This window comes from Aspergillus mulundensis (genome assembly GCF_003369625.1).
Source record: "Aspergillus mulundensis strain DSM 5745 chromosome Unknown scaffold_15, whole genome shotgun sequence".
NCBI classification, from domain to species: Eukaryota; Fungi; Ascomycota; class Eurotiomycetes; order Eurotiales; family Aspergillaceae; genus Aspergillus; species Aspergillus mulundensis.
Window position 1 is genome coordinate 116,122 of NW_020797903.1, and position 136,631 is coordinate 252,752.

General features: G+C 47.4%; 38 protein-coding genes across 38 annotated transcripts in view; 18 read left to right on the plus strand and 20 right to left on the minus strand.

Moving 5' to 3' along the window:
• Nucleotides 1-13,544: 13,544 nt before the first annotated feature.
• Nucleotides 13,545-14,645, plus strand: DSM5745_10359 (uncharacterized protein; the record flags this gene model as incomplete). Its single annotated transcript, XM_026752375.1, has 1 exon — nt 13,545-14,645. One exon carries the CDS (start codon nt 13,545-13,547, stop codon nt 14,643-14,645), a length of 1,101 nt encoding a protein of 366 aa, XP_026598818.1.
• A 746-nt stretch (nt 14,646-15,391) lies between these two features.
• On the plus strand, nt 15,392-16,872 carry DSM5745_10360 (uncharacterized protein; the record flags this gene model as incomplete). Its single annotated transcript, XM_026752376.1, has 3 exons — nt 15,392-15,851; nt 15,898-16,648; nt 16,698-16,872. The coding sequence occupies 3 exons, from the start codon at nt 15,392-15,394 to the stop codon at nt 16,870-16,872; spliced, it is 1,386 nt and encodes a 461-aa protein (XP_026598819.1).
• Nucleotides 16,873-17,427: 555 nt separating this feature from the next.
• On the plus strand, nt 17,428-19,695 carry DSM5745_10361 (Zn(II)2Cys6 transcription factor; the record flags this gene model as incomplete). Its single annotated transcript, XM_026752377.1, has 6 exons — nt 17,428-17,567; nt 17,623-18,537; nt 18,596-18,783; nt 18,827-19,001; nt 19,053-19,202; nt 19,248-19,695. 6 exons carry the CDS (start codon nt 17,428-17,430, stop codon nt 19,693-19,695), a joined length of 2,016 nt encoding a protein of 671 aa, XP_026598820.1.
• A 3,485-nt stretch (nt 19,696-23,180) lies between these two features.
• DSM5745_10362 (FAD-dependent oxidoreductase) lies at nt 23,181-24,623 on the minus strand (the record flags this gene model as incomplete). The annotated part of the gene is made up of 3 exons (XM_026752378.1): nt 23,181-23,588; nt 23,635-24,162; nt 24,207-24,623. 3 exons carry the CDS (start codon nt 24,621-24,623, stop codon nt 23,181-23,183), a joined length of 1,353 nt encoding a protein of 450 aa, XP_026598821.1.
• A 1,153-nt stretch (nt 24,624-25,776) lies between these two features.
• On the minus strand, nt 25,777-27,596 carry DSM5745_10363 (putative isoamyl alcohol oxidase; the record flags this gene model as incomplete). Its single annotated transcript, XM_026752379.1, has 3 exons — nt 25,777-27,055; nt 27,100-27,300; nt 27,355-27,596. 3 exons carry the CDS (start codon nt 27,594-27,596, stop codon nt 25,777-25,779), a joined length of 1,722 nt encoding a protein of 573 aa, XP_026598822.1.
• A 1,076-nt stretch (nt 27,597-28,672) lies between these two features.
• On the plus strand, nt 28,673-29,979 carry DSM5745_10364 (uncharacterized protein; the record flags this gene model as incomplete). Its single annotated transcript, XM_026752380.1, has 3 exons — nt 28,673-28,828; nt 28,907-29,282; nt 29,351-29,979. The coding sequence occupies 3 exons, from the start codon at nt 28,673-28,675 to the stop codon at nt 29,977-29,979; spliced, it is 1,161 nt and encodes a 386-aa protein (XP_026598823.1).
• A 410-nt stretch (nt 29,980-30,389) lies between these two features.
• Nucleotides 30,390-30,917, plus strand: DSM5745_10365 (uncharacterized protein; the record flags this gene model as incomplete). Its single annotated transcript, XM_026752381.1, has 1 exon — nt 30,390-30,917. One exon carries the CDS (start codon nt 30,390-30,392, stop codon nt 30,915-30,917), a length of 528 nt encoding a protein of 175 aa, XP_026598824.1.
• A 194-nt stretch (nt 30,918-31,111) lies between these two features.
• DSM5745_10366 (transcription factor domain-containing protein) lies at nt 31,112-33,003 on the minus strand (the record flags this gene model as incomplete). The annotated part of the gene is made up of 2 exons (XM_026752382.1): nt 31,112-31,480; nt 31,525-33,003. 2 exons carry the CDS (start codon nt 33,001-33,003, stop codon nt 31,112-31,114), a joined length of 1,848 nt encoding a protein of 615 aa, XP_026598825.1.
• A 54-nt stretch (nt 33,004-33,057) lies between these two features.
• On the minus strand, nt 33,058-34,107 carry DSM5745_10367 (threonine aldolase family protein; the record flags this gene model as incomplete). The annotated part of the gene is made up of 1 exon (XM_026752383.1): nt 33,058-34,107. One exon carries the CDS (start codon nt 34,105-34,107, stop codon nt 33,058-33,060), a length of 1,050 nt encoding a protein of 349 aa, XP_026598826.1.
• Nucleotides 34,108-34,383: 276 nt separating this feature from the next.
• DSM5745_10368 (RTA1 domain-containing protein) lies at nt 34,384-35,363 on the minus strand (the record flags this gene model as incomplete). Its single annotated transcript, XM_026752384.1, has 3 exons — nt 34,384-34,607; nt 34,657-35,063; nt 35,107-35,363. 3 exons carry the CDS (start codon nt 35,361-35,363, stop codon nt 34,384-34,386), a joined length of 888 nt encoding a protein of 295 aa, XP_026598827.1.
• A 233-nt stretch (nt 35,364-35,596) lies between these two features.
• On the plus strand, nt 35,597-37,595 carry DSM5745_10369 (Zn(II)2Cys6 transcription factor; the record flags this gene model as incomplete). The annotated part of the gene is made up of 6 exons (XM_026752385.1): nt 35,597-35,691; nt 35,738-35,809; nt 35,855-36,262; nt 36,307-36,528; nt 36,580-36,860; nt 36,907-37,595. 6 exons carry the CDS (start codon nt 35,597-35,599, stop codon nt 37,593-37,595), a joined length of 1,767 nt encoding a protein of 588 aa, XP_026598828.1.
• Nucleotides 37,596-39,966: 2,371 nt separating this feature from the next.
• Nucleotides 39,967-41,588, minus strand: DSM5745_10370 (uncharacterized protein; the record flags this gene model as incomplete). The annotated part of the gene is made up of 2 exons (XM_026752386.1): nt 39,967-41,064; nt 41,118-41,588. 2 exons carry the CDS (start codon nt 41,586-41,588, stop codon nt 39,967-39,969), a joined length of 1,569 nt encoding a protein of 522 aa, XP_026598829.1.
• Nucleotides 41,589-41,795: 207 nt separating this feature from the next.
• DSM5745_10371 (uncharacterized protein) lies at nt 41,796-43,262 on the plus strand (the record flags this gene model as incomplete). Its single annotated transcript, XM_026752387.1, has 5 exons — nt 41,796-42,043; nt 42,092-42,444; nt 42,482-42,783; nt 42,842-43,007; nt 43,078-43,262. 5 exons carry the CDS (start codon nt 41,796-41,798, stop codon nt 43,260-43,262), a joined length of 1,254 nt encoding a protein of 417 aa, XP_026598830.1.
• Nucleotides 43,263-44,271: 1,009 nt separating this feature from the next.
• On the minus strand, nt 44,272-46,091 carry DSM5745_10372 (putative beta-glucanase; the record flags this gene model as incomplete). Its single annotated transcript, XM_026752388.1, has 8 exons — nt 44,272-44,528; nt 44,584-44,613; nt 44,665-44,779; nt 44,838-44,925; nt 44,973-45,237; nt 45,290-45,644; nt 45,690-45,778; nt 45,833-46,091. 8 exons carry the CDS (start codon nt 46,089-46,091, stop codon nt 44,272-44,274), a joined length of 1,458 nt encoding a protein of 485 aa, XP_026598831.1.
• A 1,180-nt stretch (nt 46,092-47,271) lies between these two features.
• DSM5745_10373 (uncharacterized protein) lies at nt 47,272-48,737 on the minus strand (the record flags this gene model as incomplete). The annotated part of the gene is made up of 2 exons (XM_026752389.1): nt 47,272-48,108; nt 48,156-48,737. The coding sequence occupies 2 exons, from the start codon at nt 48,735-48,737 to the stop codon at nt 47,272-47,274; spliced, it is 1,419 nt and encodes a 472-aa protein (XP_026598832.1).
• A 968-nt stretch (nt 48,738-49,705) lies between these two features.
• DSM5745_10374 (uncharacterized protein) lies at nt 49,706-51,588 on the plus strand (the record flags this gene model as incomplete). The annotated part of the gene is made up of 5 exons (XM_026752390.1): nt 49,706-49,975; nt 50,028-50,487; nt 50,543-51,166; nt 51,222-51,410; nt 51,458-51,588. 5 exons carry the CDS (start codon nt 49,706-49,708, stop codon nt 51,586-51,588), a joined length of 1,674 nt encoding a protein of 557 aa, XP_026598833.1.
• A 912-nt stretch (nt 51,589-52,500) lies between these two features.
• Nucleotides 52,501-54,018, plus strand: DSM5745_10375 (uncharacterized protein; the record flags this gene model as incomplete). The annotated part of the gene is made up of 1 exon (XM_026752391.1): nt 52,501-54,018. The coding sequence occupies one exon, from the start codon at nt 52,501-52,503 to the stop codon at nt 54,016-54,018; it is 1,518 nt and encodes a 505-aa protein (XP_026598834.1).
• A 990-nt stretch (nt 54,019-55,008) lies between these two features.
• DSM5745_10376 (DUF3176 domain-containing protein) lies at nt 55,009-56,783 on the minus strand (the record flags this gene model as incomplete). Its single annotated transcript, XM_026752392.1, has 2 exons — nt 55,009-55,921; nt 55,966-56,783. The coding sequence occupies 2 exons, from the start codon at nt 56,781-56,783 to the stop codon at nt 55,009-55,011; spliced, it is 1,731 nt and encodes a 576-aa protein (XP_026598835.1).
• A 2,164-nt stretch (nt 56,784-58,947) lies between these two features.
• On the plus strand, nt 58,948-60,037 carry DSM5745_10377 (protein kinase family protein; the record flags this gene model as incomplete). The annotated part of the gene is made up of 2 exons (XM_026752393.1): nt 58,948-59,121; nt 59,207-60,037. The coding sequence occupies 2 exons, from the start codon at nt 58,948-58,950 to the stop codon at nt 60,035-60,037; spliced, it is 1,005 nt and encodes a 334-aa protein (XP_026598836.1).
• An 877-nt stretch (nt 60,038-60,914) lies between these two features.
• Nucleotides 60,915-61,661, minus strand: DSM5745_10378 (uncharacterized protein; the record flags this gene model as incomplete). The annotated part of the gene is made up of 1 exon (XM_026752394.1): nt 60,915-61,661. The coding sequence occupies one exon, from the start codon at nt 61,659-61,661 to the stop codon at nt 60,915-60,917; it is 747 nt and encodes a 248-aa protein (XP_026598837.1).
• Nucleotides 61,662-62,137: 476 nt separating this feature from the next.
• DSM5745_10379 (uncharacterized protein) lies at nt 62,138-62,863 on the minus strand (the record flags this gene model as incomplete). Its single annotated transcript, XM_026752395.1, has 2 exons — nt 62,138-62,363; nt 62,424-62,863. The coding sequence occupies 2 exons, from the start codon at nt 62,861-62,863 to the stop codon at nt 62,138-62,140; spliced, it is 666 nt and encodes a 221-aa protein (XP_026598838.1).
• A 2,117-nt stretch (nt 62,864-64,980) lies between these two features.
• On the plus strand, nt 64,981-65,869 carry DSM5745_10380 (uncharacterized protein; the record flags this gene model as incomplete). The annotated part of the gene is made up of 3 exons (XM_026752396.1): nt 64,981-65,268; nt 65,323-65,582; nt 65,626-65,869. 3 exons carry the CDS (start codon nt 64,981-64,983, stop codon nt 65,867-65,869), a joined length of 792 nt encoding a protein of 263 aa, XP_026598839.1.
• Nucleotides 65,870-66,659: 790 nt separating this feature from the next.
• On the minus strand, nt 66,660-68,567 carry DSM5745_10381 (uncharacterized protein; the record flags this gene model as incomplete). Its single annotated transcript, XM_026752397.1, has 1 exon — nt 66,660-68,567. One exon carries the CDS (start codon nt 68,565-68,567, stop codon nt 66,660-66,662), a length of 1,908 nt encoding a protein of 635 aa, XP_026598840.1.
• A 215-nt stretch (nt 68,568-68,782) lies between these two features.
• On the minus strand, nt 68,783-71,377 carry DSM5745_10382 (uncharacterized protein; the record flags this gene model as incomplete). Its single annotated transcript, XM_026752398.1, has 6 exons — nt 68,783-69,276; nt 69,323-69,807; nt 69,853-70,269; nt 70,356-70,886; nt 70,952-71,152; nt 71,220-71,377. 6 exons carry the CDS (start codon nt 71,375-71,377, stop codon nt 68,783-68,785), a joined length of 2,286 nt encoding a protein of 761 aa, XP_026598841.1.
• Nucleotides 71,378-72,583: 1,206 nt separating this feature from the next.
• Nucleotides 72,584-76,414, plus strand: DSM5745_10383 (uncharacterized protein; the record flags this gene model as incomplete). Its single annotated transcript, XM_026752399.1, has 4 exons — nt 72,584-72,799; nt 72,850-74,782; nt 74,852-74,923; nt 75,006-76,414. 4 exons carry the CDS (start codon nt 72,584-72,586, stop codon nt 76,412-76,414), a joined length of 3,630 nt encoding a protein of 1,209 aa, XP_026598842.1.
• A 1,550-nt stretch (nt 76,415-77,964) lies between these two features.
• DSM5745_10384 (uncharacterized protein) lies at nt 77,965-79,678 on the plus strand (the record flags this gene model as incomplete). The annotated part of the gene is made up of 3 exons (XM_026752400.1): nt 77,965-78,333; nt 78,417-78,473; nt 78,545-79,678. The coding sequence occupies 3 exons, from the start codon at nt 77,965-77,967 to the stop codon at nt 79,676-79,678; spliced, it is 1,560 nt and encodes a 519-aa protein (XP_026598843.1).
• A 676-nt stretch (nt 79,679-80,354) lies between these two features.
• DSM5745_10385 (uncharacterized protein) lies at nt 80,355-81,196 on the plus strand (the record flags this gene model as incomplete). Its single annotated transcript, XM_026752401.1, has 3 exons — nt 80,355-80,494; nt 80,761-80,974; nt 81,023-81,196. 3 exons carry the CDS (start codon nt 80,355-80,357, stop codon nt 81,194-81,196), a joined length of 528 nt encoding a protein of 175 aa, XP_026598844.1.
• Nucleotides 81,197-81,569: 373 nt separating this feature from the next.
• DSM5745_10386 (uncharacterized protein) lies at nt 81,570-82,343 on the plus strand (the record flags this gene model as incomplete). Its single annotated transcript, XM_026752402.1, has 1 exon — nt 81,570-82,343. One exon carries the CDS (start codon nt 81,570-81,572, stop codon nt 82,341-82,343), a length of 774 nt encoding a protein of 257 aa, XP_026598845.1.
• Nucleotides 82,344-84,857: 2,514 nt separating this feature from the next.
• On the plus strand, nt 84,858-87,399 carry DSM5745_10387 (fungal specific transcription factor domain-containing protein; the record flags this gene model as incomplete). The annotated part of the gene is made up of 5 exons (XM_026752403.1): nt 84,858-84,940; nt 85,070-85,190; nt 85,275-85,289; nt 85,365-86,154; nt 86,225-87,399. The coding sequence occupies 5 exons, from the start codon at nt 84,858-84,860 to the stop codon at nt 87,397-87,399; spliced, it is 2,184 nt and encodes a 727-aa protein (XP_026598846.1).
• Nucleotides 87,400-87,943: 544 nt separating this feature from the next.
• On the minus strand, nt 87,944-89,272 carry DSM5745_10388 (uncharacterized protein; the record flags this gene model as incomplete). The annotated part of the gene is made up of 2 exons (XM_026752404.1): nt 87,944-88,371; nt 88,423-89,272. The coding sequence occupies 2 exons, from the start codon at nt 89,270-89,272 to the stop codon at nt 87,944-87,946; spliced, it is 1,278 nt and encodes a 425-aa protein (XP_026598847.1).
• Nucleotides 89,273-112,969: 23,697 nt separating this feature from the next.
• DSM5745_10389 (uncharacterized protein) lies at nt 112,970-114,263 on the minus strand (the record flags this gene model as incomplete). Its single annotated transcript, XM_026752405.1, has 2 exons — nt 112,970-113,385; nt 113,447-114,263. The coding sequence occupies 2 exons, from the start codon at nt 114,261-114,263 to the stop codon at nt 112,970-112,972; spliced, it is 1,233 nt and encodes a 410-aa protein (XP_026598848.1).
• Nucleotides 114,264-120,728: 6,465 nt separating this feature from the next.
• DSM5745_10390 (Zn(II)2Cys6 transcription factor domain-containing protein) lies at nt 120,729-122,769 on the plus strand (the record flags this gene model as incomplete). The annotated part of the gene is made up of 3 exons (XM_026752406.1): nt 120,729-120,906; nt 120,964-122,216; nt 122,293-122,769. 3 exons carry the CDS (start codon nt 120,729-120,731, stop codon nt 122,767-122,769), a joined length of 1,908 nt encoding a protein of 635 aa, XP_026598849.1.
• Nucleotides 122,770-123,467: 698 nt separating this feature from the next.
• Nucleotides 123,468-124,430, minus strand: DSM5745_10391 (uncharacterized protein; the record flags this gene model as incomplete). The annotated part of the gene is made up of 2 exons (XM_026752407.1): nt 123,468-123,632; nt 123,687-124,430. 2 exons carry the CDS (start codon nt 124,428-124,430, stop codon nt 123,468-123,470), a joined length of 909 nt encoding a protein of 302 aa, XP_026598850.1.
• A 363-nt stretch (nt 124,431-124,793) lies between these two features.
• Nucleotides 124,794-126,363, minus strand: DSM5745_10392 (allantoate permease family MFS transporter; the record flags this gene model as incomplete). The annotated part of the gene is made up of 3 exons (XM_026752408.1): nt 124,794-125,625; nt 125,698-126,121; nt 126,168-126,363. 3 exons carry the CDS (start codon nt 126,361-126,363, stop codon nt 124,794-124,796), a joined length of 1,452 nt encoding a protein of 483 aa, XP_026598851.1.
• A 1,195-nt stretch (nt 126,364-127,558) lies between these two features.
• Nucleotides 127,559-128,110, minus strand: DSM5745_10393 (uncharacterized protein; the record flags this gene model as incomplete). Its single annotated transcript, XM_026752409.1, has 2 exons — nt 127,559-127,933; nt 127,997-128,110. The coding sequence occupies 2 exons, from the start codon at nt 128,108-128,110 to the stop codon at nt 127,559-127,561; spliced, it is 489 nt and encodes a 162-aa protein (XP_026598852.1).
• Nucleotides 128,111-130,890: 2,780 nt separating this feature from the next.
• On the minus strand, nt 130,891-132,681 carry DSM5745_10394 (sugar porter family MFS transporter; the record flags this gene model as incomplete). The annotated part of the gene is made up of 4 exons (XM_026752410.1): nt 130,891-131,363; nt 131,412-131,652; nt 131,699-132,396; nt 132,459-132,681. 4 exons carry the CDS (start codon nt 132,679-132,681, stop codon nt 130,891-130,893), a joined length of 1,635 nt encoding a protein of 544 aa, XP_026598853.1.
• Nucleotides 132,682-133,138: 457 nt separating this feature from the next.
• DSM5745_10395 (NAD(P)-dependent alcohol dehydrogenase) lies at nt 133,139-134,342 on the plus strand (the record flags this gene model as incomplete). Its single annotated transcript, XM_026752411.1, has 3 exons — nt 133,139-133,162; nt 133,214-133,342; nt 133,389-134,342. The coding sequence occupies 3 exons, from the start codon at nt 133,139-133,141 to the stop codon at nt 134,340-134,342; spliced, it is 1,107 nt and encodes a 368-aa protein (XP_026598854.1).
• A 90-nt stretch (nt 134,343-134,432) lies between these two features.
• DSM5745_10396 (fungal specific transcription factor domain-containing protein) overlaps nt 134,433-136,631 on the minus strand; it is a gene marked incomplete at both ends in the record, with an annotated part of 3,309 nt that continues 1,110 nt past the window's right edge. Inside the window, 2 exons of the mRNA XM_026752412.1 lie at nt 134,433-134,674; nt 134,738-136,631. The exon at nt 134,738-136,631 is cut by the window's right edge and continues 13 nt beyond it. Coding sequence (XP_026598855.1) covers nt 134,433-134,674; nt 134,738-136,631 — 2,136 coding nt within the window. The remainder of the gene's footprint in view (nt 134,675-134,737) is intronic.

A 136,631-nucleotide genomic window follows, 5' to 3' on the forward strand; every position in this document is an offset into this window, starting at 1 on the left:
TTAGTATATGATTGTTGTAAGCAGGCCGTTGAAGGTGAGCATAAGCGCATGTCCCAGGCGGTATCTGGGGGAAGTCTAGGTAAGCTCCGGTACTGTAGGGAAGTTTGATGCCGCCGCACCACCCTTTGTCGCGACGCCAAGTTAGATTGCTATCCCACAGGCTTGTTTATTGACTGGTGCCTGGTTATTATTAGATGGTATTACGAGAAGACCGGGAACCGCTGCAGGGGGCGATAAAATAATGTCGTGACGATGGAGACGAGCTTGCCCGGATACAGACCACCAGCGATAATACAGCACCCATCATAGGACAGTCCTGTAACACTTTAGCAGCGCAACGGAAATAATAAATGCAATGAGAGTAAGGAGGCAGCACGCTATTATTGTAGAGAAACTGCGTTTCCTGGTTTCGTCCGCGTAGTAGGTGGCCGATGGAAATGCGTGAGACATTCAAAGCAGCGTGGATTTGAGCAATCACCACACAACTAACACTGCGGGAGTCAAACGTTTGGGATTTCACCATGAGACATTGATATTTTCGCCTTGGATTAAGCTGAGTTTCTCGTGACGCTCAGCGCGATCACTCAGTGCCGGTTTTGGTTGGTATTTCATTAAGATGGCTCCGTTGTCGAATGATTAGATACTTCCAATGTTGAATTAAATTGAATATAGGTCGAGTGATCATGACCAAATATCCATGTCCCCTGATGGTTGTTGTTACGGAGATGAGTAGCGCGTAGGTTGCGGTGGCCTGGATATATCTTAGCCATGGTTTAATAGCTAAAAGACACTCTCACGGCAGAGACTTACCTCCCCCAGTAACCAAGGTCCAAGACAATGGAGCACTATCTGCACGGTTTTATTGGTAATTGGTATTTGGGAGATAACAATTACGCCTAGGGTCTTTACGTAGTCCTTGATTCTTCGCGTTACCAATGCTGCATATATATAGAGAGATGGGTGTTGGTCTAAGACAAAGTGAAAGTATGAAAGTCCGTGCTAACCTTGATTTGAGAGGCTCAGGATCTATGAGACAGCGAGGATGGGAACTGCGTATATGTCGACCTTTTGCAAGGTCCTGTTGAGTTCCGTATGTGGCACCGCACAACCTATACTGATATTGGCTTGGCAGATATCTTTCGGCGGTGTTGTCGGGGTTGATTTGCTACTGGGTTGTCTGTTTATGTCTATTGTAACTGAAACTGGGATGCAAGCAAAGGAGTGGGAATGTTTGACTGAGCGTTAATTGTGTGGATTGGGTGCAGTTCCTTGTCTATCTGCGCCGACGTGAGGACAAGAGGAGCTTGGAGCAGGTTGGTTGGAGGGACGCTAAGAGGTCGGGGAATACTAGTGGATCAATGGCATATAACTTAAATAATACAGCAACAAGGCGCATGTGTGACCTCTTTATGGCAGTTACAGCCTCAGGCTGTGTACCAACGCTGGTAGTGGTTTTGATTTCCGCCATGACCCCAAGATGGTCTGTCACCCAGGCCTCCCCAAACCCAATGTCCACGACGTGCCTTCTTTCCTTATCACCCTTGACCAGAATATCCTCGCCGAACTTTTCGAACTTCTCCAGGTGGAGGGTACCCCGGAAGTGGACCTTGTCCATTCTGGAACGCCTAGAAAGGGCGCGTTGGCTGGTGGATGCTTGCTGGCCCCAGGTATACCATTCCAACGTGTCTTCCTTCTCGCTCGGCTCCCTGTATGCATCTTTGATGTTGTTCTCCACATGCAGGGCACGATCAAATGGCCGAATGGCATTGGAATCCCCGACAGCTGTGGCGGCACGGACTCCACCTCAACGTATGTGTAGCGGGACTTTCCGAATCTGCGACTGCAATGGGCTGGGCCAAGCGCTGTATACTCGAGGTGCGTGCTGGGAGTGAGGAGTTTGCTGATTGAGGCCAACTGGGTGTGATGTCGGGAAGCAGGGCGTTGCGGTCCGTGTGTCTGGGAGTAGTGGACGTTGGAGGCAGATGCGATAGGAATTTAGTAAGTGGGCGGGACTGTAGTGCCATACTGCGGGTTAGCCCAGATAATTAGATTAATGTCTGTTGGTTGGAGTTTATCCCGCACCCGATAACTTGCTTTACTGGCCTCGAGCTCAGGAGGGCTGCGTACTCTAAATTGCAGGGCGGCTGATAAGTTGGTGCAGATGGTCGAGCGCCGGCTGCGTCCGAACTGCGACAGATAACAAGGGAAAGTCATTGCTCAAATGGTGCGATAGTTATGGAGGTTGGAGGACGGTGGTCAGTGGACGCAGTCTGGTGGACTTCCACTGTTGACGCTGCGGGTACAGATTGACCAAAGTCCATGGGACAGGCGTCTTGTGAGAGGCCGCCGTGTCCTTGCTCTCCTGTGCCGCGGTAGCGTCCATGCTGAGGATGGAATAATGCAGGGAAGCTGGGTGACGGAGGCTCGGTGCGGGCGGATGGTGAGGACTTCCAAACTGGAGGTCACGCGGGTGAGGAAGGCGGTCGAGGCCGGCAGAGAACCCCTGCGCAGAGGCCAGACAAACACACACTCCGTACGGAGTGCCTACCACGGATGGACCGTACCCTCTCTGTTGTCTGATTGCATTCTCTTATTCTAGAGACTGACCTAGACCCATCCAGCCTTCCCTTTGTGGTTTCTGGAGTTCCAGTGCAAGTGCAGTTGTGTACTAGCCTACAACCCTCAGTGTCTGATGTGTTCGAGGACTCTCTGTTTTTATTGGCATTCTGTCATCTCCCATTGTCAACAAGACTATTGACTACTTCGCACCCCTCTAGCTTTGGTTTCTACCGGGATTGCCACCTCCCGGGCAATTATTGCGAGGTAAGGTTGTGCCTTCTAGGCGCGGTATACTTCACCACCGGGTCGGAGACTATAGCTGACGGAACGAGTGTTCTGCAGAACATCTAGAAGATGACGAACCTCGCCGATGTTTTCTTTGTATTTGTTGTATCGCCCGCGGTAATGATATCCCTCTGTGTGTTCATCATGTCCCAAGTCGCTATCTATTGTACGGTTCTGACCCTCTGGAGTTTCAGATAGCTCTCGAACAACCGTTGCACGAACAATCAAGACAAGAGGATTTGGAGGAACGCCGTTTGGATGAGAGCGGTTTGTATAAGCATGGTTCGGGTAAAGGAAGTTCATAGTAAGATATGACCGACCGACCCAACCCACCTTCTATCCACCAAGTTGTGACGATATGCTTCGCCGAGCACACGTTCTCTGGGTTGGAAGAGGGTTGACCTCCGCTTTAAGCATATTGTTGTGTTGGAATGGACGTTGGATACCAGGGTGACGCATCTCTCGCGACAATATACACACCGACTTGTTATTATTATACAGCACTCTGTGTGACCGGTTTCCAGTATGTTGCAGTCTCTGCCCCATAATACAACTTGTCTACCTCGGCGAAACTGACGCCCGACCGGGTAGTTTAGTTGTGACAGTATCCGGTTCCCGTTGATTTGCCTCCCATTCTCACCTACTCACTCGACGCCGTGCCATTCTTTTCGCCCATCAACGCAGTCACAACCGGATATAACATGGGCGGGTAAGCGGCGACTATCCCAACGCAAACTTTGACCATGGACCGGTTATGTTGGATGGGAGAATAGTACCTTTACAGCTGTCTTCCAGTTGTCTACACCGGTTTGAATGGGTTGGGATCGGACTTGTGTTCTATCGTGGACAAATTAAACTGGGTTCGCCGAAAGGATGTTTGGACGCGAGCAGGTTTGTCTTGTTGGTAATTTGGGTACAATTGGTATCGTATCTGATCTATTCCTTTAGTGTGATGGCTGCTATCCATGCAGACACGACGCCCGACCGGTCCTCCGCGGTAACCAACTTCACCAGATCCTTCCTGTCCGGCCAGTCCAATATCTCCCTTAGAGCATGCTCTACCCGCTTCCAAAGTTGTGAATACATTTCAAACGTTGACCCATCAACCCCGACCGCACAACCTGTCATGCCGTGCCTCCTGCGCACTGCCGCAGTGCCGCATGAATATATCCTCGCGGCACAAATGTAGACTATATCCGCATGAAGGCAGCAGATCCTCGCCTCGCCTCGCTGTCTGTCGCCTTGATGCCATACAACTCGTGCAGTATTGGCTTGACCACCGGCTTCCATATTAGACATACGCAAAGTCCATGCTGCCATATCCCCGTTTCGATTGATCTCAATCTGTGAAGAACCCAGAGGGTTTATACGGATGCAGCAGGAGTAGCCGCAGCAGTTCACCATGTACATTCCCGCCGCCATTTTCTTGTATGTTTGCTGCCCATGCCGTGCCGACCTCTTGTCGATTTCCTCATCTGATCTTGTTCGCAGAATGGCTTCGTGTCCGTTGTTGGATGCCCCATACTCAAGTTGATCAAACCAATGGCATCGCCTCCTGGTTTTGGGGCGTGGCCATTAATCTTGGAAATCCAAGGCACCTTATTTAGGTAAGCGGCATTGCGCGCGGTCGCAAAGATACTCCCAATCCTGACCTGCGGTTTTTGTATGCCAAGGCGATGAGAGTCCCGACCGTATCATTAACCAGAGCCACAATCTAAACAGGGACTTTCATCTTCCTGGACACCCCCTCCAGATGAGCCGCTACATCCTCCCCCTCCACACCGGACCTATCGAACCCTTTCGTCCATCGCTGAATAACACAATACTGAATATGCTGCTGGGTGACAGGAGACATTGACGCAACCACCAGCGATGATTGCAACCCATTCCCATTCGCGGGCGTATGCTTTATAAGGAATTCCTCCAGCTTCCCCGCGATCAACTCCCACAACTCCACCGCTTTGTGTTTCACAAATGAGCGGGTGGTTGGTATTCATCTTGTCCGATCGTGCACTCTCCCTTCCGTTTGGTGGGAGTAACATTGCAGGTTCGGAGGTTTGTGCCGCCCGTGTCGGTGGCGGGATTTTGGCCGGTTTTGTTTGACATCGGGATGGGGATAGCCCATGTACGTTCATGTGCTGGGGTTTGTTGCCAGTGGTGCAATTTGCTTTGACGGACAATGTCGCTGTTGTCGAGTGTGGGCCTGTCTTTGAGCTGCTGAACAAAGTGGTCGGTGATACTATTTGATGTTCTGCGTTGGCTCTTGGTGGTTTTCTGATGCTGTCGATTCCCTCGATTGTGCATACGGTTGGGTACAGCTGCTGTAGCTATTCTTTCAAGGCCGTATGCGTGTCTGGCACCAGAGTTACCGGTACGCTGGACTTTGTTCCGCACCGAGGCCCACGTGACGCACCTTCACCGACACCCACTCTGACTCTCTTCATAACAATCACCGGCAGCATCATGGTAGAGCTCCCAACCTCCGCACATACCGTGCCCCTCTCGGTCATTGATCCGTAAGTCTGCCGCTCCAAGGCTTGAACTCGAGTCGCTTGAACTCAACTCACTCGCTCATACAGCGGCGTACGCCCTGGACCTGCCGGCCTTGTGGTTCCTTGAACCCGAGATCAAAGGCCACGAGCGGCTTGTCGTCCCAGCCTATTCCTTCCTCATCACCCACCCATCCGGCCAAAAGTTACTCTTTGATCTTTCCGTGCGGAAGGACCTCGAGAATCTCCCTCCGCAGCTGGCAGACCGCCTCGCCGACCCTTCCAGCCCAGCAACGCTGACGGTCCCTCACAACGTCTCCGAAATCCTCGTCGAACATGGCGTCTGTCTGGAACAAATCAACGCCGTTATCTGGTCACACTCCCACTTCAACCATGCAGGCGACCCCTTAATCTTCCCCAGCAGCACCGACCTGATTGTTAGACCAGGCTTCACGGCCGCCCACGCACCGGGATACCCCAACAAATGAGATGCGCCCGTGTTAGCGACCGATTGGAAAGGCAGAAACCTGGTAGAAATGGACTTTAATAACCATCCAAGCGGGCCGCTGTCTATCGGAAAGTTCAAGGCGGTTGACTGGTTCGGCGACGGCAGTTTCTACCTGCTGCATACACCCGGCCACAGCGCGGACCACATGTGCGGTCTCGCGCGCGTCCAGACAGACTCCTTCGTGCCAATGGGCGCTGTACGTTCTCCCACTCTCTATGCATCTCTTGCTAACGCCGTTGCCATCTATAGGACTCCGCGCACCACCCCGGCGAATCCCGACCGACCAAGCTCAATCCCATCCCGGATATTGTCCGTCCCAACCCCCTGCCTCGGAACCCTTGATACGCAAGCATCTGTCCCGGCAATATCTTTGAGTCTCTGGGCCATCAACCCGGAGACACATGTAGACCTTTATACCGGCCCGGGAAGCAATTCATGCACGATATTGACGAGTGCGTCACAACAATTGACGGGCTCGGCGAGCTCGACGAGTGCAAGGATGTGTTTGTTGTTATCGCGCATGACCACATACTCTTGCCTATTTTTAGTGGAGAGGAGGACGGCGATCAAGGCTGGCTTTTCCCACATCGGGCTTTGGATGGATGGAAGGAGGCGGATCTCAAGGACAGAGCGATGTGGCGCTTTTTGGCTGATTTTGAGGAGGCGGTTGCTGATGTTTAATGGGTTAAGGTATACATTAAGACAGGACATGTCTTATTCGTCTCTTCGCTCTAAGCATCCAGTTCTAAACGCGGCCGATGCCACAATGCGTCTGTACATTGGGTTGAGCAGCATTCTCGACGATCGAGTCAGCTGCGGCCTTGATCAACTTCCCACCCATCACATCAAACACCGTGACATTGACGCCAGTGTTGTTGCGCATCCAGCGCGCGTCTTAACCACCATAGGAAAACGTCCGGTCTGTTGTACTCCGCCAGAGTCTTCCCGCAGCAACCTCCTCCAATAACACGTCCAATGCCCGTGCCAGCTCGACCGTTCAATGCGATTGCTGCAATATTTTGACGCTCCTCTACTGTCCCCGCCTGCTCGAACGTCACAGATGAATCCACATTCTCCACGGCATTTGATAGTGTATCCGCCGACAACCTGGTACACATACCTGGATCTATCGCGGCATTATTAGACCTCCCGACCGGACGCATCTTCGTGAGCTCTTGCAGTCTTGCGTCCAGCTCGGTACCTAATGAAACATCACAACTTGTGGCAACCACCTCGACGCCTCTGTTTGCGATCTTATCGGATAACTGTATAGCCTGCTGTGAAAATGCCCAATTGCGAATGGACAACGGAATACCTCGCCCCTTTATCCACCGTCGATGCCGAGATGGCTTTTCCAATGCCGCCGAGTTCACCGGCGACAATGTATAAATCGGCCGTATGGATTGCCAAGCACCATTAAGTGTTGTGTATATACGTCCGAGTTGGCATCCGGACGAGCGGAGCTGGATTATAATATTCGGACTTTACTCATTTCGTCAGTGGAAAGTGAGGTATCCGTGCGGCCCAGTGTACTAGTCTGCATCGACGAAGAGACTTCGTCGACTGAGGATGCTCCGACCAGTTCCATGTGTCCTGAACCGCTTATTTTCCCGCCGACGATCGGGGATGTGGCCTTCTCCGCCAGCTGCCGTTGATGTGATGATTGGTTCAAACAAGATGGAAGAAATCCACGGCTGTGAGGCTGACATTGTGGGCAAAGCCAGACACGAGTACGGACAGGTTGGCTCGGATTTCCGACCGGCCCATCTTGACAGAATGGCTGTAAGGCGCAGCGCATTCCTAGCCAACTCTCTATTCTTCGCCAGACAACGAGATAACAAAGCCCGTCCCACCTCCGCCCGTCATGCGTATGACACCGGCGACAAATGAAGTATTTCGAAGTGGAAGATGTGGTCCGCTGGGGTTTTGTATTGTGTGGAATTGCTTCTTATCCTTCTGGCCCGCCATTATTATTGCCATAGTGTCTGCACCCATCACCCAGCACCCACAGCCATCGCTTGACTGTTGCTCCAGCCGCAGATTGTACGAGCACCCTGGCTCCTGAACGTACACATGCGACATCAACCAGCGCGTGGTAGGCAGTCATCCCGGGGATGAGCATTACGACAGCTTCGTTAAACAGGATGCTCTCAAGTATCCAGTGCACCAATTCAGCACGGGCGCGATGATGACTGCGCACGCGGACCGGCACGGTTGTGATCACTCTATTTTCGATTTCAAGGGCACATCAGTTGGGCGCGACGCGCACTACATTTCGGGCACACTCGATGCCAATCTTCTGATCCGCGCTGGTATGGTCTAGAGCGCTGAGTACGTCCACCGCGTCCCATGCTCCAGCCTCGATCCCGACTTCATCAGGACTCGGGACAAGAGCTGTCGTACATCGAGAAGGCAAACATTGTCTAAAGTTCGGGTGTCCTAATGTCAATAACCAGCCGCGGCGCTGGTTTCCATTGTTCCGATCGCTCCTGATGGTGTATGTAGGCCAGCACTTGTTCTTGGACTTCAACTACATGCTCGATGCGTCCGCTAGTCCGGTCATCTTGGCGCACAGTAAGTTCTTTCTCGGGATCTAGCGGCTGCTCTTCGAAACGACGGCGATGGACCTCTAATGGCATTTCTCGGCATTACTCGGTTGGGTGCCAAAGTCACTGTTTTCTTACTGCTTTCTTCGGAACCCATTGTCCGCCGATGCCTGGTGCGAGTGAGGAGTGACGGCCAGCGTTATCATGCGGTGCTGCGACCCATGGGAGAATTCTGGAATGCTTAAACAAGGTCCTCAGCACTGGAAACTCCGCCGTGGGCATTGATGCAAGAAATGAGCGGTTAGCAGCGAGGAGGTACATAACGCCGTCTTCTGGTGTCGAGTACCATTCTTTTTCTCAACGACTTCAATATACTGGATTTGATCAGCCAACTCGCTCGCCACTTTCCGCTAAAACCACGAATCGGATTGTGTAAGCACCCAAGTGACGCCTTGGCTTCTGGTCGCGCCGGCTGAGTGTGGTACTGCATACAGCACCAGAAGACATGGTGCGGCACAGTTGTGAAGAATCATGAGGATGGTCCTAGAGTCTGACGTCAATGCCACAAAGGCCAACTGCTCGTATGAGCTCGTCCGATTACTGCTCGGTTGCCGATGGACCTCGCTGATGGCAGTTCTTGGTGCCCAAATCCCACATTTCAGCATGCAGAGGTGGGGATAACGCGTTGTTGGAAAACAAGGCGACCACATACTCTCACTGGCCTGGGTACGTTACTGAAAGTGCTCTCGATGTTTGAAGTTGCATCCGTTCGGGATTGAAGCCCTGCGAACCATCGCCCTGAAGAGCATCATGTCCTCGAACTCGGCAAACTTGGTGGGCGCTGATACGCGGACTGCTGGAAACACCGCCGGCCAGCCTTCTCCAGTTCTCGCAGCAGTGCAAGGACTGCGTTGTGGCCCCTGTCCAAGTACTGACCTCGAGAATACGTGAGTCAGTGCGTTCATGGTCAGCCAGGTCCAGGAATTTGAGCAGCCGATCATTGCTCTTATATGTGCGAGTATTCTACTGGTAAAATCAACCGGCGGGTTTACTGAATAACAGCAAGTACGTGAGGTCTGTCTTTGCACGCGGATGGGATGGCAAGGCACGCTCGAACAGCGAACGCACACGGGAGTCATGCTCGGCCTTCTCGCCTTCCACAGGACGGCAACTGATCTCCTCGCCTGTCAACCTATCCTCGTCGTCCCATGCAGCAGCTCCGGTACGGTATATATTTGGATTGCCGGGGGCTGTTGTCGCTCTATCGGCGACAGCTCGGCGATGCTCGGCATGCCGCAGCCTGTCCTGAGAATCCAATGTCTGACACCGTGTTGCCCACTTGATATTGTAGCGACGTCGGTATCAAGAAACCTCTGAAGACTGGTGCCGTGCGGCGAGCTCAGCTGTGGCTTTAATAATACTAATATGGTCCTTTGCTTGCTTCCTGGTGGATCGAATCGACAGAGCGAGAGACCTCCGCCATGACTATCTTCTTGACGGATATCAACATAGAGCCATCGTTGGCTATGCCGTGACGAGGGAATCCAAACTGGCCGGTCTTGCCGTGGAGATCCTTGGTGAGGCTGCCCAAGTGGACCGTTTGTGTGCTATTGTCCCGACCTCGGCTGATATGCACGTTTTGGCCACACTGTGTACCATTATGGTCAGACAGTTTGTCGGAGGCAGTCCATTCGATATTCGACAGATTGTGGGGTGTACGCATCGATCCATGACGACGAGATTGACAGGGCTGCTAATTATGTTGTACGTGATGCTATGATGCCGAGGCAATGTCGACGCCCGCAGCGAACGTGCCCTCGCCGTCTCAATGCAGCCTGGTGGGGTCGAAAGGATTCTTTGAAGTGTTTCCGATGTGTTCCCAATGTAGGAAAAGGATATCCGGCTGCACTGTTTTGTTGCTCGTGGACGCTGCTTCCCTATCGCGCTGTCGGGCTCGGGCGTGAGCCATATGGCGCTTGCGACCGCAGTCAACTTGTTTCTGTCAACTACTGGGACCTCGCCGCGATGACGGTGTGGCCAGGAATCGGGATTTTTTTACACTATACGAGGCCATTATTACGGCATTAGTCGGGTGCTACCTGTCTTACGGCCTTGACTGCTATCACGATCATACCTGGCCTTGGATATATAGCCACTCCACTCCGTCTGCCTGTCAAACGTACATGGTGCATAAGGGCGGGAAGCCATGATTAGGCAAGCCTATTGTGAAGATAATGAAGATAACTATATACTTTCACAACATACACCAAGCCACGGCTGGGTTTTAATGCTCAGCCAGTTTCGCTGTCTCGGTCGAATCTCATTCCAGTCGAGTGCACGCCGTCCAACTGTGTATCGGCGCGTTTGCTTTCTCAGCTGGTAGTCTTTGAAGATGCGAGACTCGCTCTGATGGCGCTGGCTGAGGTCAGATGGGTACGCTGGACTGTCGATGAGCGGTTGGGCACTGTCTTTCGCATATCGGTTTGCCGCCTCCACGGATAGTGGGTGCGCATGAGGGAACGACAAGCCCACTGCGGACAGGAATGTTTGTGTGTCCGACCTCGACCGTTTCAGTGTACCATGGTCGCAAAGTGAAGGAATGGTGTCCTTCAGTGGCCTGGGAGGCGCTGGACGAGGACCAACTTCAATCAAGTCTTTGACCAGCTTCGCAAGATGCTGCATGGCCTTGCAAAATCACATAGGAGAAAGGAGGTTGTCAGTCCAATGGTCTGATGTCGTCCATCTCTCGGAAGCGATAGTTCTGCCCGTAGCAGGGCTCACTAATTCAGTTGTTTGGGACTGCGGCTCGCCAGAGTCCAGAGCACCGATCAATGCTCAATACTTACTTGCTATGACGATGCCGACGGATTCTCCATAATCTCATATCTCGGGAAGCGGGTAGAAGATTTGCCAGAAAGTCATGACAATGGACGGTACGCGATTCCTGTTGGTATAATCTTGACGAAAGAACCTCGTTGGTGAAGATAGCTTTCCAGTGTTCTGGTGTATCCGACGGGACTTGACAGTGTGACAGTCGTTGGGCTGTTAACGCAGGCGACGCAGGCATTACTCTCGCGTTTGATTGACCAAGCTCCTTGGTGAGACTTGACACCTCAGCTTTGGTCAACTTTGTTGACATCATTGCTCCGATGGCATCCGCCAGCGTTCCATCCAGCTGGCCTCTGGAATAAGCCACTCTGCACGCTGCTTGATGGGAAAGGGACCCGACGGTATCGGCGGTTCCTGTTTCTCCTCTCGAGTGCCTGACTACTGCGGTATCAGACACGCCGAAGCTGCAAATGAAGTGCACCAGAACGATCTGCAATGCTGTGCACACTGGCTGGCGTAATTTAAGAAGATGGATACCACGCTCGCGGGAGGGTATATCTGAAAAGGCGGCCTAGCAAATGCAACTTCACTGTGCAAACCTTCGGCGATCGAGATGATGATAAGGCGACAGCTGAAATGGTGTTCACTTCGTATGGACCACTCTGCATCCAGGCTGGTGAATATGTATTCCGACGCCTGAGGGCTGGCCTCGAAGACAGGGTACTGCAAGAGCTCAAACCCCACTCTAGCATATTGGGCACCGTGGCCAGTGGATACAAACCCGACCGACGCTTTGTCCGATGATGACCGTACGGACGATGTACGCATGAGATTCTCATCGACACCGTTGATTACTGCAACCGCCCGCTAGGACATTATGCTGCGTTGGTCGCCAGAGTGTAGGCCAGCTGGCTGAGTTGGGAGGATTGCTCGTAACCTTGGGCTGATGGTAGTCCTGATAGGCTTTTAGCAGGATTGGCTCCGCCACGCCATATTGTTTGATTGAGATCTTTTGCAAGCCGTGCGTTGGGCGAGCAGTAGAACGAGTTAGGATCTGACAATACCTCAGGCGAAAGTCTCCATGGATTCCGATAGGATAGCCGCACCTGCACGTTATAGAAACCGGCATCGATGTTCCCTTTGAGCGTCTCGAAAGGAGTATTGACCGGCTCAGTACCAGGATAGCCGTGACAATGGATGTCAGACTGCTTCCGTTCCCCGTATGGCCGATGTTTGGCTTGACTGGTCGTCTATCCTATTGAAATTGTCAATTAGGACGTTCGCAAGGATAAGAGCCTTACCTCACACACATACGGCCCTTTCGGCTGACCGCAACGAGCGAAACACGCTGCTAATGGCCGGCATCTCATTATCACCGACGGGCTGCAGGTCCTGTTGGAGACGACTTGACGTGCTCCGACCACGTCCAAGTACCGTTTCTGTTCCTGCAGGAAAGCGTACTCTCGGTTGGTACGCCATTTCTGGGCCACCTTGCAGGAAGAACCGTAGGACCAACCATGAGCCTCGATGTATCTTATGTCTTCGAAGCCAAGCCCAACCTGGTAAGCTTCGCGGGTCAGCGCTTCTTCTGTGTCGGTGCTCCGCTGTGTGAGGGTCAGAGTCCGCCCGTCGTGGTTTGAAACAATAGAACGCACAACGGCACGTGTAAAGTCTCCGTTATTCAGGGCGTCGGCCAACGGATTGATGGCAACATCGACGACACCTTCGCCTCTGAAATAGCCGCTGGTCGCTCGTCAACACTGAAACGGCGCGCCGGGGGACATCAAGTTCATGTTGCGCAGCAATACGGAGTTTTCCGGACGTAGCATGACATTGATGCCTGTCACGAGTGCCTGACGCGATGCACTGCATCAGCACCGCATTTCTTATATTCGAGGATGTCCCTGATTGAGGGGTCGTCAGCCTACAACAGTGACGTTGCCTTTCCGCATGGCCTGGCAAGCGAACCCCATCGCCACCGTGCTCCCAGATCCGCGTTGAGGCTTGTCGAGTGTCAGGCAGGGCAGCGGCGCTAGTCCGGTTTGGGCGTTGGTCTTGGCGGCTGCAACTCCCCCGGCCGCGCCAGACGAACATCCCCAACACTGGACTCGACCCTTGGACGCTGAGGATGGCGGGTCCGAGTCCAGCTGGACGCGAGCCGAGCCGACCTTCTCCATTCTCCTTCTGAAGAGTTTCCTCGCAGGGGATGTCGGCATAGTCAAGTGTGCTACTACGTGTCGATTACCAAACGATGTCGTCATCGGAAGTCGAGATGGCTCTCCGCTCAGCTCGCCACTGCCACCAGAGGTCCATCACCGTACAACAACAATGTCCATCTACGAACGCATATCCAGTGTAAGCGATCGACACAGCCAGATCCTGTCGGAGCTCGGAACTATCGGCAATGCGCCCGACGATCTCAAGTCTCATCGAGCTTTTCTGTCGGATCTGCAGCGGCAGCTGGCAAGGACAAACCGCAGCTTGGAGGAGGTCGGGAAATACACACAGGTCGAGCGCGAGAGGCATGAAAAGTACCGCGACAGTACCATCCGGCGCCTGATGTATAGGGCGACCGGCAAAGGAGCCGTCTTTGAAGAAAAAGCAGATCAAGAAATGAAGGATTACTACAGCGCGCTCGAGAAGGAGAACAAGATGAAAGGAGAGAAGGAGATGCTGGACGCCCAAGTCCGCGAGGCTACAGATGAACAGAAGGATCTCCAGGCCGCTGCCACCCAGTGCGCTCGGCTGCAGGATGAACTGGACACCATGTACAAACGCCTGTTCGAAGGGCCGACCTCCGAGTTCCCCGAAGAGGACGAGCAGGAGAATGCCACCAAAGCCGCCGAGATCCACCATCGCGAGATAAAAAGGCAACTCAATGGTACCGCAAAAGCAGCGCAATGCCTATCCAGAGCCCAGATTCCCATGAAGGAAGCCTTGGCGCATATCTTCCAAGCCCGCCATGCATGCGAGACCGACATGTATGGCTTCGGAGGCGCCCTGGCCGACTATCGCCAACAGAACCATCTATCAAATGCCCAGCAAAAGGTCAGCCAGACGCAACTGCTCGTCTCGCAAGCGATACAGCTCGATTCGGACGTACAGCCTCTCCCGCGGATGGGTATAGTGCAACTCGACATGGTCAGCTCGATCCTCTTCGACAACTTTCTGTTCAACATGGGCTTCCTGACCATGATCCAAAACTCATACAATGAAGTGAAATACGCCGAGGGCTCCCTACTCGGCCAGATAAGGCAGGCAAAGTCCCGCGAGGACGCCCTGAGAACTCAGTTCCAAGATGCTGCGAGACGCCTCGAGAGGGCGCGAAAGGACCTGCGGAAGATCAGAGAGGAGGCCTTCATACGAGCAGCGGATCCGCCACCGCCTTATGTTGAGAATACGCCTCGTACTATGCCTGTGGGCGACTGATATGTGGTCTGTCTGATAAATACTGATCTTTTTCTTTTCGGAATCGTTGCCCGGAGTCCACTTGGACTAGTAGACCCAGCGTTCTACCATCTCCTGTGTTGGATCGTCCTATATGCTGACCATCGACGACGATAAGCCCCAAAATGTCTTGGTCGGCTCCATTTGTATCCAACGAGTAGGAACGGGCTTGGAGAACTCGTAGCTCTCCCATGCTCGGAGCCGCTATTCTGCTTCGTCAAGTTCTGTGCTTTTGTCAGCACCTTCGGCACTATGAGGAAGGTCATCTTATCAATCTTAGGCTATCGGCGCACTGCTTCAGTCGTACTGCTTCAGTCGTACTGCTGTCTTATTCGTCGAGGATCTTCGCATGTAATTGCAAGCGAATTGATCGAACTTGTGACGCTGACTGTTGGCATGAAGCCTCTTGCCGCTGCTGGGACTTCGCAAAGTCGTCAACATCGCATTCGCCGCTGACATTTTTGTTCGGTCATCGGCGGCATACCCCACAGACCCAGCTGCAAAACACGGGTGCTATGCTGTTTCTGGTCAAGCAAAAGCTTGGACTGCGTGGGTGAGATGGCGAACAATCACGCAATCTGCTGGCGACCCACTCGGTCGATTTTTGCGTGTCCGGTCTCGCTCCCCCGTATAAGACTTTCTTCCTCCCAATTTTCAGCGCAACAACCACGTGGGAAAGAGTCTAAGGTTCCTTGGAAGGTTGGGACTGTCACATTCTTATCGCGAGCATGGCTTCTCCCGACGTTCCAGAAGTGATCACCGTGCCGGCCCCGGCCAACCGGTTCCTGAGGCTATTCCGGTCGATTCCGTTCCAGATCGCCATCTGCAGCGGTGTCTCCTTCACTGCCCCTGGCATGTGGGATGCCCTGAACAACCTCGGTGCTGGAGGTGCAGCAGAACCTTACGCCGTCTCCGCGGCCAACGCTCTGTTGTACGGTCTGTTTGCTGTTGTATGTGTGGCGGCCGGTGCGATCAACAACCGCATTGGCCTCCGATACGGTCTGGCTCTCGGAGCCATCGGCTATCCCATCTACGGCGCTGGTCTGTACACCAACAACTACTCGCCCACGACATGGTTCATGCTGTTCGGTAGTGCCCTCTGTGGTATTTCCGCCGGCTTTTTCTGGGCTGCCGAGGCCGCCATCATCATTGGCTATCCTAGCCCGCAGGATCGGGCTTTCTACCTGGGTATGTCACCAATCATCTGGAAAATATCGTCTCTAACCAGTCATAGCTATCTGGCAGACCGCCAAAGCTGCAGGCCCCATCGTGGGTGGCGCTATCAACCTGGGCCTCAACGCCCAGGACTCGGGCCAGGGCTCCGTCAGCGCAAGCACGTACATTGTCTTCATTGTCATCATGTGCTTGGGCCTTCCGATCGCCGTCCTTCTCAGCCCAGCTCACAAGGTCATCCGCAAGGACCGGACTGCCGTTATCGTGCGCAAGCAGGCCTCGTGGGCTGCCGAGTTCAAAGCTGCCTTCTCCCTGATTGCCTCGAAGCGCGTCGTCATGCTCCTACCCGCCTTCTTCATCAGCTACTTCTACAACGGCTTCCAAAGCACCTGGTTAACGACCTACTTCACCGTGCGCTCTCGCGCATTCTCGTCCTTCTTCACCAACTTCGCCGGAATCATCTCGTCCTTCCTGATCGCCGGTCTGCTGGACAGGCAGTCGATCCACATCAAGACCCGCGCCCGCGTCGCCTTCTCCGCCATCGTAATCATCCTCACCGGCACCTGGATCTGGGCTAGTATCCTCCAGTACCAGTTCTACTACGAGTACCCCTCGTCCCCCGTCTTCGACTGGTTCAAAGGCGGCTTCGGCAAGACCTACGCGCTCGTCTTCTTCTGGACCTTCGCCGGCCAAGCCTTCCAACAATTCCTTTATTGGCTCGTCGGCCAGTACGCGACCGATCTATCCTCCCTTTCCTATCACTGCGGTATCCTCCGCGGCTTCGAAGCCCTCGGGCAAACCGTTGCCTGGGCGTGAGTTCCCTTCCCGTTCTTAAATCCCCAAGCTAACACTATTGTCCAGCATGCAATCTGAAGGAAACGCAAACCACTTCGTCAGCATCGGAATCAACTTCGGCATCACGCTGCTGAGCGTGGTCCCGACGTGGATCGTGCTCTCGGGGCTGGAGCACAGCCACGAGGTGCAAGTGGTCGTCGAGGACGCGAAGGCCGACTCGCAGAACGACACGAGTGTCTGAGACGTCGGACATCTCATTCTTATGATCCCTTTCAACAAGGACGCTAGCGGGCCTAGACCTCCTCCAGCTGGCGTTGTCATTTGAGCGAATTTAACTTGAGCGACTGTTGTACAATACCCCTTATAGACTTAGACTATGTTCTTAATGAAGCCGGCGCGAGCTGGGCGGTTTCTGCAGTACATTTTGGCTGCATCTAGCCTCTTGAGTCTTTTGGTAACCGACTTTGTACTCCGGTCGCGGTCACGGGACCCACCTGTCTTTATAGCCTGTTTGTACTGCCATGACTGCCAAGAGTGCTATTCGAACAGAGCCAACTTCGTCAAGAACACGCCCATCGATGGGCACCACCGTACCCTCAGCGACATGCGCCTGATTTGCATATTGTATCGGCTGCATATGAACCCATTGTCTTCGTGTTGTCATCTTCCTGTGTGACTGCATAACTATCTACCAACTCCCAGTATACATAGACGCCGCTGCTGGAGAGATCACGTGGCTGCTGGGGTCCTGCCGCAGTTGGACATCTTCCTGCACTCGCCATTCGCAACCATCGCGATGCCGCCATCCAAGGCCAAAGTCGCCTGCAAGTCTTGCAATCAACGCCGTGTGCGCTGCGATCGTACTGACGAGACACCTTGCTCCCGCTGTCGTGCTACCGGGCAAAAATGCGAGCCCATTGTGTCGAAACGTGGAAAGTACGTCTGCCAGCCCAGGAGGTGTTCGTATGACGTCCGGCCACTGACGCCACAGACACAAGCGAGGGCCCGTCAGGCGCTCGGGATTTCGGCACTCATTTGGCCCAGCACCCAACACGCCGGAGACCAGCACTGAAGTGACTTCGTTACGAACGCCAGCGACTCTCCGAGATGAAGGCAGCGCAGGAGGATCTCCAGCCCCACTTTGCCCATCTTCAGAGCCTCAATCACATACTACTGAGGCCCAGAGGAGTCGGACAACGTATTATGGCGACTACTTCAACCTGGAGTACACGCGCAACCAGCTCGACGACCAGCATGAAGACTACAACCCCCGCATGAGCAGTACTCGCCTTCCGCATGTCGACCGACTCGGATCACCAACCAGGCGGCTTGTCGACAACTATGCCCATAGAGAGCGCGCGCGCCTCGATGAAATTGGTGCTTTTGACGTCCTAGATGGCAAAGCCAGCGATAAGCTGGTCCGCACTTTCTTTGAATTGGTATATCCGGTTGCTCCTATCATTGACCGGATGGACTTCTACGTAAAGTTCCAGAACGGACAAATTTCCCCGCTTCTCCTGCAAGCCATCTACCTGGTGGCGTTCCTCCATTGCGAGCCCTCGGCGATCACGGACGCCGGGTTTGACAATAGATACATGGCGACATTTACCACATACCAACGGGCAAAGGCGATTTACGATGCCGGGTACGAGTCGGACGCCATCGCGGTTATCCAGGCGCTTTACTGTTTGTCGTTTTGGTGGGAAGCCCCCACGCAACAAAAGGACATGTGGTACTGGTCTGGGGTCAGCGTTGATCTTGCGCAGTCCTTGGGAATGCATCAAGAGTATGATAGTCCCACTCCGCTCGAAGTCCTTGCCCGGACTAAAAGAAATCCAGGAAAACCTACTCCTTGCTGGCCGGGCCGAAGAGGAGGCTGTGGAGGCGCTTGTGGTGGACCATATACGTGGGTTGCCCTGCACTGAGTTGATGTAGGCTAAACCTGACTGATGCGAATCTCAGAGCCACGACGTTTCAACCGCAGTACAATTGGAACGCATTCCCCATGTCAACGATGCCTATTGCACAGCAAGACCTATAACTGAACAGGATTTTGAAAACGATGAGCTGCCGGATGGTTTTAGCTCAAGTGAATATGCGGCGAAGGAACACCGATTGCATACAATCTACCTGGCGGATCTATGCATACGGGGTATGTCCTCTTGTGGCGTGTTTCAGGCTGCTAACCCCTCTAGTAAGTCGCTGCCATCGACTATTTCATACCGATCAACCAGATTCATCAGTGGCTTTCACGGACATTGAGACTTTGGTATCATGGAGGGCTTCGTTGCCAGATGAGCTGAAATGCCGAAACTCCGCCTTTACTCTCCAGAATGGCTTCTTGGCCACTGTCCTCAACTTGACATACTGGTACGCGTACATGCCAGGCCTGGATCCGAACGCGGTGCTAACGATTTACAGGTCCTTTGAGATATTACTACGCCGTAACCACTTCCAGAACCCTCGGGTAATGGCAGCGGCGACCCCAGTCTTTGCGGCAGCAGCCGAGATTGTCAGAATTCTGGAGGATATTATGTCGTCGGAGCTGCTGACTGCATGTCCCTTGCGGGTGTAGGCGAGACCCCTCCTCCTGTGGCTGCGGACTGACCGTTCCAGGCTACCTCCAATATTTTGTGCCCTGTCCGTGCTTATTGCGAATATGTGCAGACCCGAGTCCGAAGTATACGAGATCTCGCGGCACAGGGCACGACTGTGCATGCTTGTCCTGAGTAGGCTCGTCGATTACTGGCACCCTGGTCTTTTGTATTATCGGCTATTTGCTCGGATTCTGGCAGCTAGGGGCTGTGAAGTTCCTCCTGACCCTCCCGCTCCGTACAGTGCCCTTGGTCAACATGAGAGAGGGAATGAAGCACCTACGGCGGAGATTGAGTCGAACCACATGCCCGCGTCAAGCGAAATCACCATGGGCGACGTCGTGCCAGGTGAAGCTGAACTCATCGGCATGAATTCACTCTTTCCTTTCTCGGCCTTCTTGAACGATGAGTTTCTGGACACCGATCTATGTCTACCACATTCAGACAATGAGTGTGCCCCTAGTTTATGATACATATTTTGACACGAACAAGTTGCCTCCCTCACTTTCGATACCACATCCTCGTCACCGGCGTCCGTCTAATCTTCCTCTGCAATGTGAAAATTCCCTGCAACAACGCCTCCGGTGTAGGCGGACACCCAGGCACATAGACATCGACCGGGACAATCCGATCCACCCCGCGAACCACACTATAGCTATAGTGATAATACCCTCCGCCATTCGCACAACTCCCCATACTAATCACCCATCGCGGCTCCGGCATCTGGTCGTATACTTGACGCAATGCTGGCGCCATCTTATTCGTCAGTGTTCCTGCCACGATGATAACGTCCGCTTGTCTTGGCGAGGCGCGGAAGATAATACCCAGGCGGTCCTGATCGTACCGCGGCATGGACGTATGCATCATTTCGACGCTGCAACATGCGAGACCGAATGAGAGGGGCCACATGGAGCCGTTGCGAGCCCAGGAGATCAAGGCATCGGTTTTCGTCCTAACGCATGACATCCGTTGGTTTGAATCAACTCCAATATGTGCAATGGTCACGGGAGGGGATAGGTACAGGACATAGTCGAGCTTGTTACTCTTTTTCTCGTGCACTTGAAGCTGGGCACTCGGTAACGTCTTTGCCGTATGTTTCTCCCAGTTCGACAAGCGCCTGGTCTGTCTCGAGCCGGAGGTACAAGGCAGCCTCAGCCTCGTGCATTGGGAAGCTTGGAGATGGCCCCGGCCACTGCCACTGAAAAGCGCCTGCAGGAGGCACGGCGAGCGAGAGGGTCTCATCCTGCGGTATGGTCTTGGATCTCGAGGAATATAGTCAAACAAAGGCAGCGCGTATGCAAAGGATAATTGCTGCAGGGGAGAACAGTGGGCGGGAGACACATTGATTCTACTGTTTAGTCGGCGACATGGGCGCGCGGTGCCAAGAATCCAAGTCGGCGATATACTCTTTCCTAATACGGAGGCCTCCAAGCACGTCCATCAATCTATGCACCGCGGTCTTTCGTCATGTCCATGAACAATTCTCTCCTCTGTCCATCGCGCGCCTTTGTCAATAATATCATTTGGCTTGCTCTTGAACTTGACGCTGCAACCAAACACCTATATCCTGCCAGACGCCAATCATTCCGCGAGTCCTGCAATACTGCATGCAGTCGATAACGCATTCTCCGAAATCCCTTCACCTCCGACTCTGCCTTTTCGTGAAGATTCCGGCTTACAATATGCGGACGGACACGAATAAAGGTTCGGTAGGGAGCTCGGCTCCATGTCCCCGGTCCAACAAAACATGCAAGAAGGGTTACTAAGACACTTATCACAGTATTCTTTGCGTCGAGTCCGGTGATAACAACCCGCCCCAAATATGTAGGTCCGAGAGATGTCAGCCTCCACTAGCAAGTATTGGCCCTGCCGGGCTGACTGGACTCTAACGGCTCCTTCTCCATTTGGAGACCGGACCGCCAGCAACTATAACTGTCCCTGCTGATCGGGGTTTGCTATGCCATGGTCGTGCTGAGTTACTCCGAGTCTTTGGTCGTCCATGGCCAAGATTCGGCCTTCTGGAATCGCCCGTTTTGGCACCGATTGTTTGGTTGCCTCTGCCAGTGCAGCCATTGCTCATGGCAGGGTTACCATCTTGAATGGCACCTCCCACTATGTGGATTACGTTCCCGTCTCCTACCTGTCTGAGGTTACAGTGGCCTTGTTACCTCCGCTACCGGACGTCGATGTTCTGCCGTTAACTCCCATTCCCAGCAATTCCACTTTACTGCCGCTGGGTTAACCGCAATAGTGGCAGACTACCTGGCCCGGGATGATGTGTTCATTCTGCGTTTCTTGGTGGTAGACACGGCCCGCGCCCAGGAGCCGTATACATTGAACTAGCACATACCAGCCGTCTATATTACTTACATCGATTAGGTTCCTCCTGTGGTCGACGCTGGTTTCGAGGGCAAACTGGGCGAGAATTACAACAAGCTGTTCATGGCGTCGCCCGAGTACTCGACCGATGCTTCCCAAGGCGTGCTTGACAGAATCTCTGCCCAATGGACCGTAACTTGTTTCAACAAAGTCGGGAGATGTATTCGAGGCTTATCGACTGTATGAGGATACCCAGTATGCATTTTTGGGGCCTGCCATAGGTGATGAGAATGATAGCTGTCGACCGTTGTCGGTTACATCTGAAGTAAGCCATATCAGAAGGCCTAGCTAGATGAGGACGAGCTCACCTCATTGTTTTATGGGAGTCCTCGGACGACGCATGGCCGTTCCCTCAGGAGTATACGACGAGGTAGCGCTCGATAGGTAAGCCATTGTCGGTTGCACGTTCCTCTTTTTCTCCACCTGCTTAGCAAGGATTCTGACCGAGTGCCCAACAGCTACGCAAGTGAGTCAAATATATCTTCCACGTCAACGGTCTGCGCACGAGCAGCGGCAACCGGGCTTAATACTCCCTCCACTCACCGCGCAATGCACAGGTCCCGCCATCCAGCAGCTAGATGACCTTGGTGCGGCTTTTATAGGGAAGACGGGTACCCAGTTTGCCAGCGGCGACCGACCAACCACCGACTGGGTGGACTTTCACTGCCCGTTTAACCCTCGTGTACGCTGTGTCGACCGGCTATCTATAAAATAGATAACTGATACTGTCAGGCGACGGTACCAATATCCCAGCAGCCTCGTCAGGCCCGGCGCTGGGATCGGTTCATACGACTGGCGTCACATTTCCATTGGTAGTGACAGAGGTAGGTCGATGCGTCGTCCGGCTGGTGCCGCGGTATCTTCGGGAACTGGCCGTCGTTGAGGACTTTGTGCTTGGGGCTTTCTTCGGTCTAAACAAAAATACATGGCCAATGCCACAAAACCGGCCAGAGCGCGGATATGCTGCAGTATGTGGATTTACAACTTTACTCAAGTCCTATTCTAATAAGCCAGACGTACAGAACCCTCGTCTTCATCTACCAATGCTCCATCGGCGCGCTCTTCTTCACCAACTACGCCGCCAGACGCCCGGCGCACCCCATACATCAACCCGAGCCCTTTCTCCGCGGACATGGTCATGAAGGGTGGAACGAAGCCTGAACGAGGACTGATAAAGCAAGACATCGGGGCTCGGCACGCATAGTAACGAGTCCTGTGCGAGGGCCTCTATATCTACAACATCGCCGGGACGCCGAATTACCGGGACGAGTACATTCGGTAGGACGTTGCTTTACCGGGTTCAGACAGAGATGAGGCAGGCTGACATGTCATGGCAATGAACAGACCGCCCCGTCCACCATGCTGGGAAGAAGTGCCTTGTTACGGTGCTCCGTTGGCATTGTCTTTGTTACCTACCGGGACACAACGCCATCTTGTCCCGGGGACGACCACCAGGCGCGGGCACGAGAACAACATGCCTAACACGCAGTGAAGCACGTGGCCATTAGCTCAGATAAAACAAAAGTAGATTCGTAACTCCGTAAGCCAGGTATCATACAACCACCCAATAACTAAGCTAAGCCTCCTCACCAACCGTCACCCCATTCGACAGCCTCAACCCCACCGGCAAGCCGCGGATAAACGTCTGCTCAAACGGCACGCCCCGGCGAGCCGCAAGCACCTCCTCGACATCCTTGTACATGTCATACCCGTTCATCTCCTCGATGGTCAGCTTCTTCTTCTCGTCTTCGACCTTGTACCCGGGGATCTTGGTGTTGGAGCTGAACCCGATGCGCTCGTTGATGTTGTATGCGGCTTTGGCGGACGCGGCCTGGACCTTTGTCGCGCGCGGGAGCCGGACCTCCTGGTAGACTGACAGGGTCTCGGCGACGTCGCCGGAGAAGTACTCCGGGCTGAAGAGGATGCCGAGGGCGGCGGCGTCTTCGAGAGCCATGCAGGCGCCTTGGCTTTGGTGCGGCATCATCTGGGTATGTTAGTTGAGGATCTGAGTGAGCTTGGGACAAGCGTACCGGGTGTCCTGCGTCGCCGAGCAGGCAGACCATGTTCTTGGCGATGTAGGGGTACGGCTGGTGGACCCACAGGCGCCAGGGGCGGACCTCGATGCCGATGGCCAGGTGGTCCTTGACCTGCTTGTCGAGCTCGGGGTAAGGCGCCAGCAGTTCCTCGACGGGGCGGTCCTCGCCGCCCCAGGTGTGCGTCGTGTAGTCGCCGACCTCGCGGGGGAAGAAGCAGTAGTAGGAAAGGAGCTTGCCGCCGTTGCAAGGGGACAGGACGATCTTGTCCCACTTGCCCTCCTGGCCGCCCCAGTACTCGAGCGCGGAGTTCTGCGAGTAGTCGACTAGCCCGAGGCGGACGGCGTCTTCGGTCATGACGTTCGCGTGCAGGCAGCTGGAGGGGGCGGCCTTCTTCTCCGGGTTCAGGCCGATGATGCGGCGGACGACGGAGCCGATGCCGTCGGCGCCGACGACGAGGTCGTGCCGCGCCGTCACGCCGTTCTCAAAGGTGATTACCCCGGACTCGAGGTCGATCTCCTGGCACTATTTGGGTTAGCGTCGCTCTTGCTTCTTGGTGAGGGACGTACAGGGTGGTTGACGAGCAGCTTGACCGGCGTGCCCTTGCCCTCCTCCTGCATGGCGCAGTCCTTGAGCATGGAGTGCATGTACTGGCGGTGGAACATGTTGTAGACGTAGCCCCAGCGCTCCTCGTAGTCGTCGAGGTCATAGACACTCACGGGCTCGCCGGTCTTCCAGTCGCGGTTGATGAGCTTCTTCAGGACAACGGGGTCACCCTTGGGGATGTCGACGCCCCACTCGTGCAGCCAGCGGGTGCCGTTGGCAGCGCAGGAGATGGAGGCGCCGACCTCGCCGGCGAAGTCGTGGCGCTCGTAGATGGTGACCTCGTGGCCGGCGCGGCGGAGGGCGATCGCCGCGGCCAAGCCGCCGATGCCTCCGCCCACGATGGCGACGTTCAAGCGCTTCCAGCCGGAGATCGAGCCCATGGTGACTTTGGTGTGTGAAGACGAGGATGGAGATGAGAGCGAAGAAGCCATCTGGATGGCGAGGACATGTCGTCTATAAGTATTGCATCGAAAGATAAGGCTGTATAGCACGAGTCGGCGGGAGATGGGCACGGAGGCGGGCCGCGCACCACAGTGCACCACCCGCCCATCCGCCTGTCATCCGCTATCTCACTCCGCCGCGAAGCGATACCGAAGGATTTATGGCTGGTATTTGCCAATCGTTTCGCAGGCCACAGCAAGTCATGATAAGGTTGCTGTTGTGCTGTTGGCCGAAATCGTTGGTCTTGGTGGTGATGAAGCTCCGCAAACGCGTGTCAAGGACTGTCCGAGACTCCGAGACCGACCGTGGACTGGCGCCTGAGGCACTCAATACCACATGACCTCTTATCGATAGCTCGCCGCCCACCAATCAGAACACGCGCAGGCTGAGGCCTTGGCGCCTCGGAATCAAGGCTGGCATCGCATCCACGGCAGGAACGATCCATCTGGATTCTGCAGAGAACAGAAGTCGCTTAATACCTAAGATCTGAACTCCAGAGGCCACAGAGACAGCTACAATACTAGAGCGCTATCAACAGCATCTTTGTTCACCTGCAGAAACAAACCGCTGCTTTCCTCCTCAGGTAAAACCTACGTCATCTCGCCCTTGCCGTCAGATATATATATGTCAGTCTGTCCGCAGGAGTGCAGAACTCGAACCCGCACAGCAACAACTCTGCGCTGAAGACTATACGAGAGATAGTAGATGCAGGACTAGACTACCAATGCCCTCGATTTTGCAGCTACTTCGGCATCTAAAGTGGTTTGTTTGCGTGAAACATTGTAGGATCTGATCGGGCGGATATAGCAATTTCGGACATGCCGGTGGGCTTTGCTTCTTACAGCAGGGCCACTTCTTTGCCTCGGTTCGGGAGGTTCGGACAATCATAGAAAGGACATACCTAGACGTCGGGAGAGAGCGACATAGACTTCTCTGGGATATGCACAGTGTTCCCCGATCGGGCTTCTCTACAACCCGCACACTGCACTCAAGCTTCAGAACCAACTTAATCAAGACAATAATAACATAGTCTATGGTCTATGGTTTATGGGTATAGTACAGTCTATCCAATATCTATACATTTTTCTTCCCCTACAGCGCCGGCTTACAAACCGACCGCGTGGTCTTCGCAGCCCTACACATCCTTCCATCCTCACCAACAGACCAAGCATCACTGCCCACCCCCTTGAACGAATAGAAGAAGCCGCTGGGATCCCACTTACTCTTGATAGCCGCGAGCTTTTCGTAGTTCGCGCCAAAGAAGACCTCCTTCCAGTTCGGCTGCAGGAAGTTGCTCTCGTTCTCGTAGGACCCGGACCCAGGGGTCAGGGCCTCGAGTTCAGGGCCGAGCTCGTCCGTAACGGTCTGCTGATCGGCGAGGATCTGGGCCCAGGACTTGGTGTTCGTGAGCGTGATGCCGAACTGCATTGTCACGAGGGCGTTGCGCCAGGGGGCGAAGATGGCGTTGTCGACGTCGTTGGTGGCCGAGACGTTGAGGCCGACGCCGACGGCGACGACGGACTGCGAGGTGAAGTTGTAGAGCACGTTTGAGAGGGCCGCGGCGTCGTCCTCCACGACGCTCCGGGGGAGGAGACGGCCGCCGTAGGTGAAGGTGCCGACTTCGAGGTTGCCGTTGGGCAGGGGGCCCATGTATTCCTCGTAGTGGTCGTAGTAGCTGTCGTGCTCGGAGTAGGTGACGGAGTAGGTGATGGCGAGGGTGTCGAGGGCCGACAGGAAGGGGGCGAGGATGGCCTTGACCTCGGCGGTGGTCTTGCCGTAGGCGGTTAGGGGCTTGATGAGGAAGTAGCCCGGGAGGATCTGGTAGATGACGGTTGTTCCGGCGTCGACCATGGCGGGGAGGAGCTGGTGGAAGTGCGTCAGGGCCTGGGTGTAGACGTCTTCGGCGAGGTTGGAGGTGGTGAAGGCGAGGTAGGCGCCGGCGACGGCCTCGCTCTTGTGCGCCTTGACGGTGACGGAGAGGACAACGCCCCAGTTGCCGGCGCCGCCGCCGCTGAGGGCCCAGTAGAGGTCTGTGTTCTCGGTGCGCGACGCGGTGACGACCTGGCCGTCGGCGGTGACGACCTCAAACGCCAGGGTCTGGTCAGCGCCGAGACCGAAGCTTGTGCTCAGGGCCGAGTGGCCTCCACCCTGGGTGTAGCCTCCCGCCAGACCGACGGTGGGACACTCGCCACCGACCAGCACGTAGCCGGCGGCATGGGTGGCCTCGAGGACCTCGAAGCCCATGACGCCACTGCCCAGTTTGTAGGCGGGGCCTGAGTAGGTGGCGTCGGACCAGTCCTGGTACTCGATGTCGTTGAGGTAATGGGTCCAGACGGAGAGAGCGCCGGCGCCGGTGGAACGGCCGAGGTAGCTGCGTTGTTAGCATGAGCAGACATAAGGGGGGAGGAAACGTACTCATGGCCGGTGTTCTTGATCACGAAGCGGATGTTGTTGTCCTGGGCGAAGTTGACGGCGGCAACGACATCATCGCTTGACGAGACGTTGACGGCATAGCTGACGTAGTTGCCCAGCTCGCAGGCGGACGACTCGGCAGTGAAGGGGTCGCAGCTGCGGTTGGCAAAGAACTGCTGCATGATCGAGGAGGACGAGACATAGCTGAGGCCAAGTCAACAGCGTATACGGAGTACAAGGGAGTTGGGAGATACGTACTGGGTCTGCGGCAGATTCCAGTCCTCCTGCAGCCGGGCACAGGCGGCCTCGTCGTAGGTGGGATCGTGGCAGACAGCGCCGATCGGGGTCGTGGCGATCAGACGGCCACCGACGGTGCTGTTGAGCGACTGCCACTGCGCCGGCGAGGGCCAGCAGGCATCGCCGGGCAGGCAGTGGCAGTCGCTCGAGGCCGAGGCCGCGGTCGCAGAGAGGAGCAGGGCGGCGGTCGCAGCGGCCTTCATGGTGTCGGATGACGGGCTGGATAGTCTGATTCGGACCGGATGAGTGGAAGGAGCAGAGTCTTATATCAGATGCAAGACCGATCCTTGTGCAGCCACGTGTCGGACAAGTTCCCCGAAGCGTGCGAGGCCGACGCTATTGCACGCCGAATCTGCTGCTAAATCAGATCGGGCCTTGCCCCGGCCTGATCTGAATCCGATGCACTGAGACACATCTGCCTGCCGAGGCCCATCGTTCGACATGAACAGCCTGGCTCGTGCTGCTGAATTGGAATTCCAACCTCAAAGCTGCTCCATAGAGTCTGTACGAATGACTCGAGCACAAGACAAGGCAAGCCTTCCGCAGGCCCGGCCTCCAGCCAAACCTTCACGACTCGCCTGCCCCGTTTTATAGTGCCTTAATGTAATCCGAAAGTAATCGCAATCAAAGCAATAATATGGCCGGGTCGGAAGTCCCGGATCGCTGCAGCACTACCCAGACTAGCTAGCCACCGTTGCGCTCTAATTGCGACCGGCTGTGTCAGTCTCAACTTCCAAGCAGAATGCGACGATCCGATCGGCAGCCGAGGTGCTTGAGCCATGAGCCTTGAGCATGAGCCTTGAGCATGAGCCTTGAGCATGAGCCTTGAGCATGAGCCTTGAGCATGAGCCTTGAGCCTTGAGCCCTGCTATCCAATTTTCCAGTCTTCGGAATCACAGTGCAGTCTGGGTGTGCCAGATCCATTGGATCCAGGACTGTGTGCCCTAGGTGGCGTGCAGAGCCATGGGACCAGCCCCCACCGACTAGCAGAAGCGCTCGTCAGAGGTCGAGACTGGCGCATATTTTCGGCAGCTGGGCGCCATCCGCTGCCAGGCTGCCAGTGGTAACTCAGTGGCGGCCTCGAGTCAGCCCAAGGTTCGCTGGCTTCTGCCCTGGAATCCTGCGTCCGCTCAAACTCAATTCTTAGCCTGCAGAGCCAGTGCCAGTGCCATCCTTCACTCCTGCAGGACGAATAAATACAAGGCTAGGCCGTACCTGCAGCGGCTGCAGCATGAACCCCTGTTCGTCTCGGTCACTGCAGAGATAGCCCGGTAGGAGGATGACCTTCGACCACACCAACGACCCAGGCTTCGCCCTGGCGCGAGGCATGTGGGCAGCCAACGCCATCGCCGCCGTGATCCTGATCCTGCGCGTCTTCGCAAAGATCAAGCTGCGCCAGTTCCGCTTTGACGACGTCCTCATGGTCATAGCTTGGGTTCGTCCTCCACCCGCCCGAGTCGCCTCATGCCCTACTGGACGAGGACAATGATGCTAACCGACTCGCGCAACGCAGGCCATGACCCTCGCCGCAACCGTCCTGCTCCAGAAATCCGTCGACCACGGCTTCGGCACGAACCTCCAGCTGCTCTGGGGCACGCCAGACCTGAAGATCGTGCTCAAGGCCATCGCGATTGAAATCCCGCTGGTCACGATCAGCACGGGCTTCGCGCGCTCCGCGTTCGCGCTCTACATCATCGCCATCCTGGGCAGTAAGCGGCAGTACCAGATCCCGCTGTGGACGGTGATGCTGCTGCAGTTGGCGGGCAATATCGTCTCGGGCGTGCTGCCGCTGAGCATCTGCGGGGACGTGCGGATCCTGTGGGATGCCACGGTCAAGACGCACTGCGGCGACAGCGCGGCGGTGATCAAGTTCGCGTACTTCTCATCCGGTACGCCTCCCTTTCCATCTCCATCTCCAAGACAAGGTCCAAATCTAACCCTACGGTGGCCGGCGCAGCCGTCAACACCGCAAGCGACTTCTTCCTCGCCGTCTTCCCCACCGCCATCTTCTGGAACCTGAACCTGCGCCTGCGCATCAAGCTCAGCCTGATCGTGCTCATGTCGCTGGGGATCCTGGCCATGATCGCGTCGATCATCAAGTGCACGAAATACAACGACATCCCGGGGATCACGAACCTGGGGTCGACGGGCGGCATCGAGCTGATCCGGTGGGGGTACGCGGAGAACCTGATCATCATCATCACGTCGAGCGTGCCCTGCATCCGGCCGCTGCTGATCAGCTCGGTGCGCAAGATCTCCAGCGCCGCGAGGTCGCGGTCCTACGAGCTCAGCGGGCCGTTCTCGAGTACGCGTAAGAGCAAGGGGCGGAACTTCACGGGCCCGGGGGGGACGGGCGAGCGGGATGTCGAGCACGATCACGAGCACGATCTCCCGGACGAGACGGATAGCATTGAGCGGATTCTGCGCGATGCGGAGGATCAGGAGCGCAGGAGGGATATGCGGAGGGGCATCACGAAGCAGGTTGAGGTGCGGGTGCTGTCGGCGCATAGTCCCAGTCCGAGTCCCGGGCACTCGGTGCATTCGTCGCAGGGGAGCAGTAGTCGGTATTTTGAGAGGCATGAGTAGTTGGCTGAATGGATTCAAATTGATAGTGAATGAATACATGATGTCGGTGATTGGTGTCTGTTCTGAGGCTTACCTAGAGGGAGTTCTGTAGGCTTGGTTCCTTCACTTTCTGCTTTCTGCTCATTCACTGTCGCATTCACCATCACCCTCTTTAACTCCTGGTCTTCATAACATTGTCTATATAGAGCACCATGTTGCTGCTTAATGCCATCCTCAACATCTCATCTGTCCTCTACTACTGTACAAATCTGCACTCCCACTATCTGGCAAGTCCATCAGCGCAGGACCTACAACTCCACCACAAGGTCCAAGCTAACAGCCCTAGCAAGGCCACAACAGAAAGTTAAGAAACTCCAATAGTTCAAAAACCCTACTTGAATTCCAGAAACCGAAGCCCTCAGCTAGTCAAAATGCAGCCCACCAAACCCCTCTGGCTCAGCCTAATCCGCCAGCTCGCCGACGGACACGACTCCAATCCAGGCGCAGCCCCGGCCGGAGCTCGATCCGAAGCTGGCACCGGCGACAAATGGTCCCTCTTCGTCGCGCCCGAAGGAGAGCCCGGCCTGCTCTACTCACTCAACCCAACTGCAACCGACGTCTACGTCTACGAGGCGCCCCAGCACGCCGTCTCCCTCCCCAACGCCAACTCCACGTGGTCCATGTACACGATGCGAACCGTGAGTGCCGCGGAAGCAAACACCGTGCACGAGGTCGTCAGCCGCCAGAGCATCCCTACCGGGCCCTTGCAGCCGGGTTCCGCGCATGGCGGACGTGCGTTTGGAGCCTTCGTTAGCGCCAGCCAGTTGTGGGTCGAGGGCATCGTGCGTGAACTGGTGGAGGAGCGGGTTCTGGAACACCAGGTGCTTCGGTATGTGCGCTCGATGATGGGGCCCAGCCGGCTTGCGCATTTCAAGCATCAGGACCAAGACCAAGAATAATAGACCCGAGGAGTTTTCATGGTACGCCGCTTAGTGAGCGGGTGTTTGGGCGGCTGAGCGGCTCATGACTCATGCGAAGCGAATGTTCGGCGTAAGGTTTACTGAAGGATCACTGTCTCATCTCGTTTATGATTCATGTCGCTCGTTGTTGTTATTTGTTTGTACCTTGTCCAGTTGGACTCGATCATCTCATCTCAGCCTAATCCCGGCCAAGTATTCTCATAGCCTGTAGCAAAGCCAACGGACCAATTCTCATCGAGGAATGGCCACTGCATCATTTCGGCTTCTAGATCGTAACCCCCCGAGGCTTCCTGGCCATGGTCTAAGATTGAGTTTGTTCTATTCCTGGCCGCGGCCGTAGTGGTAGTGGTAGTCTGCTCTACGGGCGTTGTCCGGCCTTGCGAGGTGGGGGCGGAGTGATCCGGCCGCGAGATACGAATATCGCCGTACTCGTCGAATGTTCCAGCTAGGGTTAGATGGTTTGAAGTATGCGACTCTAGACCATGGCCCTGCTGCGAGCGCGCGCTTTCGTAGAACTTGTTCGCTTCTTGCAATGTCCGCCACTATGATCGTTAGTTCATCACTAGACCAGAATCGAGCAGCATACCCAGCTAGTCCCGACGTCCCAAAATCGACATAGCCGTTCCAGATACTCAAAGTTTGACTTTTTCTCCTGCTCCGCACGCTCCAGGCCGCCGGGATACCGCAGAGGCGAGACCGTGCCGTACATGTTGATGTGCGCCGCGACGAAAACGCTGAACCCGGCATACGGCGTTATTACAGGGGTAGCGCAGCTCTCGAGTGAAGAAAGAATAGCTCCGATATGTTGGGCCGTGGCAAACAGGCACTCAATTGACTCGTCCGTCTCCGGCTGACCATGGTCGAAGCTATCGTGCCTAGGACTGGCGAGGAATCGGTCGCGGTAGAGGAAGAGGATACTCATGAAGTAGACCAGGTTGATGTACGCAAACAACTCGCCATATCCAAGCGCAACATGAGCGGGCGCACTGGTCTCCGGATATCGCACTGTCGTGTCCTGCAGGTTTCTCCACTCATCCAGTTCGTCTTTCAGCGCTGCCCAGGTAGCGGCAGTGCATCGTGCCGCACCACTCGCGCGATCCCGTCGACTCTCATTTGCAAAGCGTAATATCCGCACGAAGATGTCAAACCCTCGAGTAACAATCGTTAAGCCATGTTCAATGCCCAGTCGAACTCCTCCGACCGTGTCCTGGATTTCCGCCGGAGTCAGGCGCCTCGCTGCTCGGCCAAAGTTGAAGTCCGAGTCGCTCATGGGCAGCGGCACCGAGATCTGGCGAAATGATAGGGCGAAATGCTGCCGCGCACCCGAACTCAACTCGCAATCCTGCGTGAAACAACACCAGTATGTCCGGACGAGCTGCTCGTATGCAATCTGCGCGTTGGCGTCGGAGTGGGGTTCGTTCGAGGCATGCTCCATGTGGTCATCGGCACTCTTAAGCAGCGATTGAATCATGTAAGTCGCCATTCCGCTGTACATCCAAGCGCGGTACGGTCGGCCGGATCCCCATTCATATAGTGAAATCATCACGAGCGACTGGGCGAGCGGGAGGGAGGGCGACTCGAAGGATCGGTGGGCGAGTTGAGTGCGAGCATAGTCGGCGTATGTTTCGGAGGGCGCGAGGTTCGAATCGGCCGTGGTTACGGTCATGAATCGCGCGCAGAGCGACAAGAGTGCCGCGAGAAAGACGGGCTCGACAGCGGCGACATCGCGGGCAAGGTCGGCGATCAGGGAGGGGTAATGGAGGAAGTTGACAACGGGGAATCTCTTGCGGTAGAGGTCGCAGGCGGCGATCAGCGTGGACGCGGAGAGGGAGGAGAGCGGTGATTCTGCTTGAGGGGTTCTCGTCGGAGGGGATGGGTTCGATGGAATTGAGGGATCGGGCACTGGCGCTGGTCGAGATCGAATGCGTCGAGGCGACGAGCGCGAGTCTGTCAGGTGACAGCCGGTCTTACTCAGGCGCAGGCAGCGACGGCACGGCGACTCTCCCTCGTGCACACACTTGACCTTGGATTGTCGACACGCGTCGCACGAGATGGAGAGGCGCATTTTACTGAAGCAGAAAGATAGGAGATCGGGAAAGATAGGCATTGATCGATTCATTCATTCCAGATTACTAATCCACTGGCAGAGCTTCTCCACCTCGGTCTCGTCCGTCGCCCACGAAGTCACAATCCGCACGGTCGTCACTCCGGGCCTCTTCTCCCACGCATAGAACCGGATCCGGGCCTCCAACTGACTCAGTCTGCTGTTTGGGACTACTACAAACACCTGGTTGGTTTCTGTCTCTGCTGCCAGCTCCCATCCCTTGCGCACAAACCGGTCTCCGATCTTCCGGGCCATTGCGTTGGCATGTCGGGCCAGCTCGAAAAACAATCCGTCCCGAAATAGCTCGCTGAACTGCACGCCCATGACTCTTGACTTGGCTAGCAAGGCTCCCCTTTGTTTCATGTGGAACTCGAATCCCTCTGCTATGGTCTTCCGCACCACAATTGCATCTCCGAGCAGCGCTCCCATCTTTGTTCCCCCAATCCAGAAGATATCGGTGTAATCGACCAGATCCCGGAGGATGACATCGTTGTGCTCCGCAGTCAATGCCACTCCTAGCCGCGCTCCATCAACAAACAGCAGTAAGTCCCGCCGTCGGCAGGCGTCGGACAGTGCCTTGAGTTCGTCGCTCGAGTATATTGTCCCGATCTCTGTCGCATTGGAGATGTAAACCAGCCTTGGCTTGGCCATGTGCGGGAAGAATGTGTTCCTCTCAAGCACCGCCTCTAGGTTCTCCGGCGTCATCTTTCCTCTTACTCCAGGGACTGAAATGATCTTGTGCCCCGTCGCCTCGATAGCCCCAGCTTCTTTGTCGATGATATGCCCGGTCTGCACTGCAAGGACCGCCTCGTACGGCCGTAGGCAGCTGGCGATTGAGATCAAATTGGCTGCCGTTCCGCTCGGGACAAAGTAAATCGAGACATCATCGTCTGTTGCTTGCAGCTGTGCAAGAAGCAATTGGCGTGCCTCGCGTGTGTACTGGTCGGTGCCGTAGCCAGTCTGTTGGGTGTTGTTGGTGCGGATCAGGGCTTCCAGCAGCCGCGGGTGGGCGCCCTCGCTGTAGTCGTCCAGGAAACTGTACGGTTTGGTGATTTTGGCAATCATTATGATGGTAGGGATTTTGAGAGTGGTAAGAATAAACGTATAATCAAAAGCAACATTCCAGGGACAATGGAGCAGATATAGTCCCGGTCGGGAATGGGAATTGGTGCTCGGGAAAGAGCGCTCGAGTCATCGCGGTCTGGATTCAAATTACGTACCAGATGGAGAAGACGGGATGAAACAAACCCACTGCGTACTCCATCTTTGACAGTGACTCAAGGGGTATATACCTATATCAACATCTCAACCGGTTCTCTTCGTCACGGTCCTTGACCCCATCTACGACCTCTCCATCAGTGGCTCGCTGTCCTTCTTACGCCGCGTCCCCAATGCCCTTCCCGGGTGCAAGACCGTCAAACAGATACACGCAATCGAAACCATCGCGCCCTCGAGGATCATAAAGGTAACCTCGTCATTCGCCAGCTCGCTTGAGTAGCCGCCATTGAGCTCGACCACGCGGAAGATCGATCGGGTATAGATGGTGATTGTTGCGACAACAAGCCCTGCATGTCAGGTCAGCATTCGCCGATAGTCCCAAGCAAGGCAGCATACCGGCCAAAAAGACCTTCCACCATCGGTCTTCGCGGATCTCCGTGTACTCGTCTTTCTCTTCGCTGTCGGCCGCTGTTGGCTGTCCTGAACGACGCCGCAGTCGCCATGCAAACTCAGCCGCAAGGGCGATAAATGCAGTCATGGCGGCCACCTGTGCAGCCAACCCGGCGATCATGATGTTGGTGCCGACTGCCCGGCCATCGGCGTCGTCGGCCGTGGACGTCATGGCGCCACCGACGCTCTGCAGCATGAGAGCAACCACGTCGCAGGACACAAAGACAATGGCGTAGTTGCGAGGTTTCAGGCGGGAGATGGCTTCGCCGCGGTAGATGATCACGATGCGCCCAAGGAGGAAGTACAAGGCGGCGCAAAAGAAGACCGGACCAAGACTTAGGCAGATGAGGTTCCTACGGGATTAGCATGCAGGCTTGAGATCAGCAGGCGACGTACATGAGGAAGTAGTCGAAGCTGAAGGGATCATCGTGGAACAGAATCCGAGCAACATAGCCGAGCACTTCAAGGAGCAGTCCTGCTACCATCGACCCAGAGAACCACCAGGTGCGATAGACCGGGGTCAGAATGGCCTGAGCCACCAGCAGGAGCCCGAAGAGGGCCAGGTAGAGGCTGTTGCCGGCGATGGTGGGCTGGTACTGGATGTAGGCATCCTCGATGGGACAGATGTCGAGCGTACACTCAGCGGGATCCATCTTGGTGTCTGATAAACTCTTCCGTCTGCTGCTTCCTTCACCTCTGTTTGCTGCACCCCTACTCTATATACAGCAGCGCCAAGAGGCCGGTCGCCAGTCCGACCGTGTCCGTGTCCGAGTCCGCGCCATGCCACCACTCTAGGCATCCTTCGTCTGGCCTATATCTATGCCCGTTCGCCCCGTGTCCGTGTCCGATCGATTCCATCACCCTGTCGATAAATAAATTACCCATCATGTCTGCCTGCTCTGGGCGCGTCAAAACGTGCCAGACCTGCGCCACGGCCAAGATCCGCTGCTTACGCTCGCCTGATTCTCCCATCTGCGACCGGTACGACCTTCGTCCGATTATACGGCCAAGAGCGCTAATCTAGTAGATGTTTGAGATTGAACAAGCCATGCTACTTTCGACCGGCGAGGTTGCGACAGAGTTCGTCAAGGAAGGAGACGTACGTTCATCCTTTGCAGGTCTTAGCGCAGGCTGACTGTATTAGGCGCCTGGAAACGCTGGAACGAAGAGTCAACCAGCTCCTAGGACAAGCATCACAAGGCCAGTCCTCGCAGAGCCATAGTCCGTCCGATTTTCCCGAGACGACCGACGATGTCGTCGACAAAGGCATCCTATCGCTGGACGAGGCCACTGCCCTGCTCGACTCATTCCTGCAGTTTATGATGCCGCGCTTTCCGTTTGTGGTGCTGCCCACCACAACGACAGTCGACGAACTTCGCGAACAAACTCCGTTTCTGTTCCTGGCTGTCCTTTCTGTCTCTGTGACTGACAGCCCGGAGTTAAAGAGGACTTTGGATGAGGAAATGAGAACGGCCCTGGCCGAGAGGACAGTTTTATCCACCCAGCCGCCATCGCTGGAAACCCTGCAGGGCCTCTTGGTGGTTCTTGCATGGTAAGGAGACCTCATTTCTATTTGACTATCGCTGACACTCCCAGGTCCCAGCATCAGACTCAACAGCGCTCACCACCGCGGCACTTCTCGACTTACCTCCACATGGCCATCGGCCTGGCGGTCGATCTGCGGCTGGATCGACCTGTCGAGGCGCGGAGAGGATGCCGTCGGATGAACATCGGCGAGTGGGGGACGGAGGCTCGCCCACCGAAGACTCTGCGCGCCGAGCAGAGGGCCGCCATCGGCTGCTCTCTTCTCTCTACATGGTGAGCAACATCCTACAAATGTAGTCCGATGACGGCCATTGACCAAGCCAGCTGTGGTATCATCACGCAGGAAAGGTGCACTTTCCCCTGGGCACCGGAGCTGGAAGCCTTTGCCGTTGCACTGGCGGAAAACCCTGAATACGCCAGTGATCAGACGATCATCCATCTCGTCCGGCTGCAGCACGTTATGGAGGAAATTGATAGGATTTCCGTGGACCAGGATTCGTTACATCCCAGCAAGTCGAATCGAACCTTCCAGCACATCTTCCGGACTTTCCAAGGTCGGATACAGGATTATACGAACCTCCTCCCTCCTGAGCTGACAAACAACTGTGGGTCATATCCCAGCTCACGCCCTTACTCTACTAACCGTGGCAGTCCTACTCGCAACGCAGCTGCACACAGTCAACCTCTACCTTTGCCAGGTTAGCCTCTTTGACCGAAAGTCTACCTTCCAACTTCCCATGGACATCCGCTCCGAGATCCTCTGTCACGGCCTCGCTGCTGCAAAAAGCTTCTATGGGTGTCTTATGTCCATTCCTCGCGGGTCCGAACGCCGCTTCAGCTACTCGCAGTGGCTCCAGTCCGGATTTAACATGATTGTCGCCTGCAAGCTGACATTGATGGCTGTATCGGATGAAGCCTTGTGCCAGGGTTATCCGCAAGTACAGACGTTATGCGATGCTCTCAACATGCCGGGTATATTGCGGACTCGCGTCCTCCATGCACCGCAGCGCAGCACAGGCGTTCAGTCCCAAGCAACGGGCTTTGATTACAGAGGTTGGTTACAGTGGATTGAGGATTGGTTTATGCGGCAGTACAGCATGTATCTCTCACGGCGAGAAACATCAAAAGACCATGCCGCTGTGCCTGTCCCTGTGCCTTCGACGGCGACTGTACCGATCATCTATGCACCGCAGGATACTTTGGGAATGAATGATGTTAGCACTGAAGATTTTTCGCTCCCACCTTCTGCTGACAGTATATCGTGGGCTTCATTTCCCGATATCCCTTATGCGGATAACCCGTTGGCTTGGTGGATGGATCTTGGGCTTCTGCCCATGTAGCATATTATATAATACCCAATTGCTGCCCGTTCACTGGAACGCTCCAGCTTCTTTCCCCTGACAGAGCAACGGATTCCATGTATTTGTTGTCCCGTGACGGCTTGCAGTCTCGGACGTCCATTCCGTCGCAAGCTTACAGCAGCCAGCGAGATTGGTAAGCACGCCTCCAGATGTGCGTAGAACCTCCACTGCAGCCTCACCTCCAGTCCACGCCAAATCCCACACCATCGATCCCACCATTCTAGCCTTATCGACTTTCTTGTAGGCGATATTGTCGTAACGCAAAGATAACCATACGTCGTCGCAATCAAATCCGCTACCACCAGTTTCCCATCAACCGTGAATCTCCGCGACGAGCTCCATCTCCACTCTTCATATGTTGGGGTTTCAACGCCGCTTGTCGCGCGGGATGTGGGGGTTTTACTTACCATTACAGTTATTATGCCAGAGTCGAAAACGGAATGAAATGATTGAAGGCGGACGGTGTGTTTGGTGTTTTTATTGTTAATGGTAGGAGACTGTCTTGCCCTGACTAATGCTGACAAAAGCTGTATGTAGAGAAAGTCTAGGGTTCAGGCCAGGTCGGGCGTTCTTTCCGCAGTGGCAGTCCACAAGCTCAATGCCAGACTTCTTCGTAAGTACATCGTCGCTTCTACACTAACCACTCTACAGCAACAGCAACAAACGATCAGACGTATACACCTCACACAGATCGCACTTTCACCGCAGCATATCCGCCCTTCCACCAGCCAACCCAAACAAGATCCAGCTTGATCGTTTCTCCTCCTTCCTAGATCATTCCCACATTCTCCTTTCTCACGTCGTCCTCTTTCCCGCCTTCATTTCCATCTTCATCTTCATCGTGTAGAATCCGTAATCCAGAATGAGGTACGGGCCTCACTCTAATGTCTATGTCTACGGCTACGTAGTCTAGGATCCCGTGCGTAGTTAGTAGTATCGATCGCGGGTGTCAGCGGATGTGTCTATATGGTGATGGTGTTTTCGGTAGACGCAGTCGGATCCGCCTGTAACGCAGGGCATCTAGTGAGGGTGTGTGATTGGTATCTACATCTACGAGTTCCTGGATGTTAGTAAATGGAAGGGTTGTGACGATGGTGCTGTGCATGTTTGAAGGAATCTTTGGACCTGGCCGTGGCCGGAATATGTTGTCTCGTAGAATCCTCTAGGCTTCTGCACCACAGCATTGGTAAGCGGTATTTCTAAGCAGCGGTGGATGAGATCGATAAGCCGCGGAATCTGGCGGGTTAGGGCTTCGGATGAAATGGCCGGTACCTAGGCATGACAAGCTAGGGTTAGGTTTCTCTCTCCCCGTCGATGTGACGTACGTAGGGTAGACTGGCGCGAGTTTCCAACGACGAGGGATTGGAGACAGCGGTTGATGATGGGAAATAACTACGCCTCCCACTCCCAACTCGTTCTTCAGCTCTATAGCTGTAGCAGAACTTGGACTGTTTGACAGGGTGAACTCTAGGTAGGCACAGGATGTCTCCCGCAAGCTACAAGGAGAACCGCATCGATAGGAGCAACATAGAAGAGGCCAAATTCCAACAGTCAGCATATAGGCGACTGATTTGGGCTGTGTAGACAGACCGGTACTTTATACCCAGGTAATAAAGAATACCAGTATTGGGGTCATTCTGTTCCTAGACCCTTGTCGCTTTTGTGCTCCAACGTTGGAAGGAGACGCAAGGCTGGGCATGGTGAAAGGTAACCCTAGAAGCAGTGGACTCAATTTTATATTCCCCTTCGGTGGTGAGTTGTGGAGCTCGGGATTCATGCACATATACCTCGATCAGGTGTATACGTTTGCACTCTCAGCCTCCAGCTTGTGAGTCTTGTGGACATGCCCGATTCGCCTCTATCGGTGTCTGTGCGTCCGGCTTTCCCAACACATGCAGGTGAACGATTCCAGCCATTTGACTACCCGCCCATCTTGCCTGAGTCTAGAAATCGAGGTTCTCGTGCGATTCCGGGACTGTATAGTTCACCAAGCCCGCTGCATCATCGAGAGCATACCATACCTTCTCAGTACCTAATCTCCAATCTCGCGGCCAAGGTTCTCAACATCTGAGACTCGCGATTGCCTCATCTTACCTGGTGCCGGGGTCTGCACGTCTTGCACGTGAGTATGCCATATGTTGCTCATACAGCAGCCGATGACGAGCTTTCCTCCCCTGGCAAAGATGCACAGCAGAGCAGGAGCAAGAAGGCGATCCTGAACCTCCAGAGCGCAGCCAGTCGAGGACTTTAAAAAAGAGCAAGAAAAGGGTGGTACGCAAAGTGCAGGAAAAGGTCGAGGACAGTGAACTGGGTATCGGAAATGTCGGATGATGTACCGTACATTCAGCCATTACCGCGGCGAGCTGGACAGGAACTCTTCACGCAGAGCAGCGTCGTACCGCTCTTTATCCTTGACTTTTCGTTCAATGAAGTCAAAAGCATCAAATCCCCAGTACGGCATAGTGATCTGCCAGAACTTAGGATCGTCGTGAGTGGTGGAGAACCTTGGTTGAATGAAGTCGTAGAATATCTTGAACAGCGCTGTCGGGCTACTGAGGGCAAGAGAGTACCAGAACGTCCCTCTCCCCCATCCTTGCTGCATGATGGACGAAAGACCGATGGGCGGCTTGCTGTTTCCCTCGTTCTCCTCCTCCTCAGCAAGGGCCTGTACGAATTCACTGTGAAGGGGCTCGTAGTCGTTTATGCTGATCATATCAATGACTTGATTGCTCAGCCAATAGGGAGGGTGGATCATCTCCGCTGGGAGAGAGCAAGCCCACTCGAGGTCGATCAGGTATTTCACATTCCAATCTTTGTCGACGAAAATGTTACTCTGGTTGAGATCGGTGAGATTAAAGAGGAACGGACCTCGGAGAAGGTCGCGGCGGAAAAAGCAAGACCACACACTTCTCATGACCATCAAGGCAGACAACTGGTAGAAGCCGTCTTCAAGATCATGAACTGCATTGGGCTGATTGCGGAGTCGACTTTCATGGAATGCAAGGACATCGGCGGCATAAGAATCCACAGTGGAATGGGTGGTGCTCCGAGAGATGTCGACGGGAATGTCTTCATTTTCCAATTGCTGGATTTCAAGCGTAAGTGGTCGGTTAGTCAAGCTCAAGTACCCCTGGCTGTCCAACGTAAAGGAACCGATCCTCGGTAATGGCACGCGAGCCATAGCCAACATGATGCGGGAGAGTCCGTGGAACAGGTTCGTACGCAGCTTGACATTTTGGCGCCCGTCCGCCCAAGTCTCAGAGAGCATTCGCCCTCTTGACGGATCAATGTACTCTATCAGAAGATAGGGTGTGCCGAGCAACTGAATATTCTTGGTTGGGTGTTGGACGTAAAGTGACGGAGTCTGGTAATTCAACCATTTCAACAGCTGTTGGCGTAGACAATGAATGATGCGAGGAATAAATGGTAAGTTGTCCACGAGGGTGAACTAAGAGTGTCAGTATATCCCCCAACGGAAGGCAGGTAGAGAGGGCGACATACCGTTTGGCCAGTCGACAGCCCAAAGCCGTAGAGCTGTGGAATGGAAACAGTTGGACAGTTCATTTGGAGCCACACATAGGTCGCGGCTTCACAGCGGACCTTTTCATCCGCATTACCTGGACGGCGGTTCTCCCCAATGCGGTACGGGAGGGGCAGTCGCATCATTAGTTGCTTCCCAGGATTCCGTCCGTGGCCATCAACATCAACTCTGATGCAAACATTGAAGCTGCCATGTACCCAGTCCTCCACATCAGCTGCGTGACATGTATCTGCGGAGGCGAGGCCAAGATGGTGAGCCGCAAGTGCCTCGATCTCCTTGCGGTGGCGGTATAGATGGGTGAAGTATTTGAGCTTCTGTTCCCTGTAACCCAGCGCGTGGAGGATGTTAGAGTCACTTTCCTTTGCCTCAGCATAGGTAATCTCTCCGTGGAGCAAGCGACGTGTCTGAGTATCAAGAGGACTGGAAGCCATCCTGGACAACCACGTCTGTGTCAAATGCTCCCGTCTAGGAAGGTTGTTGACACTTCCAATGACCCCGGATCGGAACAAGTTGCCCCGGAATTCCGGGCGCTTACTTACCGTACATTACAGTACCGTACAGTAGCTGGCCAGTCATCACATGACTCTGGTCGTCTGGTCCCCAGGTCGGCCGGGCCTCACTACAAACCTACACTCATCATGGCGGCCTTGATCAAATGGGTCAAAGGCGCGCTTCGGCGACCTCCATCCGCTCCTCTGATCTTTCCCATCCGCGGCTTTGAGACCATCCGCGCGTCGCAAGTGCTCGACGAGGAGCGCTTCGAGCAATTCAAGCAGGGACACTATTACCCCGCAAACATTGGCGACGTACTTCGCTCTAGGTATCAAATCGTCGGTAAACTTGGCTTCGGAGTTACCTCTACAGTATGGCTCGCCCGGGACCTTGAGTAAGTCGACCCTGGTTCCACTTCCAAAGTTGTTCCTAACAGAGTCAGAGACCATCGGTACGTCACGCTAAAGATCTATACTCGAGATGAGGACAACCGTGAGGAATTCCGGGTCTATGAACAACTAAACAAAGGGAGCTCATGGCATCCTGGTTATGCGCATGTCCGGGAGGCGCTAGACCTGTTCACCATCTCCCGCGCAGGCGGCGATCATCCCTGTCTTGTTCAGAAGCCGATGTGGGAGAGCTTTATGGACTTGCTATATCGCAACCCCAGCCATCGATTTACAGAGGGTCTCCTCAAAGCTGGCCTCAAACAAGTTTTTCTTGCCCTTGATTATCTCCACACCGAATGCAAGCTCGTGCACACTGGTACTGTCCTCGCCCCCCCCATTTACCGTGGTAGGCGATCAGACCAAAGTACTGACGTATCCCGCAGATATCAAGGGCGATAACATCCTCCAGGAAATAGAGGACACGTCTATACTTGAACGCTTCACCCAAGCCGAACTAGCAAGTCCCTCGCCCCGAAAGTTCGTCGACGGCATGCCGGTGTATGCTTCTCGACGGTTCGAGTTGCCCCGCTCGTTTGGCCGCGCAGTGCTCAGCGACTTTGGCTCTGCAGTCCGAGGCGATGAAAAGAGAAATCACGATGCACAGCCCAATGTCTACAGATCGCCAGAGGTCATGCTGAAGACTGAATGGAGCTATCCCGTTGATATATGGAATGTAGGCGCAATGGTATGTCTAACCGTTCCACAATCCAACGCGGTCAATTTTGGCTGACTCCTCCCTCTAGATATGGGATCTGTTCGAGTGCAAACATCTCTTCTACGGCAACGATCCTGACGGGAAAGGGTATTCCACTCGTGCCCATCTTGCTGAGGTTATAGCGTTGCTTGGACCGCCTCCGTTGGATATGCTGCAACGTGGGAAAAGAAGTCGTGAGTTCTTTACGGAGGATGGTGAGCATCCCTTTGTCACATGTTCTCAGGTCCACTGCTGCCTGATTCTCACGAATTCCCACACATACAGGAACATGGAAGCAAGATGCAGAGGTACCAATACCAAAGGGTGTAAGCCTAGATACGTCAGAAGAGTATCTGGAGGGAGAGAACAAGGAGCTCTTCCTCCAGTTCATGCGCGGGATGCTCCAGTGGCGGCCGGAGGATCGCAAGACGACGAAGGATTTGCTAAGCGACCCATGGTTAAACAGTTGAATAGGCTGATACTCCACCTTTATAATATGATCTCCATGTGCAACCATCTAAATTGTCAACTCTATCGAAACGCAAACAACTCCCCTGGGCACTCGCATTCCATGCCGATCTGGACGGCGCTTAAGTACGCGGAATACCGTAACAATCCACCCTGCCGCCCTGTCCGCACGAACCCGGTCAATGTTTTCCTCGCACACCCTAGCCGACACTCGACTTCCCGCGAGCCGACTCGGACGGCAGAGCAAAAGATCCCCGCCTTGCCAACGTCACACGGATGTTCGCGGACACGGCCGAGAATAAGACCTTTTCCCATGCCGGCCGGACAATGCCATTCCGTATCTTAAGGATCCAGGCCGGGAGCGCGGGGTGGGTTCAGCGATGAGCAGGTCATGCAGAGGTTCAGGGCGTTCCACTTTGATCTTGCGGCGTGCGTTGTCGTTGAGTGAGGCCGTGCTAGGATGGTGACGCATTCGGTTCTCGTCGAGCAGATCGTTATGGTGCGTATTCCCGGCTTGCAGGACAGCCTATTATACGCGCGGGTCACTGTGCTCGATCTGATTACTATACCTAGGTAGGGTCCGATATATCGTTCGCCGACGCGCTCCGGGCAATGGCACACTATGGCAATTGCGAGGAGGCTTTTTCCTTAGTTGGATTTGCGTGTGTCTGGTCAGCCCGAGATGCCGCTGGGGGATGATTCATTGGATAACGTCAGTTATAAAGATAATCTCAGATGAATCTAGCCCGTGCTGGTGGGGTTAGTCACATAATTCAAGGTGATGACTCTTTGATACCGGCTTCAAATGTATATCCTCCATTAAGATTCTGGGTGACTCGCATATAGCTCCAACAATCGGGCCAGGGTCAGGACGGCAGACGTGTATTAACATCCACGGCTCACCACCAAGGGGGGCCGTGGAGTTGAAATACCCACTACCCCAAGCTGTCTACCTAGTTATCCAATACAACTTATCTATTCCAGCCTTAACAAGCTCAAAGGGGCCGACTCTCACTCCTCAGGCGGATAAACCACAATGCGATCCAGATCCGCGCCCTTATAGTCGAACCCATTGTACAGGCCCCCAACGGTAATGGTATTGCGCTTCCCCTTCTTAAGAGTCAACTGCAACGGCGTCGAGAGAATGATGCCCTTGTGCGTGTCCCGCTGGTACAGGGTCTGCACGTTCTCCGTGTCCCCGTTGACGACGACGGACGAGATACGGCGCAGTTGCCAGCTTCCGCCGATGCGGTCGGGTGTGCCGCCAGCTGGTGGAGTTACTTAGAGCTGATTAAAGTGAGATGTAGGGATGCGGGTACATACGTTGATCGCCGAAGCCCATGTCGTCGGTATCTGTGGGGGTTGGTCAGTTAGGTTGGGGGTTGGGCGATTAGACGGACGTACTCTGGTAGTAGAAGGAAACCCACTGCGGCTTGCCGGTGCCTTCGATATCCTCGAATGTGATTGTACTGTCGTTGCCGTAAATGCCGGTAGCGATGACGCCGTCGGTGCCGAAGTTCTAGTTACGGCGCGTCAGCAATTAATCCCATCAGAGGACAAGCCGACCATGGACGTACTGCTTCCTGAAGATATGCGTCTCCGTTTGTTGTTGCCTTGCTGGCTTTGTATGTTTTCCCCTTGACACCGTGGTATTCTCCGGTTTTTCTAGAACAATCAGCTTATGCTTTTCGAGATTGCATGGGAAAGCCTACACATCGAGATCATAAACATCATGCCACTCTACCTCAAGGGTCTTCTTCTTCTCGTCGATCTGCAGCGGGAGCCAGATATACCGTGACTCCCAAAGAGAGTTGGAGTCCCACTGGTCGCCGAGGTACAGATATGTAGTTTTCTTTGTACCGTCGATTCGGATGGAGAACCCGGATTGTGAGTTGAATGTGCGCGTATTGAGCGGAGAGACGATGAAGGGTTGGGACCACGGCCCGCTCAGCTTATCGGCACGGAATGCAACGACGTCTGCAAACATCAGCTTTTAATTCAAGTGTATAGCAAGCGGGAGCACGCGTACTGTTGGGACGATATCCTGTCTTGTGGCTCATCAATGCCCAGTAGCTCTGGTCGGTCTGGATAATAGTCGGGGCTTCGAGATCGTACTTGGGGAATCGGTAAATAACTTCGTCAAGGGCAGTGATGTTGGTGTTAAACCGGGTCAAATAGACATCTCTGCCTTCCAGTCTATCGCCATTGGAGTAGAGAGCGTACGACCTGCCGTCGGTGCGGTCCGTGAACATGCCAAAGTCTTGACTCCAGTTCCCTAGTGGCGAGGTCGCGGAGACGAATTCGTATGGGCCAGTGACAGTGTCGGATGTTGCTAGGCCTTGGAGGAGCCAGCCGTAGGTCGAGTTATCCGCATGCCACCACATCTATGACGTTCAGCAAATGTACGTCAGCCGTTCCGGATGACCTACATGGTATTGGCCCGCTTCCTCGCTGTACACGACCTTCGGCCGCTGGATGATGTGCTCGGGGGAGATGTACTCGTGGCCTTCGATCGGCTCTAACAGCAAGCGAGGTTAGCAATTATCATTTCCCGCATTTGGCATACACCCACCGAGGGCCAATCCGTGCGATTCCCAAGTCCCCAGGTCGTCGGAGCTGTATACCGAGATTCCGCCACCTTCCTCCTGTCCTTCAATCTTGTACTCGCCAAACAGCCAGAACTTCGAGCTCTCCCTGTCAAAGTACACGCACCCTGCATGAGCATTGACCAGGTTGCCCTCGGTGTCTTGCCAGCGCCCACCAGGTACAATGTATTTCGCCTGGGTCGCGGAAGCCAACAAGGCGGCCGACAGAGTTGCCGTAAACCTCATCTCTGCGTACAATCGAAGCGATAGGGATCCTGGGTTGATTGCCTCCGATGAGGCTTTGACCGGCCATCGTGCCCGCACTTATACTGTGGGGAAGCGGCCAGGGTCCAACATGACATGATCGGAGTGAGCTAGCCCGAGAATGCGGGGGAAAAGGAAGCTCTCCACAATTTGTCCGGACTCGCTCTTGGGTCTTGGGATTCTCCCATGAAGCGCCCTGGTGTTGTCCTGTCATGTCGATCGTTGCCTGATTTCGTGAGCTTTCTATAATTTCTCCGTGCTAAGCCCGGTGGTACCTTGCGTAGGACTCGGGCAATTCGAAGTGGGACAGCAGGTGTGATGCCATATTGCCAGCCACTGACCTCGGAAACGAGTCGGCGAGTATCGCTCGTTGTGCGCGACAACGGTTGAGCAATTAGCAAGATAAACAAACGACATGGTGGGATGCTTATTTCGGCCTCAGGCTGCGTTGGATAGAAACACGTGATCTCGGCCCCCGCACTCGAGCTCCTCCACGCGAATCCCCATTCTTCCCCATCTTCTCTGCACAACTCTCCATTTCCGCAGGTGAATCAATTGCAACCTTCAGCAGGATCAATCTCAAGCAGTTTTACCACCTCAATGGCTCGTATTATTGCGCCGTTGGTCTCCTTCTTGGCCCCGTCGGCATCTCGACTCGTCAAGTACGGTAGGTACGCGAACGCGACCGCCACGCGATAGGTAGACTGCGGAGTAACGGAGTCTAGCTATCGACACTGTCCCCACTTGAACCAGACCGAGCTTCAACCGCGCAGTCTTTGTCTATGATGTACGGCGATCAATGGATTGCTCCCCAGGCCGGTTATGAGAACGGTTTCCTCTCTTTGTTCCCGGTCGTTTTCAGGAAATGGAATCGTTAAATTCCAATCGCCTCGCCAGCGTCGAGCCACAACTGCGGATTCGAACGGACGTATACGGGCACTTGAAGATGAATTGAATACGAGATGAAGGCTGGAATACCTGGCTCTGTGGGATGTCATCGGAACAAGCCAGTAAGTATGTGGCTAGCTGAGTTTCCTGGTCCCTGCTGGCAGCTTCATGTACGACTCTCTACAATGATTTAGGTACATGGAGAGGTGCCAATCCCGGTCTCGTTCGCGTTCATTCCTTCTGTCCGGGAATTGAAACCAGCTAATCGACATCGCTAGGCTTCCGTGACTACCTCCTTCTCCTGCAGATGAAGATCCATCACGCGCACGTCCCGATCAACCTGCTTCTTCTCCTCGCGCACTGACAAGAAGGTGATGCCCGCCGTCACAAACACCAAAGCTATCGACACTCCAACCATCGCCCACATACCCTTCGTGAACTTCGGCGCCATATCTGCCGAGTAGAAGATAATGCTCCACCAAGCGTTCACCGCGTTACTGCCCATATTCATCGAAGCTATAACCACCGACCGCAAACGCTCGTCCTTGTATCGCATCGCGTCGTTGCACCAGGCGAAGAATGTTGCCTGGCACGCGTACACAGCTCCAGCCCAGTAATAGGCGCCCATCACTGTGGCCGTGGAGTCGAAGCAGGCCAGGATCATGGCCGACGTGACAACGCCGGTAATTGCGATGAAGTACCCGACCAGGTACCTTTTCCCTCCCATAAAGTCGGTCAAGGTCGCCCAAAACAAGGTCGATAGAATTCCAACAGCCGGAACACCAGTCGGGTAGTTGTTCAACTGCGAGACTGTGTATGAGTTGGTCGGGTGCGACTGCAGGTATAGGGAGAGGAGAGCATTCGTGGAGAAGGACTCGGTCTCGCCAGCGATGATCCACAGCAGCACAAAGGCCCACCAGTACCACTGGAGGAAAACGCTCTTCAGGAACGCCCAGTTCAGAGGTACCTTGACGGCCCCGGACTCCGGGATCCGCGCTACCGCCAGGGCCTTTTCTTCCGCAGTTAGGTATCTCGCTTTCGTCGTGGTCGGCGTGTCGGGGAAAACGATGAAGCCGTAGATGGCGATTGGTATCGTGATCAAGCCGTCAATCTGCCATGTCAGCGTACCTAGCAAGGTGATACTGGGACGGAGCTTACAATGAACAGCCATCGCCAGCCGGATAAGCCCTGCATCCCGTCCATGGACGAATGGATGCCCGTTTGGATGAACCCGCCGAACATGGTTCCTGCAAGACCCGAAGCAGTGAAGATTCCGCTGCGTTTCCCTAGCTCTTTTTCCGTGTACCAGGATCCCAAGATGTAGTGGGTCCCTACAAAGGTGCTGCTTTCTGCCAGTCCCAGGAAGAACCGAATGGCCATTATACCTTGAGGGTTATGCACTGCAGCGGTGATCATCGTCAGGCCTCCCCAGATGATCATGACCGCGGGAAAAAACAACCGAGGGCTCACGAAGGTGAGTGCAAGATTGCTCGGGACCTGTCCCACGATGTAGCCAACCGTGAAAACGGTATTAATTTGATTCAACTGGTTGCCGTGGAAGTTGAGCTCTTCCCGCATTCCGGAGACGTAGGCATTGTTCAAGTTCGTCCGATCGAGGTAATTGACGAAGTAGCAGAGACAACAGAAACTGAGAATCACTGCATCGAGCTTGCGCAGGAGTTTAGTCTCCCCGGGCACCGTTTCGTGGCCTCTGATGTAGGCAGCGAATTTGGAGAACATATTGGTGTTTCCTCTGACTAACGGAAATCTCCAAGACCTGGGGATCTCTTTATATGAGGACCTACCGTTAACTGTCCCTGTGACTGCTTATCGACGCCACTTTCTTGGCCCTGTGCGACAAACCCCGACTTATCATGGTTCAAGTGAGCTTACTCCAACTCCTTCGATATCGGGCTCCTATCCCGAGGGCAAAGGATCTCAACCAGATAACCTCGGTGATGCCGGCCCATCAGAAGGCATGGAATCACCATTTCCGTCATGGCTGTCCCTCAAGCTTCCTCGAATGGTATCCTACTCCGTACCCATGGCTATCGCGAAAGATACTCCAATTGCCAGTCGGAATACATATTCATATCCCCGGTCGGTCTGAGACAATCAATGTTATAGAAGATCACTCATCTGGTCTTGAGAAACCGACAGTCAACATACTCCGCGTAGTGGGAACACCGTCACCATCCCTGCGTTCATCATTTACTCATGCAACAGAATGATGACAGGCGTACGCCACGCCATGGTCAACCATTTTTTCCAATTTCAATCCCCACCTCACTTATTGCATCGAGGTAGAGGTTCTCTGTCAACGTAGAACTACATCTTCCGCCCGGTTTTTTAAGATAAACTCCCATAGGTACTATTGAGAACACGGCCATGGTTCTGCGTACTGCGCTACCTCCACGTGGAGTCGCAGCTAGCCATAGGGTTTGATGCAGCTTATCTGGCCGCCTGGCCCTACTGAATATACGCAACATCAAATGATATGCATCAAACCCACGCATACAGTCGATACTCCAAACTCGCATTGGTATGCTGATAACCTCGGTGCGATGGGCCAATGATGTCAGTCTCCAACAGATCGACTTATCCGGTTACGAACCCCGCATCTTCTCCAACCACATACAAAAGCCAGGCCAAGGTCCTTATCGGCAACCAAGCACGTCAAACAGAGTCTCTTAGATATCGCCGTAAGGATGTCGTGGGAATCTATTGCCGCCAAAAAGCGCCAGGCTCTCAAGGATGCCATTCCCGCTGAATGGATCATCCCTGCTGAGATCTTTCCTCCCGAGGATCAATTAGACGTTACGGGCTTTCCAAAGGAGTCCGGTTTCTTTACGGATCGCGAATTGGAGATTACGTCGACGCCTGCGCAGGCAATACTCAAGTATCTTTCTTCCGGACAATGGACAGTGGAAGAGGTGACCAGGACTTTCTGCAAGACTGCGGCGGTAGCACAGCAATTGGTGCGGAGTATGGCTGTTCGTTTATTTAGCCATGGACTGATTGCTTCTACAGACGAACTGCCTATCGGAGATCCTGTTCGACAGGGCCATGGCCCAGGCAAAAGAGCTCGATGCTTACTATAAAGAGACCGGCAAAACAAAAGGCCCCTTCCACGGTCTTCCAATCTCGATCAAGGACAACTTCAATCTGATTGGCGTTGATGCGACAGTCGGTTTTGCGTCACTGGTCGATGATCCGGCTATATACAATAGCACGCTCGTCGATCTTCTGCTTGGTGCTGGTGCGGTGCTGTACTGCAAGACCAATGTACCTACCGGTATGCTTGCCAAGGCACCTGAGAGATTGGTGACTGACAAATATCTAGCGATGATGATTGCCGAATCAGTCAACAATGTCTTTGGCCGGACAGTCAATCCTCGCAACCGCAAGCTGACCTCCGGGGGCTCTTCTGGCGGAGAAAGTTCACTGATTGCCTTTGGCGGTAGCAGAATTGGCGTTGGTACCGATATTGGTGAGTAATATCCCATGCGTATTTTGTTCTGCCCCAGGACCTCAATACTGATCAGATTTTCCATATCTAGGCGGCTCGTTGCGCATCCCGGCCGCCTGCACAGGCATCTTCACGATCCGTCCCTCCTTCGGCCGCTTCCCGAACTTCCAAACCCGCTCCGGCCTTGCCGGTCAAGAAGCAGTGCACAGCGTCAATGGACCGATGGCGAAAACACTGGAGGAAATCACCCTATGGGCTAGCACAGTCGTCGGCCAGCAACCATGGCTCATCGATCCCAAGTGCCTACCGATCCCATGGCGCCAAGTCGAAATGAAGAAACCTCTTAAAATAGGTGTCCTTCACCACGATGGACTAGTAACGCCTACTCCCCCTGTTGCCCGTGCACTCAGCGAGACAGTGCAGAAGCTGAAAAACGCCGGTCACGAGGTTGTCACCTGGGCGCCAAGAGAGCACAAGGAGCTCCTGACCTTACTGTCGACATTCTTCGTCGCGGACGGAGGAAAGAGTGTGCGAAAACTGCTCGAGCCAACGGGGGAGCCGTTCCGCCCTGAGATGAAAGCATACGAGGAATCCTCAGAGCTCGGCGTCCATGAGATGTGGCAGCTCCATCTGAAACGGAATGCTCTGTGCAAGTCGTACCTGGATCGGTGGAATGAAACCGGCATTGATGCCGTGCTATGTACGTATCCCGACCCCGGCCGCTTCCGACAGACCCCTCGCTAATCTCTATGCAGGCCCAGCAACACCCTACAGTACCGTCGAGCACGGCAAATTCGCCTACGTCGGATACACCGGTGTCTTCAACGTGCTCGATTACCCCGCCGTCTCGTTCCCGTGTGGCGTCAAGGCGGATAAGGAGCTCGACAAGGCTTACGTGAACCATCAAGCGCTCAGCGATCTCGATGCGCAGATTCAGAATGATTGTGAGTGGTTAGCAAATGAGTATAATAGCTAGGACTAACGGGTTTAGATTCCGCGGAGACCGTCCACGGCATGCCGGTGAATCTGCAGCTTGTTGGACGTAGACTTGAAGATGAGAGTGCGTTGGCCATGACGGATGTTATACTCAAGGCTGTCGCTGCCATGAATGGGACGGTATAGACGGACTGTTTGCATTTAGAGCGCGCTTCGCATATAGAGATTGAATTTAGTGCATTTGGACGAGTCTGGAGTCTCTTGCGGGTGTCGCTTAGAGAGCAGGTGCAACCCGTTGAAGAGCGCAAGACTTCCCCGCATGATCAACCTTGGCCTGACGGTACATATAGTTCTTGCGTAGCAGCTATTCCATTGTCTTCCTAAGAAGAAAAGCCTTAAAGCTGGATAATGTTTTTTTCAGCTTGGTGGTGATCTTGTCACGTGAAGCGGTATGTATTTTCGATTGATAATATCCACGAAGCGCTTAACCTACTGCGACAATCAACATAGCAAACAATCCGGGAGCTGTACTCGCTTTATAGATTCATTTAACACTCCATAAAAAATGCATTGATCAGAGGATCTATCGTCTGCAGTGTCTCACCAAGATGGTAATCGGTAATCGACCGGTGTCGAAAGCAGCACAGCAGAGCGCATGATTACTAGTACATTTATGCAGGGCTCTGCATACCTGCGGTGTTAGCGTCCCGCACTCGAGAGCTTTTTCCCGCTGACAAGCTTGTCGACTCTCGGTCTCAACCGAAGTTCAGCCGAACAAACAAGGCCATTGGTCTGAGCTCGATCGATCCATGGGATCTATCTTTCTGACACGATGGCGCCGTGACGCTGACTGTTGAGCTGCTACCGTGTTGGCACGCGATGGCGGCGAACCGAATGCGATACGGACAACGGGCCGAGTGCCTCGCCCGTTCTGGGGGATCCGTCTATCTACACCCAGTGATCGGACCCTGGCCGGCTAATCAGGCTTTGCGGGAGGTCGTCAACTGACTCGACTCCGAGACATAGCTATGGCTATAACTCGCGTGCGTCCCGAGGCGTTTGCCGTCTGACCGGCACACCTTGCGAGATTCGGGCACCATGGGGTCGCTCGATGCTGGAACTTGCGATTACGCCTGGGCGGAGGTGAGCCCACGTCGTTGGGAGCGCGATATCGACGAGGTGGAGCAGTTTTACGCCTCGCTTGCGAAGACCTATGAAGGGACTGGACGCTGCTGCTTCGCGATAACAGGGTACATCTCGTTTTCGGTACAAGGGACGGACTTGGCGGTTGAGAATGCGCTGCGAAAGGCCTGGGTACGGTTGCGTTTTGAGAATCCTACAATCGCGTCCCGCGTTGAGTACGACGGCCAGCGGCAGAAGTGTAGGAAAGTCTATGAGGCGTTCTCGAGTCCGGAGGCCCAAAATACCTGGTTGCAAGACACGTTTCGCGTCGTTCGCACTAAGACGTCCGGTCTGCAGTGGTGCAACTCCGACCCAGCTGTTCCTGGTCTTCCAACAATCTTCTTGATAAAACGGGCTGCTCGGCAGAGGGGCACGATGAACGCCGACCTCGTTCTTCGCTGTCGGCATGATATCATGGATGGGGTCGGTGCTTTGATGCTCCTCGATAGCCTTTTTGCCCATGCAGCACAAGCGTTCCATCAAGGCGACGCCTACTCTATTCCAGTCTTCGAAGACGAGTGGTCGAGACTGAGCCCACCGTTACGTGTCGCCGCCGGTATTTCACCCATCTTGAGCAAACAACAAGAAGCTCGCCTTGCCAGGACCGTGTCCTGGAATGCCGCACTGAAGAAGGATGTCGAGATTGCGGGATTCCCTCATCGGAAGAATGCGATGAAGCCAGGAAAACACCAACGAGTTGCGATTACGCTGTCTACGGAGTCCACTCATCGAGTCGTAAAGGCCTGCCGAGCCCTTGGCCTGACCCTGAACCATGCTTATCACACTGCCATCGGCATCATCCTTCGTGACCTCCAGAAACGACAGGCGCGATCGAGAACAGTGCGCTATGTCAACTATAATTTTCTCGACGAGCGTCCACAGTGCCAAGAGCCGTACAACACCGCATCGCACGCAGCATCGGTGTACCACTCGGTTTCCGGCGAGTGTCTCGCAGTCGACTTGACTGTTCCAGCGGCCTCGATAGGAGCGCCAGAGCAGCTCCTCGATCACAGCATCCGCCGAAGGCAAGAATTCATGAGAGTCGCCAGCGCAGTCCGTCGCTTCGACCTACAGAACCGGAACGACAAGCAACGGATCCAAATGGTGCCCTCCTACTGGGCGATGATTACCCCTCCGTGGCCAACCGACAACGCGACCCCGGCGATTCCAGTCCCGTACAATAAACCATCGGTATCTCTTTCGGACCTCGGAGAGATCGACAATGTCGTATCATCGACGCACGGCGCTTTCAGCCTCGACAACCCTTGGGTGACCAGGGAGCATCTGGTAACCGGGCTGGCTTTGTTCCTTGGTACGTGGGATGGACAATTGACGTTGAGCGCGACATATAACGATGCATGGCATACTCGGAACGAGGCGTTGGCGTTCCTCGACCGGTGCAACGTCATCACTATACAGGCTCTGGGTGCTTGATTCGTCGAATCTACATGTGGAATTTTGAGGCCGGGGCGGAGGGGGCGATTTCGGATTTGGGATTTGTATAGATTGCTGCTGATAAGCTTCGCATAGCTATAGACTGCTTTGAACGTGATTTGCATATTGCCGGCTATGCTCCGGAAGCAATGATGGCCGGAATACTCTTCCTCTTCATCACGTACGTGCTACGAGTAGATACGGTAGATGGTGATATTCCCACTGAACAGCATCTGCGCGGTCACCGGCAATCGTCCCCCCAGGGTGGAACAGCCGGGAATGATGCAACCCGTCGAGTGCTCTGTGCACGGCTCGTCTGGGTGCTCCTGGTCAAAGGCAAAACAAACCAAGGAATTCCATGGTGGTTAGGTTGCAGCCATGTAGCGGGGCTCGAGGTGTCCAAAATCTTCACGCTACAGTTGATGAACATGCAGATGCCAATATGATGGTCATGTGTCAGTCCAGAGGTTTGTTTACCGCGTGACAGTAACAGGAGCAACAGTAGTACTTCCCCTGGTAAGCGAAGGACTTCTTGGCCGTTTCTAGGACGCAATCGGGACCCGACACGAGGATGGTGCATCCATCACATTCTCAGATCACTCCGTACGTTGACCCCCTTTGTTTGCCGCTGCTTTTCAACAAGAGGGATTGAAATGTTTAGTGGGCTTGGGGCCGGTGAGTTCAAGGATAGTGTTTCTCGAAGCCGCGTGACTTCGCCAGGGAGATGTTTGTGGCTGTTCGATTGACTCGTGAAGCCCTTGAGATGGTTCCTTTGCGATGTTTCTTGTCCTCTTTCCCGGTCATGTCATGTTTCTATTGCACTCCTGGACTGCGAATTCCTGCGGGAAGTCCTCGTATATCCTTTCCATATGCGATTGGCATCGGACCAACTACCTATATAGATTGGACCCCAAGCAGCATTTCCAATTAATTTGATCAAAAAGTTGATACAATACCGTGTCACCCGCGCTGACAACAAGGCACAGCCTCCTACTGCAACCGCACCTCCGCCTTCTCAGCAACCCTCTGCATGTCTTTAATATCCTTAATCCCACCCTGCAGCAACCCAAGCCGCCGCTCATACCGGCAAGCCAACACCGCAAGCGCCGAGGTCTTCCACAGCGGAACGCCCCGGCCCCCGCAATTCCGGATAACCGTCAAAACAGCGAAGAAAAGCGCCATGACCTCAACAGCAACCGGCCCAATAAGATAGGACCACTGGATGCGAACACGCGTCACAAGCTCGATTCTCTGCCCCTGCGCAACCAGCGCATTCGGCCCGTTCCGCACACGGTCCGTCATCAGTCGCGCCATGCGAGTGAACCGCTGCGCGATGTCGACCGTCCCGTCCATGAGCGGGGCGAGCCCGTGACTGCCCGTTGTGTTTTTCACTTGGCCGGATACGATTTCCGCGATGATGGGGTCGGAGGTGAGGAAGATTCGGAGCGCGGCTAGCTCCGCCCGCCCGATCGTAAGGGGCGGCAGATCTATACCGTTGACGGTGGTTTTGTTGGTGGTGAGCGTTGCTGCGGCGATGCCCGCGCCGCCATGACCGGAATTCCACGGGTCTTTCACGCCGAAGTCGACTTCGCTGGTGGTGTTGAAGTCGAAGCCTGTGCTGCCGCTGGCGCTGGCCTGTGTGTATTTGTAGGCCGTGAGAGAGAGCGAACATTCGGTGATGTTGATCAGCGTTGGAGTAAAATTCGAGTCGGGCGTTGACCTGTACACCGCGAACTTGGCGAGTCCAGGAAAGCTCTCTGCCATGGGCTCTAGCCCTGTCGGTAGATCTGAGGTCACATTTATCACATAGCTGGTGCCGTATGAGGTCATTCTGTATCGTGTGGATAGAACGACACCTCCCGGGGTTATGATGCTGCATGTTGCCGGATCGTAAGGGCCTGTTCTGTTGCTGTTGCAGCGTTGGGACTGTAGGCTGGCGTGCGTGACGTTGCTGCAGCTGGTCTTGAACCCGAGGGATATGTAGTCGTCGGTCCACTGGCAGACCCCTGGGCAGGAGAACCTTGCGGCACTGCTGATGCCGTAGAGACCCTGGAGAATGGCCGATTGCATTTCGGAATCCGGTGGGACATTTTCTGCATTGTCACGGACATGTTAGCGGCATGAAGGCGAAGTGACCGTGCGCAGGAGTACTTGCCTGGTACCGTAAATGGTTGTGATCCAAAGTCACGATGGAATGTCTGGGAATACCCAAAGGTGACGCTATGATCATCAATGGCCATTCTCGAGTCATAAAAGTCAATGACTTGCTGGGCCAGCGGCGCAAAGCTAAGCCGGAGGATAGTGATGACTGCTCCAATAGTAGCTAGGTTCCACTTGACCGTAGTGAGCAACAGGATAGACCCCCAAGGGCCGCGACTTGCTTCGTCGAATGTCTCCAGGTGTGAGAGCTTGTGGTATCCGCTCTGGAAATACAGCCACTTAAGCTGGCCAATGCACTGGCTGATACTATGCATGAGAGCTGCAGAGCAGAACGTTGTTAATATTGACACCGTTGCAGTAAGAGATATGGGCGCGGGCCAGTTTTTGAGTGGTTGATCTTCCATCTTATAGAAAATGCAGGAAATGCCAACCAGGAGGGCGACGCTCAGTATCAAGGTGGCGGTTTCATAGAGCCATTCAGAGCGGGAGTAATGCGAGTGTCGCGTGTATTTGGTGGATGCAGAGCCCGGCAGCTCAGAGTCGACATCGTCAACGTGGGCTGGCTCGTATCGGTGGGGATTCAGGGTGCGCTGATCGAGAGACATGATAGAAAGTGCTGTTTGGGAAGCGCTTCGGATGCGTTGGCACTGCGTACCATAAGAGGTGAATCAGGAGGATAAACTAGAAGCAGGTTAGCAAGCAGTTTCCAACAACCGGGAATGGTGGCTTTATGAGCTGATAGCAGGGTGAGAGGCATCTCTTCTCGGAGCCTTGTCGACCATAGCTCATCGGGATAAGTACAGGAGATGATGTAGTACATGTGTAATCTTGCAATCAAATCAGATGCGTCCTCCATATAACTGGAGAGCGGGGTGGATGGCTTGGGTCTGTTCTTAAAAAAGACGAGAGATGAGACGATCAGCCTCCTCTGGTCGATGCGAAGGATGGTAAGGTGAGATTGTCCATCCCAGCACCGCATCTACTGCGCACTTGTATGAACGGTTGTCTTGCCTGTTGTGGCACCTCTTCAGCGAGGCCAGCATCGCACACTAATAATATCCGTGGAGGCTAGAAAAGGCTGCCAGACCAAGATTAGACGCATTCACCTGGCAAGATGACCGGTCGATGATAATACCAACTGTTCTAGAGAAGATATTGCGTAGCTGAGTCTTGGGATGTCAACTGTATACATTACCCCGGAGATAATTGCATCGTGAGGCTGAAACAAAAAAGCGCTGGGCATCTTGTGCATCCAGATGTGGCGCTAGGCATGGTGTAACCTGCGAGGTTGTACAAAGGGTCATATTATTTGCTACGAAAAGAGCCCTTGTGCAGCTGCGCCATCATATCAGGGCGACATAACTAACCGCGAAGAGCTGGAGGCATTCATAGAGTGGAAAGCTCGATAGCTGGGCTCTTACGATGAGGCCTTGAAGCAGGTGAAAAGCCAGAAAGCGCTGGTGGAAGAAGGGACAGTGACAGCTGAAGAGTTCTTTGCCGCTCCCGATGGTCCATCAGCAGCTCATGCGTCCGATATTCGCTGGATCTTGCATGGTCCATTGTCCTTTTCCCTGTTATCCTCTTCCTGGCGTCTTTTCGATTTGGTGCTGGTGATGAGAAGACGGGGCTAGGAACATGGTTTAGCATTGATATCGGGCAGAAGACGAAATGGGGACGCGGAAAACAGACGTATAGTGCGAGTTTGTGGCCTTGATTCAGCAGATTTGCGTTCTGGACGCTGCGCAGGAGCCAGCAGAATAAAAAGGAAGTATCCATGGATCCTTTGTCCACCCTTCTGGGGTTGCGAGAGCAAGGAGCTCGCAATGGTGTCTCCGGCGGGCTCCACGGATACTGGGATAATGTATGTGGCCTACTGTATCAGAATCGGATGGGAGATATCTTTCTCATGACTTTGAACCGCGACAAAGGGGGCGGTGGATTGGCCGGCCTTGGAAATAGAAGTGGGACCCTTGCCTGCTCAGCAAAGAGGTTAGTTAGTCTTCCCATCCACACAGGCTGTAGACTAGCTCTTACCTAGCGCGTACAAGTCTCCGCCCTTCGCGTAACAGAATGTTGCGGAGATAGCGAAGCTTTCCGACAGCAGACAAGCTGTAGGTAAGCTAGCACCTTGGCATCGTCTGTATCCTCGGAATCCTTCGGCGTGGACTCTGAGGAAGCGGACGTCTCGAGATCGTTGAAGTGGCATCCTAGCGACCCAAAATGCCTCAGAGTCCACAGTGAGGATGATCTAGAAGGTCACGCTGGCTGTGAACAAAGTCGAGCAGGGGCTTTGGTGTACAAGCCTAATTCATCATCAGAATAGCAACATCTTCAGGAAGCCAGTGTTTTAGTGGCGAGACGATTGTAGGTAGGCGTCGATTTCTCACCGCCTAGGCCGTAGTATCCCACCGCTAGACAGCCGTGCCTGACCATCGCCCACTGGTCGACGAGGGGCAATGTTTACTCCTACATTCCATCTCCATCTCCATCCTGCACTACGGCTTATCATCCGCATTTCAGCACCGTCATTCCCAAGTCGGCCGTTGACAACCGGCTCATCTCCGAAAGGGGCACACGACTTGCAGGACTCAGCGTTGTGGCCGCCAGTTCCTGGGGTTGGCCTCGCTGTCCAAGCTTATTTCCCCGCGCACGCGAGCAGACGCAGCCACAATGTGGCTTGCGTGTGCTGAGCCACAGCGACCGATTCCCAGTTGTTTTCCTCCCTGCGCCGCCTAGCGCCCTCGTCTGATGGCACCCTCTACGCGCGCCATGTCTGTCGCTCTCCGCGTCTCTTCTTTTTTCTCATCCAGATCACTTCTGGCGTTTATTACTCCTGTCGCCTTTGTCATCAGTGTCCAATGGGCTTCCCACCTTCTCCTCGGCCGGCCGGTGGGTCAGCTAAAGGGAAAGAATTCCGAGCAAGCGACGAACCCCGGACGACAGGTTGGTTGATCCACCTTCAAAAGTGGACCGCAACTAATCCATTGTCCCCCGCTTTATCCAACTACTGACGCGGTCCTTTCTATAGGAAACTCCAGCTAAGAAATATCCGACCGAGCTTCTGTACGTACACATTCCCCCTGACGCCGAAGGCCCCGAGCCGGAGTACGGCACAATCATATACAGGACAAAGGGGAAGTTCATCGACCAAGGGGGCACCGCAATCATCGAACGACTACCCTCCGGGGAAGTAGTGAAAACACCAATACCGAACCCATATGTTCCGTTCGAGGAGGAAGACGCCAGGCGAAACATGCGGTTGGAGGCCGAGATCTACCACAAACTCGGCAGCAACCCTTACATCCCGAAGGTCTTTGCGTGGGATGAGGATTCATGTTGCTTGACGATGGAGTTCATGGAGCACGGCAACCTCCGCGAGTACGTGAGGAGTCACCGAGATGCCATCCCGTCGCATGTCCGATTCAAGTGGTCACGACAAGCTGCGGGGGGTCTGAGACTCTTGCACGAGAACAACGTGATCCACTGCGATGTTTCCCCAAGGAATTTCCTGCTCGACCATGAGCTGGACCTGAAGATATGCGATTTCGGTGGCTCTTCGTTGAACGGCTCCCGCCCGAGTGCTTTTGTGTCTACACGCTACTGCCCGCCCAACTACAGCTGGGACGACTCCCCGCGATGGAGCGATGATGTCTTCTCCTTGGGGTCACTTATCTACTTTATTATGACGGACGAATATCCCTATGAAGAGGTGCAGAGCGACGAGGTTCAAGCGCGGTACAATTCTCTACAGTTTCCCGATGTTTCCGGCACCGCATGTGGATCGATTATCCAGGACTGTTGGCACCAACGGATCGATGCAGCTCAAGTCTGTGAAGCTCTCAAACGCCAATTTCCCTAATTCACTACATAAATGCAGACCTATCACTACTGTCAATCTAGCAGTGGATGTCTCAGCAAACAATCTGTCTTCCTGCCATGGTATTTATCTTTGAATGCCACTTTTGGAGTATCCTTCATCACGGTGTCTGTGGCATTGGCTGCGGCTGACAGTCTGGCCTAAATGGACTTTCTTGGGGTTGCCGCATCTTCCTCCTGTAGCTATGAAGTGTTTGCGACTGTCTGTAACTAGCGCGCAATCAGTTATCACCATGTTAGATAGTCTAATCATGACAGTATAGGACCCTCCCTTTAGTATAGCCCAGCATGAGTGCAGTGGGTGAATGCTTAAGCAGAGTATATGGGTTTCTTAGTCCCCAATAATGTCAAGTGCTTTAATAATTATGAATGCTGGGGCCTTTTCTGGATCCTAGTTAGAATAGGCAGTTTCTCTCCGGCCTCCATTCAATTTTGAAGAGCCTCCAGTGCCAAATCTGCGCCTGAAATAGGGCATCTCGCACTGCTTTTGTTTATGGCAATGGTCTTGGATGTTTTGCTTGAGTGGGTCAATGGTTGATTATAATATTAATTGCTCCTAATATACTGTGAATGTATCTGTGTTCTTTCCAAGCCTACCATACCCTAATACAAGGAAAATCTACAGATTACTCCAGACTTGCCGGCGCGGTTAAGTATAAATAGGGTCTCTACGGGGTTGCACATTAATGCATTTATTGATATCCAATCTGGTACACTCCTATGGGACGAAACTACAGAGACGCAATTGAACAGGTCCAAACAAGACACGCAGCATCAGGAAAGATCACACCAGAACAAACAGCACACCAAAGCAAAGTAAAGCAAACCAAAGCATACAAAGTATACCAAAGCAAAGCCACTCAGCAACGCTTAGCATTGAAGTTCTTCCTCGGGACAGGCACAACGTCGTAGCCAAGGTTGGCAGGAAGGACCTCCCCGGTGGCGCTGGGTTCCGTCCAGATGTCTTTCAAGTCAGCCTTGTCCTCTTTCTGGCTCCTGGTGGGCCTGTCGATGAACTTGCCCCGGTCGTCGATGTACAGAGGCGCACCATGCTTGTACGCAATCAAGATGAAGGCCCAGTCGAATGCCACGAGATGTCTGGCAAACCACTCCAGACGGAAGAGCTCGGCGGTCTCGGGGGATGCAGGGAGGTCGAAGGTCCACCTGGGACATTCCTTCTTGGCCGATCCAGGGATTGAGATGTCGGGCAACTCGTTGGTAAGGCCGCGGAGCATGGCGGCGTCCACGGTGAGGGTATCTGGGAAGTCGACGAGGACGGTGATCAAACGGGCTGGCTCATCGTCATCATCCGATTCCAGGTCGCAGTACGGGTCGGCTGGAGGTGGCGCGGCGGATTTGTAGAAGTATCGGATCTCGCCGTAGCTGCGGAGGAGCTTGTGGATCTCGTTGTCCTCGATCGTGACCTTGCCCTCGACGGATTTCGGCTCCAGAAAGCTCTCGTAGGATATCACTGCGGGTGTGGTGTCCTTTGGTCGGGCGACAAGCTTGTTGGGCAGTTTCTTGATGTCCTCCTGCAGCTCTTGCGCCCTGACGGCTGCGTATTTCTCCCAGAACTGGGGGCAGCAGGGGTCGGTGCTTGTCGACATTTTGAGCAAGTGATGGAGCGGTCTGATACGGTGCAATTTTGTACGAGGCAGGTAGAAAGGATGAGTCTAATTGACGAGGATCCGAAGATGCAACTGTGGTATATATAGACAAACTGTGGGATGGAGAAGTGATTGGAATCCGATGAATGAGGCTGCCTTGCTGCTGTGGGCGTTTTGGTCACCAAGTCATGAGGGGAGGTTTCCGTTATCACGGTCACTGTCCAAGGACGATGTCCATGGATCACCTTCTTGGTATCCATATTGACATTGGAAAAGCCTTTCAAGTGAGTCCATCACCTGCAGTTGAAGCGTCCTACTGGTTGAGTGGAGATGGGCCCATTCGTACTCCGAAACAAAGAAAATGGGCTGGAGAAGGGCAAGCTAGAACCCAGATGGCTTGTTATTCACTAAACATCAGACTCAAGAACAAAGAATGCGCCACAGAGATGAGGAACCTTGGTGCATGTGTCCTGGGCCTAGGCCTTGCCCGCTGAGTCCGCATTGCGTCCATTCGACGCCGTGCGATCAAGTTCTTCCTGGGATCGAGGCCTGCTGGTGGATGGACTCGAGGTCGGCACGGTTTCTTGTTTCGTCCTGCAGTATCGTTTAGCACACGCCATGGTCGAATGAGCGACCTTTGTCAGGTTGTCGACCTTGGCCTCGGTCCTCGCCGTAGCGAGAGCGCTGTGCAGTGAAAGAGCCCTGGTACAGTGAGTAACGATGTTATGACAGGCAGAGTGGGCAAGGGCGCTGCCAACTCACATGTGCATCAACCTCACGGCCGACTCAATGTTCGGACAGAGGTCTTTCAGAATGCCGACTGCAGTGCGCAGGCTGTGCTTCATCTCCGAGAAGGAGCAAACCTTCGAGATGCTTGACATCGACTCCCACTCATGAGGGTCCGCGTTTAGCTGGTCCAAATGGCCTTTCACGCGTTGCGCGTCTTGCTGGCAGCCCTCCAGCTCGTGGACAACGTGCTTCTCCGACCCCCCCAAGCATACATTGCCTCGCTCTGCCTCCTTCTTTATCTGTACTAGTAGATCCACCCGCCCGCCCAGCTGCTGCAGTTGGCATTCAAGCCTTCTGATGTTTGTGGCCATGTTCTTCGTTTCTTTGCAATTGCGGACCACGGACCGGCCTACTTTTACCACCACCTCCACGATTGCTATCACACCCGCAACCGCGCCTATGACCTCGGCCATGACGAGGTAATGTCCGCTCTAGGAGGGGATGGGATCACGGGAGAGGTGATAGAGGCCAGCCAGATTGTCTCGCGGGCGTTCGATCGTCGGTAGGGGATGAAGCGAGAGGTGGTGAAGAGCCGACAAACAGTCCTTTCCCCCGGGTCTTCGATCGTATGTCGGAACGCGCACGGAGGGACTTTCGGGAGCTGATGCGATGACCCGAACAGGCTTTCTACCGTGGCCGTTGATCGTTGGGAGGGAGGACGACGAGGACAACGCTTTGGACCGTGTGGGAGGAGATAAAGAACGTTTTCGGGCTATCGATCAGCTGTGAGGTTCGGTCGGTAATGCGAAATGCTATATGATGCTGCTCTGAATATCTGTTGAGCTGAAATCAGGAAGATGGGGAGGAAAGAAAGACAACAAGGAGGAATAGAGGCTTGAGTTCCTGGGAGCACCTGTGCCTTTCGCGCCAGCAGGGCGATGAGAGACACTAGGTGCTCCTGGACAAAGGACTTCAGAAAGTCTTGAATCCTGTGCTAAAATGGGCCTGCAAATGTTGCAGTATGAGACAGCGGTTTCTGATTGGGTATGACGCCGATGCCTGCCAAAGTAGGGTCTCCATGGAAGAAAGTCTGAGAGGGCCATGGGCTCATCGGAAAGCAGGGCTGCCATGGTGTTCCATTTGCGAGATGCAGATATCTTTGGAGCCTCAGGGGGTCTGTCTGGGAGGCGCTGGTTCTTCAATCAGCAAAAGCCTCTCGGGCAAGAAGAAGGTGGTCTCTCCGGCTCCGAAACATGTTGCACAGCTGGCCCCTGGAGGATGTGATGGCCATCGTTCAATCCTTAGTGACAGAAAGTCATTGATGGAGTGCTGCAGGGTACGACGTGTCCGGTCCACGGGTTGAGTATCCCCCATGCCGCGCCCATGCCCTACCTGGCCAACATTTCGAAGACCCCATCATGCTGATCCTGCGCAGCGCTCTAGCACCGCCAAACGCATCGAATAAGCCATTTCGGGCACTCCCCTTCCTACCGCGAGTACCTCCAGCCGATCCCAAAGCGGTACCACGAACGAAGCCCCGTCGGCGCGTCCCGTCCTCATCGGGCGACGCAGCATCGAATTGCCGATTCGCGACGCCTCCACTACGCTTCCTACCCACCATGACCATACCCATCATTGCTCTACCGTCGAGACCCATCTTCCGTTCCCACGTTTGCCTCCGTCGTTGATGCGAACCCCTGTCCTTGTCCCTGCCCAGGGTGGCTACAACACCGAACGTGGGCTACGTCCACGCCCTGAAGAACAAATGAGAGGCGACGATCATGGAAAGCGATTCGAGCGGTCAAGACAATACTACCTTCAGACGATAAGGATCAGTCATTCACCAGTCGGCCGCCGGCTATGGTATATCAGGCAGATTTGTCCGGCAAGCCCTTCATCGCCTACGGTCGCCCTGGTATCTGGGAACCACAACGGGACTAGAATTCCTTTAAATGAGACCCTGCCGCGGAGAGAAAGTCTCTGAAAGAGTACCAATGAAGATGGGTGTACAACTGTGGTCTGGATGCTGCGATGCGCATCATGGGGTCAACAGGATGGATGGGAGAAGTCATCAGGCTTCGCTTCGTAAGCGTGGAATTTTACAAGTCTATCTCAGCAAACACTGCAGGGGAAGGGAAAATGCAGGCAAAGAGTCCAGCAACATGGCCATCCTGCGCGCAGAGCGCCCTGCACTGTTCGTGCTTCCAACACCTTTCCTGGAGTCCAAGCAGGGTTCAAAGTCCGTGTAGGCCCATCTCCGCCTTCCCACACCGTACGCGGACTCTCTGAGTTTGTTATTGCCAGTTCCAGTACCCCTCACACAGAGCTGGTCCAGGTGTAGCTGTGCTGTCGCGGAGCGCCGGAAGGGAGTGGGAGATCTCCTCGCGCAAATGGAACCGAACAAATGCAACGACGCTGCACCGGCCGGGGGTCAAATGGATTGGCAGGTATACAGAGGTTGAGGCACCATCGCTCGGGAATTCGCGTCCATGTTTTCGGATCGATCGACCTAGGCAGGGGACCAAGGCAAGGTCAGCTTCTGGATCTCCCGGCGACGGAGTACTCAGGCTTTCTGATATCCACCCCTTCGATGGCCATTGTCGACGTGTCCACTGTCTGCATTCGGGAGAGGATCCTGGGTCGGATCTCAGACAGCTGGCCTTGCTCATGGGATCAAGGTGCCAAGTTGGACAGTGCCATTTGCGGACGAACCCCTGATCCAGAACGCGTTAATTCCCCTTCTGCTGCCATGTTGCCATACCCTACTCACACCTGCACCGTTGGCATTGTGCAAGGCACGCGAGGGCATGGAAAGAGCCTGGGTGGACCTCACCGGGTGCTGCTCAAGTCTGAGTATCGCCATCCAGCGACTGTTAGGGTAGGGGCTCTTACCCTGACGCACACGGTTCGTTGCCAACTGATCTCGTTATAGCGCGGTACTTCGACACTCCTCGAGGGCACTGCCCAAGCCAAACAATCCATTCGTGCGCCGGGGGCTGTATCGGATTCTCGACAAGGCCATTACCTCGCTGCCAGTATTGGCCGGCGCCTCGCCATCTGCAGGTGGCTGCGGTCCCATCCTGCCCCCAGCCGAAGTGCCCTGCGGTCAAGCGCTGCCTTGGTTACCCCAGACGGCGCTCAGCTGCTTGCCCGACTCGTGACGGCCGACTCGCGCGACGGATGCCGCTGCCCGTGCTCACGCAACGGCTGTACGCCGCTTAGCATCCTGCTCCAGGCATTCCCACCTGTCCGAGTACCGCCCAGAGGAGAGAGGCGAGGCAACCACATGGATCAGAAGCTTTGTCAAGCGGTATGTCCCTGACATTGCGTCCAACGAGCTCGTGGTGTGGGACACCCTGCGATCCGTCACCTTCGACACCATGGGCCTGGTGCATGTCTGCCGATTCTGCTCCACGGCGGGAAAACGCCCGCAGTCGGAGCAGTCTACCGTCACCGTTCTGGAGAGACGATCCTTCTGAGTTCGCGAGCTGAAGGGCGTCGACGTCTACGGGAGACCGCCTTGTGGTTGGATCTTAAAAACCCCTATTGCCTGGACGCCGAGATGGCCAGGCTTAAGGCCGAGCCACCGCATGGAGCTGAGAATGCCATCATCAAGCTTAGTGCTGATGCCCGGATCTCTTGGATTGAGAGATACAATCAGACTTTGTCATCCAAGTGTCGCAGCCTGACTCGTGGTGCCCCGTGTCAAGTCCATTGCACGTCGTACCGTTGGACTCTCATCCGCCAGGGGCAAATATGTATTTTACCACGGTCGCTTAGTCTAGGTACGGTACGCTCTCTAAGATTTTGTCTAGGGGCTTGCACTAACTATTCCAGTCACCCTATGTTACCTATTCTCTCTTCCTAAATACAGTCCGCCACTACCTGCATCCCAAGTGGAACAGACCGTGGACAACCGCGGTATATCCAGCCCTAACCCCTGCTTACTCCCAGTCCCATATCCAACTGACCTGCACCTTGTTAGTTGAAAGCACAATCCTAATCTGCTGCATTATCCCAATAGTTATCTTAAACCCAAGCTAGATAGGCCTCATCAAATTCAACGCAGTACGCCGACCGTCGCTCTTTCATGATCAGGCTTTCAACCTCCTTGATTTGGCCTCATGATGTGGAGATGGAGAGTGGACTCGTTTGTTCCTTGTTCTGCTGGAGAATGCCGTTCTATGTATGGTTATAACGACGCAGTCGAAAGGCCGAAGGTAATACCACTAACCCCTACCCATGGTATTGACTTAGTATTATGCGGCTCTATAACCGGCTGTCCCTCTCTCTACATGTCCCATGGCCGTAGCCATCCGCGCTCGCTTGCACCTTCGCACCCCCGTTCCCACTGCCACTGCCGTTGTCATCCCCCTTACCCTTCCCACCGCACCCCAAGCTCTCATTTCTATCCGCATCCAACGCACAGAAACAACTCGCGCGGATCCTGATATCCGCCCTCCCCAACGCCTCACTAAGCTCCCTCTGAACCCGCACGCCCTCCTCACCCCCCGCCCTCCCAAGTCTCCGCAGACACTCGTGGTACCCACTGAGCGCCCATACATTCCGCGGGTGCCGCCGCGGCCGGATCAATCTCTCATCTACTCCCAGGTCAGCGCGGTACTCTGCCGCTGCTTCCTGGATATAGCCTTGCTCTAGTAAAAGCGCCGCGTATGCATGGCGAGCAGGCTGCATCCAGGCCCAGGGCTCGCTGTAGGGGAGGTTATCGTCGAGCTGCACTGAGCGCCGGAGGCGGTGCCAGGCGCAGTCGTATTCTGTCTGCCGGTAGGCGATTTCGCCGGATAGCATGGCCGAGGCGACGGCTAGGGTGTCGAGGGCTTTGCAGTTGTAAGCGCGGCGGGATGGCGGGACGCGGGATTTGCGTTCCTCGAAGAGCGCCTGTTCTGCATTTGCGGCTGGGATGTCACCCCTTGCGGCGTGGGCTAGAGCACGCCCGTACGCCGTTGTTGCGGTCGTTACGCAGAGCAGATCCTGGTCTTTTGCCGGCGGCAAGGGCAGCGCAAGGAGCTCGTTCCACATTCCAAACCGGATCAACACGTGCACGCGCGTGCCCAGGAAGTTCTCGAGCCAGTCTGCCATCGGTGGCGACGTCATGCTTAGTAGACGACTCCAATCGGGCACGCTCTTCTCCATCCGGGCCACGGCATCAAGCGCCGTCTTCTTCTGGCCTGCGAACATCGCCGCGTAGATCAGGCTGTGGTAGTTATGCAATCTGTAAAACGTATACAGGTTATACGCACCGCTCTCGCACCCCGCCAGGTACCGCTCGTCCGCGATCGTCGCGTTGTAGTTCCCCTCGATGCTGCGCTGCCAGTCGCCGACAAGAATGTCCAGGTGCGTCGGCATGTGGTGGATGTGTCCGGCGTCCGGCACAAGGCCGCGCAGTTGATTCGCGACGTCCAGGGCGCGTTTCGAATCAGGCGTCGGACTCATCTCGACGTAGTGGATGTATAGATGCAATAACCCCGGGTGTTTATCGGCGCCGGGCATACCCAGCGCGTCGTCGAGGACACTCCCCACAAGCGCAGTTGGTGCATTCTTCGCTGCGGCGCCTGTCTCCAGGTCCCAGAGTGCCCAGGGCGTGATGTTCATGAGCGCGTCGGCGTACAGCACCGCGATCTCGAGCGCGACGGCCTCATCTCCCCCGTGTCCAAACACCTCATACACCCTCCCCATAGCCCGCGCATACCGCGCATTCACCACCCCCGGGTCCTTCGGCGGCCGCCCACCCTCAAACCGCCTCTGCATGGCCCCGATGACAGCCCTCTCCCACGGCTTAACCTTGACCGTTACGGTTACACCACCCTCGTGGTCGTACGAAGTCTCAGCCGCAGCTCCAGCCGCAGCCTTCGCCCGTCGCGCGGCCTCGTATCCAATTTTAGCTGACGCCGCCCGGTCGCGCGCGTCGAATCGCTCCCAGGGCTTGTTGTAGTTTGGGCCGACGGCGTACGCGAGGCCCCAGTGCGCCATTGCGCAGGTGGGATCGTGGAGGATCGCTTGGGTGAAGCATGAGGCTGCTTCCGCGTGATTGAAGGCGTAGAGCCAGGTTAGGCCGCGCGTGAACCAGGTTTGGGTTGAGGGGTTGGATGTGCTTATGGCGAGGGTGAAGGGGCCGAGGTTGTAGTAGGGGTGTGAGGCTGCGACTTTTGTTGGCATTTTGGGATTGATTGTCTGTTTGGGTGATGTAGACAGTAGGAGGGGAGATCGAGGGGCGGGGAATCGGGATTGCCAGGCACATGGATCCGGATCGATCGATCGGTGGATGTCATCGTGATGCGGTGGCGAATCCGAGGGATGCCCTTAGTCATAGCCATCTTCATTACTAACTACCTAACCCTGCATTAAACACTATACTACTCCTATTGCTGTAATCATGAGTTATTATTCGAAGTCAACGTAGCCGTCGGATCCAGAGTGCCACTCGGGCTCTCCCCCTCCAGCTCCGTCACCGTGTGTCCCTCCAGCTCCGCGTGCCCCTCCGTGTGCCCCTCCGTATCGGGAATATCCTCGAGCCCCAACCCCCTGTACCCCAGTGCACTGTCCAGTCTCGTCCCCGCCGAGCTAATGCTCGCCTCCGACACCCCAGACACATACTGCGGTCGCACCGCCCGGCCCTCCTCAATAACCGGGCTGTACGACTGCACGCTCGACAGGCTCGAGACATTGCGCGTATGCGTCGGCCGCACCGGCGTGTCGCCTTCCTTCTCCTGCGGACCCTGGCCCGGGACTTCAGGCGAGACCGGCGAGTTGTAGCCTAGTGGTGTGCTCATTGCCGGCGAGCTCATTGCCGGCGACGACGCAGAGATACTGCCAGTGGCCTCGTTGAACGACGTCGGCAGCTCAACGGCGTGCGCTGCGCTGTGGCCTGTTTCCATTAGCCCCCATTCAGTAAGACACTCTAAGCAGCATACCATGCATCTCGTAGACCTGATCCCCGCCCGCCTCGGCCGTCGTCCGGCTCACCGCCGCAGTCCCCTCGCTCCCCGCAACCGTACTCTCATTCGCAGTCGTCAGCCCGCCCGAGACCGTGCTCATGTCGGGATCCTTTGGTCCCGGCGGCGCAAACGCCCCACCGGCATTCACCCAGTTCATGACGCGCGAGCCGCGGCTTGTTTCGCTCGCGCGTCGCGACCCCTTGCGCTTGCGGCGGCGCAGGAACCAGAATGCGAAGAGGGCCGCGAGCAGGGCGAGGCCGAGCACGACGCCGATGATGGCGCCCGCCCAGCCCGGGAAGTCGGAGCCGCCGCCGGACGGGACGGTGGTTGTGCTGGTGTTGCCGGTCTTTTCGTACGGGTAGTATGTTGCGATTGGTTTGGTGTACCGGGCTTTGAAGACGTCTGCTAGGGAGGTTGTTGTCCAGGCGTCGGGCGATGTTTTTGTTGCACTCCCGCTTGCGCTGGGATTGTTAGTCTTGCTTGTTTAATGCAGTTCCAGGACTTACTCTCCGCCAATTCTCCCAATAACCAGTTCGGGCACTGCGTACTGGTCCCAGTCTTCTGGGTCGTATTTATCCTGGAAGCGGCCGGTGTTGAGGTTGAAGACGCGGATCATGTCGATGCACGGGCTCGAGCCTCCGACTTGGACGCCACCGAGAACCAGCATCTTGTCCGGGTACGGCCTGACGCATTTGTGCTCTTTGCGCCCGTTGGCGGTGCCGTTTCCGCTGTAGAGCTTGACCCATTCAAAGGCGGGCACCGAGAGGACAAAGACGTCGTCGGACGACTGGTTCAGCGGACTGAGCCCGTCGTACCCGCCGTAGATGTAGATGTTGTGGGAGGAGCCATCGTTGGCGCTCGCATAGACGGAGCAGAAGGCCGTCAGTTGCGGGGGAATGTCGCCGGTTGTGTTCTGGTGGAACCTGTGCTGAGTCAGCTGGGGCCTCGGCTGAGTCAGCTGGGGACCTTGGGGCCTCCAGTCGGGCAGTCGGGGATTCTCAGTTCTCACCATCGATCGCCCGCAACATCGTACACCGACACCGTCCGCATGAACGCCGGGCTCTCGCGCTCGCTCTCCGCCACCTGCTGATCCGTCAATCCAGCCGAGTAGATGTTCTCCGGCTCGGTGACGCCGCCAATCAATACGACAACACCCGACGCCGCGACCGGAAGCCACACGGCCTCGCCATTAGCGCGTCCAGGCACTTCGTTAGGGAGCGAGACGTTGGCAAACACACCGTTCTCCATGTCCGACATGTCGATTGTGATCATGCGCTGCGATACATTCGTGGCCGTCTCGTTGTCCCAGATCGGCCCCCAGCCCGGCGCGCGCATCCCACTCACATAGAATCCCATGTTCTCGCTCGGTGCAGAGACGCCAGCGCCCGCGGTGATGTACCGAGTGACGCCGTCGTCCAGATTGCTGCTCACGAATCGGGGCTCCCACTCGCTGCGCTGGGCGCCGTACTGGTACCGCTCGTATGCGAGCACCGTATTCGCGGGCGGGCTGTCGGTGGCGTCCGTGTTTTCCAGCAGGCCTCTGCAGTCTGGTTAGAACAGCCGAGAAACGAGAGTCAGTGTCTTGCTTGCCCGTAGAGGTAGAACATGCCGTCGTTGGCGAACATCACCCCGTCGTGGTAGGTCGGCGCAAGGTTGCCCGCGATGCCGCCGCCTTTTTCAAAGGTGCTGAACAGCGCGGTGAGGTTGTCGGACGAGGTGTTGAACGAGGAGGATAGAGGCAGTCTGTAGACGAGGCCCTTTGCGTTGTCGTCGCTGTTGACCTGTACCTGGCCGTTGGAAAAGCCTCTGCGCGGGTTAGCGGTCTAACTCCCTGCCATTGTCTGTCGCAACTTGCCTTTGGTAGACCAGGTACCCTCCGTCCAGGTAGACGGTGTCGCGAATAACAGCCGCTCGCAGCTGGCCCCATGTGCAAATCGAGCTGTTGATCTGATTCAAGACGTCGCCCTGCGCCTGCGACCGCCCAACCGTCGCAGCGAAGGCCAGCGCAGCCAGTCCAAGATCTCGCAGCATGGTCGGTTATTGAATGACTGGGAGAATCTTCATCGCCCGCATATATCGACAGAGTCTCTGGTCGCCTCTTTGCGATTGCAGCGGTCGCTGGGTTCTTTGTCGGGCTCCGGCTGAGACTGTGCGACGAGCCCGACTGAGGAGAACAAAGAAGCGACTCGGAGCTTATTCTCTCCGTCGACACCAACTTGGGAGGCGCAGTGATTCATGGAACGGGCAGGCTGTCTTTGTCCGGTAAACACATGCCACGCCCTCGGTCTGAATTGAGTCTGCGTCTGGACGAGTGAGCTGTGGGCAGCATCGTATTCTTGTCCTGTCAAGAGGGGGCACCCAGCCATTTACCCAGCCATTTACCAAGAACACGAGGCAGGTTTGCCGTCTGAGCACAGGATTTGCACCCTTGCAGCGATTCACAGCCAGTCACAGCGAGTGCGCCCTGCAATGTAACCAGAGGAACGCTGGACCGACATGGGTCGCGGATTTGCTGCCACTCACGCTGTTATCTGGCGTTCCACGGACTCAGCCTCAATGAGAATAGCTCCTGCTCGGCAGTTTGAGTCGAGACTCTCGAGTTCAAGCTGACAGCTTGACGTGTTGATCACAGCCCTAATGAACTCTTTTCGCTCTTAGACTTCAGGAGGCCTGACGATGCTCGGCCTTTCTGATCTCAGATCTGCCAATGCCTCCATCTGCAGCTAAACACTAGACCGCTCTGTCCCTGCCGTCACGTTCATCCTTCTGGCTCTACAAGCACTCCAGCCGAGCCTGACATGCCTTCCTTCCGCAACCTTGCAGAAGACTAAGTCATCCGAAGTGCAGCAGCCACGTATCGACCCTGCCCGTGTCTCAGATCCCCACCATCAGAGCCTCTCCCCTCGCGTTCCAGCTTTGCTCCCTCCATTTCCGCCATATAACCATGAATCGTCCCCGTGCCCGATCCGTCCATTCTCATCTCAAACAAACAAAGACTCCCCATGCTCTTTGTTTTCTTCTACTTCGGCCTCGGCACTCTCCCTCCAGCTGCCGCACCCTCCCCTCCCCCTGCCCATCTGAAACTGTCTCATCTCATGCTCGGACTCCTTCTGCCAGTTCTTCATGAACGCCTGCCCCTGCCAATTGATGAGTAGCGCGGCGTATCCCACTCGCTCTCTGTGCAGCAATTGCAGTTCAATTTGACAACATACCGGCCTGCAGTTTCATCCCGCAGCCATGCGTTTCAGCCCTTTTCTCCTCGTGGCGGCGCCCGCGCTCGCATGGGCGCATCTCGATCACGGGGCTGCGGGCTCTGCGGATCTGGACCTTCATGAGCACGAGTCTGTATATGAAACCGTCACTATCATACCAACGGTGCTTCTTGATGCACGCGGTGGTACGTATACCACCAAAACAACCAAGACGACCACCATCACTTCGTGTTCATGCACGGTGCGTATCCTCTTTATCGGCTCAAGGGCAAACTGACTGACGCTTTGCAGCTCACGCCGTCTTCCACTATCACTGTGTCGACGAGCACCTCGACCAGTACGAGCACTAGCAGTACCATCACCTCGACCTCGACTAGCACATCCAGCACATCAACAGCCACGTCCACGTCAACTCCGGTCATCCCCACCAGCTCGGGATGCTCAGCTGAGCCGCTGCCAGCCGTAACCTCCTGGTCGACAGCCTATTCCACCATCTATTCCACCATCACGCAGACCTTGCCCGCTGAGACTCAGACCCAGACTCAAACCCAAACAATCACAGAGACCTTGCCAGCGCCACCAGCCGTGACCTCGTGGTCAACTTCCTATTCAACCATAACCGATTATTCCACCATCACGCAGACCTTGCCCGCCGAAACTCAGACCCAGACTCAAACCCAAACGATCACAGAGACCTTGCCGGCGCCACCGGCCGTGACCTCTTGGTCAACTTCCTATTCAACCATAACCGATTATTCCACCATAACTGATTATTCCACGACCACCGAGACTCAGACCCAGACTCAAACCCAAACGATCACTGAGGTACAAACCTCTACAGAAGTGCAAACTCAGACCCAAACGATCACTGAGGTACAAACCTCTACAGAAGTGCAAACTCAGACCCAAACGATCACTGAGGTACAAACCTCTACAGAAGTGCAAACTCAAACCCAAACGATCACAGAGACCTTGCCAGCGCCACCGGCTGTGACCTCTTGGTCAACGACAACGATCTCTGAAAATACCTGCACGGAAAGTTGCTCATCTGTTCCTACTTCGGTCTCCACCGAGACGATATCAGTCACTATTACATCCCAAACGAGCTGCTCGGATGAAACTGAGACAATCACCAGCACGGAAAGTTGCTCATCCATTCCTACTTCAGTCTCCACCGAGACAATATCAGTCACAATTACATCCCAGACAAGCTGCTCGGATGAAACTGAGACGATCACCAGCACTGTCACTCAGCCTGGGCCTACACAGACCACCTGCTTGAGTGAGCCAGGCGTATCCACGGTTTGGGAGACGTCTTTCTTGACCCTGCCAGCAAGCACTTTGTACTCGACAATAGAGACCACCATCCCAGCCAGCACAATCTATTCAACAACCCAGATCACCGAGTCAGGCTCCACGTTCTTTTCTACAATTTCAATCACAGTCCCCGCTTCGACCATCACCAGCATCCTGGAAGAAACCTTTTACTCGACAGTTACCCTGCCAGCAAGCACTCGCTACTCAACTATCAAATACACCAAGTCTGGCTCGACATTTTACTCCACAATTTGGTCGACTGTCCCGGCTTCAACTATTATTAGCACACTGCCAGCTTCAACATCATGGATAACCAGTGTGTTGCCTCCGGTTACTATTAGCGGCTCTCCAATCACGAGCACTATTAGCGGCTCTCCAATTACTCTTCCAGGGGAGGTTACTACTTTACCTGCCTCGACAGTCACTCAGTTAACGACCATACCGGGCTCGACGATCACTCAAGTGGCCACGCTCCCCGCCGAGACGCAGCTGGCGTCCACGGAGACTTTCACGAGCGTAATCAGTGGCACTGCATCAGTCGAGACTTCTCTTCTCACGCAAACGCAGCCGGCATCCACGGAGATTCTCACGAGCATAATCAGCGGCCCTACATCAGTCGAGAACTCTATATTCACGCAGACGCAGCCGGCGTCTACGGAGACTTTCACGAGCGTAATCAGTGGCCCTACATCAGTCGAGACTTCTCTTCTCACGCAAACGCAGCCGGCATCCACCGAGATTTTCACAAGCGTAGTCAGTGGCACTGCATCAGTCGAGACTTCTCTTCTCACGCGAACGCAGCCGGCATCCACTGAGATTTTCACAAGCGTAGTCAGCGGTCCTTCGTCAATCGAGACTCTGGTAATTACCCAGGTGATAAGCACGACAGTGGTGAATGAGATACCAGGTAAATAATCCCCTATGCCGGCAAATTCTGAATAATTCAAGTAGAGGAACAGCTGCTAACGGATTAAAGGCCCCGGCACAACACTAACCCTTACTTCGACCGGTGTCGAAACCCTCCCCCCAGCAACACAGATAATCATCGGTATGTCCATGCCTATGCCCAACTCAGCCCACCCCATGCACGCCAACCTGCAAACAAATCCATACTAACAAACCACCCACAGGACCCGCATCAACAGTAACCATCTCCATCTGCCCAACCCTAACCACAAACCCAACCTACACGCCTCCCAAGCCCCTACCAAACGACTACACCTGGGGCTGCCGCCCCGGCACCCTCTGCCAACCGCACCACGAAATCAGACCGCGAGAATTCTGCGACTTCGAATCCGGCCTCCCCGCAGAGGACTACGTGTGCCGACCAGACGAGTGTATCCCGTCCCCGCCGCTAATCCAAGACCAATTCTGGGGCGAGCCCGTCATAGCCGATCAGGTGGGCACGTACAACATCTCGCCCAGCTACTTCAACATCAACCCGGGGCAGTTCGGACTCAATTACTCCATTTTCCGGGTTCCGGTAGACTACGCCGGCGTGGAGTTCTCGAAATCCAAGCGCGATGTCCTTGCAAACATATTCGGGTTTGCGTCTGGAAGTCGGAAACGAAAGCACAAGCGTCAGGAACTCCTGCAGGACGTCCTCTTCAGCGAGGTCTGCTACGACGAGTGCAACGGCGCCGCATTGGAAGCCGAACGGCGCGGCAAAACGGCTGCGCTCTGTGCGGCCACCTCCGCGTTCATGGATAAAGTGGACCAGTGTCAACGGTGTAACAAGCGGTTCCCGCTCGATAAGAATGACAAGGATCCCTTGACTATCCCGCCGGATTTGAATCAGTTCCTTGCGTACTGTGATGAGTTGCCTCGGGGTAGACCTACGGCTGAGGGGGCTACGGCTACGTCGACGAGCCAGAGCGAGACGAGGACGACGGCGAGGACGTCTGTGGAGTCTGCTTCGACGAGTACGAGTTCGAGTTCGAGTTCGAGTTCGAGCTCGAGCTCGAGCTCGAGTGGTCGGGATGATGCGGCGGATACCTCGGCCAGTGCCGGTGGGGAGTCGACTACGCTGTCTAGCACCTCGGGCCCGTCGGGTACCTCCAGCGGCAACGACGTAACTAGCACCCGGTCTTCGTCCTCGGACTCGTCCTCGGCTTCGGAGTCAGGCACTACTGTAACGGTCACGCAGTCCGTCCCAGGTTCAAGCGAAGACGCCACTTCGACCGCGTCCGGCTCGCAAGGCACAAGCTCGGAGTCGGACGGCGGTGATGAACAGAATAACGGCAATGGCAGCTCAGGCGGTTCTGGCTCCGCCAACGGCTCTCAGACATCAAGCGGAACAAGTCCAACGGGTGGCAGCGGCTCAGGTTCCAGTTCCGGCTCTGACTCTAGCTCAGGATCAGGACCAGGAGCCTCCGAGGCGCCTACGCCAGGCTCGACGCCCGGATCTCCGACCGGGGTCTCGCCGACGGGTTCAAGCTCGCCCTCGGCATCACCGTCTGCGTTTGCCGGTGCGGCGGCGAGGTTCGCGGTTCCCATGCACTGGGGCCTCATCCCCGCTGTTATTGGGTTTCTTTTGTAAGTGGGTTGATGAATTATGATGACGGTATGCGGAATGATTGATGGAGAATGTGCTATGAGAGATCTGAAGGCGGTTTCTTGTTCTTTTACACTATATGTAAGCCTCCAGGCGCCGCGTGATGATGATTTTATTAGTGTTCGTAGTTCACTTGTATAGACCCAATCCAGCTGAAGTTACTTTGAGACCTTGCGCTGATGACCTCCTGTAGAAGACGTGTTTAATCTAACAACTGGGAAGTAGATTCCCGGGCCGTCTAGAGAGCGCAATATTGACGGCGCATGCGGTCATCCCGGTCAACAAATGCTGACCTCGTCCATCCGGCCACGGTCGTTTACACTTGGGCCCAGGATCGGATACAGCCAGTGTTCAGGGCGTGCTAGGAAGAAAGAGTCTGGAAATCAATGATAATAAATGACAGTAATACAGATATGGCAGGAGCTTCACTCAAGTTTTGTCACTAATCATCAAAACAAACAGACGCATAGGTATATTGACAAATGAAGAACACAAAAGCCACTTGGCCTCATCGGTGGGAATCCGGTCGCCACCATCGCTGAGGAAGCGGACGTATACGGTAACTGGTCGAGAAGCCGAGGGTCGTTGTACTCTCGGTAGGCAACCGCTGAGGTTTTTCCCCCTTCGCTTCCCTCTTCGCAAGCATTCTGAACAGAATGCAAGGATCAAAGCCAGGTAGCCTCCCGTTCGCCAAGTGCAGGCACAGGCATTCCTTCCATTCTTGATTCCGAATCGCTCTCTCACATATTCATCCATTCCTACAATCCTTGCTTGCTCAGGGAAGCCGCGCATCACATGCACAAGGCCAGAGCTCCCCTAACGTGGTGGCTTAGGGTTCAGGGTAGGTAACCCTAAGCCGCAAGATTGGTTGTTGATACTGGTAGTAGAGCAGCGCCCTTAATGATAGGACCAGCCCAGACAGAAAATAGGGCTATCAAGATTCGGCCTGTGATGAAGGTGTAGGATTCTGGGATGCTGCGGTGTGTTTTATGTTCCGATGCCAATGGATGTTTTCCTGGTGCAAGGGGGTGCCTATGCTGGGATGTCGACAAAGCGCTGCAGTGTTTTGATATACGTTACAAGCAACAGACTACTTGAGAGTTCCAAAAGATCGGGCCAGCTTTATTAGGACCCGGGAATACGGCATTAGCTATATCATGTGAACATTCCGCGTCATTCATGCTTTTGTGTCTTTGGGGTGGTAGCTTAGACCCTACCATGGGACGTGCGCTGTGTACTTCCGCGACAAGCCGCAAACTTTACTTGAGGCGAGGCTTGCTTAAATGGCTAGATCCTGCTAATTGAAAGAAAGGGAAAGTGCGGAACCAGCCGGGCGAGTTGCAAGCAGTGGAACAATAAGGCAAGAATGACGCCCATCCAACCCACCCAGCTACCTTCCCCGTTGGCTAGGGTTGATCTGTTAAATACTTCCAAACATTCTCAAACTGCACTTTCTGAATCTTGTCCAACGCCTAGGGAATCTCACAGCCAAGAGAAAAGAATCCAAATCTTTCCCATCCACCGCCGGCACCGCAATGGCTCTCCCATACCCCGAAGGCGAATGCTTCTTCAAACGCTCGGCCCTGCATTCCCAAAAGAGCGGGGGCTTCAACGCCGACGACCCGGCGCACTTCTACAGCACGATGATGATAGAAGTGGTCTGGAACCGAGAAGCCCACCACGGATCCAAGAAATGCAACGAAAACGGCAAGCCGCGCGGCCATCCGCACAAGAGAACGGACTATAAAATCGTCTACGCAACCAGCTGGAATACCGCCTACGGAAACTGGGCCTGGTTGCCGATTACATACGGCAACGCGAGGTACCCGGCTCGACGGGTCAAGCATGAGCTTTGCACGTGGGGATATCGGTTCTATCAGAGGGAAGTCGGGGCCGCGGAGGAGGTTTGTGTTTCTGTTTCTTCTCGTTGCTTTCGCTTGGTTTCCACTTATTACTGGCTGGGTGTTTGAGCTAATCGTTTGCACAGGCGTGGTTCATGTTCGTTCCAATGCCGACGAGAGAGGAGGAGTGGATGTGGATAGACGTAAGTCGCTGGGACCTTCACCTTCCTTCTTCCACGCTTGGGGTAGAGATAGATTAACCTGTCCATTCCAGCGCCTATGCTGCATTCGCGCCATCTACATCCCGGCTGCATACCAATCCGGACCTAAATACGAAGAACTCTGCACCTACATCCACGTCAACTTCACACAAATGAAGAAAATCTCAATCGAGCATCAGAAGCGCACTTCAGATGGTGAGACAGACAAGGATCCCCGAACAATCAAGTGCAATGACAAAATCGGCCTCGCCGTGGACGAAAAGACCACCCTCGGCATCAACCCAGCCCGCCTGATCACCGCACTCGTGATCCCTCGCGACAAGCGCAAGGTCGGCGCCCTCAGTTCCAAGAGCCTAATCCTGATGGACTCTGACGACATCCCCGACGCGCCGCTGACACAGGAATTCAACAGCCAGTCCATGGCGGACTGGGCCAAGGTCGTCAGCCAGAACCAGGGGTTGAACATCAAGTGGGGAGAAGCGGACGTGAGCATGCCGTGGTTTGCCCGTTATTTCAAGAACGTGCTCTCGTTTGCCATTGGCTATGTGCCTGTCTTTGGACCCTTGCTGGCCATCGGCACGAATCTCATCATGTCGGCCATCTTCGAGGCGCACGAGGACTTCATGGACGAGCTCCGCGAGCAGCTGCCGACCTATGATTTGACCGCAAAGTTCGTCGAGATTGTCACGGTGGATGCGGAAAACGCAAAGCCCATGGTGAAGGAGGATGTCCCCTTGAAGAAGAAACAGGACGAAAAGAACTACGTCGAATTCGACGTAGAGGTTCTGAAGAATGCCCAGGAGGCAGTCGAGGCCAAGGCCAAAGGTGAAAAGGGGACTGAGACGAAGAAGCAGTCCGTTTTCCACACCCTTGACCTCTCAACCTTGACCAGATTAGCCAGGGATAATCACGCAGCCATCATTCAGATGCTGGACCCGGAGGGGAGTATGAGGCATGAATGGAATTACGGTGATTGGGACCAAGGGCCTGATGCTAAGCCTCCGCAGGTTCCGGAGATTCCAGGAGATGCAGACGGGCTCGCAGACCTGTTTGATGAACTGAGCAAGACCAAGACTGTTAAATACCATGAGGGTTGGGATGTCGCTGATCTGCCTGTGAACAAGTACGGCACTCAGAAAGAGTATATGCAGGCGAAAGAGAAGGAAGCGGTCACTATCAAAAAGTGAGAGTAAAGCAGGAAAGACGGGAGTTAAGACAACGCTGATTCCCTAAATAAGGAAGTGCTTAGAGTTGACTTACTAGCAGATCAGAATGCAAGACCAGTCCTATATTCGTATAATGTAAACTAAGCCTTCACGCTCCTTGACTCTTTCTTAGCGTCACTTCTGCCTACTACATTGAAATGGGCTTAGACTGTCACCAAAGTAATTAACAGAAAGTATTCAAGCTAGCTGGAGTGGACAGCTAAGTTCAAAGCCAAAAGTAACCAGAGGGAAGAAATTCTAGTTGCATTGCTTCCGCTACAAACACAACGCTGGTTGGTGCGGGCCGTCAACCTTGTATTCCTTGTTCTTCCTGGTACATTGTACGCTGACCTGAAAGGATGTGCGATGTCTTTGCGTATCTGCCTTTGAATGCCCTTTGTTCTACATCATGTAGGCCTTTGGCAGGGTCATTCAATTATCCTTTCAATGTAGCGTTCAATGTAGGGTTCAATGCCTCGTAGGTATTTCCCCGGGGATTGGCAATATAAAAAAAGCCACAGTATCCCTGTAAGTGAATAAGACACACCATTCACTACTATATTCATCTTCAGAACCCAGATCTGTCTTCACGCTACACCACTTGCAAATCCATTACGTCCCTGCCCAGTGCTCACCGACAGATACCCAATCTCTGAAAATGGTTCTTGGTTTCGAGGTCCTTGGCCTTGTGGTGGCCCTGGTTGCAGGGATAGTGAAACTCGCCGAGTACCTGATCAAGTTCTATAAGAAGTGGAAAGGCTTGAGCACGATCTTAAAAGGTCTTGAAAGGCAAATCGCGTACCTGCAAGCTGACTACGAGGTGCTCGATAGGCTGAAAAGCTCAATCGAGCAAGCAGGCGTGGCTTTGGGCCCAATTTGATAAGTCTATTGAGAAGGAGCTGGAAGGTTGTCGAACAGATGGCCTCCAGTTAGAAAAAGACCTGGAGGGGTGTCAGAGAAAGTTGCCAACTGGATTGCGGCGCCATTTCACTTTTTTTCGCGCAAGGACAGATATAAAAAACATTAAAGCGGTCTCTGTGCAGGTCACAATGTTTGCGACAAAGATTCGCCGGGCTGTCAGTACCATACGGTCCAACTGCTTTTCTTGAAACCGACGAACACTTCTGGCTTTCTTCTAGAGCTCTTCACGAATATACTGCACGCTCCATCCACTCGGTCGCCTCGGATCTTCGGGGTTTCGCAGATGAGAATCGGGCAACAAGTCTGGTGGCCAACCAACTTTTGGAAGAGGTTAGAGAGCTTAGGAGGTCGTCCATGGTAAGTCGCCGCTAGACGTGTGTATCAGAATGCTGACCTATGGCGTAGATTCCGGCTGGCCGCTCTGTTGGATGTGCAGAGGAGGGCATCCACAAGGCCAAGTCCAGTGTCCTTACTGAACATCATTCCCGCAACAGCTTTGTGTCGCGCATGACGGTTGACCGCTGGACACTTGCATTCCTGGTTTGTCTGGCAGCGGTAGCATGGATCTGGTTTACTTAATGTCCGGTGAAGACAGGGGTAGTAGCAAGTACCTTGGTCAGGGATACGTGGTAGGGTACTTTGTCAAAGAATAGATGACATAGAGAGAAGAACTATACCCAGAGTTCCGTTATCGTCTTCCTCTCTAGAATACAGAACTGTGTACCCATATACACTTGAACCTGCATTGTCCAGTACAAAGGGCTTGTGATGAACGGCCTTGCACTCGGCTTTGGCGCAGCCCTGGTCATGAAACAACCGGACCATGGAACACATGAATACCATACAGAAACACAAAGCAGCCTCGAGCCACGCTCCAGGTGAGGGTCTCAAAAGCAAATTTCAACATCGGCTTGTCTATAAATATCCCCGTCTTGCCACGCAATCCCACCTCATGTTCTACATCACGAGTACGCAGAACCACCACACACAACCAGCAAGCCTCTTCGACTTCAAGATGACATCCAACGCTTTCAAGACCCAGCCTGGGTTCAAAGAGGCATATCGGACGCTCAGACTTGCCGAGGCCGAGGAAGAGATCAAGGCCGTTGTCCCTGAAAGGTTCTACAAGCAACCGCCGCATACCCACCCCGTAATCCTGGAGTATCGCAGTCAACGCGAGGCGTCGTCATATCAAATTGAATCGGACATCGAATTATCTGACAACGATATCCACAGGTTCCTCCGCGCGTTTAACAAGGACGTGCAATACTACTACAAAGCCACCAAGCCACCATACAAGGCAACCATCGACGAAGGTGCCCCCGCACGATATATCAGCATCCTCGTGGACTTCCCAATGGAGGTCACACAGCCAACACTCTCCACTCTGGTTAGTACGTTCCCTGATATTTCAGGGTCCTTAACCGGTTCCTGGAGTTACAAAACACCCGCGCCCTCGGAAGACACGGCGCTCTGGCGGGTGCAATGGTTCCGGAAGGAACTGGTAACATTTAACTGGGGGTTCTGGCTTGTTGGCTACAACCATGGATCAGTGGAAGTCGACGAGGATAACAAGTTGGTTGCAGAGGACTCAGGAGCAGCTAGCTTTACGGTGGAGGAAAAGGCAGAGGCCCTGGCCGAGCTTGAGGCTGAGGATGATGGCGGCTATTTGGGGCCAGGATACGGCCTTTGCTACATCCCCGATAGCGCGTGGTATGGTCCTTAAGGAGCTGTATGGAACGATGTGCCTGTCCTGTTGGTTCTTTCGCTTAACCCTTCCTGTTGATGGGGCTGATTTGAAACCGAGACGTTTGTCCCTGCTGTATTGGGCTGCTTGGCCGGCCTGATAACCTGTTCGTTTCCATTCTGTCTTATCCTGATTTTGCTAGCTTTTACAATATAACATTACTATCTTTGACAAACCTGATTTCTACCCTTGACTGGTTACCACGCCAGAACCTCCAGATACGGTCTCTAGCAGCAGCCCTATCTTACTTGAACATGGCGAATAAACATGTTTGTTTAAGCGATTATCTGTAGATTTGAAATAGCTTAAGCTGCTTAAGCCAAGGCCCAATACAAGGCTTTATACCTAGTTAGGCCCCTGCTAGACTATACCTCAGTATCCATCCACCTGCACAGTTCGATCCCTACAAAATCAAAGCCGCAGATAATACACATCTGCCTTCTGAAATCGATCGACTGCGCCTTTTCCGCCCTGCTACCACCGCTAAAGACCATCCTCTCTGAACCAATACCTTGCTGGAGTCGGGGGTGATACAAAAGAAGGAATGCACCCACCATGCCTTGCAGAGTGGTCGCCACACCAGTCCCAAAGTCGGAGGCATATGCCAACGCCACGGGCTAAGCCTTTCTTTACAAATCTGCAACGTGACGCCTCCGCCCTTGAAATGCGTTGTATGATAGTCCTTTGTTCGGTGGGTCTGGTTCTTGCCGCGCTGGAGGAGTTACAGGACCAGGTGCAGTGCTGCACGGTGATACTATCCGATCAGCTTGATGCAGTCTGCAGGAACGACGTGCGACTTGGCATCCGGCCCCATGGTTTAGAAGAATATGTCAAGTCCCAACAAGCCAGGAGCAAGGATTCCTGCGTCAAGCCGAAAGAAGAATGGGAGAGCTTCGCCGCCGAATACAAGACAGCGGCTGCATCTTGCTGGTTCCAACGACGCCACAGCGACAAGACAAGTGCCCTCAGTCTCGGGGATGAGCCTAGCCCTAACCCTAACGAGAGGGGAGATTCTCTGAACGAGGACAGCCAGAATGCAGAGGGGGAAAGACTACAACGAAAAGTCGGGTTGCCTTTCAAAGCTCGCGTAAAGCTGGGGGTGATGAGAGTGCGACCTTTGAAGCTCTGGAACTAGAGTACACCGTGTAGACGCGCAATGCATGTCCAGTGCAGTGCTAGAGAGGAAACAGCGTTTATTACAGACCTATAACAGGACTCTATCTTCGCTGACCGTCGAGCGTTTGAGCCAGGCCAAGTCATAACCCGCCACAGACTGCCAGAACTGGGACTTGACACATATACGTTCCTGACCCTGTGGTCTAGCTCGCTATGTACCCATAGGGCCAGCTAGTGTGAAAAATGATTTCAGCCACACCACCATGTCAAGGCTTACCTATAGCAGCCCATGCCATAGACAAGTCACGTCCAAGCATCTGCACGTTCCGTAGCCCGCGTGAAGATGGTCGGCATACGGAGTAAAGCCACCCATGGCGGCCAAGCTCGAAAAAAGGAACCTCGATTTCGTCAACAAACATGCCGAACTGCTTTGGTTCTATGTCACGTAGGTCCATCTTCCTTTCTCCCGATGGCCGAGAGGAACAGTCGGGTGGCAATCAAGGATTCAAGGTACGCAGTGCGCAGGGTTCTCCGCAGACTAGCACGAGCGATGCAGGTTCCAGCGCACTCCCAGCCTATTACCACAAACCGGTTTCCCAACCACCTTGACCCCTGTCCGTGGAATGTTTGTCTCGGTGCTGGAGGCGAACGTACCCTCGGGGGCAGGGATCGTCCGAGCTTCGTGCTAGGACAGGCCGAGCCGATCGGTTTTTCCACCACTCATGTCGACGGGCGATATTAAGTGTCAAGCTTGATTAGCGGTTGACGCGGTGAATGGGCAGCTTGACAGACTCGCGGAAATGGGTCGCTGCTCTTAAACAGTTAGGTGCCGATATCCCTGCGCCCATGTAGTCCATGGTCATTCAATGTGTCGGTGCGGTTTTCTAGATGCAAAGGTTCTTGCCTATTGATTGATGTGTCCAAAAACAGAAGGCCCTTGGAAGCCATGGATTCGGGGGCTCGAGTGTGCCCAGCCGGCTAGGAACCGCCTCCGCGTCAGTCTCGGGTTGAACGACACCGAGCGACGCAGGGACGTTTCATGGCTGCACTTTCAGGTCTCCAGACGAAACTAAAAGCCAATAGACTCGGTTTGGCTTCGCTCCACTCCACCTCCCGAGCCCTCGCTAGCACTGGCGGGGTTGAATCCGGGAAAGGGACCATCGAAGCTGTGACCGTTGAGATTAGTCTTACGCGTCCATGTCTCCGAAACCCTAGCGACGCTACCGTTGACCTGCAGGGTTTGAAGCGGCCTAACGTACACTATCGACTACCGAGTGGGTGCCAGGATTCCGTGGAGGATGCTTAGAGCGTGGCTCTCCACACGGCGACCCCGATGCTTCCCCAGATTTCGTAACGCCGTCGTAATAGTCGGTCACCATGCAGAACTATATCAATCTGGGGATACGGAAGACCCCTGATCGGGTAGTCCGCGTGCACATCAAGGATCGCTATGGTGCGCGGTGAGGTTGGCTAGGAGTTAGGGCCTCCGATTAATATCGTTCGTCCGGGTGGATGGCGTAGTAGCATACATTGCTGCAGCGCAGCAACGTCTGGCTCGCGTAAACGAGCGACGCTGACCGCAGATGCAGGGGCTTGTACCTTGAGTTATTTACCTCGGATATCCTCTGCTTTTACGGTTTCGATGAGAACTTTGTTCAATCACCGTCAACCGATGTTTCATCTCACAATGCTAAGTCCGCTGAGAACCGGGTATGGAAAGGTGACCGAGGAGAATAGGTTGGACAGGGTGCATAGGGCCTGTGATCGATGCAATAACTCTCGGACGCGCTGTAGTGGGGAGTTGCCATGGTACGTCAATCCCGAAGCTGTGACTGTCAAGAGATGGCTGACGATGTTTATGTGAAGCCGTCGATGTCATAGTAGGTGCTTCAACCTTCTCGCGATTCCATGCTTACAGAAACAGAGCTCGGCTACGCCTGTCAGTTCGAGCGCACAGTCAAGAAACGTGGTCCGAAGCCCAAGTCTCAGCGTACTAGCGATAAAGTCAAGCATGACCTCGACACAGGTTTAAAGCAACCCACATACCCATCGCCAAAATCACCGAGCTCGGATGATATTCCTTGGCTACTCGAGGGGCCATCGCTATGCACAGGCGCGGAAGGGAGTGCACAAATGATCGATTCAGACGTCCAATCAGCCACTTCAGAAGTATGCTCCAGCATAGACGTACCCGGTCCACTTGCAGCGAATATGGCATCGTTCATGGCGATGGAAGCTACCATCCCCATCTGCGGTCATTTCCCGCTTGATTTGTCGCCGTTCCCTATATCCACTGAGGAGATCAGCAGTATGCCAAGCTGCCAATATCCTTGCCTCACTCGTATTGTTCCCCTTCTGCGAGGAACGATGACGGCAGACGACGCATGTAACCTGCTCGATATATTCTTTGCAGACCCTGAGACGGCAGGTCCTGCGTCTCGGTGCCCCTACGTCCTTTCACCGGTGATCAGAAAACAGTCGCTTTTGCGGAAGAAGAATCCGCGACCAGTGTCAGCTGCTCTCCTGATGGTAATTCTCTGGTGTGTCTCACATACAGCCAACCTGGGAATCTTTCCAAACGGCACTGTCCGCGCCAGAGTCACGCAGCGTCTGTATTACCTGTCAATGAAGCTGCTGCGAGCGAGGGATTCCGACAATTGGCATCGTGCAGATGGTAAGTGCGCTTGCTCCAATTGCACATGTTGGTCTCTTCAGATTGAACCTGTCTGACAATACTTCGGAAGGTGGCTGGGTCTCGGAGTGCGACATGCCTCTCTACGGGACGAGCGTAGAAACCATCCCCTCGCGCTCGCCTCAAGAGAAACCGGACCAAAATGTTGACGATGTGCTGAGTTATATTCTTCTGACGTGCGTGGTATCCGGAACGGAGTACAGAGAGGAATGTCTCAAGTGGTGGAACAAGGCTGTACGCCTGGTCAAGCGGCTAGGATATGACTCGGAAGCCCGCATAGCAGAGAACACGCCCTCGTCGCAACAAATGTCCTTAGCTGCGCGCGAAGATCACGAAGAACGCCGGAGGGCGTTTTGGCATGTCTACGCTCTCGATCGACATCTTGCATTCTCTTTCAACGAACCACTGCACATACTCGACTTCGAAAGCCAGGTTCTGTGTCCGCTGCCAGAATGCATTTGGCAGCGTCTCGACCAGGTCCCTTTGGGGGATATTCCACCGCGCACCGTTGGACCTCCTGCGCAGGTGACTGGTACCGGGTTCTTCGAATACTTTCTTCCCCTTATGACGATCCTCGGCGACATTATTGAGATTCGTTTGCGGAACCAACACCCCCGGCTGGGAGGGGTGGACGAGAGTTCTCTCATGGGACTCACCCAAACGCTGCTCGACGATTGCCAATATAGTCTAGACATCCTAGAGGCCATGAGTAAGCCCTTCAATCCTATCATGGGGGAGGATAACCTTCCGCTTATTCTGCCAACTTCGCCCAATTGCTTCGGAGATACAGCGGACCGGGCAAACGGGGCTGAATCCGAACAGCAGACTGGCAATATCGTGGTGGCTTATAGTCGATATATGCTGCAAGTGCTGCAACTGCTTCTCCACGGAGATTTGGACGCATTCAATATGCCTCATGGCCACGTGAACTGCGCACCGGTAACGAATCTTTTTACATGTATGCCCAAGGCGCTTACAACGTGCGATAGTATTGAGAAGATTCTGGAGGTCGACAGCCAACTGTCGTTCATGCCCTACATCTTCGGACCTTACCTATTTCACGGTGGTCTCAACTTCCTGTCGATTGCCGATCAAATGGCGCGCGCTGGTGCAGACGATCTGGCCAAGCATGGCTGCGATCTTGTTGTCCGCGCTCACGAAGTAGCGCTGAAAGCGCTGGATACATCTTTCCAGGTAACTATCCGTCCATTTGCAGAGAAGAAGTGATTCTAACACGTCTCAGAGAAAGTTCACGCGCATTATACGGCAGTATACATGCTCTATCGGACAATTTGGTACCAGCGACATACGTTATCAGAGCGGTAATGGCTCGGGATTGTAGACTTGGTCCTATAATAGTTGATGTCATTGATTGGGATTAAGGGCCCGCTGGTTCGTGAGTGATTCTTATAGAGTTCGCAATCTATTGTAATCGATGTCCACGGGCAGGGGGCTCCCGTGCTTAGTACGCTTGAGGTCCGTCCGTAGCAAGCAAAGGGGCACGATCGGGTAGCTCTTGTTGCACCCTTTCTTTTGCAAAATCGCAATCCCTCCCACGGAGGAAGTTGATCGGAAGAGCATATTCATGGCCAGCAGTGGGTAACGTCGTTTTAGCACTGCGCGGGTTGCATAATCAAGTCGCTGCGGGTAGAACAGGTACTTTCGACTGGGATCAAGGATCGATCGAGACTATTTCCCTCCTGGGATATTGCTAGACAATGCCATGGAAGCCCAGCTCCAAGAGCAAGCTCTTTGCCAGTAAGGTAACTCGCTATCTGTGAATTCCGCGTAACTTGACAAACGCTGGATTGTCAATGTCCAACCCGGGAGGTTGCGGTATATTGCTCAGGCGGTTCTGAGTCCGCCGTGAGATACTGCAGGCCACGTACTCGTTGTTTTGATCTGAATAATGAGTCAGGGACTGCAACTTCTCTCCGCAACCCTGGATAAGCTTGGTAACGCTAATTCCTGCAAATGGCGGTGTAGGGCTTGGCGACAAAAGGCCCATTGAAAGCATATGCGTGACGAGAGCTCCTATAACTCCATATTTGCACGCGGTGCGAGTTCTCCAGCACTCACCCAACACATTGGATAGTATGAGCTTATTACACTTCCCGTTCGTAGCTAGGCTCGAGTATAGGCTGTGAAGGAATTCGATTATACGGTTGATTCCTTCATTCCGGCCTTCGTTCAGTTGATCTATGGATTTTATATCAGTTATAGCCGTTAACGAACACAGGGGACACGAACCTATAATGACCCCAGGAATCAGCAGGCCGGCTGAATCGATCGCCTCGGTGCTGCTGACCTGCATGATTTGAGTAATTTTCGAGAAAATCTCTTTCCTAGCAAAAACCCATGAGATGAAGAGCCATGAATGTACATCGTCGTTGTAAGCTAGAGGGTGTGACTCCAGGAGGTCGTTGATCCACATGTCGGAAATGACTCCGACCACCTCATAACATTCGTAAAAGTCAACCAGAATGGCGATGTCAACAAGGGTCTCCATATCCACTTTTCGCGGAATCATGCGACTTTTCCCATGTATAACCATCAAGAGTAAAAGAAATGGAAGCGCCTCCCAGTCCTCAACCGTGATGACAACGGACCCCTGCGACTCGAGCTCCGACGCTTCCTTGAACCCGCCGTTAAACATTCGGGAAAAGTATGGGCAAGAGAAGCTGAGATGCTTAGACGAGGTTCGAATCCGAAGAGGTAATGGGACCTCATCGGCTGGCGTTTCGGTGTCCGATTCTTCAGTGGCAGCTGACTCGTTTTCACTGGCCGCTGGCTCGTCTGATACTTGTTCGGACGCGGGAGTCTCATCTGAAGTAGGCTCACCTGCCGAGGGCGTTGACAATTGCGACTCAGGAGTTTGAGAAAGTTCAGAAAAACCACCCAACATGTTGGGTTCCAGATCCGCCAGCCTGGCGGGCATACTCTTGGGGACATTGGGCAGGAGGAAGATGATATCGCCCGCGGGATCCAATTCGTACGTCAGACCGGGTTGCGAGAGAACGTCAGCCGCAGAGACAATGGGGTCATTGCAATTCTTCTTCGCTGCTTCCCCAGAAGCGGGGGTGGATGCCTTTCTCTTCATGGTTGAGGGTGGGGTTGTTGACGAGGAGAGAAATCGCGGAACTCTTTCCCCGCTGTGCTTTGGATGGCGCACGTGACTAGTTGCCATTCCAGACGGTCACGTGGCTAACCTGTTGGTACTGCAAAGCTTTACAACAGACGCCCAACAGACGGCCACCAATAGGCCTCTTCTAGGAGATTCGTTGAGCTCAAAGCTTGGGAACTGTATCCAGCTAGGCGTCGGAGCTGAAACTATTCCCAACAAGGTTGACTAAGCTACTAAGCGATGGCTGCAGTGGGGCGAGCAGTATAGTACGCTCCGGAGGACAGAAACATGTGTAAAGATCTTGACGACCTTGCGGGTCAGTCAGCTCAGTGGCGCTAGGCGGTGATTTAATATCTACTTAACGGCAAATAACAAGATGACTTTAATTAAGAATAACTTAATAAGTATAAATAATAAAAGGTCTAAATTAAAAAATATTTAAAAAACTAATTAAGGTACTTTAAATAAGCTATATTTTAAAGCCCTAGCCCTATTATATTTAAAGTAATAAGTAAATAAATTTAAATAGGTATTTTTTAATAAGTAAAAAAAAATTTATTAATAATTAGCCTAAGGTATCCACAAGTTTAACACACCCTTTTATATTAAATTTAATAAAATTAACGTGATACTAGAATAGGAAAAAAATATTAAAAAAAATAATTTTAAATTTAAGTTACTTAATAAATTTAATATATTTTATTAGCTTAAGTAGCTTTATAAAGCTATTAACTAGTTACTTATTTATAAAAATTTAATATATTTTAATATTTTTAAAAAAAAAATTTTTAAAGTTAGTAATAATATATATTAATATATTATAACTTAATAGTAAAATTAGGATTTCTTTTAATAAATAATTAAATAATTTATTAATTATTATATAAAATCTTAAGATTTTATTTAAAATTAAACTTTAATTTATTAAAAAGTCTTTTTTATTAAAATAAGTATTTACCTACTTTTAATATAGCTAAAAGTTCTGCTTTAGTTATAAAGGTAGTAATAGTTTATTAATAACTTGTTTTTTAATTAATTAAGCTATTAAATAACTTTATAATATAGCCTTTAAAGCTTTATTATTTATTTATATTAATATAAAATATATTAATAATAAAGGTAAGATTATCCCTAGTCGCGTAGGTAGTTATTTTAATATTTTTTTTAAATATTATAGCAAGCATGGTAATTTTAGTAAAATATTAAATTACTTACTTTACAGCCTTAATATAGGCCTTTATTAAATTTATAAGGTATTATATTAATTTATTTACGGCCTTTAAGGCCTTAGGTTATGTTTAAATAATTAAATAAAAAAAAAACTAATAAGTTATTAATAAAAATAAATATCTTACTTTTCTATGTAATATTTATTAGGCGCTAGTTTAAGTTTAGCTGGTAATAATACCTTTAAATATTAATTAAAATTAGGAAAATTAAACCAAGTTTTAAAACTTTTTATATAAAAGTTTTAAAGTAAGTAAATTATTTAGTTCCTATAGTTATATATAATTTAAATATTAAGAAACTATTATATAACTTTTATATTATAAATTTTATATATATTAGCTATATATTTTTTAAACTCCGCGGCTGCTTATTAGGCTTTATAAGTTTTTTAGTAAAAAATAAAAATATTATTAATAAAAAAAATAATAATAAAATACTTACTTATAAAAAGGTATTTTTTCTTAGGCACTTACTTAAGGCCATATATAGTAAGTTTTATAAAAAAATTTTTTTACTAAATATATAAAAATTAGCATAGTTTATATAAAGGCCTTAATAACCTTTATACTTTATTTTTTAGTATATATCCATGCGGAGTTTTTATATAAACTTTTTTATTTATAACGCCTTAAATAAAAGTATTTATAATATTTAACTAGTTAATTTTTAGGTTAAAATAAGCAACAAGCGCTATTATAAGTTAAAAAAGTTAAATAATAAGTATTAATACTATAGTATTTATTTTTATAAGTAATTAAAAATTTTAATATATATAAAGCCTTGCTTTAAATTTAGTTATATAACCCTTAATATTAAACTTATATTTAAATACTTATTTTAATAGTAATATTATTTTTTTTATAATATTTTTATTATTTTATAAGTGCCTATTATTATAAGGTTATTTATTTTAACTTTAGCCGCCTTAATTTACCACTTTTTAAATAAACTTTTTATTATTTTTTTTAGTTTTATGGCTCTGGTAAAGTATTATCTTAGTAAAGTTATAAAGTAAAAAAAAAAGCTATTATATAGCTATACTAAGCATAATAAAAAATATTATTTATTTATATACTAGATTTTTTATAAGCATGGCGTATAAATTACTATAATATTTTTTATTTAAGTAAAAAATATTATTAATTAAAGGTATATTAGGGGGCCTTTACTTAATAATTTAAAAAACTTACTTTTAAACTTTATTAAATCTTATAATTATATTTTTATTTTTATTAAGTATAAGTACGCTGTTATTTCCATACTTAAATTTTTAGTTAAAAATAATTATTTTAACTAGTAAAGCAAGAATTAAAGTTAGGTAATTCTTTTTATTATTTTTTTAAAATTTTATGTTAGGAAAACCACTAGGGGTGTTAATATTTATATTAAAAATTTTATTTATAGTAATACTAAAGTTAAATTTAAATAAGGCTATTTTATAATTTTTTAATATAATAAAAATAAAATTAGCTAACTTATTTAAGGACTTAACATAATTAGTTTAATTAATAAGTAGTATTTTATTAGTATTATTATATAACTTATAAGTTATAGGTTACAGGGCGTTAGTACTTTTATTAGCTATTTTAATTTTTTTACCCCCTATGCTAGTATTATTATTAATAATATATAACTTAACACCATGTTTAAGTTTAGGAGCCTTAATAGGCTTATTTAATTTATTTTTATTATTACTTTTTAAATCTTTTTTAAGCCCTGTAAAAAATAGTAAAATAGTATAAAAAAGTTTACTTTTTTTAGCCATGTATTTTTAGGCAGGAGTAAATTTATAATATATAAATTACTAGTAAATAATAAATTATTTAAAGTATAAAACTTTAATTTATTAAATATAATATCACGTGCTTAAAAAACTAACTAGTATAGCTTTATTTTAGGGTTTTATAATTTTTAAATATTACTAGTATTATATTTAATAAGATAACCTATACTAGCTTTTTTAATAAGCTTTTTAAATTATACCATGGCTTTTTAATAAAACCCCATGTAGCTATAAATATATATATTTAATAAATTAATAGGCCGCGGGATATTAAAAGCAGCTTAAAATTATATAAGTAAAATAAACTAGGTATTTTCTAAATCTCTGGCGGGCGTACTATTAAGAATATATATAGTTAATTTTATAGCTTTAAAATTAAGATATTTAAGGAAATTTACTTTTAAAACCATGGCTTGGGCACGCCTTATAATAAAGCCTTTTTAGTACTTTAATATAAAGTTTTATTTAAATATATTTTTAATAATTATATATATAATAACTCCCTTTTTTTAAATATTAATTTTAAAGTTATTTAATTTTATAAAGTCCTTATTATTATTATAAAGTATTATAATTTTATAGTTATATTAATTTTTTACCATGTTATAAAAATACTAAAAAGCAGGGATATACTTATTTTTATTTTTATAAAAAACTATAAATTATATATAAGTATAGTTATTAATAAAGTATAAAAGCTATTTTAGGCTATTTTATAACTTTAAGCTAAGCTATATTATATTAAAATAAATAATTTTAAATAATTAAGTTAATTTAAAAAAAAAAATTTTAAATATTTATTATAAAGTGTTAGCAAGCTTGTAAATAAAGTAAAAAAAATAATATTTACTAAAATCCCTATTTAAAGTAGTAATTTCTATCCCCAAGGCTAACTTTTAAAGTTATAGTACTAGCTTATTACCTAGGTGGCCTATATATTAATATTAAAGTTTAGTATTTTTAGTAAGCGCTCCTGGTTTTACTAATTATTAATATTTTACCTTAATTATAGTAAATACTCTTGCTAAATTAAGAAAGTACTTATTTATATATTATTAATTAAATATCTTAAATTTTTAGTATACTTTAAGGTAATATATTAACTAGCTATAACTATTTTTTATAAGGTGTTTATAAATATTAAAAAATAATTCTTTTTACTTTAAAAAATTAAGTAATATAATATTAATATAAAAGCCTTTAATATACACGCAGTTTATAAATTTAAAAATTTATTTTAAACTATTAACATAAGTTACCTTTACTAAAAACATACTAATTATGTTAATTATATTTAACATATTATTAATAAGAATTTTTTCTAATTTATCTAGTGTAGTTATATAAATATCTTTTATTTTAATAATATTATTATAAACATGTATTATAAAGATATTATTTATAACTACTATATTATTAAAGTTATATTTATTTATTATAGTGGCCAAGGCGTGAGATACTTAGTAAATAGTTATATATATTTTATTTAAATATTTTTTTTTGCCCTTGCCTTTATAAAAGTTATAATTAAGTTTTTTAAAAACGCCTTTATAAATATTTTTAATTTTTTACTTTATATTTAGGTTAGCTATTACTTTAAAAACTTTTTTAAAAGTATTAATATTTAAATACTATTTTTTTTAAGTATTTATATTAAAAAGGTATTAATAATAAATAATTATATAATTTTAAGCATAGGTATTATATTTTTTTAGCTTTTTATTTTTTTTTAGCTTGTTTTTTAGCCTTTAAGGCTTTTTTAAACCCCTTTACTAGCTTTTTTTTTTAATTTTTTTTAATTTAACTTTTATTATTTTTTTTAGGACTAATACCTCCAAGGGTAGTATATATTATAAAAGTTATAATAATAAATACTAATAAATTTATAGGTTTTTATTTACTTAAGGCTTGCTTAGCCTGGGCCCTAAAGTATATTTAATACTTAAAATATTTTATAATATTATTAAACTTTAAAGGTTTATTATTTTAAAGCTTTTTATTTTTTTACTTAGTAAAAGTAAAGTTAAAAGATGTTACATGTTTTAAAAAGTCCTATATTATTATTAATTTATTTTTTTAAAATAAAAATTTTATGCCCTTATTATAAAGCGCAATTTACTAATTAATTTAATAATTAATTTATATTATTAATATGTTACACCCACGGGTGCCAAGCCCTGATAAAATAAGGAAACTAATAAAATAAGAGTTATGGTAACATTAGTTCACCACGTAGTAATAATATTACCATTATTTTAATAATATATTTAAGGCTAATGCCCTAGCAAAAAATAGTTAGCTAAAAATTAGTTTTTATATATTCTAGGCCTTAAGATTTAATATTAATCCCTTATTAAATAACCCTTTTAATACTTTGTTTTATACCTGGTTAGCTTACTTAAGGTTTTTATAGTTCTAACTTTTTTACTTATTAACTACTTATAAAACATGTACTATGCTGCTAGTATACTTATGCCTTATTTTTAAATAAAACTATTTTAATAATTTTAAAAAAAACCCTTTAATACTTAATAATCTTTTATTATTAAGATGTGGTTTCATTGACAGTGTTGATGCCTCAGGCCACTTTATCGGCCGTGGCGATGCCAAGGCCTAGGGATATTAGTGGCCTTAAGGGATAACGCTCAGGCCTTACCACCCTAAATAAAAGCTATATAAAGCGCTTGGAGGCCTTAATAGAAGACCTCCAAACAATTCTATATTTAGTTCCTCCCCCATACATTCTTTCTTAATTACCCGGCCTTACTGGCTAGGTAATCTCCAGCGCTAGCATTATTACATCTGGTAGCATGTTTTTAATTATTTAATTAATAAGCTTTCTTAACGCTATGGGATTTAATTAAACATAGTAATAAGGTAATTACCATGCCTAATTACTAAGGTTACTTAATAATATATTTATAGTAAGGCTTATTAATAACATAAACTACTTAACACCGCCTGTACCTTCCTAGCAAGAAAAAAGAAACTAAAGCTTAAAGGATTCTTAAGGGGCCCGAGAGCTATACTAAAAATATTAGCAAGAATAATTAGTAGTTACCTAACCCAAGAACCCCTTTTATTAGCGCCAGCAAGGGATATTTATTTAGTTATTATTTTAAAAAACTCCGCGCTCGGGCAGCAAGGCGGCTAGGATTTTTTTTATAACTAATAGTAACAAGGGTTATTACCTTGCCTGTATATTTAACTAAAAGATTATATTTTTAACTACATAAATAAAAAAGTTTAAAAGTTTCCTAACTAGTAACTTAACCCTGGTTATATAGGGAGAATCCTATAGCAGCCACTATTACTACTAGCTTTTTAAAGCAAGGGCAATAGTTAAGGGCGTTAAGCAAGGGTAACACTTGTGTTATAAAAACCGCCAGGAAGAATAAAAAAGAGAAAATATTAACCATTTTAACCAAGTTTCCTATTTAATTCTTAATTTATTAAGACTCTTTCTTAGTGTTTTATTTAACTTTAATTAACTAATTATTATAAAACACCCTATAAACCTAATTAACCCTACCAACCCCGTGGTTATCACGCAGTATAATTTATAATACATAAAGGTTAAATTCCTCTAGGAACAAACTAGCTAAAATAAAAAAACCCAAGGGCTGTTTATTTAATTTACTATCTTAAATAACTTATTTTATAAGCGCCAGGAAAATGCCCAAGGCTAACTATTTAATAAAAAATTAATTACTTAAAAGATTTTTAATTTTAAGAGCATTGCTAAGTATAAAGGCTATATTAACTTAAATATAGCCAAGATATAGATCTAAAATATAGACTGCTATTTCCATAATAAGTATGTTTTTTGCGGTTAAAACTCTAGTAAGTATAAGAAAGTCCTGGTCGCCGCTAACTTCTTTACTAGCCAGGCTAAAAAATGCTAGGACGCTTGCTAGTTTTAAAAAGACTAAAAAACCATACCTAAATAAATCTCCACTCTTGAGCAACTTAAAGATTAGGTTTATTAAAACTTTAAGAAGTATCTTAGTGCCTAAAAACGCTATCTTTAATACTAAAATATGGCCTAAAATAATACTAAAGTGTAAAGCTATAATAGCTACTTTTAGGTTACTATTAGCTTGCTTAAACACCCTATATTTATAAAGGTCTAGATTATGGACTTTGTTAATAGGGCCAAGCCTAAACTCTAGGCTAAATAAGCTTGTAACCGTGATTACCCCACCACCCTTAAAGTAGTAATTAAATGCTTTATTTTATATAAGTAAAGCCTTTATATAGGAGGATTTGCTTGAGAAGGCTCTAGTAATTATTTTTTTTTATATAGTTTTAGTTTTAGTAAAGGATCTAGCCGCTGTAACCTAGACGCCATGAACTTAAGCGCTGCTAGGACTGCTTTAGTTAGGGCCCTAGTTAAAAATCTTGCACCAGGAGGTTGTGGTTAAGGCTGTTAACCTACTAGTTAGGGTAGTTAAAAAAAAAAAGCATAAAACCTTTGGTCCGCCCCTATATTTAATACTAACCTAAACCTTAATAATATTAACTAGAAGGGATAGTGCACTTATAACTATTTTTATTTTAATTATAGTAATAGCAAGCACCTCCGCCCTAACTATTTTAAGCCGCCCTATTTAGGAAATAGGACTAGCCGCTAAATTTAAAAGCATTAATAGCTAGGATAATAAAGGCTTTTAAATATATTTTTTTTACTATTATTAACCTTTTTAAGATTTTTTTTAAGAACCTAAAGCAGGAGGACCCCGAGCCTTGTGTAGTATTATTTACTTTTTAAGTTACTAAAATTAAGCTATATATTATTAGTAAAAATATTTTATAATACTAGGTAAGTATTAGCATTAACCTTGCTAGCGCCAAGCACCTTTAAGTTCTTGTTAATATAAGCGCAGAATAATCCTTTATTAATAAAAAGTATTTATACCTGCTGCAACCATATAAGGTAAAGGGCTTACTTAATAAACTTAAAGTTACCGTGGCTGATAAATAGCAGGTAAAAGTATATAAAAGCTTTTAAGTACCGCTTGCGCTTAGCGGTTAAAAGTGTGTTTATTACCTATAAAAAATAAATATTTTAAAATATAATATTATTTTAGGGAAGGACTGGCTCCGCAAATACCTTTTAAGGGTAAACTTTAGTATTAATAAAATATATTTCCCCGCTACCAACAAGAGACACCTTTTTACTATTAAGCCTATTTAAACTTAACCTAATATTAGTAGTATCTAAACTTCCCTAAAAATTATATTAGTAAAGCAAGCCAAGCGCCTGCTGTAAAAGCAAACCTAGCAGGCCTTTCTTATAATTATTTGCCCTAATCTTAATTAGGATAAGGGCATGGAAGAGGGATCTAAGGCATCTAGATTAGCCAAGAGGATTACTTAAGAGTTTATGGATTAGTTTAAGAAAAAACTTTTACTAACTCTTTTTTTAAAATAAAATATGGTTTATAATATTAACACGGGCAATTCCCCTCCTATTAACTAACTTTTTTATTTGCTTTTTTAGAAAAAACTTAAGGAGTTAAAAAAGTAACTCACCAAGCTCCTAAAAAAGGGTATTATTTATATCTCCGCCAGCTCTTGGGGATTTCTAGTTATTTTTATTTTAAAGCCTGGTAGTAAATAGCGTATGTATATTAATTACTAATTATTAAACTAAAAAACTATTAAGAATAACTATCCACTTCCCTATATTAAGAACCTTATTAACCTTGTGGGACCTGCCTAATATCTCTCCAAGATTAACCTCCTCTTAGGATATTAGCAGGTGCGGATGGGCAAAGCATTAGTTTAGAAAACAGCCTTTAACACTATCTTTAGAAAATATAAATTCCTAATAATATTATTTAGGCTAAGCAACGCCCCAGCCACCTTTTAAATATTAATAAATTAAGTTCTTGCCCCTTATATAAGAAGAACTTGTGTCGTGTACCTTAATAATATCCTTATTTTTTTTAACTTTGTTAAGGAGTATAAAAAACACCTTTACTAAATTATAATAGCCCTTAAAAATAATAAGCTATTTACTAAAGGCTCCAAGTGCACCTTTACCGTGAAGGAATTAGAGTTTTACGGCTATATTATTAGGCATAAATGCGCTTAACCTATGCTAGCAAAGTTAGATATTATTTAGGATTAGCCAAGACCTTAAAACATTTATAAAGTCTAGTAATTCCTAGGCCTCGCCATGTATTACCAAAAATATATTAAAAACTTTACTAAAATTACTGCACTGCTGCACAAACTTTTAAAAAAAAAAAATACCGCCAAGCAAAAGAGGAAGTATTATGCGGTATAATAAAATATTTAATATAAACTTATATTTACTACCCTAAAAAAGGTGTTAACTAACACCCTAATACTTAAGATTATGAAGCTATATAAACCCTTTAGGATTAAAACAAACACCTTAAAATAGGTAATTAGCATGGTTCTTAGCTAGTAAAATAACTAGAAACACTAGCATCTTATTACCTATAATAACCATAAACTTAATAATACTAAGAAAAATTACCTAACACAGGAAAAAAAGCTTCTCGCGATTAAGAAGGTGTTATGCTAATAAAATTACCACCTTAAAAATAGTACTATAACTAAAGTTATTATTAATTATAAAAGTTTTAAGTACCTTACTACCACAAGGACTTACTCCAAGCAACTAGTGCGGTAGGTAAAAAAGTTTTAAGTATATAACCTAAATATCCGCTATTACCCAGGCGCAAAGGCCATTATTTTTAATATTTTTAGCTAAAAACCTAACTTTATTAAAAATGGCCCTGCCAATGCTCAAAGCAACTAAAATAAAAAAATAGTAAATACTTAGGTTAAGTGCATAATGCCAACGCTAATGGTTATATTAACTAAAAATAAGGAAAAATATTAGGAGGACGCGATAATAACCTACCTTAAGAATAGTTAATTACCTAATAATAAATCTCTTGTAAATTAGGTATAGTAAAAAAGCAAGGATTTTTATTAGGGCCCTTAACCAGGCGTAAAACTTAATGCTACGGGAAACATCCTCCTACATGTTAGATTAAATAGTTAAAAGGCACCGTATTTGCAGATGCCTTTTTAAAAGGACTTTGTGTATAAGATACACAAGTTTTATAGTTACCTAGGATATTTAGGCCTCCTAGGCGCAATTAGTAATCGTGCTTGGTAGCTTATAATAAAAAAAGATGTTTAGTATATAATTCACGCCTGCCTTACTTACTAGGTTGTATAAAGGTCGCGACTAGGGCTAGAGCGTGAGGCATAATTTTATATATTTAAAGGGAACGTGCAACCCTTTAAGTAATAAAAAATTAACCTTATTAAGGTACTGCCAGTAACACCTAACGGTAATAAATAAATTATTATGGCTATTAATTATGCAACAGGCTGGCTAGTTACCAAAGCTATCTTTAATACTAAAAATAAGATAGTAGTAAGATTCCTATATAAGGAAATCTTTATTTACTATGGGGCTATGGCAAAGTTAATATTAAATAATAATCCAAACCTACTATTTAAGGTTATTACTTATTTTATATAATTACTAAAAATAAAGCACCGTGTTACTATGCTATATTACCCTAGAATAAACAAGCGCATTAAGTAATTAAATAAAATTCTTAGCTTAATACTTACAAGGATGCTGCTTGGAAAGCTAATAAGATTATAGGATTAGTACTTGGATTAAGCATTATTTATTACATGTATTAAATTATATAGCATTACCGGTATAAGTTTTTTTAAGCTTTTATATAATATTTAACCGCGCCTTTTTATAAATAATATATTTATAAAAATTATTGCCGCGGAGGATTGCATCTTTAAGTTATAGCATGCTTAAATTATTACTAACAAGTGCTTATTAGCTCATATTATTAAGCAATAGCGCATCCGCGACTATAAAGTAAAGTATTACCTATTTTAAAAGGATAATTAGGTCCTAGTTAGAAATAAAAACCTGTAGAAATTTAATGCCAAGTGGTTTAAACCTTATAAAGTGCTAAAATTACACCCACTGGGTATATATATTATTACTAAACCAGATAAACGCGTTGTCCGCAATCTTGTTAATAAATAATACCTTATTTATACAAAAGTTAATAATTTAAAAAAGCTTTAAGCAAGTATATAACTATAAAGAGCCCTTAAGAAGCAAGGCTAAAAAATTATAAAACTAATTAAGGTACGGCAAATTATTAACACTGTTAAGCCTTTAACCCCCTTTTATTTTAACTTGTTAACATGAACAAGGGCGAAATAAAATAAGTGTGAGAATAAGGGACTGTTCTTAAACTAAGTAAAAAAGGGTGCTGTTATTAATAAGCTTGCTGCCAAAGATAAGAAGCGTGCTAAAAAGGCAAGAGCTTTTAAGGCTAGTAATGCTTTAGTAATAAAAATATTATAAATAAGAACTTGCAACCCTATTTAGCGTATATTTTTAAAGTTAAAACTAAATAAAAAATAGACTTTAAGAAAAGACTTACTAATCCTAACCAATGGTTTAGTAAAAAAAACTATTAATAAATGCTAAAAATGCCAACCTCCGCGGGATGCTAAAAAGACTGGTATTAAGCATGACTTTGCTATTATTATTTTAAATTATTATATTTAAAAGGGAAGTATTTTACAAGAAAAAGAAAGCGTAGCACCCATGCTAGAAAAAACCCGGCAGGCAGCTTGTTAATATTTTATTTATTTTATTTAAAAAAAATTAAAAACTAAAACTAACTTATGCTTTATTACCACTATAAACTATTTTATTACTAGCCTTAATAATATCTAAATTTTTTAACCCACTTAGGGTAAACGCCACCTACTAATCCATATTTAAATCCGCCTTGCTAAACTTAGCCAGCTCCTTATTTACAGCCACCTTATTATTAGTATTTATACCCATGTTTTTATCTTTATTAAAATCTAAATCTTTATCTAGGACCTTGCAAAGACAACCAATTCTTTTTTAAATTTTAAAAATAGGATTTCCCTTTTTTATTATTTTATTAAGCGTTACTTGCGGGCCTAAAACACCCAATACTAATAGTTAAAAATATTATTAACTAACTTAAAAAAGGGAGACTTACCTTTAGGAAAAAATATTAAAAAAGGACCGGAATTAAAAAAAAAATTTAAATAAATTAGGTTAGCATATATTTTAATATTAATAGCACTAATCCCTGCATTAAAAAAAATTTTAGGAAAAAATAGCTAAAGGTAAAAGGGCGCTTACCTATACTTATTAAGTTAAAAACTTAAGATCACGCTAAGGAAGACCAAGCTATTTAAACCTTTAATTTAAAGCAAGGTTTAATTAAATTAAGGATTTTATTAATACTTTTAAAATATATTAATAAGCCTAAGGGGCTGGTAGCGGGGCAAGAAAAAAAATAAAAAGCTAAAAAGGGGGTAGCAGCAGGGGAAAGCCCCAGTGTAAAAGCTTAATTATATTAATAGGTTAAATCTTGACCTAGATTACTAGGATTAACTTTAAAATAAAGCAGGCAAAGGTGCACCGCTAACTAAAAAGCCCTTAAATTATTAAGGCTTATTATAAAAGCTTCCGGGCTCTCCCACATGGTAATTAAAAAGGGCTATAATAAAAGCTCCCTATTTAGGGGATTACAAGGCAGGATAGCAGACTCCCGCATAAAATTTAGAACTTTACTAAAAAGCTAAAATAAAAAAAAGTAAAAAGTAGGTGCTAGCTTGGGGACAGCATAACATTCTTAAGAAAATTTAGGGCTTATTATAAAATTTTTAATATTATTAATTATATTACTAGGATTCACGGACTTTATTTCCTTATTATTACTAGGGTTAGTCTTTAAAATAATAAACTACATGGGCTTTTTGCCCTTGCCTCCGGCCAGCAGTTAATAATCACGCTTAAATACCTTATTAAGATTTGCCTACTTTTTTAAAGCCTGCTTTAATAACAACACTGCTTGCTTTTTTATCACGCGAATCTTATTTATTTTTGCCGTATAAATTACTATATTAAAGGTCCTATGCTTCTTAATAAATCTATAAGACATTAGTAATTAAGTATTACAAGGAAAAAAGAAAACTTACGCTATTAACTTATTATCTTACTTACTAAGTTAAGGGGACACCGCGGTCTGGAGAGAGCACTAGGCTTGTTAATATATAAAAATATAATATACACATGCTTTTTAAAATAATACCTGGCCTTTTAGCTTAGGGGCTTAAACACAGGTAGTAAAAACTACCTTTAAAAATATTTTATAGCTATTGCAGGCTGCTTTTTAATTAATAGCCATACCTTATTATTAAAGGGCCACGGTAAACTGCTAATACTGGTCCTTAATAATATAAACCTCACGTGTACTAAGCCTGGTAAACACCTAATCTAGGTTTTTATATATTAAAAAAAGAGCCTTAAGCGGCTTTAAGAGCTTATAAGGCCCTATAAACATAATAACGCGTTAGCTTTTACTATTATTAACCAAGCTAAAAAAAAGAAAGCACTTACTAAAGGAGGTTACAGGGGAACCATTAGCCATCTTACTACTAGTATAGCTAATTCTTACCTTCTTAAAAAAAAAAAAAGTTACCGCGGCATCTTGCTTGCGCTTAAAAGGTAATATACTAGATTTTTTAGGGGCTATAATAAAAAATATTAATAAAAAAAGAGCAAGAAAAAAAAAGGGGATATTTAAAGAATTTATAGGGAGTTCTAGGGAAATAAAAGTAAAAAATAAGTAAGAAGGTGTTATTTATTAACAAAAAAAATGGTGTTATGGTGGGGGCATTACTAGCAGTAAGCAAGTTATTAGTAAAGGCCTTTATAATTACTATAGTAATAAGACCTTACCCTAAACACTTTAAATATTTTATTAAAAAGCTTTCCTTCTTTTTAAACAAATAGCAAATAGTTACTATTATAAAATTTAAAATAAAAAACGCCTAATACTACTAGCTATGGAGGCTAAGATTATTATTTATAAAAAATATATTAAAAGCAAGCGCCCTAAGTAAAAAAAAAAATACTATTACATGTTATAATTTAATGCAACAAGGCAAGAACTAGAAAAAAAAAAAAAAAAGCCATGGGGTAATTATAAAAAGAAGGGAGATATAAAAAAAAAATAAAAAAGTTAAAAAAAAAAAAGCCTTATATAGGCGCGGGGTTAACCTTATTTTAAAGTTAAACTCTTACTAGGATTCGCGATAAATATTTACTATTAGTCTTTTAAAAGGGCTAGCCTTTTTAAAAAGTTAATAGCCTATAGTTTTAACCTTTTCTTTAAACTTTTCTTATTTTTTACTTTACCTTACCTTAAGAAAATAAAAAGCAAGCCAGGGCAAGTTGTGCCCGGTAAGGTCCTTAAAAATAAAGTATAAATAAGGACCACTATAGTTAATAGTATTAAGCTAAAGGTATATTAGGCGGTTTTTATTAATGTTCGCAAGCTAGGATTTTCTAGTTTTATGCTTAAAAAAGTTATTTTATAATTTATAAATTTTTTTATTAAAAAAAATAATAGTATCTCCCATACACTACGGTGTATTTTTTTTTATTTATAATATATTAGGGGCTTTAATAARGGTTTTTAGTTCTTTATATTTTTATTAAGATATATTTAGAAACAGGGGTTGATGTTAAGGGCGTTATCTTATTTAAGTAGGGAAAAATATGGTTTTATTAACGGTGTTAATGCCTTAGGCCACTTTATTAGCTATGGTAATACCAAGGCCTAGGGATATTAATAATCTTAAGAAATAATACTTAGGCCTTATTACCTTAAATAAAAGCTATATAAAGCGCTTAAAGGCCTTAATAAAAGACCTCTAAATAATTCTATATTTAGTTCCTCCCCCATACGTTCTCTCTTAATCGCCCGGCCTCACTGGCCGGGTGATCTCCAGCGCTAGCGTTATCACAAAGATTATTAAAAGTACTATTATAAAAAATTATTAAAATACTTGTAAAATGCTAGTAACCTAATAATTATAAAATATAAAAAAATATATTAAGTATTTAAAAAATTAATTAGCTAAATATAATGCACCTTTAAAGTAATATTAATATTAAAATAATTTACTAAAAAATTATAGTAAAATTAAAAATAAAAATATACCTAAGTATAATTTTAATTTTAGCCTATAATAATATTTTAACTAGCTTAGTATTTTAAAATTAAATTTTAAAAAAGTATTTAAAAAATATAGATTAAATTAATAATAAATTCTAGGAGCTTTAATTATAATAAAATTAATATATAAAAGTAACTAAATTTAACATGCTAATAAATTAAAGGGTATAAATAAGAAATATTAACAATTTTTTTAAAAATACTTTAAAAAATAAATAGCTATAATTTTAAAAAGTTTAATAACTAGTTTACTAAATACCATGGTTAAACTAAAGTTAGCTTATTAAAAAAAAATTAAGATCCTAGGGACTTTGCCAATTATTTAATTATATTAAAATAATATTTTTTAAAAAATAATAAAAAAATATAAATTTAATACTATTTTAGCAAGCTTTTACCTTTACTTTAAAATAAAATTTATAATCTTAATAATGCAAAACTCCTAAATACTAAAAAATATTTAATTTAACTTGTCTTATAATATTAGTTTTATATATTATATTTATAACCTTATATTACCTTATATTATAATAAATAACTAAAACTTGCTAAATAAAAAAAAACACTATTAATTTAAAAAAAAAATTAACATGGATTTACCCGTGGTAAAAAAACCTAAAAAAAAATTATTTTATAAAATAAACTTTTAAAAAAAGTTATAATAAAATACCTGCGGGATAAGCTCCTGGTATAATAAAATTTTTTTAAAGTTATATTAAAATAGTACTAAATTAGGATTAATTAAAATTAACTTTTATAATATATTTTAAGTGTAAAAAACCTAGTTATATTATACTTAATTATATAAAATTATTATAAAACCCTAACTTTTAGCTAATAAATTTTAACTAAACTACTAAAGTTTATAAAGTAGCGGTTAAGAACTATTAAAATAAAAAATATTATAAAAAAAAGCAAGATAATTAGTAAAAAGGTAAGTATATAAATTAAAATAAAAGTAAAATATATAAAAAAAATAAAAAAAAGTTAAAATAAAGTCTTATGCCCCAGCTTAATATTTAAAAATAAAAATAGGTAAATATTTTTAAATAAAAATAATAGTAAAAGCTTCGCGGGATAAGATTAAAACTAAAGTAAATTTAAATATTAAAGTAAAGGTAAATATAATAAGTATAAAATTTATTAAGCGTGCTTATTTAAATTAAGTAAAGCTTTTTTACCCTATTTTAAAGGAATATAGTAGTTAGTAAAATAATTTAAAGGGAGTATAAAAAGTACTTATTAAAGTTACTAATTCTAGGGGTATTATAAAGATATTTAAATAATTTTATATAAAAATTAAGTAAACTAAAGTTAAATATTTAATTATTTTTTTTTATTATAACTATTTAAGCCATGTATATTTATATAATAATAAATTAATAATAGTTTAGTAACAAAGTAGTAAAATACTAAATTTTTAAATAATATAAGTTTATAAAGGCTTGCAGGAATTAAGCTTATATATTTATTATTATTTTTTTATTTAAAAAAGTTTATAACAACGGTAAGTTAAATTAAATAAATAATTTACTACCTAAACTTAATATATTTTAAGATATATTTTTTTTATATAATATAAAAATAATATTTTTAAAGTTAGTACCTACGTATAATATTATAATAATAAATAGCTAGTTACCTTTTTATAGGCTAATTTATTTTTTTTTCCTGCTAAATTAGCTATATTATACTAGTATATTAATAAAAATATTTAATATAGTTATATTAAACCTTTTAAAAGTCCTACTAAAGCACCTATTTTTTTTATACTTAAGAAAAATAAAGGCTTATAATTATATATTAATTATTAAGGGTTAAATAAGATAATAATTAAAAATTAATACCCTTTACCTTTTATTTTAAAAATTTTTAACTAGATTTTAGGAGCAACCTGCTACATTAAAGTTAATTTAAAAAATGCTTATTATTATATTTAGGTTTGTAAAGAAAACTAGTAAAAAATAGCTTTTTAATATTATTATAGTTATTATAAGTATATTATTATGCTTTTTAGTTTAACTAATACTCCTGCCACTTTTTAAAGTTATATTTATTTTATAGTTTATAATATTTTAGATTAAATTTATATTATTTATTTTAATAATATTTTAATTTTTTTTGTTAATCCCAAGTAATATATTAAGCATGTTAAATAAGTTTTTAAATAATTACGCAAAGCTAAATTATTTACTAATTTAAAAAAATATACCTTTTTTAAAAAAGAGGTAGAATTCCTAGGTTTTATAATTAATTAAAATAGTATTAAAATAAACCTAAAACAAGTAATTACTATAACCTTATAAAAAAAACCTTATTTTTATAAAGCCCTGCAATCCTTTTTAGGTTTTATTAATTTTTATTATTATTTTATTTATAATTTTACATAAATTGCTTTGCTGTTAACTAGTTTAATAAAAAAAATATAATATAAAAAGAAAATTAAGCCCCTATAATTTTAAAAGCATAAAAAGCTAGTATTTTAATATTTTTTAATGCCTTTATAAAAGCCCCTTTATTATATTATTTTAACCCTATATAAAAAAAATAGTTAAAAGTAAATGCTAGCAATACAGGAATAGCTAGAATTTATTTTTAATTAAATAATATAAGAAAATATTACTTAATTGCGTTTTAGTCTTATAAATTTATTAAAATAAAAATTAATTAATTAATTTTAAATAAGGAATTATTTGCTATTATTTAATTATTTTATTATTAAAGGTAATACCTTAAAGGTTTTTTTTATAAAATAATAGTATGGTTAGATTATATAAATTTTTATTTTTTTATATAGTAGTAAAAGTATAGCAAAAAGCAAGTAAAATAATATATAAATTTAGTAATATATAACTTTAAGATTTTATATTATCTAGGCAAGCATAACCCTATAAATACCTTATTTAAAAGGTATAAAAGTAAGACTAAATTAGTTTTAAAAAAAGAATTTTTAGTATTTATTAAAAAAAAGATAATATAAAATATTAAAGTGTAAATAATTACTTGCCTAAACTTAATATAAAGTCTTTATAAAAAAAAGCTTAATTTAAATAAAAAATAAGATATTTAAGTTTAAAGTATTAGGTGCAACAAGTGCTTTAATATTTTTAAAAAATTTTTTTATTTTTAAAATAAAATAAAGTTAAATCTTAATTTTAAAAACCATAATACTATAAATATATAATTTAATTTTAAGAAAAATTAGGTTCTAGCCTAGTATTAAGTTTAAAATACTATATTAATTAAAAATATTTACTTTAATTATATATTAAATTATTTAATAAAGTTACTTTTAGTATTATAATTTATAAATAATTAGACTTAAGAGTAAATTAAAGCCTTAAAGGCAGAAGATTAGGCTAAAAAAGTTAAAAAATTAAGTCTTAAAAACTAGTTAATTATAAAAAGTAATTTACTAGCTTTTTAAAATTAAATTTATGTTTTATTAAATTAAAGGCTTAAAACTATAATTATTTAAGTATATTATAATAATTTTTTAGTAAGATATTTTGGTTTATAAAAAACTAAATTTCTAGTAAAATAAAAGTTTTTTTAACTAAAAATAAAAGCTATAATAAAAATTTTTACCTATTTATGCCTTATATATTAATATATTATGGCACCTTAATACTAACCTTATAAAAAATTATCCGCCCTACTAAAACTAAATTACCCTTTTTTTAAAATTAGTATAAATTTTATTATTAGCCTACCGCCTAGCATGTATTAAAAATAATATATTAATATTATTTTTATAATAGTAAACTATTATATAAAATAATATTAATTTATCCCATTTTTAATATTAATTTAAGCCTATAAACTAGCTAAAGTTTTTTATTAAAATTAAACTTTAAATTATAGCTAGTTAAAAGGTATTATATTTAATTAAAACTTTTTTTTATAAGTAAATATTAAAAAAAGCTATAATTTTATTATAAAACCAAGTTATATTTATTAACTACTTTTTACCCCTAAACTAATAGATAAACCAAGCAAATTAACCAAGTTTTAAAATAATATTTATATTATTTTATTATAAAAAATTATTATGCCTGGCTTATATTACTTAAAATAGTATAATTTACCTATAATAATACTAAAAATATTATTATTAAAATATTACCTTTTTAAGCTATATATAGCCAAGACCTAAAAATTATAGTATAATTTAAGGTTAACCCTAAATAAATAAAGGTACTAGCCGCATTAGCCAGGATTAAAAAACTTAAAAAAATTTAAGCTAAATATAAAAAAGACTAGGAAAAAAACATAAAACACTATTAAACCTATTATAATAAAGGTTAAAAAAATATAAAGTTTAAGCTAAAATAACCTATTAAACTTAGTACTAAAAATTTAAATTTAAAAGTGCTAATAAAACTTAAGCCTAAGTTTATTAATTTCTTTTAAGTACTAAATAAAATTAGTTTTATAATATATTAATTTCTACTTCCTAAAAAGTATTATTAAATATATAATATTTTTTATATTTTATTACTTAAGCCTTAATATAGTAAAATTAATATAAAAGCTATGCCTAATTTAAAAAAAAATAAAAAATAAAAGATTAATAATATTATTAACTATAACTTTATTAAAAATAAAGACTTATACCTAGTAAAATAAAAAAAATAGTTTTTAAAATATAATTAATAGGTTTTTATTAAGAATATAAATGCACTAAATCTTATTTAAAAGTATAAAAAAAGGCAAGTATAATAAGATAATTATTTATTATTTAGTTAAAAGTAAAAACAAGACCTAACTTTAAGTTAAAATATACCTAATATACCTAAATAAAAAAACCCTAATAAAATATTACCTAAAAATTATTATTTTAGTTTTAAACTATAAGTAACTACAAGAAACTATAAACCTAGAAAGTAATAAGCGCTAAAGTAATAAAAAAAAATAAAATATTATTAAGGGGACAAGGCCCTAATATTATTAAGTTATTACTTAATATAATTAAACTAAAAAATAATAAAAATAAATAACCAAGGCGTTAAAAAGGTACTAAAAATAAAATAAAATACTAACTTTAAAAAAGTAAAAAAATAAAAAAATATTATTACTAAAACTAAGTATATAATAAACCTGGCTAAATACCCTTAATAATAATAGGAAACTTTATTTTAATATAAGCAAGTTTAATATTAAAATTTAAAGTATTAATAAAATAAGCCTGGTAGGCAAGCTTAACTTTTTTTTAAAATTAAAATTTAATAATAAACTATTAAACATGGCCTAAATTACCAGGGAAAAAATAAAGGTATAACTATAAAATTTTAATATTATTTTTTATATTAGTAGTAAAAAAATTTATAAGCTAAATAATAAAAAGTAAGGTATAATATAATAGTACTTTAGTATAATATTAAAAATTTAACTTTTATTAGTTCTTTTTTACCTTACTTAAAAGAAAGAATTTTTTTTAATAAGCTTTTTTTATATTTTTAAAGGCCTTTAGTAATTAGATTATTATAAAATAGGTTTAAAATATAAATTCCTAGCCTTACTAATATTTTTTATTTTTTAAAAAAAGCTTTACCCTTTTATTATTAGTTCGCGAATAAAAAAAATAATAATATTTAACTAAAAGCTATAAATTATAGACATCCCCTATTATTATTACTTTAACTTAAAAAATATAATAAATTAGCTATAAAATATAAAAAAAATATTAAAAACTTACCGGCTTGCAAACCTTATTATAGTAAAAATAAGTTTTATATAAAATTAATATAATAATATTAAATTTATAATTAAATTAAAATAGCATGTTATTATTATTTAGATTACTAGCTTTTAATATAAACTAAAAGTATATTAAGCACTATAACATAGCTAAATAAATAAGTATATATAATAAAGCCCTATAGGTTCCGCTAGCTTTTTTACCTTTTTTAGGCTTTTTTTTTGTACTATTTATAGCGCCCTTTTTCTACTTGCCTTTTCCTTTTAAATTATTTAAGAAACCTTTACTATTCCTGTTGCTATTTTTAGTGGTAGTAATAGTAATTTTTAGCAAGGAAGGAAAATAGATTTTAAACCTTATTATAGGGGCCATAAGATTGGATAACTAATAAAAAAATAAAAAAATAAAATATTAAACTTTAAAAAATAAAATAGGGGAACTAAAAAAACAAGATAAAAAAATTAAAAAAGTTAAAAAAAAAGACCGGGAAGTAAATAAAAATTTATTTTTTTATATTTAGCTACTTATATAATATTAATAATATAACACCATAATAATTATATTAACCTTTTTATTATTTATAAAATATTGCTTATTTATAATTTATTAATACTTAAATTAATAAAAAGTAACTTAAAACTTTTATTATTTACTAAAATAGCTACCTTAACTACTAAAAGCAAAGCTATTTAATAGTAAAATATTAATAAAAAAATATTATTTTAAGCCTTAAAATAACCCCGCATTTAATAATAAATTATTTTAAATAAAAAAACTAAATAATTAAACATAAAACTAAAGTAAAATAATAATAAAACATACTTATTATAGGAATTAAAGCTATTTAAAAATTAGGTTAATTTTAATTAAAAAAGGGCTAAGTTATTACACTTATAGGTGCTAAGCCCTAATAAAATAAGAAAATTAATAAAATAAAAATTATAGTAATATTAATTTACCATGTAGTAATAATATTACTACTATTTTAATAATATATTTAAGACTAACACCCTAGTAAAAAATAATTAACTAAAAGTTAGTTTTTATATATCCTAGGCCTTAAGATTTAATATTAATCCCCTATTAAATAGCCCTCTTAGTACTTTGTTTTGTACCTGGTTAGCCTACTCAAGGTTTTCACATAATATTTAAATTAAGCTTGCTTTAAGTAATTAAAGTTTTATATATAAATAGTATAACTTTATTATTTTAAATACTTAAAATTATCTATAAAAAATAATTAACATATTACATGGCCTATTTATCTTTTTAAATAACTTATAAAAGTTTTTATTTATTATTATATAAATTATTGCTAAAAAAGTACTATATAAAGTTATTTATTTTTTAAAATACTTATTATATATATTACAGGCCTTAAGGTATTTTTTATACTTTTTAAAGATTAATATATTTTTAGTAATTTTAGGTTTTTTTAGTATAAGATAAACCTTTTCTTTTTTTTTAGTTACTTTATTATTATTAATTTAAAAATGCTTTTTTTTATTTTTTTTATATTTTACTAAAGTTTCTTGGGAGCGGTTCCCTAAGCTTTTACTTTTTTAAAAGTTATTTTTTTTTAATATTTAAATTTATATAGTTTTAAATACTTATTACTTTAGTATAGTTTTTTAACTAGTTATACTATGTTAACCAGTTATTATTAATATTTAAAATAATAAAAACCTTACTAATTATTAAGGTAGGGTTAAAAAAGTTTATAATAATAAGTTATAGGTAGTTATAAGTGCTTTAATTTACTAACTAGCTATTATATTTTATAATTAAATATTTTTACCTAATAAAATATTACTAGGCTTATAATTAATAACCTTGTAGGTTAATTAGTTTAGTAGCACTAGGTAGTAATTTAATATTTACTTAATAGTAAATAATAAGGTAACTTTAACTAAGGATAACTTAATAAGTATAAATAATAAAAGGTTTAAATTAAAAAATATTTAAAAAACTAATTAAAATATTTTAAATAAGCTATATTCCAAAGCCCTAGCCCTATTATATTTAAAGTAATAAGTAAATAAATTTAGATGGGTGTTCTCTAATAAGCGGAGGAAAAATCTGTTGGTAATCGGCCTAAGGCATCCACAAGTCTGACAGATCTACCGGTAATATAAAGACAAAGGTTGAGTCGACAGTCTCAGTAGCGAGACGACCAGATAACTGTTGCCAAGCGAGTCGCTCCTTCCTCAAGACAAATGATCCCGCTCTTAAGCGGGAATAACCTTGTGATCCAGCAGAAGAACAAATAAGCAGTCTAACAAAATCAAAATCAGTTCTCCTAACCATACTTCGAGTTGTGCATAGACCCCCAGGTTATTTTTGCGCATGCGTATACCATCACTCCGCAGCTACGTTCGCGACCGCTGAAGCATCCTGCCCAGACTTGATGAAGATTAAGCATCTGAGCATGAGCCTGGTAAGGTATCCCCCGAGTCCGAAGCCAGGGTACACTTGGACTAAGATGATAATAAATGCCAATCATGTTGGTATATATGATGTGAGGGCCTTCCATAGTCCATTGTGATAAGCCTTGGCGCCGTGCATGCACGGCATTGAAAGCACTTTACTCACGAGAAGATTACAGTCAATGACCATTATTATTCGCCCTAAGACTTGTTTGCGAGTCTCCTAGCTACTATACTATATATAGTAAGGCGTCTGATGCCCGGGATCTTGGTAAGAAAGCCACCGCGTGGTAAAGAAACCAGATTGCCGAGCCCCAAGCTGTAGATGGACGTAGGGACAGGAGGTAACCTTGGAAGTTTAGACGGATTGCTGAAAGGTGGCCCTGCCGTGCCCCAGCGCCATGAAAGAGCCATGGTCAGCTAGTATTATTGCTCGGCATCCTCCTCAAGGCCTGCAAGCTGCGAACTATTGATATCCAACCCCAGCGGCTGTTGGATGTCCTTGAAGAGCCGAGTAATACGTGCTAGGAGTCTACACTCCGGCTCTTCAGAGCCGTGACACGAATAAGAGGAATCTTCTGCCTTGGCAACAAAGCGTTCCATCAGAGGTCCGAAACCGATGCCGGGATAAGGGCGTTTGGGTTCGGGAATTAGGAGGCCCTCGGAATACATATGAGTTGTGAGGTCTCCGAGTACAGAGGAAAGACAGAGATGTTTGCTGTCAGGGTCTGTAGGAGTACACCACTGGCTGTTGTTGTCACCGGTTGCGAGGTCTTTTAAGAGACCTTGCAGTGCGGAAATCAGATGCTCGATGCATCGGTAACGTGCCTCGTTGAGCTCGTCTGGTTACATTAGTATCATAGGACTGGTTTAGTGAAGAACTGGTGGGCCAAGCAAACCTACCTATAATGGTATCTGGCACACATAACAAGTTTCCCTCAATTGCATCGGTGCTAGTCGCCTGGATGACTTTTGTAATCTTTTGAAAAACATACTTCCCCTGAAAAACCCATGAAATCTGCAGCCACCATCTCGCATACTTGCTATAAACTCGAGGGAGATCTTTTCCAAATTTGCTAATCCACAGCTGTGCGGAGGCATTGACAGCCTCTTCACATTCAAGTTTATGGGAAAGCTCCGCCACGCCTGCCAGGGTAGAAAGCCCTATCTTTCGTGGAAGCAGTCGAGTCCGCCCATGGATAATCATCAGAACCAACAAGAAGATACGGGGGGGTTCATCGAACAATCCGATTTCGACAAAACCATGTTTCTCTATCTCATCCATGAAGTAAGGTAGCTGGCGCTCAAAGGTCTTGCTTGCCAGCATTAGATGTTTCGATGAGCAACGGATCTGATACTCCCGGTATTCTTCGTCGCCTGTAGGGTCAGGGTCGCGTCTATTTTTGGCATTACTGAGCCACTCAGGTGTCAATTCAGCCAAATCGGAGGGCAGCAGGCGGTCCTCGTCTCCAAGCACAATAACAATGTCACCGGTCGGGTCCAAATCATACGTGTCGTCGTCTTCGACGCTGACGGGTTGGGGGTACGTGCAGGTGATATTAAGCTTCCTGGCGCAGGCTTCGTCGGCGCCCACAATGGGCACTGAAGCGGGGGACCCTTCCTTCGGGGAATTCGTGGCAGGTTGAAGGCAGGCCTTTTTGGTGGTCTCGGTAGCCGGGCTCGAGCCAGGTTGAGGGTCAGGAGAGATTGGTCTTTTCATGATGTTGAACGACGAGGGTCATGAGAGTGGAACAACAAGAATCAAGAGAAAAACAAAATGGGAAGAAAACGCGTCTGCGTGCTGTTATCACGTGAGCCCTCAGCTTGCTCCACTCAACTGCCCGGCCAGCCTGTACGTATAGCGGGCCGTCATATTCAAAAGGTCGCCGGAACGTTAACTGGACATGCCACTGTCAGTTAGGCGCTGATAACTAAACGATGAATACGCTAGGCGACGGCTAGGTAACACGAGGCACGTCTTTAGATCAAAATTCAGAACAGAATGAGGCCAAAGGATAAGTTGGCATTGAGAAGATCTCGTGGAGCGAGGTGGTGAAATAACTCAACGGGCGAGTTGCACCTTCCTCCAGAATGCCTAACAATTGGAATCCTGCTTCGAGCATTGCCACCAGTCAGCGCGTACAAGAGCGGGCCCTCGGCAAGAACACAAAATGGCCGTTGATTGTAGCTTCCCAGACCCTGTATGCTGTTTCCCACACCCCGACATGGCAAATGCCTTGTCATCAATATCAGACCCCGTTGGATCCGTGCACTCGTCCAACATAGCACCTTCGACTTCGCCAGCGCAAGAACGAATTGTTTATCATGAGAACCGGCGTACGGTGTATATCAAACTTTCGGAGTTACGGATGCCTCAGGCAGAAATTGGTTATATAAGATTGGGATAAGAATCAAGGGGTAAATAAAATATAAGATTTTTTTAGATTTAAAATAAATAAGGATATGTAAATTTAATAACTAGATATAGGAAAGTTTAAGCTATATATATTTTTTTAATTAGGTTGTAAGATCCAGCCAAAGTTAAAGGTTAATTTTTTTTTATTTTTAAAAATTAATTCAAGTTATTTAACTAAGTTTACCGCAAAAATTTAAAAAATCTTTATTTTTTATTTAATACACCTTTTAATACTTTAAAAAAATAAAAGCACTAATACTAGGCGTTAAAAATAGCTTTATTTTAATAAAACTAAGTTAGTAAATAAATATTTTATGGCACGGGCTACTAAAAAGTTTAGTAAAATTATTTATTAATTAATTTTTAATTTTTATTTAATTAACTTTAATTTTTTTATCTTAATACTTCTTGCGTAGCTAATAATAATAAAAAATATTAATATAATAAAGTTATATAATAAATATAGAATTATTTAAGTTAAGTAATTATATAATTTAGGTATTATTATAAAAGAGGTGTAATTTAATTTTTAAATTAAACTTAATAATATTAAAAAGTTTTTTTTATTATATAAGGTTTTTTACTTCCTTAGTAATAGTAAGTAATTTAGCTTTAGTAATAAAAATAATAATTATTTTTTATTTATAAGTATTTTAATTAATTAAACCTTTAAATAGCTTTATAAGCTATTTATTAAAGTTATATTAATTAAAATTATTACTAAAAAAGTATTAAATACCATGGTAATAATCTTTTTAGTATTAGCTAAGTATTTAATTTTTAAGTTTTTTTATAATAATAAAATACTAAATAATATATTTAACTATTTTAATATAAGTTTTAATAAACTATATTATATGCTAAGCAAGTTTACTAGCTACTTTAAATATATTAAGGCATGTTATTATAATAAAATAAAAAAATAAGTTAATAAATTATTAATATAAGAAAATATTTTACTTTATAAATATATAATTTAAAAGCATAAGTATTAATTTTTTAATAAGTAAAAATATTTTTAATATTTTACTTAGTCCTATAAGGTTATATTTAGCCTGTAAATTATTAATATAAAAATCTTAAAATAACTAAATTTTTTAATTATAATAATTATAAATAATTTTAATATTTAGGAACTACTTTACTTTACTAAAATTTTATAATTTATATATATGCTTTATATATTTAATAAAGTTAGTAGCCTTTTTTTTAGCTTTAGCTAATTTCTTACTTATAATAAGTATATTATTAATAAAAAAAAATAATTATAAAATACTTTATAATAAAAAGGCAAGGCTTTTCCGGCACTAGCTTAAAGCTATATTTAAAAAGTATTAAAAATATTTTTTTATTAAATATATAGTAATTATTTAAGGCTATATAAAAGTTAATTTAGCTTAAATACTTTACCTTTAACACGCCAGGGGCTAGGTAGTATTTTAATATATTTTTTTTATTTATAAAGCTTTAAATAAAGGTGTTAATAATATTTAAATTAAATAATATTAAGATTAAAATAAGTAATAAGTATTATTATAAGTTAAAATAATTAAGTAGCAAAAGTTATTACTATAGTATGAATATAATTAATAAGTTAAAAATCTTTTTTAATATAAAGGCGCGCTTTAAATTTATTTAAATAACTAGTAGTATTAAATATATATTTAAATACTTATATAAGTAATATAATAATCTTGCTTTTTAATATAAAAATAATTTTAAAAATATAAAGTTTTTTAAAAGTACTAAATTTAACTTTAGCAGCCTTCATAAACTAGTTTTTATATAAATACTTTATAAGTTTTATTTAATTTTTTAGTTTTTTTTAAAGCTAATTTTAGTAAATAGCTTTGCTTAATACCTTTTTTAATAATTTAAAAGGCTTAAAAATTACTAAGTAAAAAAGATATAATATTTAGTAAAGTTTTTTACTAGCTAGTAAAAAAGTTTAAAATAAAAARCCCTAAAAAAAGGTCTTTATATTAAATAATTTTTATTTATAAAATTTTTTAAATTTTACTTTTGGTGCAGGCAGTTATATTAAGCCTTTTTATTTAATTTAACTTATATAATTAAAAATCTAGAATTAGGGTCCCACTCCCCCTTTTTTATATTAATTTTATATAGTTTTAGGTTAGTTTTAACAAAGAAAAAGTAGTATTAATGTTTTTTTTTATTATTATTTTTATTTATATTATTTTCTAGTTATGGGAGCCCTCTAGTATTATTAATTTTAAAGTTAAAAATCTTTTTATTTTTCTTGCTTTTTACCACCTAGTAAGGTGTTATTAAAATAATTTTATAATTATTATAGGTTTAAAAGCTTTAATTAATTATAATACTTACTAAGCTTAGGCTAGCTACAAGAGTAAGTAAAATTATAAAATTTTTATTATTATATAATATTAAGTTACTAAGTAAGTTAAAAATAGCTTTATTTTAAGTATTAATTTTAATATAAGGTTTATTATTTTTAACCTTTTTATTTTTACTTATTTTTATATTATTAGGCTTAAAAGTAGGCTTATTTTAATTATTAAGTTTAAAAAAATTATTTTTAAAGTTAATTAAAAATAGTATATTAACTAGTTTTTTTTTAATATATGCTAGGATTACGTATTTTAAACTAGCTATATAAGTTAAGTTATTTTTATTATAGGTTCTTGCCTTATTAAATATTATATTTTTAATTTAAATAACTAAATATTATATGGCTTTAGCACGAGGGCTTTAAATTCTTTAAATATTATAGGCTTTTTTATATTTATAATAATATTTAATAGCCACTCTTGGCTTTATTTTATAAAAGTTAGGGATTTTTAGCTATTAATAGGTAAGTAATTTAAACTTAAAAATATTAGCTATATTTACTAGGTAAGTATTACTTATTAATACTTAAAACTTTTAAAATAATATAAATTATTTATTTCTTTATTTTTTATAGGCATGTAATTTAATATATAAATAAATATTTTTATAACTTTAAATATAAAATTTTAGGGTATATTAACAGCTAATAAAAGTGCTTTAACTTTTTATAAAATAGCTTTTTTTAATTACTTGCTTGCGCTGTTTTATTTAGGTATATTAAAAATAATAATTTTAAAGGCTAAACCCTATTATTTTTTAATAAATTTAAAATTATTTAAAAGCTATAATATCTTATTATTTATATATAAAAACTAAATATAAAGGCTAAATTACTTAAAAATATAAGTATTAAGTAATTAAATAACATGCTAGTAATTATTCTTTTAGCATGTAATATTATTTACCTTATTTAGGTAGTATTATTTAAAAAATAAAAGGTGTATTTTATATTATTTTAAAATACTTTAAAAATAAGAATATTAAAATAAATTTTTTTAAAGGGTCGGGTTGCTTTAGTTAATTTAATTTATAATATTTACTTAAAAAATTATAAAAGTTTACATGGCATGTAAAGTAGTTTTTTTTTTTTACTTTTTATTAAAAGGCTAAGGCGCTGGATTAATTTATATACTAGTTATAAATATTAAAAGTTTAAATATTATATTAGTATTAAGGTAGCCTATATACTTATACTAAATTTTTAGGCTTTTTAATAATATTTTTAAAATTATAAAATATTAAATTTTTATTTTTATTATAGTATAAAGGGCCTTAATCTCTTTATTATTATTAATATTAAAATTTTTATAGTAAATTATATATAATTTATAATATTATTTAAGTATATAAATTTTTTTTTAAGTTTTTAAAAGTTCTTTTATAACTATTAAAATATAAATTTACTAACATGGCTTTATTAAGGGATATAATAGTAGTATAAAAACTAAAAATATAAGTATAATTATTAAGCTATAAAAGCTTTTTTAAGCTATCTAGTCCCTTATAAAAAACATAAAGTATAATAAACTTTTTAATTTTATTAATAATATTATTAATAAAAATAATATTATTTTTAAAGGCATCGTGGATATTAATTATTTTAGTAAGGTTATTAATAATATATATAAAAAATTTAAAGTTAATAATAATACTTTAATATAGGCTATATTATAAGCTATTAAATAGTAAATAAGTAATTATTATTATAACTTTTTTTAGGTTTTTAAAGTTATTTTTTAGCCTTAATTTTAAATATTATTATATTAAATTTAGATTTTTTAAAGGTGCTTAGTTTTTTTTTAATAGTTAAATTTTATATATTTTTTTTTACTTTTTATAAAGTTTTTTTTTAAGACTTTTAATCTTTTAAAGCTTTTTTAGCATTAAAATATAGTAAAAAGTAATAAAATATAAATAGCTATATACTAGGCATGTTAGCTTTAATTTATTATTTTTATTTTTATTTTTTTTTTTAGATTTCTTGTTATTTTTAGTGTTTTTATTTTTTTTATTTACTAAGTTATTTTTTTTAAGCGTGGTAAAGGTATTATTTATTAACTATTATTTAAATTTACTATATATAGTATAAATAGCCTAAAGTATATAAAAATTTTTAAACTTTTTAATAGTATTAATAAAATTCTTTTTTTTAAAAAAAATGGCCATGTAGAGCCTTTAACTAAGCTTTTTATTAATAATTATAATAATATATATAAAGTTTTAAAGTATGTTAGTATCTTAATTATTAGTAAAAAGATTAAACTTTTTAGCTTTAGTAAATATACTAACCTAGTAGTTATATTAATTATTAATTTACTTTTTAATAAAAAAGCCTTAATAAATAGCTACCTTTTTTTATTTTACCTTAATTTTTATTTTATAAGTAATATTAAATTATATATAATACTTTATAAAAAAATTAAAGTATTATATGTAAATATTCTTGGCTATATAAAAGTTATTAGTAAAAGCTAAATATAATTAAAATTATATAAGCTATTATTATACTAAGTAAAGCTTTATATTTTTTTTAGGTAAAATATTTTTTATAATAATATAATATTTATTTTATTTATTAAATATTAAATAACTTATTTAAAGTTTACCTTTTTTTAAAATATTAAAATAAAAATCTTTAAAAATTAGCCTTGGGCCAATAAAAATAAATAATAAGTTTTTATTATTAATTAAAAAATTAATATAGTTTTATATTATAAGGCCTATAATTATTAATTTAATAATTTAATATTATAGGCGCTATATATTAAAGCTTTTTAAAATTATAATATTAAACTAGGTGTTTATAAATAAAAGTTAAAAAAATTTTATAATATATTATATAGCAAATAAGAAAAACTTTAAAAGTTTAAATTTAAATAATAAATAGCTTTAAAAATAATTATATAAATAATATTTAAAAAAGTAAAGTATAACCCGGGCTTATAACTTTTAAAGTTATAAATATTTTAAGTAAAAATTAATTATATAAAATTAAAATAAAAATTAAGGGGTAAATAAAATATAAGATTTTTTTAAATTTAAAATAAATAAAAATATATAAGTTTAATAACTAAATATAAAAAAGTTTAAGCTATATTTATTCTTTTTTTTATATATTTTATTTTTTAATTAAGTTATAAGATTTAGCTAAAGTTAAAGGTTAATTTTTTTTTATTTTTAAAGGTTAGTTAGAGTTATTTAACTAAGTTTACCGCGGAGATCCAAGGGATCTCCACCTCTTATCTAACACAAACTTATACTCTGCCAAGTCATTGCATTAGTAATGCGAGTAGCAGGCCATAAGATATCTCCACACTCACGTCCCCAGCATTTCAAGCTATGCCTTCTTGTGCCTAGCCTCCTCACTAGGCTGCGGGATCTTAACGTCAATTTGACACAATGCTGATCCCCGATCTTACCTTGTCATCTCACATCACCAGCAAGATGGAGCCTCAGTCATATAACGGAAGCACACCCTGGAATTCCGACTTTATTCCCGGTCCTGCTCCCCAGCAGTCATCCGTCAATGCCGAAAGCGAGTTCCGCTGCGGCATCTGCAACAAGACATACAGCCGGCGTACGCCCCAACCCACTGCTAGAGTAACTGGACAAGATTGCTGATAAATACACCTAGGCGATCTCCGCGACCGCCACCGCCGGCGCTGCATCAAGACAATAGGCAAAGAGCGTCCGTCGAAGCGCAAATCCTGCGAGACATGCGCGCGGAAAAAGCTGCGTTGTTCCATGGCCCGTCCGGCGTGTAGTCGCTGTCTGCAGATCGGGATCCAGTGCCTTTATCCACGGTCTGTTATTCCAGTCCAGCATCAGCGCCAGGACCGGCATGAAAGCTCGCCGGGTGAGTCGTGGATGTCGTCGACGCTCGAGGCCTCGTTTGGAGGGGCTGGGACGATCCAGCCATTCCTCATTCAGGATTTGGAAAGTGGAGGACTAAGCCAGATGAATAGGAACGGAAGTGGTTTTAGGGGTGCAGGTGCCCTTGTGCCTGAGTTTGCAGACCCAGTGGTTGGGGCTGGTGTTTTCACGAACATAGACATGTTCCAGGATCCAGCTCTACTGGCGCCTATCTCGTGGAATGAAGAGTTCTCGCTCTCATCGCAGTCTCTGGGGCAGGACGAGGAGATCCTCGATTCAATCAGTCGTAACCATTCAACGTCTGGCTCATTCCAGTGCCATTTCGATGCCCAAGCTGCAGGTGGAGGAGCCGCACAGTCCGTCTTAAGGCTATTTGACCACCCCAACCCTAACTCTCACCCCGCCGCGACAATGTCGTCTCTGTCCTCCAACACCGGCAGCTCCCTTCCAGACACCTCAGCCTCGGGCTCGGACTCAAGCGCAACCTCAATCCGCGCGCCCTCCACCCCCTTCAACCCCTCCGCCTCCACCCAACTAATCTTCGCCCACGACTTCCATCCCAAACCCCCTTACAACCCATCAACCCTATACCAAGACGTCCTCTCCACCCTCCGCTCATACCCCTCCCTAATCCTCCAGCGCGACCACTGGTCCCCCTTCGTGCACCACCAACTATACCGATGCTCAACGGGCGGGATGGCGAAGCCCATGGGCGTCGCACTGGCCTGCGTCTCCGCGCACGCGGGCTCATACGGCTCAAGCCACGGGTTCGTCGATAAACTGATCAACTCCGAGCGCGCGCAGCTAGTCCGCAATTTCCCGACGTATCTTGATACGCCGGAGAACTGTATCGCCACTGTGCATGCGGTTTGTATATACCAGGTTCTCGGGCTCCTTGGGCATGAGTTTTCACCGGCTGCTGTGAAGCAGTCCCAGGAGATGCAGGGTGAGATGGAGAAGGGGAGGGAGGAGTGTGAGCGCGAGGCAGAGATGCATAGTTCGTTCTTGCTCAAGGTACGCCATTCCCACCCCATTCAAATTACCCCAATACCATCCCATGCGGGTGACAGCTAACTATTTGGCTGCGTAGATGGCCCGCCGCCTATACAACCACCACCGCACCGCAATCCTCACACCGCACTCCACCGAACTGAACTGGGAGCGCTGGAAATTCGCCGAATCCCTGCGCCGCAACATCTTCTTCGCGAATATTATCAACATCGTCGGCTCCCGCGCCGGAAAACTCAACGGCGCGTACTTTGAGCCCCTGGATGATGAGATGGTGCTGAATCTACCGCTCCCTGCGCCGGAGTGTATGTGGCGCGCTTGTAGTCTGCGCGAGTGGCTTGGGGCAAGGGAGTATGCGCTGCGTTTTAGGCAATCTGAGGCTGAGTCTAGGATGGACTCGGGACCCGAAGGTGAGGGGGGAAATACCAGATTGACACAGACGTTGAAGGGGCTGATCGAGGCTGAGGAGGAGGGGAGGCTGGATGTCAAGGCGTTGTTGCCGCTTACGAGGGTTATTCTGGCGAGTGTGAAGATTGCGCCGGCTGGGGGTTGCTTATAGTGAGGGTTGTGGCAGTACATAGTGCAGATGACAAGTGTACCTATCTTTTGTTAACGAGGTTGGAGGGTGACACTGGCACCGGTGCTGAAGGCTCGACCGTCCCTCATGTTTAACCTACATCAATACCATGGTTGTCAAAGTACCTAATCACATAAAGAAGGTTATACCTAGATATAGTACGGGTCATACGACAGCCGATGTATCCATTCCACATCGATAGCGAATGGCGTATGCATATAAGAAGACGCCTTGAAGAGCCTGGATACCCTGGTCCTGTTGCCACCGGAAACTGAAAAGCAGAGACTCTAATTCTTGTGTATCTGTCCGATGATGTTGCTGAACTGTGCCACCGCGAGTCTTATACTACGAGGTACTAATCCTGTAACAGAATCCGGGGGCTTTGCGTGCCCCCTTTTTTTTTGCACGGACATAGTCAAAGCTCCCTTGGTTCCTAAAGCAAGTAAGATGGAACCCAGTCGCCTAGGGCTACAGCTACGGAAGGTATGGGCATGGGACACGGACATCCACACTTGACAGATGCTCTTCTACCGTTCCGGGTGATCTTAGCTATGCACCTACTGTGATACAGAACCACCCAGTGGATACCATGTCTTCCTGTCCGTCTAGAATGTCCATCTAAGTCCAATGCCTCCAGTTCCAGGGAATAACCCAAGCAGCATTCTGAATCCATGAGGCGTCTACACCCTCCCCAGCTCCGCAATCCTCCCCGGAATCCGCGGCAGATCCTCCACCGTCCAGTCCGTCACAAGCATATGGCCCGGCTCATGCGCCATCGTAACGCCCTGCACTCGTCCAGCTCGCACCGCATGCCGTACCGCCACCTGGGGCGTAACGCCGCATGCCTGCATAGAACCTTGTCAGCTTCTCCCTTCCTTCCCGTCCATGAAACGACGAACCACATTATGGTAGTGAGGCGAGCGGCATACCCAGAAAACAGGAACCTCCCCCTCCTTGAACTCCTGCGCGTCCCCAAAGTCGGGATTATGGATATCCCTGACCCCGATCGATTTCGCCCCCTCCCACCCCCACGCAACGGGCTCCCCGTGCGTCGCGAGAAACGGCCTCGTGATATCCCTGACCCTCTCAATTTCACTCGGTAAATAAGTCCGCATACTCACGACCATCGAACTCCCCCAGAACACACCGGCCGGTAGAACGGGGATGGTACTCTGATACATGGCGACGACGTTCCCGGCAAGTTGATGGCAGATCCGCAGCCCGTTTCGCGTCAATGCATCCTCGAAACTAAACGAGCAGCCTATGAGGAAGCCGACGTGGTCGGACGTCCATTCATCCAGAATATCAGTTTTAACGCGTACACTCTTCCCATCCTCGGCGTGGACGACGTAAGACGGGAAATCGGTGCGGATGTCGAAGTCATCATGCTTAATGCATCCCTCGGGTAGAATCTTCTGCGGGTTTCCGACGGGCGTGAGTCCGAGTAATGGGCAGGGGACTGGATTGCGGGCGCAGAGGTCTTGGAAGGCCGATGAGTAGCGCGAGGGCAGAATGACGAGGTTTGCTTGCAGGTAGCCGGGGGCTAGCCCCGTTGTTGTTTTTACGGCGTTGGTGCGGCTGAGGAGGCGGGCTGCTTGGGATGGGGAGGGGGATGGGGATTGTGATGGAGATTCGATGGCCATGATGGTGGTCTTGCGGGCTAGGTGGTATACAGCTTGTATGTTGATGGGCGAGAGGGGGATGCTATCGTAGGGGTATGGTGACGGAGGACGTGTCCGTGATAAGGGCCTTCGGGGGTCTTCCGAAAAGATAGCTTATCATGGTATCATGGGATGTTATCATGTTGGAGATGTATCCTAGCTAGATCAGACGCAGATCGGCGAAGACGTGGCCAGCCCGCAGCATGTCTTATCTATTGGCGTACTGAAGCCCTATCTCCAACTCCCCGTCATCACCAGACCCTTCCGCCGATCTATCCAGACCTCCAGCTCTTCTCACAGCAGCATAAACCATAAACCACCCATGCTCTAACCGCCTCCTAGCTCTCAAATCCGATACTTATAGTGCACATCACAATCCCCATCCCTCATCCTCCTCCCATCCACCTCCCCACCCCGAATCCCCTCCTTAAGCCTATTCGCCCTCCAAAGCCACCACATATGCACGCCCACCAGCCCCTCCGCAACCACAATCCCGCCCAAACTAAACCCATTCCCAAGATAATACGGCGCCGATCGATAAATCTGCCCCGCCACAATCCCCGCCGCATTGCCGACAGTCTGCTGGATCCCGATCGCCGTGGCACGCCGGTACTGCGGCGCCATGTTGACGTTCAGCCAGGCGAGGTTCAGGCCCGTCCCGTTGTAGACTGCGATCGTGCAGATGAATGTCGCGAAGTACTTCACTGCATTAGACCTCACGCCCAGGAGGAGCGCGTACCCGATTATCCCGAAGGCGTTGGTAAGTAGGAGGAACGGCCCAGCAAGTGCGTATCTATCGCTCAGCAGCGCGAACGTAAAGAACCCAATCGCGCCGAAGACGTACACCGGGATAGTCAGGTAATTCGCCTGCAACGTACCGTAGCCCATAGCCGCGAGAATCGAGGGGAGGAACGTGCTGAACCCGTAGGTGAGAATATTCTGGCAGAACTGCGTGGCGGCGCAGAGCCAGACCTTGGGGTCGGTGAAGGCGAGCTTGATCTCGCGCCAGTCGAGCTCGTCGGGCCCCATGTATGCCTGGCGCTGCTGGTGGCGGATTGCCATGATGGACTTTTCTTCCTGGGTTAGGAAGTAGGCGTTCGTTGGGTCGTCGGGGAGGCCGAAGAAGATTGCGAGGGCGCAGAGGATGCTGAAGGCGCCTTCGATTAGGTAGACCCATCTGCTTCGTTAGTATGGACCATCGACAGGATATAGGATACGAAGGGGTTGTTGTAGGTAGAGCTAGACACACCTCCAACCAGCATACCGGCCCACCCCATCCATCTGCAAAAGCCCATAAGCCAGCAACCCTCCAAACGCACCGCTCAGCGCCGTGCATGACATCAAATAGCTAACGCGCCTCGCCATCTCCTCCCGCTTGTACACAAGCGTGAGGTACATATTCAGACTGGGGAACAGGCCGCCCTCGCATGCGCCCAGGACAAGCCGGCAGACGTACAGCCCGCCGATGTTGTGGATGAGTCCGTTCGCAATTGTTGTGACAGACCAGATGATGCACAGGAATGTAAGGATGTACCGCGGCGAGAAGCGCTTGACGAGGATGACGGAGGGGACTTCGACGGTGACGTAGGTTGCGTAGAAGAGGGAGACGGCGGCGGAGAACTGCGATGTGCTGGCGCCGATGTCTTCGGGCATACCGGCGACTTTGACATTGCCTATGCCATTGTTAGATTGAGCTTGGAGTTGGAAGGATGGTGATACCGATGTTTGATCTGTCGATGAAGCAGGATAGATAGACGATGAAGAGGACCGGTGTGAGGAAGATGTCGAGTTTCGCGAGAACGCGCTTCTCCTTCGCCGGATCGATTGAGAGTTCCTCAGATGCGATTTCAATGTCGTCTTTTGCTTGCCCGTCCATGCTGCCGGCAAGGGCGTCCTTTGTTTTGGAGACTCCCATCATAGCAGATTCAGACGGTGTCCGATCAGGGTTTAATCGCTTTCCAGCGGTATTCTAAAAGAAAAAAGCTAAGATACGGTAAAGCGCAATTGAGAGCTGTACTCGATCCCGGACAAAATGGTGCTTGTAGTGTCCAAAGAATGCGTGTCCAGCACTGTCTGATAAGAGCTTCGTGCGAATGCATCATAGATAACAGCAAGATAGCGCTCAAGGATCAAGCTTAGCGGTGGCATGATAAGACCCTGAGTTGGAGGCTAGCTCCAGGGAGATATGAGGCAGGCAAAGACGAGATAAAGACGGCCTAGGTAGGGTAGATAAAGATGCAGATGAGGTATCGTATCTGCTCTCTCGGTGGCCACGTCCGAGCAGGCCCGAGCGCGGTGGAGACCTTGAGCCCTAACAGCCATCTCGGAGGGCCGTGCATCAATCAATCAAGGTTTTGCTCGCGCAACTTGATCTGGAAAACGGTATTTCCAATCCCATCACACCGCTTGTGGGCTAAAGCACTGAGCGTAGCGTCGCGTCGAGTCTCCGTACTTTAATTATATGGTCAACAACGTTCCTAATACCCGCGCAAATGCACCGATATCCCAGACGTCTTGCACTCACCTAATGGATAGACTACCTATGGCCCGTCCTTACTACTGTTATTCTGAGGTGGGATTTGAAGCGCATGATGTCAGGTGCGGCGGAAGCATGGATGGAGGCCTGGAGCTCCGAATCTGATGCTAAGAGTCTTGCGTTACATTGAATGAGTGAGCACGGTAGAGGGAAGTAGACCTAGTGTCCAGAATCAATGTGCTAAGCCTTACAACCTTGGAAGCGTTTACGCGGGACATTTAGAGCAAACCTCATGTCCATAATGTCCATTAAGCACTACCCTCGAGTGGGTCCGACTGGAGCCCTTGATATGGTCCTCGGGCTTGAGGCAGCGCTTGCACTGTGGAATGAATATGTATATTGCGTCAAGTATCCCTTTATTCCAAGATTGGTGGGTACACATCCTAGAGACAGGGGCCCAGGGACCGAATTGCACACCTTCCCGCTCCAGTGAGGGCGTCGAATAAACGCGGAAGCCCAGAGAGTACGCAGACATCAACGGATTTCAAGGTTGCCAATTGCCCATTCTTCAAGTTAAGGGAGAGAAGTCTCTGCCATACACTCCTTCGGCCTCCCATACGCCTCATACCGCTGATTATATTCCGCCTCCGCCTCGTACACCTGCGTATAACTCCCCTCGAGTTCCACGTATATGGCCTCGACGCCGCCTCAAATGGCGCATCCTCTCGTACAACTCCGGCCGCACCGCTTTCCACTCCTGTTCGCGGACGTCGCTTTCCGGTTCGTTCTTGAGCAAGCTCGACCACTTGGACCATAGCCGAAGGATGACGAGCCAGGAGAGTAGAAGGCAAACGATGTGGGCGATGCCGAGGATGTCGAAGCCCACGTAGAGCATGTTGCCGTAGACGGTCCAGTCAACCGGGAAGCGCCAGAATATGCGTACAAGGGCTGCAGCGAAGTTTGATATGCCCCAGAGGACGATGGACAGGAGGAGGAGGACAGTGGGTGTCTGTGATGGCAGAGGTGTCAGCTGCGAGATTGACAATATGAGGTAGGACAGGGTAATGCGTACCATCTTCCCGCCAATGCACCGAGGGTGCCGTGTAACTAACCAAGTCGCCCAGAGTATGAGCTCCCAGCTGGCGGCCCAGGCGACGATATCCGCCGCAACATAGATCCGGTCCATTGCATACGAGTTGATGTAGGGGTCGGCGAAGCCATGGGTGCGGGACTTTGGGAAGCTGTTCACCCCGGTCATGCTGAAACTAAGGCAAGCGAGCAAGACCACGCCGACGAGCCACACGAAGTGATAGTTTCGCACGGGCTTCTGCCATGGTTGTCTCGTCGGATGTGTACGAGCGAGGAAGGCGTGGATGAGCCCGTAGAAGACGTAGAAATTGACACATACGGCGATCCAGTAGAATAGACTTTGTAGAATTGCCGCAAAGATGAACTTCCGCGAAAAGGGATCGTTGCCTGGGTTCGTCGCAATGAGGGCGTACCAAATGATTGCGAAGACGAAGTAACTGCAGGTGTGGTAAAGGTGAGTGAGTGGCCACACAATCGTGGCCACCGAGGAGCGGCGCGCTTATAGTAAACAGGACACCAGAGAAAGAGCAATCGTGCGTCGGGGCAGCTCTTTGGCTGCACCGCCCCTCCGACGTAGGAGGAACGCGATGTATCCGAAGAAGCCCAATAGCACAATCACTCCGATGCCTTCAAAGGCGACAACCGCCCGATTCGAGCTCAATGGCTCGTCAAAGCCAGGCACACTGGGCAGCAGCTGAGCGGTAAGGAGTTTAAGAAAGAGGGAAGGGAGAGAAGTTGCAACTCCCCTTCACGAGAAAGGCAAAGAGAGCTCTGTTTGTGCCGCTGAGTGGGATCGTCACTTTGTGCTACGAACCCTGAGACTAGCCCCGAGCTTCTGCTGGGTTCGCAGAGCTGGCCATTGGACTGTCGCTGAAATTAGCCCATCCTGGAGATGCTGGGCCTGTAGGTTAGAACCAAGGCGCATGATTGGGTCTGCTTAAAAGATTGAAACGGAGCAGAGACAAACAGAACGCCACACACCTCAGGTGGCACGAAGGAGCAAGGATGAGCACTTGCAAGCCCAACGGTCACCAAATAACCGATATCTGGGGTCGAACCTGAGCCTCGTCCAGCTGTCGGTCACTCCAGTAAGACACTCGATGACTCCAGGGCTAGGTAGCTAATGTCCTGATATATCATCAGGGTCCAGCCAGAATGAACACGGGCTCTGAAATGCACAAGGCTATCTTGCGGATTTCAATTCCGACAGTAACAACAGCCTGAAACAAGCCCCGTGTCTTTCTGCCCAATTAAACCCTAAGCAGAAGATGATGAGTGCAAAGAGCGTTCATGCGAGAGAGAGTCAGGGACGTGCACTCTTTTTCAACAGCTATCGCGCGGCCTCTGGATCAGGCAAGCGCCGCTGCACTGGTCCAGCTCTGGGGCTCAGAAAACGGCAACGACCGTTAGGGGCCGTTGGGACGGACCGGAGGAGATTGGGGCGTCTCTACGGGAATCCAGTGGCCCAGCATAGCGCATGTAGTGCTCTCCACCCGGGAAATAACAGCGCATAAGCTTCGCTCAGTCGGATGGCAATGATTCCTGCTGCTGCTGCGGTGTCCGCCTTCTCAGCGCAGCTGAGCTCCAGCTTACAATTAATGCGTGCTCATTGACCTAATAAACCCGGTGCGGAGTGAAGAGACCGCATACCGTAGCATCCATTTGTTGCTAGTATCTCTCGATCTGGCGACATCGAGACGTGGACTATTGCCCTAGGTTCCAAGCTGGCGGTTGCGATTCCCTCGGTCACCATTAGGATAGCACATCAAGCGGCTTAGTACCATGTCAGCAGAGTGGAACAAACGGGTGACGAGCACTCTCCAACTGCCCCTCCTCTCGCAGTTGCTCTGCTTACCGGTCTCATGTACCCGCAATAGCTCGTATACGGTTTAGAAGCCCTGCCTACCCATTTCTCAGGCCGCATCTCCATGCTCCTCTTCTTCTTCTTCGCAGCAATAAAACCCCAAGCCTCGGGGGTGTACCGGCCGCCTAGGAGGGCTCGTGTGCCCTCGATGGTGTTGTGTGCGTCGTCGGTGTAGAAGTTGTCCTTTACGAGGAAGGGGATGCCGTGCATTATGCTGCGGCGGGTGCAGTTGCTGGCTTTACGTTCCGCATGAATTGAAGCCTCGAACAGGGCATCTGGGTTGATCTCACTTATCGAATGCGGATACCTATTCCTCTGCTCGATCCGGTCGAGGTAGCACATCCCCAAATCCTGGCTCGTAAGCTTCCCCTCGATCATGTATTGTTCGAGAGTGAGTATGGAGGCATCTTCCATAACCCCATTGCAAGTCGGCACTGGCTACATTCGTCATTAGCAATATCTCGACTTTAGCGGAAGTAGATGATTCACTTGGGAATGGGTTCGCGCCTGCAGCCCCTGAAGGGAGCGCATTCGCGACGCCAACAGCAACGCCATAGACTGCAGCCTGTAGCAGCCGCCGTGACAGACGCATGGTGTCCAGAGACCTAGCTTTATGCATAAAGCCATGTGGCATGCTAAGACGAATGACGGTAAAGCTCTCATCAAAACGTCAATCAAAGGTTGCAGCATCATCTCGGCCGCGAACTCCAAATAGCAGGGAATCTACTCCGTAGTCCAATTCCCAATGTGATTATGGATGCCAAGCGGCAATAAAGGGCGTGCGTCGCCGAAAAAATGTTGTCGATTCCGAGATGCCCATGCGCATGATGGTAGATAGACTGAAGCGTTCATTGCCATGCGGTAGGGTTCCACGTACTAATGAGCAACCTACCTAGTTTCTCGGTCTCGTCAGAGAATACGGCGGATGAGCTCGACGCCGGCGCCAGTAAAAAGCTACTTGATTCTCAGTCGACCAGATATCATAATCATACATTAACGTCATACCAAATCCATCAAACAACCTCCTTCCCCCCATCCCTCCGAACCTCCATTCCACCACCGACTCCCAGACCAAGAACACCCTCATCCTCAAACGCCTGATCCCCAAACAAGCCCGCAATTTCCTCGAGACTGGCATTTGCCGTCTCCACATAATAAAAGTAGACGAGCGCAGACGAAAACAGACAGAATCCCGCGATGATGATGTAGAAGTATCCGTGGATCCCGGCAAAAGCATCAGGCGAGACCATGCCGATAATGAAGTTGAAGATCCAGTTGCTTGTTGTTGCGAGCGCCATGCCCTTGCTCCGGCCTCGCAGCGGGAAGATCTCGGCTGGGAGGAGCCAGGGCATTGGGCCCCAGGTGAAGCCGTAGACGATGTTATACAGCATCACGAAGGCGTATTGGCCCGAGGCTTTGGTCTGGATGGAGAGATCGGCTTGCGTGAAGGCGCAGACTATGGCGAGGAGGACGGCCATTCCGAGACCTGTATATATGTGAGTTGTGTTGGGGGGTTGAGGGGTTGGCTTCTTACCTCCAGTAATCAGCAGAGGCTTACGGCCCCAGCTATCTGCCAGCCACCATGTAACGATAGTGGCAGCTGTGTAGGGAATCGCATTGGCGGCGGTGTACAGAAGAGACTTTCGTTCATCGAACCCAGCAGAAGCAAGCGTAGTGGGAAGATAGAAGGAGATGATGTTGATTCCATTCAGCTGGGCGAACATCTGGACCGTGATGCCTACGATCGTCCGTTTACGGTAGCGGGTAAACATTTCCTGTCCTAGTCAGCTTGACCGAACCCATAACTGTTTGGCTGCTTACCGTCCAACTAGACTTGCCAAGGTTCGTCTCATAGATGACGGCTTCCTGAATCTCGGTGTAGACTTGTTGAACGTGCTCTGCCTGTGTATCGCCATTGGAATGGAGATCGGCGACTGTCTGCAGACTCTCCTGCATGAAACCATTCTTCGCCAGCCAACGCGGTGTCTCTGGAAGGAAGAACGACATGGCCAAGAGGATAAAAGACAGAATGATCTGGACGATGAACGGACCCTTCCATGACATCGCATCCGGAAGCAGGAAATTGAAGCCATAGTCAACCCAGCAACTCAACATATAGCCGGCAATCGAAAACGTATACTCGATTCCGACCATCATACCACGGCGATGCGGTGGGGCAATCTCTGTCTGAATGATCGGCACGGTCATAGAGAGGAAGCCAACACCGAGTCCCTGGATCGTTCGTCCGGCGATAAACGTAGCGAACCCTGGCGCGAACATCTGGATAAACGCACTAAAGAAGTAGATGAACCCGCCGATGCGGACGCACTTCTTTCGCCCGACGATGTCACCGAGGCGCCCTGCGATCAGAGCGCCGACGGCGGCGGAGGCCTGTAAGCAAGCAACGGAGATACCGGTGATGGACGAATTAACGGTATCGGTCGATCCGTCTGCGCCGCCGTAGTCCTTGAAGAACCGGCTAATGAAGACCGGGTTGACGAGGAGTCCGGACATGATTCCTACCCGGATATGGATCAGCTTCAATGGTTTCTTCTGATGTGGGTCTCCCCAGAGGCTATACCAGAGTTGTACCCAAACAAGGCATCTCCCAGACTTCCAAACGCACAGGTAGCATATAGAAGTGGCTTGCCCGTGAATGGATATCTCGCTGAAACCGTCTTGGGCTTCAATGTCTTCTCGAGCCAGCTCTGTTGTTCGGCAACCTGCTCGGCCACGGCCTGGGAGCGTCGTTGGACAGACTCATGGTGAGCCTGGTCTCGCGATGAGACCTTGCTGACGGTCATCTTGATGAAGAATGAAAAGAGGTTGTGATGGCGAGATGTGCTCAATCAGCCGGGCATTGTGGCTATTTCTACCCCGGAAGCGCATCCCACGGGGAAGCCCCGGCCTTCTCCAACTTTCGGGCTGCCGTGTCAAATGCCAGGCGTTTGCCCCGATCTCCTCCGCAATTCATGTCCCTGTGACCTCACGCGATTTTCGTAAACATTAAGCTCGCCAATGGTTGTTGTGGGCTGCGAAAACCATACGACGGCCGACCAATCATCGTGTAGGTAGGGTTTGTATGGGCCCAGGTTGCATCCGGATCCGTGCCCACTCGGTTCCGGCGGCTGTCTCTCCTCAAGTCCATCCACCGGCACCGTCCTGCATGTCCTGCATCTCACGGAACCGAGAGCCCTGGCCTATTAAACGCCCAGCCATTTCGCAATTGCATTCTGGCTTCCCAAAATACATCTTCACATCATGACTGTTCCGGCATACGATCAGGTTTGTTCTTGACAACGTTTGTCTATGACTCGTCAGTCGCTGACCGACCAGGCTGTAAATGACGCCTTCGTGCTCTACCCTGGTGGAAAGTTTGGCTATGAAAAACGCGACGTACCTACTCTACAGTCTCAACGCGATGTCCTTGTTCGAGTCATAGCGACCGGACTCTGTGGGTCAGATGTGAGTAGCCGATTGCCTGATCTTGACCTCGCTAATCCTTGGCCAGGTACACTACTGGCAGCATGGCCGAATCGGACGGTACGTGGTTGAGAAACCTATCGTTCTTGGCCACGAGTCATCCGGAATTGTGGTGGAATGTGGCATCCAGTCAGGTTTATCGGTAGGCGACCGCGTTGCCCTTGAGCCTGGTATCGCATGCAACTCGTGCTCCTTTTGCCGTGCCGGTCGGTACAACCTCTGCCGAGATATGCGGTTTGCAGCAACCCCGCCGTACGATGGAACGCTTGCAACATACTATCGGGTTCCCGCGGAGTGCTGCTATAAGCTGCCGCCACATGTCTCGCTACGGGATGGCGCCTTGATTGAACCCCTCAGTGTTGCCGTGCACAGTTCCCGGCTGGCGGGCGACATGCAGGAGAAGTCAGTGATCGTCTTCGGGGCCGGCCCGGTTGGCCTACTCTGTGCTGGAGTCGCCCGCGCCTTTGGAGCATCGACGGTAGTCGTCGTAGACGTCGTCGAAAGCCGTCTCCAGTCTGCTTTCAAGTACGGTGCCACCCACACTCACCGTACCACATCAGATTCAGTTGAGGAAAACGCGTTGGAGATCCTCAACGCTGCCGGTTTGGAACTCGGGGCCGATATTGTCATGGATGCTACCGGAGCCGAGCCATGCATGAACACTGGTATTCATGCCTTGGGGCCTGGAGGGACATTTGTGCAGGTTGGCCTCGGGCGACCGAATCCATCTCTCCCGGTAGGTCAGATCTGCGACAAGGAAATCGTCTTCAAAGGCAGTTTCCGATATGGTCCGCGGGATTACCAGACGGCGATAGGGCTCGTCAACTCGCGCCGCATTCGCTTGGAAGGTCTGGTCAGCCATGAGTTTTCCTTCTCGCAGGCGGAGGATGCATTCCAGAATGTCGCCAGTCGAGCGGGAATCAAGAGCGTCATTTATGGACCTGGAGTGGATGAGGAAATGGCCAAAGCCACATTATCATAGACGAATTTATTTGACGGTTGAAGGAGATTACCTTCGTCTGACGTGGAACGAAGAGCCCAGTCGTAGTGCGAGCATTTGCTCACCCATTCTTCAAACACCTCCTCCATTCCACGACATGTCCCAAAGCCAGTACAGTCCTTGCTCGCCATCAGTGTCCGCAGGCGGCTCGAACGTTTCGTTGCTCCGGATATTGGCAGAGTCCCACTCAGACTGTCCAGAAGGCGGCCAAACATGACCGCGTCCAATTGGCTCCTGTGTTGCGATGTCAGATTGGTGGTTGTCTCCGCCAGTGTACCATTCAGAAGCGCGACCGTCATTTCCCGAAGGTACGACTACAATAGAAAGAATTATTAGCAATTCTAGTTCCGTATCAGGGCAAAGAGCGAATATATTACCGTATTGTACGGACGTCAAGCTTTCATTCAGACGAATAGCACTAGCAAGGTCGGGCCACGCTTGACGACGTGCTGGCGTATGGGTGGTTTCGAGTGTCGCGTCGAGTGGTAGCCGAAGCGTATCCTCAACCGACATATGCCCAGAGCCTGAGAGAGCGTGCTGACGATTATCCTGAGCGTGCTCCGTGATTGGAGCAAGTATAGCGTCTGACTCGCGTCTAAGCAGCAACGTGACCACATTTTTCAGTATTGTCGTGCTTTGTTTGGACAGTGCCGAGCGCTTGCCCAGTAGACCCTGCAATCGCAGGATGCGAGTAATCGTACGTTTGACAACCTGCGCGGTGTCGGACAGCGGATCACTTAGGGCCATGACCGCCAAGACCACGGCCGCATTGAATAGATTGATCGCGAGGAAGGCAACCAGATGACTGTCGGTGGCAAGTTGGGCCAGTAAGGGCAGCTCAGTCACCCGCGATGTTCTCAAAGCAGCGTTCCACCAGTGCACCGAGCTTGCTACTGATGACCCTGGAGATAGGGCCTCGAATGGTGAGTCATGTTGAGATTGCGAGAGGGAGTGCGATTGGCCGTGGCCTGAATCCCCTTCACCTCGTCCAGCAGACGTAGCATGGTTCGTCGATAGGTTTTCCACTTGCCGTGCTAGTAATGGGCGATGGAGGACGATCAAAATGTTGTCGTACGTCAACTGGAGCGACAAAGACTGGAGCGCATGTGCTTTGGCTGGTGGTCCGCTGTCGGAATGAAAATCCTCGTCGAGGTTCAGAGCCAAGTGGTCCGGCAGCTCGTTGCGCCATCTGTGAAGTTTCTTAGTCGCTTCTTTCACCAGCAGATGGTATGCGTCTCCCGTCAGGTCCTTGGATGATCCGGATGTTCGCGAACCAAATATAACCTCAAGAGCGGTTGAAGCCATTAGATATAGACGATTCAACTCTCGTTGATAGGCGGAATAGCATATGGTATTGCCTTGGTCAGCCTGGGGGTAAACAAAGTAGGGATTCTCCGAGGTATCTGCCGGGCTGCTAATATTGCAGTCCCTGTCATTGATTCCTAGTGGCCGGCCGTACGTGATTGATGCAAATCGGTCCCAGGTATATATCGTCCACCAGACTCGTTTTCTCTCCTCATTTTCCTCAAAGCTTCCGCGGGTTGGTTCCCGGTGCAGCCCCACAGCTTGTGAAATTCTGATGGTTGCGCCGAGAAGTGAGAACGAGAGGTTGGGCCGGCCGTGATAAACGCAATATGAACCGAAGAGTATTAAGGTCTGAGCTGCGCTGACGGACGGCTGGTCCATTAACTCGATGAGATGTGACTCGACCAATTTCAAGAGTTCATTGCTCATGAGGCGCCAGTCATTATTATCAGTCAGGTTACAAGGCTCCTTTTGCGAACGGTACCACGAGCCCATGCCCAAGACCACCGCCACTAAGACCAAAAATGGCTTTTGTGAGGAGTAAGCAAATCCATCGGCGACGGAGTTGAGGTTCTTGCGAAAGGTGGGTTCGAAGATCACAAGGGAGAACCAATGGACGGCATCAAAGTAGTCCTCGAGTAACAGATAGATGGTTTCTGTCGGAGGCAGTGGCTGACCCAGTAATGAAGCAATCGGAAATCGCTGGCCATTGGCGGCCGACCGCCGATTGACAACATTGGTGCTGGCTTGGTATCCGGGGATGGCGGAGGTCGCGTGTTCATCGATCAGTTGCCGATCCAGTCCAACGATCTTTTGCGCAATTCCCATGGTCGACTCTGCTTCTCCGTAGTCCAGCTGGTGAGACGCATCATGACTGTCAATATTCCCATGAGGCTCGGCGTGTGGGGCCGGCGTTCGGGGCTCGTTGTTAGCGGTCACTGCTCGAGAGGCTGTCGGTCTTCTCGC